At 39.3% G+C, this 120085-nt stretch overlaps 1 protein-coding gene and 1 non-coding gene across 3 annotated transcripts; one reads left to right on the plus strand and one right to left on the minus strand.

Annotated features, from left to right (window-relative positions):
• The first annotated feature begins 47027 nt into the window (after nucleotides 1-47027).
• LOC149841149 (U2 spliceosomal RNA) lies at nucleotides 47028-47224 on the plus strand. The gene has a single exon (XR_016431700.1). It is a non-coding gene; the product is annotated as a U2 spliceosomal RNA (small nuclear RNA).
• An 11215-nt stretch (nucleotides 47225-58439) lies between these two features.
• On the minus strand, nucleotides 58440-115585 carry LOC149841150 (alternative NAD(P)H-ubiquinone oxidoreductase C1, chloroplastic/mitochondrial-like). Of its 2 annotated transcripts, XM_090004680.1 has the most exons (11): nucleotides 115364-115585; nucleotides 70193-70386; nucleotides 69423-69518; nucleotides 66450-66516; nucleotides 66183-66366; nucleotides 65872-65962; nucleotides 62280-62495; nucleotides 59837-60232; nucleotides 59667-59743; nucleotides 58862-58965; nucleotides 58440-58774 (listed from the first exon to the last, which is right to left on the minus strand). In XM_090004680.1, the coding sequence occupies exons 1-11, from the start codon at nucleotides 115410-115412 to the stop codon at nucleotides 58641-58643; spliced, it is 1608 nt and encodes a 535-aa protein (XP_089860806.1). In that variant the 5' UTR covers nucleotides 115413-115585; the 3' UTR covers nucleotides 58440-58640. The 2 variants fall into 2 exon arrangements, with proteins under 2 accessions (XP_089860806.1, XP_089860807.1); XM_090004681.1 differs by lacking the exon at nucleotides 59667-59743 and having other exon boundaries at nucleotides 58634-58774.
• Nucleotides 115586-120085: the final 4500 nt, after the last annotated feature.

Below are 120085 nucleotides of genomic sequence, written 5' to 3' on the forward strand. Positions count from 1 at the left end.
AGGGGATCTTCGATTCCAGGTGCCTCTCAGGTATAATCACATATATAGTTTTTTTGACTGTCTTAAAGCACATCTGAGCATGGTAGAATCACATATAGAGTTTTTCTAGATGCCTTAGAACACATATGAACATGCTATAATCACATATTCAATTTTTTTACTGCCTTAGCACACATACGAGCATGATAGAATCACATATATAGTTTTTTGCCTGCCTTAAAGCACATCTGAGCATGGTAGAATCACATATAGAGTTTTTTTATATGCCTTAGAACACATATGAACATGCTATAATCACATATTCAATTTTTTGACTGCCTTAGCACACATATGAGCATGATAGAATCACATATAGAGTTTTTTTATTGCCTTAGATCACACATGAGCACATGATAGAATCACATATAGTGTGTAATTTATTTCATTATATTTTGTTTATCAATACTGACTGTTCTTTTCTTGTGTAGGCTGCTAGCGATAATCTGGATAGTGGAGCTGAAGGGACAGATAAAGACAATGAACAAGAAGACGCACAAAATCTTGGCGATGATTAGAGGACTGTGTTGAAGAAGTTCTATTTTTTTTATTTTTCCTAAATGTAATTGTTGAATTGTAAATAATTAAACTTCTTAATTTTAAGGTGGAACGATTAATTATTGTAGATACTTGTTATATGAATTTTTTTGTGTGGTTTGTTTTTTATTTACAGGAAATATAAATTGTACAAGAAATAGAAATTGTACAGAAAATATAAATTTTTAAATAATTTTTTTTTGATTTTTTTTCGTGTTTGCGACGGATGATTCCGTCGCTATTCATATTAATCTAGCGACGGCATAGCGACGGAATTAAATCCGTCGCCAAGCCGTGGTCGCCGTTTAGTACCGGCGGATTGGCGACGGAATATAGCGCTCGTTATTCCGTCGCAATTAGCGACGGACCTGGTGACGGAATAATTCCGTCGCCAGTTAGCGTCGAAATATTCGCGACGTAAGCATACTGTCGCCTCGTTGTCGCTAATCTGTCGCTAACTATGTTAGCGACGGATTAGCGACGGAATGTGGTCGTCGCTAATCTACTGCTTTGTTGTAGTGGGCCATCAATCACCATTGACACTACATTGTTGGATCTTCTTCTGGTGGAGGTGCACATGTAAAAAACGTGTGTTTAGCTCATTAGATTTTAATCAGCTTTTATCTAATGCACTTACGCTTCCTTCATTAATTGATACTTTTGACCAGTTGCCATTCCATTTTCAAATTTAAAGCCCTTGTGTCATCTGTTACACTTTCCTCTCCTAGTTGAAGCGCCTTGAGTTTGAATTTTCATTTCTCGATATCTTTGAATTTTGCTATACACTTAGCTTTGCTCCATTCAATAAGCTTGTGCTTCACAAAAGAGAGTTTAGTATGCAGCCTTTGCGTTGCCCACCTTCCTCGAACAAGGTTCCTCATGCCACCATTCACATGAGGATTCCATAAAACCTAGTTCCTTATACCACCAAAGTTTCATATGAAAGGTCTTTAGGGTTCGTGGGCCACTCGACCTTCAAGGCAACCAAATCATGGCATGGTCTAAAACTGTGATGGGGTCGGCATAGGCATACAAGTCATACAACTGTTGCAACATAGGTAACGAGACCAAGAATCTATCTATTTTTTGCATTATCAGGGGAGCTCTCTTAGTTAACCATGTGTATTTGGCGCCTTGCAAGGTTACAACTATCAATAAGACCAGCAAAGTTACACATGTTACGTGTATAATGTTGAGATTTGTTTGAATCCTACATTTGTAAGATGAAATTGAAATTGCCTCCTATGCATCATTGGTCTGTTAGGCGCAGGACCAACTCATCTCTCACTTTCTTTAGCTCTGAACAAAGTTCCTTCTTTAAAGAGCTCGTGCAAGGGCCACAGGAATGGAGTAGCATCCATTGGATCCGAAAAGAGAATAGAGACCGAGAAGTCTCCAACATAAGTAACCGTTCTCCTCTCTCGAAGCGATCAAAATGTCACCCGATATTCTTTTCCTCGTCGGATCGCATAACCACAATTCCACCATGTCATTCATGAGAGCACGATACATCGACATCTTTGTCTATTGAATGCAAACAATATCAAGCCTTTTCTGGCCGATTATGCTCGAGAGAAAGGTCTAGTTATCGCGGCCACACAAGCCGTAGGTATTTCAAGATACGATCTTCATTTGGGTCACATCATCCTGTAGACCCCAGTGTCGACCATCCCACAACTACACCCGACTACGCTCGCGGCCCTCTTCGTGCCCATCTCTGCAATCCTCTCCCGTCGCGTATTGGGTGCCATCTCTAGCTTGATGGCGTTATGTATCTCTCCTAGGAACTCGCCACCGGGCTGCCTTATCTTTTCTCTATCCCTCCAAAAGACGCTGCAACCCGCCTCTATAATGGCTCCTTCAAATAAGAATGGCAACGCCATTGAGGCCTCGTTAAAGCTACCAACACGAATGACTCCCCCAAGCAAAGAGCTCCATGTCTTAGAGGCTCACGTAAACACCGTCCATCCTTCTTGGCCTGCCACAGCCGAACTTCTCTCTTAAGAGATGAGGATGACATTGGTCTCGTTCAAAGCCACATCTCAAGCATTTTGTCATATCCAAGCCATTGAGAGTAGTGCATTCTTGGCACCACCATCCCTGCGATTCTAGGTGCAGTCAATTGCCTGTTTGCATGAGTTGAAGAACGGATGCTGGTTTTGTTTAGACCCTTTAGTATGCATGGGTTGGATGTAGTTGTAGTCATGGCCAGTTTGTGTGAGGATCGGGTGTACATCCTGCCATGAAAGAGATCCGGCTTGCACACATCGAATGAGCATAGCTACCCGTAATCGTTCCACCTTAAAATTAACATCTTGATGTGACCCATCGTCCATAGCTTATCATGGTGAAATCTGACGGCCATCTGATTGACGTCTGTCGACTGACGTCAATGGAGGCCTCCTAGCTCCTGCTCGATATCCTCCAGAGATTCACTGTTAAAAGGCCAGAACTGGATTATCCGTCCACCAGTTTATCTTTGCATGCATTAAAATATAACTGTGTAGGAAAGATTGCATTCATTTGAAAATTTAACAGTTTAAGACAGGTCGTGCAACGCTTCATCGTTAGGCTTCCATTATTTTTTTAAGTCCATCATTCACGTTTAGTTTTAGCCATATTTTAGGACGTGTACGCGTACACTTGTATTTGAGAACGCATCCGTGACCTGTGTTCCCCCCTTCTTTAAGCATGGCCATCAAGATCTTATAACTGTAACAAAAAAGTTTGTGTTGTTTATTAGTATAGATAGTAGAATGGTCATTGCCACAGATGGCACTCAATAAATATCCCTTTAGAACCTCTCATATAGATGATGGTTTTCTTTCTTCTCTTGTCTCATTTGCTAAAAAATTGTTAGAAGGACTGGGCAATTATTTTATATATGCTACGCAACGTCTATGAAGGCGTGTTTGCAGTGGTGAACAAATGATCTTCTTAGCTTTGTATTATCATGGAAATAGTGTAACAGTGTCCTCACGCATCAAAATCATAAAAGGATGGGGAATAACTACCTTAAAACATTGCCATAGCTTGCCTGAGACCTTTTCAATTTTCGTTTCTTGTGCCTTAAAAAAATAACCATCTTCACCAAGAATACAAATGACGTCCTTTGATCTCATGGTTCTGAGTTGTAACTTACAACTTAACTTTTCTTTCTACTTCAGAGAGGTTTTGAGGGCCTAGGTCTACGTAGAACTTTGTTGAAGATAAAATATAACGGGGAAAATATCCAATCACCTTAGTTCTTGTGCACATTTACTAAATTATAACCTAGCAGAATTGAGACCATCTACTCGCATGGATTTCAATTACAAGAGATCCCTTTAGCCACATTTTCTTTTTCAGCTATTTCTCTGCTTATTAGTAACGAACTCAGGCTATGTCCAACTTTATTTATTTTAGTGTTACCTATAGTGTTCCCTGGCTCTGCTTGCTCCTTCATCTTGAACCGATTGATGTAATCAGTTGTTGATTATGCAATTGATTGCTGAAAATTCCTTCTCATCATCATGACCGCAAGCATGAATGTTTTTTCCACCACAACAAAGCAGTGGATTAGCGACGACTACATTCCGTCGCTATTCCGTCGCTAATCCGTCGCAAACAGGCTTAGCGACGGATTAGCGACGACGAGGCGACGGTATGCTTACGTCGCGATTTTTTCGACGCTAATTGGGGACAGAACAAATTCGTCGCCCGGTCTGTCGCTAATTGCGACGAAATAACAAGCGACGTATTCCGTCGTCAATCCGCCGGTACTAAATGACGACCTCGGTTGGCAACGGATTTACATCCGTCGCTAGATTTATATGCATAGCGACATAAACATCTATCACAAACACGAAAAAAAAATTGAAAATTAAATACCGAGAACGGTACAATTTATATTTCTTGTATAATTTATATTTCCTGTAAATAAAAAACAAATTACATATAAAATTTCATATAAAAGGAATCTACAACAATTAATCGTTCCACCTTAAAATTAACAAGTTTAATTATTTACAATTCAACAATTACAATTTGGAAACAAAAAAAAATAGAACTTCTTCAACACAGTTCTCTAATCATCGCCAAGATTTTGTGCATCTTCTTGTTCATTGCCTTTATCTGTCCCTTCAGCTCCGCTACGCTGATTATCGCTAGCAGCCTACACAAGAAAAGAACAGTCAGTATTGATAAACAAAAAATAATGAAATAAATTACACACTATATGTGATTCTATCATGTGCTCATATGCGTTCTAAGGCAATAAAAAAACTTTATATGTGATTCTATCATGCTCATATGTGCTCTAAGGCAGACAAAAAACTCTATATGTGATTCTATCATGAATTATATGTATTTTAAGGCATTAAAATTTTTTTATAGGTGATTATATCATGCTCAGATGAGTTCTAACACAGCTAGAAAAACTCTATATGTGATTCTACCATGCTCATATGTGCTCTAAGGCAGACAAAAAGCTATATATGTGATTCGATCATGCTCATATGTGTGCCAAGGCAGTCAAAAAATTGAATATGTGATTATAGCATGCTCATATGTGTTCTAAGGCAGACAGAAAAACTCTATATGTGATTCTATCATGCTCATATGTGTTTTAAGGCAGACAAAGCAAAAAACTTTATATGTGATTCTATCATGAATGATATATGTTCTAAGGCAGTAAAAAAAACTCTATATGTGATTTTGGCATGCTTATATGTGTTTTAAGGTAGTCAAAAAACTGAATATGTGATTATAACATGCTCATATGTGTTCTAAGGCAGTAAAAAAACTGAATATGTGATTATAGCATGCTCATATGTGTTCTAAGGCAGTCAAAAAAACTTTATATGTGATTCTGTCATGCTCATATGTGCTCTAAGGCAGGCAAAAAACTTTATATGTGATTATAGCATGCTCATATGTGCTCTAAGGCAGGCAAAAAACTCTATATGTGATTCTATCGTGCTCATATGTGCTCTAAGGTAGACAAAAAGTTATATATGTGATTCGATTATGCTTATATGTGTTCTAAGGCAGACAAAAAACTGAATATGTGATTATACTTGAGAGGGATCTGCAATCGAAGATCCCCTGTTCAGCACAAAACTATTGAACTCATCTCGGAGAAAGGGGGCGATGGTGTCATGGAAGTAGTCATTCAGTGTGTCCTTAATGATCTAGCGTACATCATCACTGGAAAGAATAGGTTGCTGCTTAGAGCTTATGTCGGCGGAAGAAGTCTGTGAGCCGTAACTGGAAGAAGCGATAACTGGTGAAGTGTTCATATTACTCCCAAACCCGAACACGCGACCTTTTTTGGGTTCATCTGCTGCAGTCACCCATGCTGCAGAATCAAATGATGGATGTTGAGTAGCGTCATCGCCATATCGCTTTACCATCTGTTGCTTATATGCCTCCTACAAAATAATGTTTAAAGTATGCATTAATAATTAATGATAACTTGCATATTACAATGATTATTAATAGAATAAATACATATCGTTGTCGTTCTCGCCTTCTCTGATACGAAGACTCCCGTGGTCTTCCGTTTATGTGTTTCAACAAACACATCCTTATATGGTACAATGCCTCATTTTTCTGCTTCCTGCGAAGTTAAAGGACAAAAGATTTAGTTCACAAGTTTGCAACAATACTTATAAAATTAATATTATATATTGATGAGTTACCATTTTCTTCAGGTGGCTCCCAAATGTCTTACATCCACCTGTGTGTAGATGAGCTTCGAGCATTTTCGCTCGATTTTGTACAGCCTTCGCAGAGCGATTTCGAAATGCATCTCCCGCCCACTTATCGCACATTTCATCCCAATAATCTCTCCTGATAGTAATAGGGTCATGGCCCTTCCACTGTAGTGGATCATCTATTACGTCAGATGCTTTTTTTGCTGCAGTCTTCATATTGTGCATCATGTCTGCAAATCGATTGGCAGCCACCTTCTGCCACACCTTCCTTGCATCATTTTCTTCCGCCGTAGTTGCGAAGCGATTCGAAGCCTACAAATATTTTCAGAAAGTTAGTAGACATGACTTAAAAAAAATAAATATGAAACACATTAACTATGAGAAACAACTGTATACCGTGAATGAGGACCACAATCTGTCTAACACCTCCTTTGGGTACTTTTTTCATTGAGCAACTAGTCCTGGTAGATGTTGAAGAAGTGAATTCCTAATCTCTCGTACTACTTCTTGTGGCTCAAACCTCGTGCTGCACATGAATTGGTACATAGTAAATATCAATATAAAATATTTATAAGATATGCAATAATTGAAAATAAAATACTTACGGTCGATTATCGATATACACTATTTGAATGAGTCTTCTTGTGCCAGACTGAGAAGACTCTGCTTCCTGTATTGGCTCCTGACTTGTGTGATCAACTAGTGTAGGTGGGTCGTGTATAGACGAAACATCATCTGTAAAAAAATACGTTAGAAATTCTCAGAATGCGCATTTGAACTAATCAAACATCCAATTAGTTAAATGATATACCTATCACAGGAACCCGTGAAGATGAAGGTTGGTCCTGGCTACTACTGGATGAGCGACCACTGTAACCTCCATGAACTATATTGTAACAAATAACACATGTCATACAATACATTCAAATAATTCACATCAAGTATTACAATACATTCAAGTCATTTGCATCAAGTATTACAATAATTCAATTCATTCGCATCAAGTATTGCAATACATTCAAATGATTCGCAACAAGTATTATAATACATTTAAATCATTCATATCAGGTACTGCAATGCATTCAAGGCATTCACATCAAGCATCGCAATGCATTCAAATCATTCGCATCAAGTATTACAATACATTCAAATAATTCAAATCATTCACATCAAGTATTGCAATAATTCAAATCATTCGTATCAAGTATTACAATACATTCAAATAGTTCAAATCATTCACATCAAGTATTGCAATGCATTCGAATCATTCGTATCAAGTATTCCAATACATTCAAATAATTCAAATCATTTACATCAAGTATTGCAATACAACTCATTCATTCACATCAAGTATTACAATACATTCAAATAATTTAAATCATTCACATCAAGTATTACAATGCATCCGAATAATTCGTATCAAGTATTACAATATATTCAAATAAATTTTTTAATCATTCACATCAAGTATTGCAATACAACTCATTCATTCGCATCAAGTATTACAATACATTCAAATAATTCAAATCATTCACATCAAGTATTGTAATGCATTTAAATAGAGGTTTATATTACAAGATTTTGCTCACTAGCTTGAGAATTCTTCCTCGTCACTTGTTTGACTTTCTTCTTCTTCTTCTTCATTGTTTACCCATCCACTTGGTACATCATTTGGATCACATTCCTCTATGAATGTTTCATCGGCCAATGGAGATATGACATACATATCATGCGCAACATCGTGACCATAAGCAATGTCATAGATATCATCTGATTGATAGTAATCGTTGTCTTCAGCTAACTTATCTTCCTGTAACTGATCATACTCAGGGTATAGTTTGGACTTCACCTTGCAAACTGCCCACCATTCATTTCTATCTGACTTTTTTATATTCAGATATGAAGTATAATAAACTTGTTGAGCTTGCGAGGCTAATATGAATGGTTCATATGTTCCAAACCTGGATTTATGATTCACCTCCACAATGCCTGAAGCTTTGTCGAGTCTTGTTGCAGTTGGATCAAACCAATGACACTTGAATAAAGTTACTCTGTTATTTATGCCTAAGTAAGTCAACTCCATTATTTCCTCTATAACACCATAGTAATCATGTTCATTTTCACCGTAGCTGCTACCCTTGACACACACACCACTATTCATCATTGATTTGTTTATACCGTAATCTTTTGTATGAAATCGATAACCATTTACGATATACCCGTTGTAGCATTGCATAACTTTGGTCGGACCATTTTCTAAATCATATATTTCTTGATCTTTAACATCACTGTGGCAGACCTACGCATAGACAAAAACAATGATTGTGATCACGATCAATTAAGTAATTTAGTGTTGTTTACAAGTACAAAATTTATGTTAGCTTCTTTACCAACTGTTTCAACCACTCCATAAACTTAGTTTCACGTTCTTTGTGTACTTCTACATCAATGAGATGTGAAACTTCTTTTTGCAACTCCAGATCAAATCGTCTGCAAAGCACAAATACTTATATTACCGAGCCATGTATCCACGTATAGAACATAAAAGGATTTATAATTGTGTTGTGTCTACATATACTTACTCGATGTATGGGTCGATCGCTAAGCAATTAAAAAGAATATAGATGTGTGTTGCGTCTTGCTCTCGATCTGTCAAGAGCCTTGATCGACAACTACCAAATGCATGCCCAAGTGGTTGAAATATCGACAGTGTGTCAGCTACAATTACTTGTTCTCCATCATTGTTACGGGACGGGCATGTGTAACGTGTTGGAATATGAGGTTCGAAGTACATAGATGAGAAATTTGAAATCTCTTCTAAAGTGTACGCCTCACAAATAGAGCCTTCTACTCTTGCTTTATTACAAACCTTTTTTTGTGGTCGAACATGCATCTGGCAAAAATATACATTTCAAATTTTAAATATCTGTCATTAAAGAGACAAATATAAAAAAATATATACCTTTCAAATGGGTACATCCATCGATATTGCACAGGGCTACCAACCTTAGTTCATATGGCAAATGTATGATAAAATATTCCATAACATCGAAAAATGCTGGCGGAAATATCTTTTCTAGCAGACAAACAGTGGTGATGACAGAGTCCTTGAGATTCATTACATCTGATACTACGACCTTCGATGCACATAATGTTCTAAAAAATCTGCTCAACTCAGACAATACCCCCCATATAGGTTTGTCTAACATATCATGGAATGCTAGGGGTATCAATCGTTGCATAAAGATATGACAATCATGGCTCTTCAACCCATATAATTGTCCATCGTCAATCTTCACAGCCTGAGCAATGTTAGAGATATATTCATCTGGAAATCTCAATTGTCTCAACCATTGACATACATGTTTTATTTGATCAGGTCCGAGCGCGTACTTTGCCTTTGATTTCAGTACTTTGCCATTATACTCTTTGAGTTCCAATTCTGGTATTTTACATATTAATTTTAAATCTATACGGGTCTTCAGATTATCCTTCATTTTCCCTTTAACATTCATTACTGTATTGAACACATTATCAACCACATTTTTCTCCGCATGCATCATATCCAAATTATGTCGTATCAATAGGGTCGGCCAATACGGTAGTTCCCAAAAAATAGATTTCTTCGTCCAATTGTGATCTTTCCCAAATCTACAGAAGGGTGTAGGACTGCGAGCATCTGTTAATACATCTGGAAAGTATCGCAATCTTCTTAGAATCTCTATGCCAGACAATCTTGAGGATGAACCATCCATTTCAGTTGTGCCTGCTGTAAATGCATTCTTTTGACGTCGGAACGGATGATCGCTGGGTAGAAATCGACGATGGCAATCAAACCAGCAAGGCTTCCTTCCATGCCTCAATCTAAAAGCTTTGGAATCCTCCATGCAGTACGGACAAGCCAACCTCCCATGTGTGCTCCAACCAGATAACATACCATATGCAGGGAAGTCACTGATTGTCCATAAAACAACGGCCTTCATGTTGAAATTTTGTTTTTTGTGGGCATCATATGTGGTAACACCGTCATCCCACAGTACTTTTAGTTCATCAATCAATGGCCTTAAATATACATCAAATTTTGGCCAGGTGAGGTCAGACCAGGGATCAACAGAGACAAGAAAAGATTTGGACGTTTTATACACAAGCTTGGTAGAAGGTTGTATGGAGTTACAAATACTGGCCAACATGAGTATGAAGTTGATTTACCCCCAAATGGATTAAATCCATTTGTACATAGACCGAGTCTAACATTTCGCACTTTCATTGCAAAGTTCTGATGAGTACAATCAAAGTGCTTCCAAGCTTCAGCGTCAACAAGATGCGTGATCTTGTTTTCATCGTGTCGAACTTTATTTACATGCCATCTCATGTGTTTAGTTGTCCTTGAAGACATATACAATCGCTGCAATCTAGGAGTGATAGAAAAGTAGCAGAGCGACTTATATGAAACTTTATTTGATCTCGTGCTACCATTGCCTCTTGTCTTTGGCTTGAACCGAGGATGCCCACATGACGGGCATGATATATTGTTTTCCTACTTCTTGAAATACAACATGCAATGATTTGGACAAGCATCATTCTTTTTGTAACACATACCTAGAGCGTTGACCATAACTTTCGCATGATAGAAATTTTGTGGCAATTTTTCATCTTTGGGCAACATACTCTTCACAATCATGCACAAACAGTCAAAACATGATTGACTCAAATTATACTCGGGCTTCAAATTCATTAGTTGAAGAACTGCAGACAAGATAGTGTGACTCTCGCAACTGTTCCAAAGTGGTTCATCAACATCTCTAAGTAAATCATAAAATCTACTAGCTGCATCGTTTGGCGATTCTTCACCTACGACAGTTCTTACATAACTAGAACTCATAGCATAACCCAGTTCTGTTCCTGCGGTATCAAATATCAAATCCGTATATGGATTATCGTGCACCAAATTCACCCGTGCATCAAAATCGTTTCTAAATTCTTCTCCATGAAACATCTAGTTCTGATAATCACTCACAAAACCCTTCCTGTATAGGTGATGTCTAACGCTATGAGTTTCTACAAATAGATTATTCTTACAAATCTTGCAGGGACACCTAATCTGACCTGTGGGATCCACTATACTAACACTTGCCATTGCAAATTCAATAAAACTTTCAACACCATCCATATATTCATGCGATAACTCATTGTCCACTATCCTACGGTACATCCATTCACGATTTGCAGTCATTTTCTTATGATGTTACGAATAATAACATAACGAATTAAAAGAGAACAATCAGAATGCTACGATAAAGAAAATATCAAATTTATCATGCAATATATGATGTCATATAATAACAAGAATTTTGATGCATGCATTGATAACTTAATATTTTCATGTGCAAACTATTAATGACACGATACAATCATTTGAAGCATGCTTTCATTATACAATTTCACATGAAAGTCATAATCAAATTGAAAGTAACTACATGCAAGCATGGATACAATTATATCAAACATTGCAATACACCGTAATCATTCATATCAAATAAATGACAAACATGTACATGCAGCAAACACACTTTAATATTTCATTAACTACTACCATACCTAGCATGAACTCCGTACTTCAAAAATAAGAACACTTTCATATTCATACATTAAAATTATGCTCAGCATGATCTCCGATCTCCAACAAAGCAACCCTAAATATCAACAACTAAGTGAGTGTGTGAACAATAAAGTGTTACATCTAATAAATTAAATAACATGTGATACGCTTGCATCACTTACTCACCACGAGTATTTACCCGATTTGCATTGTTTTTGTCACTTACTTACCACAGGTGGCTGAGCACAAGTTGGTTTCGTTGAAAAATCTGCACAAAAAAATGTTGTTTTAAAATGAAGTCACCACAAAAAAAGAGGTTGTTCCTGCAGAGGGTCGACTCCCCTGCTGTTTCGGTAGGGGGTCGACCCCCTTACGGAACATAGGGGGTTAACTGACCCCCTGTTCTGGCAGGGGGTCGACCCCCTGCCTGTTCCGGCAGGGGGTTGACCACAGCCTTTCCAGCAGTGAGTTGACCCCCTGCCGGAACAGCAGGGGGTCGCCCTCCTGCCTGAGCAGGCAGAGGGTCGACCCCCTGCCTGTTCCGGCAATGGGTTAACCCCCTGTCTGTTCCGGCAAGGGGTTAAGCCCCTGTCGGAAAGGCGGGAAGTTAACCCTCTGCCGTGGTCGACCCCCTGTCGGAACAGGCAGAGGGTTAACCCCCTGCTATTCCGGTAGGGGGTTAACCCCCTACCGAGGTCGACCCTCTGCCTGTTCTGGCAAGGGGTTAAGCCCCTACCGGAAAGGCAGGGGGTTAACCCTCTGCCGGAACAGGCAAGGGGTTAACCCCCTGCCGGAAAAAGCAGAGGGTCGACCCCTTGCCCGAAAACACGGGGGGAGGGACCCCTGCAGAAAAATGCGGGGGGGGGGGGGGGGGGGGGGGACCCCTCGTTTACCTGTCTCCAGGCGGCGGCGAACGGCGGAGCTTGCGGACGGTGGGACCGGTGAACGACGGGAGTGGGCGAACGGCGGGAGCGGGCGAACGATGAACTGGAGCAGCGAAAGAAGAAAAGGAAAAGTTGTCTGGGATTAGGGTTATTTGAAAATTTGCGACGGCTTAGCGACATATTAATTCCGTCGCTAAGCCGATGTAAATGAAATTTACGAAACTAGAGACGAAAAATATTCCGTCGCTCAGTCTGTCGCTACGTAGCGACTGAAAATCTTCCGTCGCAAAGGCTGTCGCCAAATATTGTGTCCGTCACGACGAAACACTATATCGCAAAAGTTGTCGCTACTTAGCGACGGATTTTGCGATGGGAGATATTATGTCGTTATTTTCGTAAATTTCATTCATTATAGCGACGGATGGTTTTCGCTCGTTAATCCGTCGCTAAAGTCCGTCGCTAACAACGTATTTTCTTGTAGTGTTCTATAGAGTAATCCCTTAGTGCTAACAGTGCAACCTTAGCATCTAGCTATTTCAGTTAACCATAACTGCTAGTGTCCATTAACAAAAAATCATCAAAGGGAATGACCGAAGCATCAATTGCTTCGACTTGTGGCCTAATTAAGATACAAGGAACCATTTTCTCAATCTCTCTAGTGGTCACAATCAATCATTTGGAATCAACCACTTTTCCAAAAGTTAAATCAATATCTTGTGCCCATTTCAAATTCAAATTAAGATCTGAGTAAGCAAGGAATGGGAACAACAACGTACAACTAAGAAAGCCAAACACTATGGTCGTTCTGATTCTGCTGCATATTGGATGGATCACCAAACCGGTTCTACTCATCTCCAAAGTCATCCCTATCTTCATACCCCTCCTTGGGGATCAAGGACGCAAGTTGGTTTGATCAAATCCTACTCCACAGATGTGATCCAATTCATTCATTTAGTGCAGATTGACATTTAAATCACCAAAATCTGACTAGTGTATAAGATTTTTTGGCAATTCAAAAATCAATAGTTGACAAAACACAAATTTTTGTGAGTCTTATTAAATTAACCTTGTTGAATCCATCTATAAAGTTAGATTTGATCAAAACAACATGCATCATAAAATTTAAGAAGGGTATGAAGCATAGTGACAAACATTTTTATCAACAATTTCTCGTTTTCCAAAAACTCGCGAGAAATTGAAAAAAATCCATAAATCTTGTGTTTTTTTGGCAAAATCTCGGCAATAAAAAAATTAATTAAAAATATAAAAAATAATTTTTATAAGAAAATATTAATAAAAAATATTTAAAAATAAAAATACATGCTTTTTTTGTGATAAATAGCCGTTTAAAACGTAAATATCATGTTTAAATCGCGACATTTATGTTTTTTCATAAATCTCGCGAGAAATTGCCATTTTAAATTTTCAGGCAATTTCTCACGATGTTATCGCGAGATTTTCATAAATCTCGCGATATTTGTCACACTGGTATGAAGATGGGGGATGACATAAGGGATGAGTGGAACTGAACTAGATAGATCACAATTAGACGGTTCGAGGCACAACAAAATGTCTTATATTTGACCAAGAAAATAAAACCAAAACCTAGTTGTTCTAAGTAAGCAATGAAAGATAAAAGAAAATGAAATTTAGATCATATCTATAGTTTTTACCTAGAAGTAGAATTTCATATGAATTGGCCGAATGTTTTAAAACAACTCCAAACTAATCTCTTAGTACCTTTTCTGACGAGGTTATATCTTTTTTTTTTCCCTTTCATTCAAATCCATTGAAAAAAATGCTAAAACTACTTTTTGACAGTCATCAGCGGACCAGGTCGTGTGTGTGTGTATATATATATATATATATATATATATACAAGCCAAGACAAAGTCATGACCTGTGAGTCATGTTGTGCAATGGTCAAATAAGACTTGCCCGTGTTGGAGTAACCGATTCGATTATGTGTTTTTGATCCTATCATTGTTGTTGAAGAATGGGGTTCCCTGCTGTATGAAACCTTGCTTCACGCCATAACCTGGTACGTCTTTTATTTAGAAAAAAGAGATGGTTTTGGTTGGAAGGTCATTCTTGTCATTTGATAAGTGAGGCCATTGGTCAACATATGTTCATGAGATTAGGCTTCCTCAATGCGTGTACGTGCAGGGTTATGTTTGCCAAAATTTAAAGCTTGTACGAAATGTTGATCTAAAGGGTTCTAACATTTTGTATATAAGAAGAGACTCTCTTGTGGGTTTTGGGTGCTTATGGTGAAAGAAGAATATGTTGGTAAAGATGAAGAAAGTTGGAATTATGTTATGTATGGTTACGTGGGTGATTGGTTTGTTGTTTGGGATCCTAATTGTCTCTGCCTCTAGAGCTCAGTCATGGAGCAAAGAAGGCCATGATATGACCTGCCGGATTGCTCAGGTTTTCCTCCCTTTATTATCATGGTCATACTAGAGGATCAGATTGTGTCACACATGTACATGCATAAAGTGCATGTATTTGTGTTTTTCATGGTTTCATCCATTGAAAAACATAGCTTTAGGAGCCCTATAATGAGCAAAGCATAATACATTTGTAGAAGGAAAACCAAAAGTATATGAGAGTTTAGCTAAACTAAAACGTTGAAAATCCAAACAACTATGATGCTAAAAAATGCTAAATGCTTAACATGTTTGTGCAAAGTGCTACTTGTCAATAAGACTAGCTGCCCTAGCATACCATGACAATTTTAGTTGTGTCATGGGCTATATACATTTAACTGTGACGATCTTGGGTGATGGATGAAAGACTTCAAAGATGCTCAAGATCTTGGCTACATAAGTAGTTGTTTGGTGTAGATTGTTAATTTCAAAGACAATTAGTTTGAGATACTCCTAAGGAAGTTAGATTTAGCTGCTCATTCATTTAAGCATACTTTTTTTTTTTTAAATTTTACTTGAGATTTGCATGTGAGGCTTTTAATGTTCTCATAACTTAATATATTTTTGGTTTTGTATAAGATTATGTAGCTCAATTGTCAAAGGATGCCTACACTGGTGGAAGAACAGATTGTGCATCCGACAAAAGAAATTTTAGAAGATTGCAGAACATCAATCGGGGTTCAATATTTTGAACTGCTTGAAGGTATGGAATTCAACTCGCTAGAAGAAGCACATGAATTTTATAGGGCTTATGCAAAGGCATTTGGTTTTGAAATCAGAAAAAAAAAATGTGCTAATCTTGTAGTGGTGTGCTAGTATTTAGTGAAATTTGTTTTTCTAAAGAAGGAAAAAGGACAAAAAATGAAAAGCCTAAGGAACATATTATGCTAATTACAAGGGAAGGTTGTCAAGCCATTATAAAAGTATTAAAAGAAGTGGGTTGTTGTCAAGTTTTATAATTATGATGCAGTGCATCAGGGCAAGTTGGATGAAGACGTGTCAAAACCTCAAGTTTGGTCATTTGAACCCAGCTCATGCCCAACATGAGCCATGCCTACAGAGCTAAAATGTTTATTTTTAGAATTTTGAGATTTTTTTTTTATAATTTATTAAATATTATTTTTTGTTCGAAATTAGATTTTAATTTTTTATTTTTAGGTTTACCTTGAATGAAATCTGATTTGAAGCGCTAGAAGGTATCGTTTAGGACAGCTATATTGCGTACTGTTATGTGTTTTAGCTTTCAGAATTACGTTGTTTATGAATGTGGGACTTTCGTATATTTTATTTATGTTTCTTAGAAGGGTAATTGTTAGGGCAGGTTATACATCAATTTCACAAATTTTTTGTGTTGAATCATTTGAGTTAAAAGTATTATTTTTATGTGGTTGAGAGGAGCTCACCAAGTCTTCAGTGAAACGCCTCAACGAACTTGAGTATCTCTTTTGGACTGAATTTTTTTAGCCTTTTTCAATTAATTTAATAGTACATTTGCATGTATTAGGAGGTTATTTTTGAATCATTTGGATGATTGAACTGACTCCCCCAAATCAGCTTATAGTCATTTTTAGTTTTGGCATAGTTTGCATGTGCGCATTTAGTGTTAGAAAACACTTCTCCCTATTAGGCTCTGTATCAAAGCAATATAATCACATGTTGGCAATTCCTAAAAAAGTTTGTTATTTCAAAGCTCACAAAAATATGAATGTTGCAAGCAAATGTTTGATCGAAACTTGCACAAAAGTATGAATTTTTTCAAAAATATCAAAGCACTATTCGATAAAGCAATCTTAAGGTGATACCCAAGTGGTTGTGGAGTATTTGAAGCAAATGCAGAAAGAAAATCCTTCCTTTTACTACGCAATTGATATTGATGAAGGTAGAATGATGTTTTCTTTTAACTGATGCAAAATCAAGAATGGCATATAATGACTTTGGTAATGTAGTGAATTTTGACGCTCGCTATAATATGCACTTTGCACCATTTACAGGAGTTAACCATCATAAGGAGTCTATTTTGTTCGAGTGTGCCTTAATTCATGATGAGACTATCTTGTTTTGGTGTGCTTTAATTTATGATGAAACTGAGAAGTCTTTCATTTGATTATTTAACACATGGCTTGAAGCAATGAATGGATGTCATTAGGTTTCAATAATTAAAGACCAAGATCAAGTTATAACAAATGCAGTTGTTGAGGTTTTGAAAAACACACATTTGGCATATAAGAGAGAAAATTAAAGACAATTTACCAGAAGTGTATACAAGGCAAGGATTCAAAGATGAGTTTAAGAATTACATATATTCATCTACTAAAGATGAATTTGAGAAATCATGGGAATCACTCGTTGAGTTTGTGACGGCACCTACTAGGGGCAAGGGGAACGAGTTTGAATCTAACGCTAATTTGCTTAATAAATATGCACACACACAATCAAGACAAAACAAAAAATGACTATGGCTGAATTTAACTCGTAGATTTAGACACCCAAATGAACCGAAAACAAAAGAATCAAACATGTGCGCAACTATAATATAATACTATTATAAGTGCACAACCATAACATAATACTAAAATAAACATGCAGCAAAAAAAGTAAGATTTAATTAACTCTTTCAAGTTTGTTGAGGAGTTTCACCAAACACTTGGTGAACATCTCAAAAACAAAAAATTGACAAGGGTTTCCTTGAATTTTTCAACACTAAAAACTCATGAAAAGTGATTTTTTTCCGGTCCTAACAATACCTTCTAGGAATTAAAATTCAGATTTTGTAAATAAAATACATTCAATACTAATAAATCCAAATAAGATTTCATCACAACAGAAATCAGATTAATGCAATCTCAAAACAGAATAACCCCAAACAACTTGTCGCCCAAACAGTTCCATTCAAAGATAGGTTAATGCAAAACAAAACTTGATTTAACGCCCAAATAGATTTAATATTTAAGCAACAAATAAAAAAATAAGAAACTCAGATTTAATAGAATTCAAATTTCAGTTTCATAAGTTTAACAGTGCAACAAGCTATAAAAACTGAAATAGCTTTCCTAAACAAAAAATTTTACCAACTTACAATTAATGGGCAAAGGTAACGTAGTTGATTCGAACTGAATCAACGACATTCAACAATAAAAAAAAAAAAACAAAGTCATCATGAGAAGAAATCAAAGGAGTGGGAGTATGAACTCTTTTTTTGATGGTATGTGAACTCGAAAGACTACATTACAAGAATTTGTTAAGCAATATGCAAAAGCTAATGAAAGTAAGCATGAGAAGAAAAATTATGCAGATTATCAAACAATGCATACAAAGCCTGTTTTGAAGATAGGTTCACCCATAGAGATACAAGCAGCAAAAACTTATTCCAAGAAAGTGTTTAGGGAATTTCAAGAAAAATTTGTTGATAGCAATCTTTGTTTTGCGAAAAAGGAAGATGGAGACAGTAAATGGTTTGTAGTATTAAAATATAAAGAAAGGGTAAAAAATTCAATGTAGTGTTAAATACATCTAATACTAGAGCAACTTATACATGCCAAATATTTTAGTTTTCTGACATAGCTTGCAAACATATATATACTAGTGATGTTCAAAATGCGCAATATATCAACACTACTATCACTTTATTTTGAAGTGATGGACAAAAGATGCCATAAATAGAAATATAATTGAAGGTCACGATGGGGATCAATGACATTCAAAATTCTTATATTTTGTGCTATAATTATCTTTGCCATCAAGTTAGAAGATGCCAGAGCTAAATCAATAGATGCTTTTTACCTTACTCTAAAAATTATTATATAAGGGATAGTATATTCTACTAATGCAAACAATAATGTTGTCATAAAATGTCAACAAGATGCTTACTATGAATCTATTGACAAAAACATCACCGACATTGGCGTAACTGAAAATGAAAAGATTGTGATGGATCCACCATATTCTATGACTAAAGGAAGACCTTCTAAATGTGTGAGGATTCAATCAAATTTGGAGAAGGCACAAAAGGCATTAAGAAAATGCAATTATTGCAAAAGGATTGGCCATGACAAACGCAATTGCAACGAGTTGAAACAAGGTACCAAAAAATCACATAGTGAAAACCTCTAACCATTTATAAAAAAAAAATACTAATTTATATGTTTTCATACTGGTAAGCAATCAAATGAGGACCCCATTTAAGAAGAGGTTTTGCACTACTAGGTGGTGTAATCTTTTCTAGTTGTCTGGTAAATATTCTTTATAAACCTATTAAAAATGAAAATTGAGTTAGATTTTAGTTTTATGTTTCATGTTTTCTAATATATAGTAAAATATAATTTTTATTTTTTTCTTTTTTGTTCAGGCCTACAAAATTGGAGAAGGTCTCTTCAAATTATACTTGCATGATTTTTATATCTTTAGTCCGAAGTGGAATTGCAATAGCTCTATATCATGTTATTTCAATTTTTTTAGCTAGTTAATAATTTTTTTTATGGATACTTGTGAAGTGCAAAAACATTAGCCCTTAAAAGTTTCTTTTATAAATTGCATGTGTTTCTTTATCACATACAATCCATTGATGGTGCTCTCTTCGGGCAAATATTACATACAATCCATTAACGGTTTGAACAGTATAGAACGTGTTGGGCCCCAAAAAACAATTATGCAAATATTTAATAATGTTTCCCAGTATGGATGAGATGGGTTGTTAGATCATTAGTGGGCTAATGGCCTTGGTACTCAACGCAGCCTTGTTGTAGCTAGGGATGCACAACGAGGGCTCTCGGCTCAGGCTTGACCCATTTAAGCTCGGCTCGAGCTCGTCTGTGAAAGTAAATGAGCCAAGCTTGTACACAAGTTCAGGCTCGATCTACATAAACTAGCCAAGCTTGATCAAGCCAGTAAAATCAATAAAGCTCGTAAAAATAGTATATATAAAATATGTTTGCCAAAGTATAAACAATAGTTAGCGTTTCTCTAGCGGTCTGACTTTGGACTTTTCTTCTAAAGGTCATGGTATCAAGTCTAGCTCAACTCGTTGATGGTATCAAGCACGTGGTTTTAGAATATTTATTAATTTTTTATCATAATAGTAAAAAAAGAAAAGAAAAAATAGTATATGATATTTGTGAATGGATGATGCGGGAAAGCATTAGATGGAGACAAAGAGCAAGGTACATTGGCTTAAGTCGAAGGAGCTAAGCACCAAATTATTTCACATGTACTCAAATAGAAGGAGATCAAATCATCAACATGCACATTCTTCCTTGGATCGATTCTCCTATGTTGTTGATGCCTCTTGTGAAAGAAATTAAGCATGCAGTGTAGAACTTACCCAATCGGAAAACCCTAGGTTTTGATAGAGATTCTATTGAATTTTTTAAGAAGTCGTGGGACTTTGTTAAGGGAGACCTCTTCCAAATGATGGTTGAATTCCATTACAATGTAAAGCTTTCTCAAGCATTGGGTAAATCGATGCTTATTCTCATCCCAAAAGACTCTTGTGGAATTGATTGAATGGTTTATACCAATCTCATTGGTGGGGATGGTTTTCAAGATTGTATCCAAAGTCCTCACATCAAGGCTCAAACTTCTTGTAAGGCTTCTAATCTCAGAGGCTTAAAGCACTTTTATCCCCGAGAAAAGGTTGCATGATTCATGTGTTCTTGCTCGCAAAGCCTTTTATTTCATCAAATTGTCGGATAAGAAATCCCTCGTCTTAAAAACTGACTAAGAAAAGGCATTTGATTCTTTGGATTGATGTTTCCTCTTAAATTGTTTGGATCAATTGGGTTTGGGTGATAAATGGACATTATGGATTGAAGGTTTTCTTAATGCCTCATCCATTGTGGTGTCCATCAATGGGAAAAAGGGTGACCTCTTCAAACCAAAGAGGGGGCTGCGCCAAGGGATCTCCCTTTCACCACTTCGATTTGTTATGGCTTTAGAAGCTCTTTTGGTTATGATTGCTTCGATGGGGACACATGGTCTCTTTGTAGGCTGCAAGGTCTCATATAGTATCACCGCCGATTAGGGGTGGCGGGTCGGGTCAACGGGTTGGCGGGTCAGCATACCTCAACACAAATACGACCCGTTTATTAAACGGGTCGGATGTGGCAAACACGACCCATTTATTAAACAGGTAACCCGACACGACACAGTTAATCCGTTTAATAAACGGGTCTCGGTCGAAGATTCTGCCACCGAGCTCTGCATGAGCCTTGCAACCGCCTTCAACGCCAATCCCTTCGCCCGCCTCTCGTACCGCCCCAACGACCCCTCCAACGCCTTCTGCCTCATCGTCAAGACCGACATCGGCCCTTTCGGCTCCCCCGTTGCCTCCCCGCTCTCCATGAGCATCGAGTTCAACCTCCTCCAGGGCGGCCGCAACCCCAAGTTCTTCGTCTGGTTCAACCCCTAGCCCGACAATTTCTCCATTAAGAAGACGGCCAGATCGCTGCCAATCGGATTCTCCAATGATCCTGACGCCTTCTTTGACCGGAAGTCGGGCGAGGGTTTGGAGGTAAACGACCTCTTGGAGGAGAACGACGGTGGAGGATCGGCCGATCGCCTCCAGCTAGGGTTCTGTGAGAACGGAGGAGTGGTCGCGGCCGAGCAACGCGACAGATCGGCGATGGCATCAGGATCGTTTGCTGGCGTGATCAACGGCCTATTCTCTAGTGTCGAGATCCGTGCGAGGAGCGCCTTTCCGGTGAGGAAGCACGTCGTTGTCAACTTTGGGTGGGGGATTAGGGTTTCGACAGGGCTGTCATCAGCCGGAATCTCGCTCAGAAACCTGCCGATCTTGGTGATGGGACCCTATTACCATAATAGGATTCGTGTTCGTGTATTTGGCGGGACTCGGGTTGCGGGTTGCGGGTTGACGGGTTCGTGTAAACGGGTTGACCCGCCCGCCTAACCTGTTTATTAAACGGGTCAAACGGGTTGGCATACCCCTAACACGAACACGACCCGTTTAATAAACGGGTTATGCGGGTCGACCCGTTTACGACACAAACCCGTTTAAGCCAAACCCTAACCCGGCTAAAAAGCAGGTTGGTGGGTCGGGTCAGATTTTGCCACCCCTACCGCCGATGATCTATTGGTGTTGGGAGAACCAACTAAACACAACTTTTGGGTTTTTTGGATCCTCATTCAAAGCTTTGCCTACATATCGGGCTTGTGTATGAATGGTGTTAAAAGTCAAATCTTGATATTGAACGATCCCTAAGAGGAAACACAATGGATCGCTACCTTTATCTTTGATTGTGAGGAGGGTCGTTGCTAATGAAGTACCTTAGCTTGCCTCTCCACTTTGTCTCTAGAGAACTACATTGGACTCGTCTTGAGGATACGGTTATAAAAAAAAACTAAAGAATTATGCAGACCATCTACCATCCAAAGCCGACCGTATATCTTTGGTGAAGTTTCATCTCATAACCCCCCATGCTCCTACACTACATGCAAATTTTTAAGATACCAAAGAAAGTAGAGAAAATATTTATTAGACTTCTTCAAAGATTTATTTGGTTGGGTAAATCGGAGGGCACATACAACTCTTGGTAAGTTGACACTTGATCTCCAAACCACTCTATCTTGGGGGTTTGGGAATTCACAACATGCACAAGTTTAACAAAACTCTTTTGGGAAAGTGGCTATGGGTCATTTGTAAGAAAGAGTAAGATTGCTACCATATTCATGAAAAAAAATATGGCCGTCTAACTGGTTCAAAAATCATTTTTTGGAAAAAGGGTTCAGAAATTTGGAAGGGGTGGGTGGTGGCTCTCGTTTGGGTGTTTGTGTTGATGTTGGGAATGGTAACTCAAACACTTTTTTGGCAAAACAATTGGCTACTCCATAGCCAACTTAGAAACATCTTTCCTTCTTTATATGTACCCATAAGAAGGAAATATGCTAGTGGTGGAAGTATGGTTGTGTACACATGCTTCTTGGGTTCTGACTCTTCATAGAAATCCTTTAGAATTGGTCTTTCAATAATGGTCGGCTCTCATCTATCAAGTTCTTCAACCATTAGCGACTATAACGGAAGATGTTGCAACATGGACACTAGCTAGAGATGTTTTCTTCAGCACTAAGTTTTCTTACTTGTTCTTAATTGGTTGGCCTAGTTACACAATGGCTCCGTAAAAAGGCACTTTGAAAGGAAGGCCTACCTCTTCGTGCCTCACTCTTAGCTTGGCTGATTCTTCTTGGCCACATTCACACATAATCAAGGTTGGAGCAACATGGGAGAAAACCATTTCTCATTTATTTTGGGATTGCTCATATTTCAGGGCCTTGCTTTCCTTGGTAGGGGGTGATGTGATGTAACCCTATGCTGGAATGCTTTTATTTTTCCAAGAGATGTGATGATTGCGTCAGAGTTTAACGAAAGGGGTAAGAAATGAAAATTCGTATGGAGCTATGGGTATTTTCAGCTTGAAAATTAATCTCGACCAAGAGAAAATCACCGCCAATTCAGAAATACCCATTCTGATTTCATTGTGCTCCACGACCAGCTGAGATGGGAGGTCACCTATAAGGTTCGGCAAAAATGGCCCCAAACCGCTATAGGCTGGATTGGGACCAACAGCATCGCAGTCTATGCTGCTGTGTACCACTGACATCTCATCGATCCTCTTTCGTTTATATTTCTCTAGTTGAATCCCCTTTCTCTCCTTGTATTTGAATGTGTTCATGTTACCTTGTTCCAGCTGATTAACAGGGGACGTCATATTCACTTTTTATGCTGATTAAACGTTGGTATGGGTTGTGCTGCCTGTGAGAGAGAGGAGTGATACCTCATCACTCCACACTGCATCTGATGTAACTCCATTAATTTTACACTGCTAAATGAATTACCTTTTATTTCAGAAAAAAAAAAAAAGATAAGTGATGTGTATCCTACAAGGGCTACGCTCATATCATGGTGGTAAGTTTTAAACATTATGAAGTTGACAAGATGTCATGACTTTGAAACCCATGGGGCATCCCTTAAAAGCAAAATCAAAGTTGGATGTACTCCCAATTGGACAAGGAGACCTGTAGCCTGTAGACTTTTACCAACCAGAAGTTTGCCAACGTGCAGTCAGTGATGAGGGGTTTTTCTTTGGTCTAGCCATGAAAGGAAAAAAAAAAAAACAACCCATGTGTTGCTTGTGTGCTGCTCCAAGAGTGTCTATTTACTACTGACAATTGAATAGTGAAAGATATAGGGGGTGACACTCTGATTTTTTAAATTTTGACCGAGGCATGAAAAGTTTCGAGTTTGGAAAATCAAAAAAGGCACCAAGATTATTTTGTTATACCATCAAAGGAGGCTCTTCATAAGACATTAAATGTTTGCAATGCCTTGTGACTTTTGGATTTTTTCATGATTCTATGATTGTAAATAATAATCACAACACTTACTTTCTCAATGTTAGTGAAACATGAGAAAATTATATGTGATTATTTTTGCCTTGAATCTTGTGAAAGTTACAAGATTGGACAATCGCAGCTTCTATTTTCTCAAGATGTGATTGTTCATCCCCCCTTCAACCAAAGCAAACATGCCCTAACGTTTTATATGCTTTTGGCAAATCTCTCATTTTAATCTTTTGCAGTTTTGCTTTTTCATCCTTAATTTTCCCCTTGCGTGCCAACTATTGATGGCAAGAACAGGAATTATTTACCTTGCTTTTTCACTGGAAGGGAAGCCTTTTTATGGGACCTGACCAAACAAACTTTCTCGGGTTTGGTGTTCTCTTCTCAATACCCTATCTCTGTGTTATTGGGCCCCACGTATAAAAGTAAAACCAGTGAGCAATGCAGAGTAAAAGTGAATAACCGCAGTATTGAAATTTTTGAGTTGAAAAAGAATTTTTTTTTTATTACTTCTGAAATCTCCTCTACTAGCTCCAAGACTAAAAATCTTCAAGTAAAATTTCAGAATTAAAAAGTAAAACTGAAAACCTTATGAAAACGGTCACCCAGGTTGTTCTACTAAAGTCATCAACCACCGTGAAAAAATAATGTACTTCGATAATTGATGGTGTAGAATAACCACCCCATATATCAAAATAAACTAAATCAAAGGGTTGAAAAGATCAACTCTCACTAAAAAGAAAAGGTAAACGAGTTTGCTTAGCGAAATGACATATATCACAATGGCAATCATTAAATCTAATCAAGTCACATGTTTGAGACAAAAGTTTAAAACATTGAATAGATTAGTGACCTAGTCTCCAATGTCATAAATCCAAATCACTAGAACAGTAAATAAAAGTAGCTACCACTTTATTCGAATCCAAATCAAGAAAATATCACCAGGCTCGCTCTCTACCTACTCTAATCGTCTTCTTCAATCGAGGGTCCTGTATTCACAATGGTCAGGAAAGAAAAGGACATTAAATTGTAAGAAATTTGTGAGTTTACTCAAAAAATAAATTGAATTGAAATGAGGGAACAAAAAGAACATTGTCAAGCACAATGTTTGGAGTAATGCATGCTTTACCTACACGTGTGACGGGAGAAAAAGAGCTATTAGGCACTTTGACAGGTTTAAAAGAAAGATATTTTTCTAGACATGGCAATGATTGACCAGAGCAACACATATGATCTGTTGCTCCCGTATCCAAGATCCATGAATTAGAAAAGAAAGAAGCGATATTAGCAAGGTAATTACCTGTTATATTTGCCATTGGATGGGCATTACCTGCGGGAATGAGAGATAAGAGCTTGGTGTATTGCTCAACACAGACATGGATTTGACCTTCAGCTTCTCAAAATGATGAGCATTGAGCAGTTAACTGTGCCTCAGTTTTCTGAATGTTTGGGTTTCAAAAAAAAGTAATCTAAAGTTCTCTAATTAGAAGGAATACCGAGCGCGACTTTGGTTTTCCAGTTTGCAGCGAATGACACATTTGGATGCTACATGAAACACAATATTTACTGGATTGATGCTCTACGAAAAAGTACCCAGTGCTAGTAATGTTGAGAATAATTGGTTGTTGGATGATTTTGCAATTGGTTTCACAATATTTCTTTTTGTTTTTTTCTCTCACGTTGGCTTGAACCTACTATTTTTAGATTTTTTTCATGTAGTGTCCCACCTTTTGCCTGATATTTCAAAAATAGGACCAAACTTTTCCCTGCAACCGACAAATGGAGACCTGAAGTTAGTGAAAATACATATTTAGTTGCTTAATGAATTCATGGATAATTGATTTTAGTACTTGCAATTTGCAAATGGTAATTCAGTTTCTATCAGCTATTTGATGATATATATATATATATATATATATATATATATATATATATATATATATATATACTCGGATGGTGTGCCCCAAGTTTTGGAGTACCCTCGTGTGCCCCGAGGCTAAGCTCACCTCTTTCATGCAATCTAAACCTATATGCATGGTTTGTTTGGCACGAATCATATTTTATTGTGTTTTTTGGAAATAAGATCATGATTTTTTAAGTGGTAAAGTGGGCCACGTAAGGCAGGGTGGTTTTGTGTAGGGGTGTCAATGGATAGGATTTACCGAAACCCAACCCGTACCAAACTCTATAGTGTCTGGGTATGGTGATTAATAAGAAGACCCGATTAAGACACGGGTCTAAACCCGAAGGTCTAATTAATACATGCATGGAGCCGGGTATAGTTTGTGAAATTTTATACCAGACCCGCCAAGCTCAACCCGAGTTTCGATTAAGACCCATAAATTTTCAATGTAAAAATGATTGAAAAATATTGTTTTACCAGGTATGATCCGGGTTTGGTTCATGTAGTTCTTATTAGGTCCGAGTATGGTTTCTCTTATGGTGGGTCTGATTAGACCCAGGTCCAGACCCGATACCATACCCAAAAATCGGGAACAGGACTGAACAAAACCCAACCTGTTGACACTCCTAGTCTTGGAGCCCCACTCGAGGTTTTCTCACTTTCACGAGGGTTCCTCATCATAAAAAAACAAAATTTTAAGTGGTAAAATTTGGGTGTGTTATGAGTCGATGATTTTTCATGCTTTCAAAAATCCTTCTTACAAATCACAATGATATGATCCAAAACATGTTTTTTTTTTCATTAAACAAACCATGCAAATCATATTTGTAGGGTTATTTTAACCATTTGATTGGGCAATTTAGGCTGGGCACAAGAGGGCACATCAAAACTTGGGGCACACCATTAGATTATATATATATATATATATATATATATATATATATATATATATATATATATATATATATATATATATATATAATCACTAGAATATGAGAACTCATGTGTGAACCACTATTTTCATGGATTTTTTGTTTTTTCTCTTGAATCTAACCATATGGATGTGATCCATATGCTTGGTTTTATAAGAACCTGAATCATTTGAATTTGATGCATAAACATGATTTTTGTAAGGTTTTAAAATCAATGGCTCATAATCTTCATAAATATTCAAGCATTCAAAAATCATATTTTTTCATCAAAAATACACAATTTAGTGGTTGATTCCTAGCAAATTCATCATGCCAAGCACATCCACATGGTTGGATTTGCAAAAAAAAGTATTGAAAACAACCATATTTTCAGTTCTCATATTCTAGTTACTATATATATATATATATATATATATATATATATATATATATATATATATATATATATATATATATATATATATATATATATATATATATTCAAAACTTTCATAAACTCATGCCTTGTATGTGATTCCCGTATGCATACATACTCTTTGTGACATCGATTTCATGGTTCAGATGCATATAAAATATGATGACTGTTTTGAGTATGGAATTTTTCTTTTTTTATATATATTAGATGCCTTTAAACAAGCAAAATTTTCATTGCATATTTTTTCAGTGGACTCTTTCTTCACCTCCCTCTCCCCTTTCCCCACCCCACCCCACCCCACCCCACCTCGTGAGTGTGTCTCCTCATGTGTCAAGGCCAATCAATTACCATGGGTTGAGATATGGGATTTGAGGGAAGCTCATGTCAATTACCATCTTCAAGATTTTGAATCTTTATCAGTACACGGGTCACGGATGGGTGCCCAACCACGAATGTATGCACCAAGCGTACCTACCCTAAACAAAACCTAATAAATGCTGACAAGATCTAAAGACTAACCAAATGTACACGTGCAATCTAGGCAAAATCTAAAATCCAATCTAGGCACAAAGCCTAATTGGGACAAGAGGAACCAAATTGAATCCAACACTAAACGTGCAACAAATTCATACGCAAACAAGGTTCTAACGAAAAAATAAATATATGTTGAATTTTAAATATATATTCGGACACTGAAATGAACCTAAAGTAAAAATGGAATGATTGAAAATAGATTAAAATATTATTTTAAGCATGCAACAAAAAATTATGACCTCAATAACTATTTCAAGTTGGCTGAGGCATTTCACTGAACACTTGGTGAGTGCCTCTCAACATACATAAAAACATAATTTCTACTCACAAATAACTTAAGCAAAAATTCATGAAAAAAATGAAGTTTGATATGTTCCAACAATACCTTCTAAATATTCAACAATAAGATTCACAAATTTAGGCATGAACGCATTCACAATCAACAACAATGAAAGTTTTAAAAAATCAAAGCTAACAGTCCATAAATACCCTGTGCCCTAAACGACTATAAACTAAACATCGAAATCAGGTTCAATCGAGTAAACACCATGTAGTTTTAACATTCAATCATAAAAATTAAAAGAAAATAAAAGGAATTATGTTCCAACGCTAAATTCGATTCAATTTACGACAGTTAACATCAAACAAAGAAGCAAAATGGTAAACAAGAACATCAAAGGGGTTGGCCAATGCTGGGCGATCTTAGCTCCGCTGAGCAAGAGGCTCCAACACAGCTCATGGGCGATTCTGCAGAGGCAATCATCAGAGTGTCTTCACGCAAGAGGGCCTCACGTGGCTCTTTTTTTTTTAACTATACAGACAAAACCGTTCGCTATTTCTTGATTACAAAAGAACCATCCTTTGTTTAAATGTTGAACTATTATATCATTAGCTCTTTCTTAAAGCTTTAGAGGTAGGTAGCTAAGCTTGTGCCTATTGGCGTATTGAAGCTATTGGAGTTTTTTTTTTTTTTTATGAAGAGAGGAACCCTCGCCAGAGCGAGAAAAACCCTGGGTGAGGGCCCCACGACTACCCTGCCAAACGTAGGCCCACCTCTGAAAGCGACGGCCACGTTGCCAAGGCTGGTAAAGCAGCATCACCTGATTCACAACCTGGTGAGCCGACCAAGCAGGACCAATAAAGAAACAAGTGGTTGGGTTGGCCTCTATAATTTCACAAAGACCTGATTGGTCTAAACCCGACCAAATCCAACAGGCGCCATTGTGGAGAGTATACCTTGACTCTTTCAGACCCAATAAGGCCAACAATGACAGCCTTGCTAGAATTTTTTTCCATATATATGCACATTAAAAATGGTGGACCTACTGTGCCACCTTGCCGGATCTCCAATGTCAGCATTGCTATTGCATGCACAAAAACATGAATTAAGATGAAGTACAGGAGGGGCAAGTTTTTGTAGGCAAGACCTTTCTGGTCCTGCCCACAAAGGCTCTACCTTCCTGGCTAAGGGCAAACCGTGGTTTGTCACCTAACATGGAACCTTTTAAGGGTTTTTCAATTGAGGCCTGACAATGTGTAGTTGGTGGTGTGTGTGTGTGTGTGGGAGGGGGGGGGGGGGGGGGTTCCCTTGGCCTAGCAATTCAAAAAAAAAAAAAATAATCTTTCTGGTCCTGCCCACAAAGGCTCTACCTTCCTGGCTAAGGGCAAACCGTGGTTTGTCACCTAACATGGAACCTTTTAAGGGTTTTTCAATTGAGGCCTGACAATGTGTAGTTGGTGGTGGGGGGTTTTCCCTTGGCCTAGCAATTCAAAAAAAAAAAAAAAATCTTTCTGGTCACTTTTTTTTTTTTAGATAGAAGAAGGAAAATTCATTAAACTCACTAGAGTGGAACGGTTGAGGACTCAAGCAAGGATCGAATTCCCAAGCTACCCCGCTCCCGAGATGAGGCGAGGCGCTTGCTTATTCACCTCAAAGCATCCACTCCAAAGAAACTTCATAAACAATGATTATATTTTCTGCTCAACCTTCTTGGGGATGGTATACACGGATAAGAAACAGTAAGGGATGCTGCTGACAGCATGCTTAAATCAGTATTGCCCTACCGGAATTTGTCAGATCGTTTGCCTTCCAAGACTGTAATTAATTTAGAAGAAATTCTATTGATGATTGGCAAAATATATCAAACAATAGACATGTTAAGGAAATCGATGCTACCCGTGAATTTTTCATTTAGAAAAACATATCAAAACTTTTCATAGGCAATTTTTTTTTTCAGAGCTTTTTTTTTTTGCTTTCAAACGTGCCCTAAAGGTGACTGGGTTAAGGAAACCGATGCTGCCATCATACCTAAGTAAAGCGGACAGGCCCTCAACCGGTATATTAAATAATAGCGGAGACATCAGCAGGCAGGCTTTAAAGCTACTGACGAAGATCCCGTTGATGGAAACAACTTCAGCACAAGAAATCAAACTTGTAACCCAGCTAATCCACCATTGGCTGCAACCTGTCATACAAAGAGTATCTAAAAGAAAGTCTCAAGAAAAACAGTCAAATGCCTTATTGAGGTCTAGCTTGAGCATAAAGTAGGGACGACCTTATTTAGTAGGACCAGGAACGCAGTCACAATACATTCTTTGGATACGTTGGCCAGGTAGAAATGCTATCTATGCTTTATCAATAAATACAAGCTTAAAATGGCTGGCAAGCACCTTTGCAATTATCTTGTACACAGATCCCAATACAAAAATGAGCTCAATATCTTGGTCACCCGTGTACTTCAGGATGAGGATTAGATGTTGGAGGAGTGAGGAGCCTGTTTTATACTTGAAAATAATTTCATAATTTCTGCATATCCAACTTTGTGGTAAGTTGGTGGAAGTTGCAAAGGGGTCCCCCCAACTACTCATAAGGAGGGGGTTCGGGGGCATTAGCCTCGAGGAGAATTTTTCTAAAGGGTAGTTATATAATTTTGCTCTAGACTCTTTGTTGTATTCTACAATACCAGTAGACCTCGTGTAAAATTCGTACACTCCTCCTATTTAAGGAGGCATCCTCCTCTGTATTATGGATCTCAATCAATAAAGAAGAAGACTAAGTGTGATCATGGACGTGGGCAATTCTTGACAAACCAAGTAAAATCATTATTTTCGTGTGTGGTTATTTCTTTTTATTTTGTTTTTTCCTAATTGTTTCTTTGATTCATCGATAGGTCTAAAGGTCATTCTCTAACAATTGATATCAGAACCTCGGTTTGAAGAAAAAAGTATTGGCAAACAAAGTAAAATCCTTATTTTTGTGTGTGGTTTTTTTTTTCCTACTTGTTTCTTTGATTCATCGATAGGTCTAAAGGTCATTCTCTAACAATTGATATCAGAACCTCAGTTTGAAGAAAAGAGTGTGACCGATGACAACAGATGAAAGAAAGGTGAATATCGACAGGTTTGATGACAATGACTTCAGTTTCTAGAAAATGCAGATTGAAGACTATCTGAATCAGAAAAAGTTGCATTAGCCCCTTCTTGGAATCAAGACAATAGATATTTAACAGGAAGATTAGGATATGTTGGATAGACAGACGTTGGGAGTTGCATGATTGACGTTGGCTTGAAACATCATGTTCAACATCAACAATGAGAAGATCATAGTTGGTCTAATAAAAGCGCTCTCAAATATGTACGAGAAACCATCATCGTCAAATAAGGTATTTCTAATACATCATTTGTTTAATCTGAAGATGGTCGAAGGTGCCTCTGTCGTAAACCATATCAACGAATTCAACATTATTATGAGCCAGTTGGTTTCAATTGATATCAACTTTGAAGATGATGTTCGAGCATTAATTTTGTGTCCTCTATGCCAGATAGCTAGGGTGTGACTGTGACTATTATAGGTAGTTCTTTCAGATCAAACAAGTTAAAGTTAGATGAAGTTTAGAATCTGATTCTAAGTGAAGATATTCATAAAAGAGAATCAAGTGAATCTTCATGTTTTGCCTTGAACATTAAAGAGAAAGGAAAAACAAATCAGTGAGGTCAAGATCATGGCAAGTCTAAGTCTGTGAGAAAGAGTCAGTCTAGACCCTGAAATAAGCAAAGAGGGTCTCAATTGCTAAAACTGCAGGAAGAAAGGACACTTTAAGAGAGACTGTAGGGTGCCTAAGAAACAAAATCAAAAGCATAATATAGAATCTACTAATGCAACAACAACAAAGGCAGTTCTTGATACCCTAACCTTGAGTGTTGACAACCCTATTGAATCTTGGATCTTGGATTCTGACACACCCTTCCATTCGACCTTAGGTAGAGAAGATATGAATATGTTGCTAAAATTTTTGGAAAGGCTATCTTATTGATGATGAACCTTTAGATATTATGAGAAATAGTGATATCCGAATTAAGATTGCTAATGACACTATGTAGAAGTTGCATAACATCTGACATGTTATAGGCTTAAAGAGAAATCTAATCTTTGTGGGACAACTTGATGATGAAAAGTACATTACAACCTTTGTAGGTGAATCTTAAAAAATTGCCAAAGGTGTTATGATTGTGGCAAGAGATAATAAGATGAGTATCCTTTATATGACCACAGATATGAAAAAACATTATGGCAATTATTGATTCAACCCTTGATTCTAAAATCTAGCACTGCAAACTCGAGCATATGAGTGAGAAAGGGATCAAGATACTTTTATCAAATGAAAAGTTATTTGGCTTAAAGTCTATGGATGTTGGTATTCGTGAGGACTCTATTTTTGAAAAGTAGAAAAGGTTCAGTTTTTTGAAGGCTGGAAGGACACCAAAGACCAGAAAGTTGGAGCTTGTATATACAGACGTATAGATTCTTGCTCATACAACGTCCATTGGAGGCTCACACTATTTTAATATTCATTGATGACTCTACTTAAAAGATATGAATTCATTTTCTAAAAGATAAATTTGATGTGTTTTCTACTTTTAAGAAGTGGAGAAGTCAAGTAGAAAATGAGTTAGGGTAAAAATAAAGTGCTTGAGGTCTAATAGTGGGGTTGAGTACAATAACAAAGAATTCAAAGAGTTTTGTGTAGTTATTGAGATTCGAATTAAAAAGACGTTTCCTAAAACCTCACAACAGAATGGAGTTATTGAACGCATGAATATAACCTTAAATGAACGATCTAGAAGAATGAAGATACATAATGAATTACCCATAATGTTTTGGGATAAAACAATGAGCACAATAGCTTACTTGATTGACCGAGAGCCTTCTATTCCTTTGTGTTTCATATGCGCATGTAGATTATAATGATAGGGATAAGCTAGAGCCAAAGTCTAGGAAGTATTATTTATTAGATATGGTAATGACAAATTTGGATATCAATTTTGGGATTATCAAAATAAGAAGATCATAAGAAGAAAATATATTATATTCAAAGAAAATCGATCTATTGCAGAATCTGATAATACAGGAAAGGGTGAGCAGGTTGAATTGGAGGAGATCAATGAACATGATATGCCAAGAAGAGTTCAGGAAAATCTTGAAAATATTATGCCACAATGAGAACCTAGTACACCTGAGATTCAACTAAGAAGATCATCTAGAGCATCTAGACATACTCAACGATATTCTCCTTCTTTGCATTACTTACTTTTGACTGATAGCGGTGAGCCAGAATGCTTTAGTAAAGCAATGCAGTTTAATGATTCTCTCCAGTGGAAGCTAGTTATGGAAGAAGAGATAGACTCATTGCATGCAAAGGAGCAAAAAGGTACTTCATAACAAATGGGTCTATCAAATTAAGGAAGAACATGATGGCAACAAGAGATACAAAGTCAAGCTGGTTGTGAAAGGTTTTTAACAAAAGAAATATATTAATTACACTAAGGTGTTTTGTTTTGTTGTTAAATTAACTATAATTAGACTTATATTCAATATTATTGTAGTTGAAAACTTGCACTTAGAGTAATTAGATGTGAAAAATGTTTTTCTTTATAATGATCTGGAAGAAGACATCTACATGGTGCAACTAGAAGGCTTTGTAGTGCAGGGTAAGGAAGAACTTGTGTGCAAACTTAATAAGAAGTTTGATAGATACATGTGTAACTATGGATTCATGAGATGTCAGATGGACCACTGTTGTTACCTTAAGAGGTTTGATGATTGTTATATTATTTTGTTATTGTATGTAGATGATATGATTATTACAAGATCTAACATTCAAGAAATCAATCAGTTGAAACAACAATTATCAAAGGAGTTTGCAATTAAGGATCTAGGAGTTGCAAAGAAAATACTTGGGATGAGAATTTCTCAAGATCGAGAAGTTGGTTTTTTAAAGTTGTCTTAGGCAAATTATATTGAAAATATGTTAAGCAGGTTTCGGATGGAGGATACAAAACCTGTAAATACTCTTTTGACAAGTATTTTCAAATTATCCAAAGAACAATCACCCAAGTCAGATAAGGACTACGAGTATATGTCTAAAGTTTCATATGCTTCGGCAGTTGGCAGCGTGATGTATGCTATGGTTTATACCAGGCTAGACATAGCTAAAATAGTGAGAGTCGTGAGTAGGTATATGGCATATCTAGGGAAGCAACATCGAGAAGTTATAAATAGGATCATTTGATACTTGAGAGGTACCACAGACATGATACTTTATTTTGACAAAAGTGACATGATTTTGCAAGGCTTTGTTGATGCTGATTTATGTGGTGATTTTATGAAGCTTTTTCTTCTTTTCATAGAGTTTAGCCACTCTATATGTGTCTTTAGGAGAGAAAACATTTAAGGAGAGAACCTCAATCCTCAAGTCATCCTTCAATCTACCCATGTACGAGCCAAAGTGAGTTTGCTCATCCACATATGGAAGAAGGACACAAAGCTCCTTGAACTCAGCCTGATAGTACTACCTTTTTGTCTAAACTATTTCAAGGTCACATCATGATTAGCCAAAATAGTGGAACCAAAGCTCTCCAACAATCCACTCGCAAACTACTCTTATGAAGGTTTTCCCTTCATGAGCTCCAACCATGTATACCATCGTAGTACATTCCTCTCCAAATGAGATATCGCCTCATCTAGGTGCATATCCTGTGGCACATGATGGCACAAGAAGTGATGGGCCTTATACAACCAGTCTCTAGGCCCATCATCTTCAAAAGTGGGCAACTCCACATGGCTCTTGAACGTGTGCGCCCCCCTCCAAACTTAATAGTCATCTTCTCCAAAGTGTCCTTGGGGTTCTCATCTAAAAGAGGTCTCAATCTCATCAACTGCATGTCTCCATGGCTCTCTAGGCCTAGCCGGTATAGCTTGGCCTTGAGTGCGCTCAACTAAGGTGTCGATGGATGCGGTCAATCGATCCATGAGTGCATCCATGTAATCGATTTAGCCAGATAATTTGTTGCCCAACTTGGTCACATGACGCAACATATTGATGTTGGACTCCTCCAATTGTGATCGAGTAACTGAATCAGGCAAGGTCGGGGTAGTAGAGCTCGTGGCTCTAATATCATCTGGTGTGACCCCACGTAGACCTCTAGGTAGCTCCATGGATATGCTACTGAGCTCGTCGAGTCTACAATGCATGGGAGGAAAATTAAAGTGCAAACCAAAATGGTCTAACGCTTTGCACTCACAACGACCAACACGTTGAGTACAAGTGTGTAAGGATCCAGCCTTACCTAGCTGAGATCCACAGCCAAACAACGACGTGGGCTCTCAAGGGGGTGCGACTCACTTATGCGAGGGTACAAGCATAAAATATACAACCACGTAGGGTTGGAATACAAGAAACTTGGGCAGCAAGGGTGTGCAGACACTTTAAATACAAACCCCAAATGCGCAAAGATTAAAAAAAGTCAAGCAACACACAAAAGTCCCTGAGCGGGACCGGACTATGGTGAAGGGTGGTTCATTTTGAACCACTACATCGCTCGGTCCTGAGCCTATGGTGTCTGTGTGTACAGGTGCACCATGCTGTCGCCTTATGCATCCCAAAGCCAACCGCATTAGTGTCACCGCATTCAAACACTTGGTGCACATGCAAAAGCGCAGGAACAGTTACTGCACCGCACAGACTATGCATGCGGAAGTGGTTGCCACGTCAGCGCGGGAGTTGTCGGATCACGTGTGCCACATGGGAACAGTTGGCTACCATGCCATGCATGACATGGAGCGAGTACTTGTTGTGCGCAATGTGGTGCGAGTCGTTGTCGTGCACAACATGCACGCGGGCTATCACAACACCATGCATGCAGCAGCAGTTGCTGCGCATGACATACGCAACAGTTGCCTTGACGTGTGCGGTAGTTGCCATGCATAACTCGGGTGGGTGGGCTGTCGTGCACCACACACACTACGTGCGCAGCAGTTGTCGCGTAACTTGCACGCCCACTACAGTGCCACATGGGTGCCAGTTGTTGCGCAATGTGCACGCCTGCTGCAGTGCCACGCAGACGAGCGGTTGTTGTGCGATGTGTGCCTGTGGCCGTGCAATGCATGCGCGAGTGGTTGCTGCACGCGACATGCACCCTGTCGCAACACTACATGTGCATGGGAAGTTGTTGTGCCACGTGAGTGCGCCAACTTTTCTTTCCTGCCCCTTTCTCTCTTGTACGCCTACTAGGTGCAATTATGCTTTGTTTTTGAAATTCCTCCAAGGCTTTATATAAGCCAGTCATGTAATGCTTCTAATTATCTATGATCTTGGAAATATGAAATGAAGTTTTAGAGTATTTTCCTGTTGGCTTGAATCTAGGACTCCTCCTTTTTTTCTCTTTTAAAGAGAGGCTTTTCAGCACAAGGCTGTGAGATCCTTCTCATTGTGTCATTTTGGCTCATGCAAGTGATGCGAAGCACTTGGGTCTACTTGGGCCATCAACGATGACTGATCGATGACATTGGTGGAGTAGGCGCACGCCCGACGAGCCAAGGAACCGGCCGACGATCTAAGGGCTTTCTTCTTCCCCCTTCACTTAAGGAGGTTTACAACATTAGACTGATCGCCAATGTGGTTCATGCATCTAAAGCTCTTCTTTCAACCGCGTACGAGTGTCGCCTTCGGTAAGCACTCTTTCAAGTTGGGTTTGTATATCTTGCATAGCAGTCATCGTTCCCATGAAATCCTTTACGCAAGTAACTCAACGTTTCTCGAGTTGGCCTTGTCGACTCCTCTTCGTTGGTGTTCAGTCGCTCTCAAGTCCCAACGCTATAGCGGATTCACACAGCACATTGCCTAAGGACTTTCCCTTGGACTAGACGAACGCGGGTCACCCACGACTCCACAACCTTTGGAGGCCCTATACCCTACAGTGTTGTTCATCCTGCACGCTTCCCTACATCCCATTGCAGTGCAATGCACCCGAGTGTCACTATCGCACCATACGCCATCCACTATCGCGGTCGCATCTATCGCAGCGGTGCCTGCGTCTGCCAGCATGCGCCTACCGCAGTCGTGTTCCGCATCTACAACAAATGTGTTTCGCGTATGTAACAGTCGTGTCTACCACATCTCCTGTCGTTGCATTATGCCCTGCACCGCACCACATTCTCTGCGCCGTGCTGCCTACACTGCACCACATCAACTGCAGCCTCATATTGCAAGCACTGCTCTGCATTCGCTTGCTGCATGTGTTGACCAATGCCTTACATCGCACAACCCTGCACACCGCTTGGTGTTGTGTCACCCCTATGGACGTTGTTGTGCATTATGTATGTTTCATGTTGTCATGCATCGATGGTTGTGCACCGCACTGTCGCTCCCCGGACTGACATGCTACCGCATGTCGCGCACACTCGATGCATGCTATTGTGTTGCACCCTGTTGCACAGTGCACTACGCATGTGCTCCTACGCGCTGTCGTGCCGTACTAGTGCATTGCGTGCTCTACGAGCCACACCTGTTGTGCTACGCATTGCGTGCTAATGCAGTGAGTGTGTTGCACACAACTATCTTTTGCAAGAGTTGCTCAACCTTGCACCTTGTTGTGTTGTTGTATTGTGTTGTGAACAACTCGCACCCTACACAGCACCCACGTGGCCTCCGCACCAGTGTGCCGCTCTTGTGTTGTGCAGTGCAGCAACTCTCTGCTGCCTCTGCAACTACGTTTGTGCAGCAAGTCATTATGCCTGTCAGCAACCTGCACCTGCAGTACCCTACGTGTTACAGCCCACGCAAGTGCTGCAACCTATAATTGTTGCAGGCCTACAGTAGCCTGTGCGTTGCAGATCACAACCTCCTTTTGTTTAAGCTCTCCCTTCCTAACCGTGCATGCATTTGATTTTAGTTTTGGTAAGTGTGCTTATACTTAAGTGAAGCACCTGCATGTGCAAGGTTTTGCTCTTTTGAGCTTGTAATCTGGGTATCTGCGCTCATGTAACCAGCCTTATATCCTAGCTGTGTGCTAGACGAAAACCCAACTCAGCCTTTGGTATTTATTTGTGTGCAGGCCGAGAAATGAACTCGATTACCGGTCTACTGCCTTAAAATTAACAACTCCGTAAAACCCGCAGAAGAAATGTATCTGTCACCTTACGCATGGGAAAGGGTCGCACCAGTTGGTATCAATGCTAAGGGTGACACTGCGGTATCTTTTGGCACCCAAGATAAGTATGGCGCCACAACATCTTTTGGCATCCAAACCAAGAATGGAGTTGCACCGTATCATGACAAAGAGAAGGTCACTATGGTCCAATTCAATACTTCTCAAGCCGAGGTGTTGGGAAGATTGACTCAAAATGATCAAGAGGTGAAAGACCGTTTAGGTCATCCTGAAAAGACCCTCGCCCATCTTGCCACAACCTTAAATGAAAAGGGAGACCGCATACGGGAACCCTCTAGACGTTGGCAAGAGACAAAAGGCTATACCCCACAATGGGACAAGCCTAAGTCTAAAAGCAGTAAGTTACCTTGGGATCAACATCCTATTGGATGAGACTTGACCTGGAATTGTGTTAAAAAAATGTCATCCGATGGATGGGATAGATGGGATCGGCCTTACAAAACCAATCTCCCTTCTCGTATCCACATGGTTCACAACTCTTGGAGGCAAGAGTTTTCTTCTTGTTCATGGACTCATTCACCGCTAATGCAACGGGGTACCATCGAGCAAGATCTCTTTGGGTCAACGCAGCAAATCAAGTACTCTACGACATCACATCATAGCAATGGTGAGTAGAGAATTGCGCCAAGTCAGGACACGACACCAATGCACTATGGTGGCATGTTCCAGTACACAGGCCCAGGATCAAATATCACTTATGGGCCCATAACCCACACGTCCAGGATCGATTGTATGCCACGTGAAGAGATAGTGGAGCAGTACATCAAGTCATATTCTAGGAAATGCATGCCTGCATTCATTTCCCAAGAGAGCTCCCGAGATGATGTCGTGTGTGAGCAACAAGAACGTCAAGAAGTGGACTAGCCACTTGAGCAGCCAATGGAGCCTAATGCTATGCAAGCCATACCCGGGCAAGTTGCAAGTGTGGAGATGGCACAACCACTCCCTAACATTGAGAATCATGAGAATCTTCTTTATGACTCGGACAGGTGCCTAAGTGATAAAAATCCTAAGTCCCACACTGTGAAAATGCCTAACTTTCATCCACTCTTATCAAGAGGAGGTGAAGTCAAAGCAGAGACAATGAGCGGGAATGTTCCCTAGGTGGTGAGTTGTTTGAAACTGCTCACAATGGCAAGCATGCTGAGATTGTGGGTTCTAATATCAAAACACCATAAGAAAGACAAGCCTAGAGAGAATCCGGAGTCCTCCAACATTGAGAAAAATATAAGGAGGCAAGAAGCTCACATGATAGAGCCTCACAAGGGTGGTTTGGCTCCTAGGAATTGGAATATCACTCGCACAAGAGTGATAGTTCAAAAGCATCGCATGAGAGGCTCTCTTCTTCACTTGAGGAGGTCTAATGCTAGCAGAACATGGACTGCAAGAGCATGTATCAGTGGCAACCATTGGAGTAAAGGTTGCACGGTCTACACCATTGTGCGTACGAGCTGCCCATACAAGGATCAACTTGTGAATCACTATGAGGATGACTCACTTTGGGCAAAATGGTTTTCGGTACATGAAAAGTGCCTAAGTGAAACATCGCTTATCTATGGTTGGCTCTGCAACATAAAATTGATGGTGTTTGAGAAGGCCCAAAACTCAGTTTTTGATCCAGGAAAATTTTGTCTTTTCTTGAGTGGTGAAGGTGCCCATACTTAGGATGTGCCCTACTTTCACCAACACTCACTGAATAAAGACTCTCTTGGGGCACGACATGAATGGAGACGTCTACTTCATCAATGCAAAGAGGTGTGCACATAATGAATGCCTATAAGTACCACATGCAGCCACCTCCATATTGACTGCCTCTATTCGAGCATGGTCAAGCTTCAAGGTGTGGAAACCCCCTTGAAGAAAGTTTCCCGCTTTTACCATAATGTCAGCGCAGCAAACATGCACCAGCAAAGTGTCATGTGCACCCTTGCCTTATGCACCATGTGTACTGCAACATGCGACAACAATTATCATGCACTGCATGCGCCTCTGCAGCACAACCACTATTGCCATGCAGCACGTGCCTTTGTAACATGCAATAGCATTTGCCGCACTAGCAGGCACATTCTTTCTTCGTTGGTGTTCTTCTTTCCCAAGTTACATTTTTCAGTTAAGAGGCAACAATTGGTGTCATTCCAGCAGAGGAGAAGGATTGACGATTATGGTGAATCAGATTGGCAAAGAGGGTGATGAGCGTCGCACTTTTGAAGACAAAAGAATGAAAGCATGGTGGATTGATGCATCTCAAAGCCAATTGCATCAGTGCCACCGCATTCAAATACTTGGTGCATGTGCAAGAGCGCGGGAACAATTACCACACCGCACAGAATGTGCATGCTGAAGTGGTTATTACGTCGATGCGGGAGTTGTCGAATCATGTGTGCCACGTGGGAATAGTCGGCTACCATGGCGCACACGATGTGGCGCAAGCAGTTTTCATGCGCAACATGCACATAGGCTATCGCAATGCCACGCATGCAGCAGCAGTTATCGCACATGACATATGCAGTAATTGTCGCGATGTGCGACAGTTGCCTAGCGATATGCACGCCCGCTGCAGTGCCATGCGGGTGACAGTTGTTGTGTGACGTGCATGCCTGCTGCAACGCCATGTAGGCAAGTGTTTGTCGTGCAACGTGCGCCTGCGACCATGCAATGCACATGCAAGTGGTTGCCACACGCTACATGCATGCCTGTCACAGCGCCATGTGTGTGAGAGCAGTTGTTGCGCCATGTGAGTGCACCAACTTTTTTTTCCCGCTCCTTTCTCTCTTGTGCACCCACTAGGAACAATTATGCTTTGTTTTTTAAATTCCTCCAAGGCTTTATATAAGCCAGTCATGTAATGCTTTTAATTATCTATGATCTTGGAAATATGAAATGAAGTTTTAGAGTATTTGCCTGCGGGCTTGAGTCTAGGACTCCTCCTTTTTTCCTCTGCTGAATAGAGGCTTTTCAGCACAAGGCCGTGAGATCCTTGTTATTGTGCCATTTTAGCTCACGCAAGTGTTGCGAAGCACTTGGGTCTGCTTGGGCCATCAACAACGAGTGATCGATGATGTTGGTGGAGTAGGTGCATGCCCGAAGAGCCAAGGAACCGGCTGGCGATCTTGGGGCTTTCTTCTTCCCCCTTCACCTAAGGAGGTTTACAGCATTGTGATCACCAATGCGGTCCGTGCATCCGAAGCTCTTCCTTCAACCGCATACGAGTGTCGCCTTCAGTAAGCACTCTTTCAAGTTGGGTTTGTACATCTTGCACAGCAGTCATCGTTACCATGAAATCCTTTACGCAAGTAACTCGATGTTTCCTGAGTTGGCCTTGCCGACTCCTCTCTGTTGGTGTCCGGTCGCTCCCAAGCGGCGACGCTACAGTGGATTCACACGGCATATTGTCGGTGGACTTTCCCTTGGACTGGATGAATGTGGGTCACCCACAACTCCACGGCCTTTGGAGGCCTCATACCCTGCAGTGTTGTTCATCTCATGCGCTGCCCTGCACCCCATTGCAGTGCAGTGCACCCGAGTGCTGCACGTATGCCCTGCGTCATCCATTATCACGCCCGCACCTATCACTGCCGCACTCTGCCATCCACTGTCGCGGTCACATCTATCGCAGCAGCGCCTGTGTTTGCCAGCATGCGCCTACCTCAGCACCGTCAACCACAGCTCTTGTTGTTGCATTCTCTGCGTCATGCTGCCTACACTGCACTGCATCAACTACAGCCTCACATTGCAAGCACCGCATTCACTTGCTGCATGAGCTGACTAACGCCCTGCATTGCATGACCCTACGCACCGCTTGGTGTTACGTCACCCATGTGGATGTTGTTGCAATGACACACATCACACTGCTGCGTGCCGCGCACACTCGACGCATGCTACCGCGTTGCGTCCTACGTGTTGCATGCCGCATAGCGTAGAGCCTTGCACTCGCGTGCTCTGCGCATCGCACGCCCTGCTGCGCAGCGCACTGCACTTGCGCTCTTGTGCACTACCGCATTGCACCAGTGCATTGCATGCTCTGTGAGTCGCACCTGCTGCGCTATGCGTTGCCGCATTGTGCGCCCTGCGTGCTAATGCAGTGAGTGTGCTGCATGCAGCTATCTTCTGCAAGAGCTGCTCAGCCCTGTGCTTCGTTGTGTTGTTGCATTGTGCTGTGCACAGCCCACACCCTACGCAGCACCCATGTGTCCCTCTTCTACACCAGTGTGCTGCTCCTATGTTGTGCAGTGCAACAACTCTCTGCTGCCCCTGCAATTGCATCTGTGCAGCAAGTCATTGTGCCTGTCAGCAACCAGCACCTGCAGTACCCTGCGCGCTACAGCCCGTGCAAGTGTCGCAGCCTACACTTGCTGCCATTTGCTGCAGGCCTGCAGTAGCTTGTGCGTTGCAGATCGAAACCTCTCCTTGTCCGAGCTCTCCCTTCCTAACCGCGCGTGCATTTGATTTCAATTTTGGTAAGCGCACTTATACTTAAGTGAAGCACCTGCGTGTGCAAGGATTTGCTCTTTTGAACTTGTAATCTAGGTCTGCGCGCCTGTGTAACCGACCTTATATCCTAGTCGTGCACTAGACGAAACCCCATTGTAGCCTTTGATCTTTATTTGTGTGTGTTCTTGATGCTTTGGCCGAGAAATGAACTCGACTACCCGTCCGCTGCCTTAGAATTAACAACTCCATAAACCCCACAGAAAAAATGTATCTGTCACCTTACACCTGGGAAAGGGCCACACCATGCCCCACTAACTGCACCTCCTACTCAATGGTGCATTGTTTGTGCACTGCATGATGCTCACGCGCGCCTGTACTAATGCCCGTGTGCGCTTGTGCGTCTGCTGGTGCCGCAGGTGGCTTGCGGTGTTCTGCACGCACCTGCGTATGTGTGGATCTCACACTTATAGTCATTTGGTGCACTTATAGCCCTTGATCGTGTCTATCCTAGGTTGTTCCCTTCCTAGTCGACGTCAAGATGTCCTCAACAATGGTTATTTTTTGCAACATGCGGTGCACGACCGTGCATCTGCTTGTTCGACTGCGAGTTAGTATTTGATGTTACTCTTTTTCTTATATATACACACAGCCAAGCACCTTGTGTTTAGGCTCAATTCGTTTAAGCTAAACAAGCGGATAATGGTTCAACTTGCCAGCTATATGAACTAATCATGAACGAGTTCGTGATGAGTTGAACTAAGCTGAGTCATGAGCTGCTTGGTTCATTTACCGCCCTAATGGAAATGATTTACTCCCTAAAATGAAAAAAAAAAACACAGCTAAATGGACCTGGAATATGATCCTGGTCCTACATTTACGTTTGACTTGAATTAGATGGTCGTGGTTCAGTGCATGACTCACCTAGACCAGGTTGGTCTTCCAAATTAATGAGTCTCTTCTTCATAAATACTACAAAGGGGGTGCTTGAATGCTCTTAGTGATACATGAGAGGGTTGTGTATGTTCGCCCCCGATGATTCACTGAATCCCACGTCTGTGTTCGGGGCTTTGAATGAGCACCATGTATACAAGCACATGGGGCTCGTATTCCCGTGTATGTTGACATAACTTTGCATCGGACTCTGGTGTTGTTGCAAAGACTTAAGTACCCTTTATTGCTATTCTTCTCATAAAGTGATGGTTTGAGAAAATGACAAAAATGCCTTTCATTCAAAAAAGAAAAAACAAATAGTTCAAAAAAAGGACAAACATGTCCTCCATCCAGAAAGTCGAGGATGATGTTGACTCTTCAAAGTCTTCTTCTTTTTCTGTTCAAAAAAAGGACAAACATGTTTTCTTCTTCTTTCTCCGTAAAACACTGTAAAACCCTTTCTCTCTCTAGAGAAGAAATCAAGGGAAACAAAGAGTTCTTCCTGGAGAAGGCCATGAACATCAACCCTCTCACTCTCTCTCCCTTCTCTCTCTACTTCTGTGCACATCCAACAGACGATCCTACATTGCTGCATCGTCATCTTCTTCTTCTTCTTTCTCCGTAAAACACTGTAAAACCCTTTCTCTCTCTAGAGAAGAAATCAAGGGAAACAAAGAGTTCTTCCTGGAGAAGGCCATGAACACCAACCCTCTCACTCTCTCTCCCTTCTCTCTCTACTTGTGTGCCTGATTTAGAGTTTTTGCCCTTACAGGAGGGGGGTCAGGGGGCTCCCCCCCGGCGCGGATCCCGCTGCGTGGTCAGCGGGCGGGGGTCCAGGGGGGGCCGCCCCTGGCAGGGGGCTCGGGGGGCAGCGCCCTCCGGACCAAATTTTTTTTGGGCCTTCCAACAATGATTTGTAGTATTATCGGGCTTTCCTACAGCAATTTGTAGCATTTGTAGTGTCTTTCGTAAATCGCGAAACTTTATAGCGATTTGTAGTGTCTTCCGCAAATCACTATAGCGATTCGCAAATCGCTATAGCGATTTGTAGTGTCTTCCGCAAATCGCTATAGCGATTTGTAGTGTCTTCCGCAAATTGTTATAGCGATTTATAGTGTCTTCCGCAAATCGCTATAGCGATTTGTAGTGTCTTCCGCAAATTAGGACCAACTTGTCAGAGTCATATCTCCCTAACCGGAGGCCATATTCCAAATCCGCGATTTGTAGTGTCTTCCGCAAATCGCTATAGCGATTTGTAGTGTCTTCGGCAAATTAGGAAAGCCCGATAATACTACAAATGCTACAAATTGCTGTATGAAAGCCCGATAATACTACAAATCATTGTTGGAAGGCCCAAAAAAATTTTGGTCCGGATTTAGAGTGCCCCCCGAGCCCCCTGCCAGGGGCGGCCCCCCCTGGACCCCCGCCCGCTGACCGCGCAGCGGGATCCGCGCTGGGGGGGAGCCCCCTGACCCCCCTCCTGTAAGGGCAAAAACTCTAAATCAGACACACAAGTAGAGAGAGAAGGGAGAGAGAGTGAGAGGGTTGGTGTTCATGGCCTTCTCCAGGAAGAACTCTTTGTTTCCCTTGATTTCTTCTCTAGAGAGAGAAAGGGTTTTACAGTGTTTTACGGAGAAAGAAGAAGAAAACATGTTTGTCCTTTTTTTGAACAGAAAAAAAAGAAGACTTTGAAGAGTCAACATCATCCTCGACTTTCTGGATGGAGGACATGTTTGTCCTTTTTTTGAACTATTTGTTTTTTCTTTTTTGAATGAAAGACATTTTTGTCATTTTCTCAAACCATCACTTTATGAGAAGAATAGCAATAAAGGGTACTTAAGTCTTTGCAACAACACCAGTTCGATGCAAAGTTATGTCAACATACACGGGAATACGAGCCCCATGTGCTTGTATACGTGGTGCTCATTCAAAGCCCCGAACACAGACGTGGGATTCAGTGAATCATCGGGGGCGAACATATAACCTGCTTTGGTGATACATGGACGCAGTTCACGGTCAGATCGGGTGTGCTGTCAACCGGTCGGATTTGTGTCAGATCATGGTTTTCTTGAACCCGAATAACAAACAGTCGGGTTCAGGTACGTGACCAAGATTATATCGGGTCATGAAAATGAATCTCAAACCCTACTCATATTTTAAATGTTTAAATTATATATAATATACATAAAATACTTGGGTCAGCTGGATCAGGTTGGATATCCGAGCAAAAATTATATCTCAAACTCGACTCACATGTTGCTCGGATCAGGCTTGCTTTGACCCGAACAATATTTGGGTTAACAGCCCTAGGCGTGGAGTTCACGGTAGGACCCACCTTCATGCAAACATGAAAATCCAAAAATGTCTTAGATCCATGATTTTTTTTAGTCTGGTGGAAAGGTTGAACCAGAACCCTAATCTGAGATTCAAGGGCTCTTAAGCACACCCTAACAGTAAACCAGCGTTACTCCCAATATGCATAATAGTGCTCAAGGACCATCATCATAATATGATCACAATCATGATACGAAGACGAGCCGTTAACTACACCATCATCATGTGGCAATTCCTATCAACAAACTCGTCTACATACACATGCCATCGTCATGATCATCATCATCATCATCATCATCGTACCATGTGATGCTACACATCATCATTTATATTTAAGCATCACAATTACCGCAATCATCTCCACGAATCGTTGCATGGCTATTTGTCCGATACACTTTGGTTAATAGTAACGATAGAAAAAGATGCTCTCTTTTAGTCCCATATCGAAGGAGAGAGCGGAGTGGAGGGGGGTGAAAGGATTATAAAATGGGTTTGAGAGGGCCTCAACAAATCATACCTTTCTCGGCCTTTTGGCTAAGATCAAGTGTAGTATCTGTTCTTATCAGTTTAATATCTGATACGTGGTCCATGTGATCACACGATATTAAATTAATTTCTTGTGGGGGAGGAATCCACTACAGTAGCTTGCTACTGGGCCCCTCGAGCGTCGCCCATGCGTTGCACTACTGCACGGGCCTGGCGCGCCCCTACCAAACCCAAAGTTCATAAATTTTTGTTTCCTCGTGGATGTTTTTCTTGATGCTGTTCTTTTTTCCTCTCAGGTATGGTCAATATCTGGGTTTAGATTCATCATGGTCTAACCCGGTCTTGATCTAAGCTTAGTCTGATGTGGTCTCATAGGTCTGTGCTTAGATCTAAGCATAGGCTGATGTGTTGTTTGATAGGTCTTTTGCTTAATTTGGTCCGTTCGTAAATGGATTGCACTAATGGAGGCCGACGTGGTCTGACAGTGATGTCCAAGGATAGGAATCCTATTCTAGTCAGATTTGGATATGGTTTTGATTTTTGCTACTAAATCTGACGAATATCCAAATTCATTTACATGTGAAAAAGCAAATTTAGTATGAGCTTTTCACTGTCCGAATCTAAATCCTTTTAGGAGTACTCAAATATGGTATTTGGCCACATTCGGTCGGAATCGGAACAGTTTACATCCCTATTTCTGGACCAAGACCAAACCTGACAAGAGCTGGATCAAGGTTTCATTGATTCTAGATCGGGTCTGTCGGGTTCTAGTGGGCCACAACTTGGGTCAGGCCAGGCGGGCCTAAGGTCCACCATGCTCCAGAAGAGTTGGAGATGGATTGAGTGCGAATTTTCTATTATGATATTAGGTCTGGCAAATTTTGGTTTGAAATCGAAGGATGAAGTTGAGAAAGAGTTGGATCCGAGCCAGCTTGTTTTTTATCCAAATCTACTTAAGAATGCATACATAGTGACACTTTTGATAACTTCATGCAGGTCTATCATGCGTGTGCGCATGTGGGCATTACTGATAAAAGCAATCATGAATGATCTGAAGTTTACAAAGCGTGCAGGACGATCAGATTCCCTTATTTTCATAGCATTATAGGACCACATATAACATTACCCCTTGATACTTGACTTAAAGTTGTAAAAATTAGGTTTTAAATAATATTCAAAATCTTTTTGGGTTGTTTTGAAATTTGATTTGAGGTTATATGTAATTTTTAAAGATTTGTTTGAAAAAATACTTGTATTTTGTCTATTCATGGAATAGCCATTGCGGGTGTTCAAGCTTTATGATTATGAGCTTTGACATGAGTAAGGAGAGTAAAAAATGCACGACATAATGCCTCTTTTCACATTGATGGCAGTGTGATTATTAAACTGTTGAGACATTCCATGTGAGTTGCCTCCTATGATAGATGGACTTTGAGATTCAATGATAGTGCGACGTGTCACATCACCATGCACATTGATAGAATGAGTATCAACATATCAACACTCATTCATAAGATGCAAAAGAATGTCTCGTAAAAACAAAGTTTCGAATTCCTCCCACCCATTACTCCCTCATTCATCATGCCATTCAAATTGTTTAGCACAACGACTCTAAGAAAATGAACTAACCACCAACATTGATCTGTTTGGTATAATCAACATCAAAGCAACATTCCATTTAAAAGACAAAGATAAAAATCACAAGAATCAAAGCCAACAACAAATCACCATAAATAAAATGAAAAGCACAAAATTTCTCAAAAAACATACGTTCTAAAGAAACCCATCATGATGTATCAACAAAAGAAAAGAAAAAAAAAACAAGAGAAACCACACCAATTGAATAAAAAATTGAACCCGTATGCCCTACCATGAAAATTTTACGCACATCAAGAAAAAGATGATTATATAACCCAGTCATAAGCAAGTTCTTATGCAAACCCTAGAGTTCCATAAGCACATTGACTAAAAAATCATGAAAAAAAAAACAGAAATGTCTACCAGGTGCCACCAATCTAGTGGCACCACATGTACCACCAATTTGGGTTTACCAAATGCAAAGAGAAAAAAAAAGGCATTATTTTTTGCCATAAAAAAGAGCAGTGATTGGCAGGAATAGGATCTCAAGATGGAGGCAACATTGAACAAGTACCATATGCAATTTAGCCATGGGGGTTAAAGAACTAAAAGAAGAGGAATTTAGCTTGAGGTGTTTCAGGCAGCTTTGAGTTGAGAATTTTTTTACTGAAACCTACACGAGTGCAGAACAGTCTTAACATCTCCCTTCCCTTCATCCATTTCATCATTATCTTCATGTGTTTTATTGTTCAAACCACTATACCAGCATCTTGTAATGGAATTACAAATATAAGAAGAAAAGTATTAACAAGAAAAGGGAATCATGAAGGGTAAAGAAGATTTAGAGTTTTCAAAATAATAATAAACCCTCATATTGCTTGCATGCCCTTTATGACACGCCTAAAAAACCATAAAAATAAAAAGATAAGCACGAGATTTTGTTTCAAAGGCAACCAATTAATACTCATGCTTTTGGAATGCTCTTATTACAACTATAAGTTCAAATAGCAACATAAACTTTTATAGAGATTGAGCAGTTGATTGGTTCAGCCAGTGACACCAAGTACCTGCTGAAAAAACACTAGTTTTGACCATTAACAACCATCTTTCTATCACTTAATATTTGGTTGATTGTGAACATTATGTTATTTAAAGATTCGATTTTCTTGAATAAAGAGCTTTGAATTTGTTGGGGTGGCTAGGAGAGGTGGCAACTTCTACCTGGTTGCAAACACATCTGGTGGGAAGTGTCTGGTCATGTAATAATGTTAGAAGATTCATAACCTTTTGTAGTGTCCCTTGATTACTATCTGAAAGTACCCAGCCATTTTCATCTTGCAATTGATGCATGCAATATGTTGGTCCACTGAAATTATTCCTTATTGTTTGCCTTTATGACAAATACATTTCTTTTCTCCATAGATCAAAGTATGTCTTAAAAATCACCATTCAATTGTGATTGATGTAGATTCAAGAACATGCAAGAATTTCAGGATGCCTACTAGAAATTTATGTGTTATTGGTTGGCTTCAGTACTGTTCAATAATTGGCTTGCACTTCTATGTAGGTGATGACAAATATTTAAGTTTATTTTTATTTTTATTTTTTCCTTCATGTAGGTGACGGTAGATTGAGAGTTAAGCTGATCGAGGTGAGTTGATGGAATCCTGAAACCCTAGTTTTTGTTGTATCTCCTCATATTTGTTACCATCACAATCTCTTATTATTGTTATGTTTGTTGGTTGTGCTCTCTTGAAGGAGGGTTTTGGTTATTTAGGGGCCAGTTCTGATTTGGGTTTGGTTTTATGAATTTTGACTAATATCACTAAGAGGTTGCTTTTGCAATTTTGTTCACAAAAATGAGATAGCTCGGTAGGCTTCGAGTCTGCTATATTCGCTAACTTGAATTAGGATCAACTTAAGGTCGGTATCCTAATACTAAATACCATAAGTAATAACCCATTCTAAACAAGACTAGATGCAAATACTTATATTTGGATTGTGCTTACTGGCTAGGGCCTTTATTGGCTTACTTGGCTCCATTTGTGTGTACTTGATAAGCATGAGATGCTCATTTAGTTAAGTTATTATTGAGAATCATCTTGTATTTTCTAGATACATGAAAATTGTAATCAATGTGTTTCACTTAAACATGCACATCTATGTTTACTTCCATTATTTTTTCAAACATAATGCTAGATGCTATATTAATTTCACATGACGTGTGTGCATGATTATATCGTATATTAAAGGTAGGTTTTCATGTTGGCCTTGGTGATGATATCTAGGAAGGGTGATTTGGAGATTGAGTTTCGTTTTGAATGATGACTATGTTTTTTATAATCGTTTTCTGGGTACATATGTGCTCTATTAAAATAGATTTTATGTGGTTTTTTGCGTTTAATTTCTCAAATTTAAATTTCCAATATCATTTGTGAGTTTCAACCCGTAATCTTCTTTCTTGAGCACCGTTAGAATGAACCTGAATGAATATCTCAATACCATTGAGGCCTGGGCCTCAATCGTGGACCTGAATATGAAACTTAGCTTTTATTTTCATCCAATTTATCAAATCCTCATGTCTTCAGACACTGAAAAAAAATTCTAGCAAATAAACCAATTGCTTTATTGGTTCTTATTCATGTTTTCGATAATAAATGCTAAAACCTGTTGTGAAGAATTGATGTTTTGATATGCAGTCTTGACCTCACGTTATTAGAGCACCAAGTCTCTCCACAAGCAAAAAGGTTTTCTTTCTAGCCTTCTTTTGCCAATTGTCTCACAAGATTTTATCTCGATTACATGTCTATTATTATTAGCCCCATACAAAGCCAATATCATGAATACTAGTATAGCTTTGGATTTTATGGGATACATAAAGCATCTTATTAGTTCAAGAGAAGACTAAGTGAAAATTAGGTTAAGAATTTCTTGGCTATGATTAGGCTCGTGTAGTAGATATCAAGTTAATACTCGAGAAATAGAATCTACATACATGAACTAATATCAGTTCATCTAACAAACTATACCATGATACCAGATACTAGGATGGATCATAGGTTTTTTTTTTGTTCATATTGAATTGTTGTGCTATTTCTTGCTTTCATTGTGTATTCCGTAAGAAATTGAGCAAGCTTCACACTTGGTAACATATATTTTCAGGTACATTTGTTGTAATATTTCATATAGTAAAATGTGACAATGCTTTCACTTTCTGCTGATTACTTGGTGTTTTTTCTAGGATGGTACTTTCAGGTTGATTATTTGCAAACTAAGTATAGTGGCTTCATTGAAGCTCCTTGGCATAGGCATCCCACTCTCAGCTCATCTAGAATCATTATTAGAATATAGCTTCAGTTTTCTGATTGAAGTAAAATGTGTGTATATGTGCATTTATACCTGTGCAATATGGGTTGTTAGCTATTCACAATGAGGATCTCCAACTTTGTTGAATATTTTGCATTTTTTTATTTGTTGAACGTCTTTTACTTTCTACAGATAACTGTTAGTGGTCTATGTTAATTGTAGCCCATCTGCAAATTTTAGCTAGCAACTTTTGGTTTTTTTAGCTCTAAATAAGTACCAGTGATGGCTTAAGCAGTCACTATAAACATGTATTCGTCAGGATGGAAGTCATCACTAACACTCGTGAAGACATCACTTGTGTGGACCTATAGTGACGGTCAGACAAGGAATTAGTAACGGCTCTAAGTAGTCATTATAAGTAATAGTGACGAAACTTATAGTGTAACTTATAATGTTGGCTCTAGCCTTTTAAGTGATGGATTGGAGTCGTCACTATAGGGTTTTTCATAATTCCACCAGTAGTGATTAATTAATGTTGACATAATAGAAGTCAATCAATCAAGCAAATACCCAACGGGGGTGGTTGGCATAGTGGAGTGGGGCTTTGGCTGCTAGACGGGCAGTCAAGGTTCGATTCCCATGGGTATTACCCTTTTGTGCAAGCCAATGCATAGCATAGGCCCTTGGGGAAGAGGTCCTAGCCTCAGAGTTTTACGCAGTCAGCATGATGACCGTAGGTATTGCAGGCTGAGCCAGCGTGACCAGGTCGTTGTGCCGGGTGTGGTTTCTTCGGGTTATAAATTAAAAAAAAAATGAACCCTAAAGGAAAGATCACTGGTGGTGCTCCAATACAATAGATATTTATAAATTGAGCTATTTTTGTTTGTTGAATTGTCAACTTTACAAAAAATCATAACTATACTTAATAGTCAAACAAAAAAAACCGACAAGGAAAACTACCATGACTTTTCTGCTGTGTGGTAGGTAAGACTCATTAGAAAAAACTGATATATCAGGTTTCAGGAGGTTGAGAACTCTCTCTAATTTATTTTTGCCTCTTTAGAGATAATACCAGTGTTGGGGCATCACACAGGTTAATAAAATACAATTGCTTCAATATACTAACCTAGGTCGTACCTCCAAACTGGGAGAGTCTGTATTGTACCCACAGACATATGGTATTGGCAGGTAAAAACAAGAATGTGAAATGCATGTAGATAGGTCAGCCGGTGCTTGATGGAGCAATGCAAGATCTTCTGTTGGATGTGCATAGAAGCAGAAATAGAAGGGAGAGAGTGTGTGAGAGGGTTGATGTTCATGGCCTCCTCCAGGGAAGATTTCTTTCTCAGATAATCCTGCAGTGCAGAGACTGGGTCTTAAATAATCATCTTCGGGGCACTTAAGTCTTTACAACCACTCATTTTCAAGAATCGTCATTTTTTTTTGCACCAATGGAGGAGAGGGTACTTAAGTCTTTGCAATTGCATCAAACTCCAACGCTAATTAATGCTGACAAACATGGGGATACGAGACACACATGCTTACATACGTGGTGCTCTTTGGGACCCCCGAGCATGTAATGTAGCTAACTGCCCTGTTCGGGGGGGGAACATATAACCTGCTTTGTGTTCGGCACCATCTCTAAAGGAAAATCTCTAAGGGCATTTTTAAGATTTTTTGCTTTTTTCAATACTGCACATATTATGAGGTACAAAATTTTAATATTAAAATATTTATGTATATTTTTCATGTTAAAAATATGTATACAACTAATATTGTGTATTAACCATGTTAAACATATATTTTTTATCGAAATACATGAAATAAAGCTTTCATACATGCTTTTTCAATAAAGTTTTACCTAGAATAGTTCAGATGCAACATTTTCTATAAAGTTTTATGTTTGACAGTTTGCATGCATACTTCTCAACAATGTTTTTATGTAAAATAGTTTGCATGTGTTATTGCCTATGATATTTTTATGTGTGACAATCCGCAAGTATATTTATCATTGTTAGTTTACGTATAAAAGATTACATACACGTTTTCAAAGATATTGTATGTATGATAGTTTGCATGCATGCTTTTACATGATATTTTTACATAAAATAGTTTGCATACATGCTTGTCCATGATGTTTATATATAAAATAGTTTGCATGCATGCTTGTCCATGATGTTTTTAAGTAAAATAGTTCACATGCATTCTTGTCCATAGTATTTTCATATAAATTGGTTTGCATGCATGCTTATCCATGATAATTTATGTATGATAGCTCAGATGCACGTTTTTCAATCAAACTTTATGTGAGATAGTTCACATGCATAACAATTCAAAAAACTATACTTAGAAAATGTACCAACATAATCATAAATGTTGGCTTACTTGTGGATTTTACATACGTGAAATGATATATGATGTTATTTTTTGAAAAGACAAATGTTATGCATATGGTTCATGTTGGAGCCTATGATTCAAGAAACTAGTTATGAAATATTTATTGAAATATGTGTGATTTGGTATTGTAAGGCGTGCACTGACATACATTTACTGGTATCGCTCATGAGGAGCAAGGAGTTGTTGTAAACCCAGTTGGAGAAGCAAGGCACTATCAATTATGAAATAAAAATAGACATATATAATTAATATTGGGATTGTCGTCACATGCAAGATGCTCATTTGGTTTAAACACTTGAGCATAATGAATGGGTTATAGAAACTTGAGACTTGTTTGTACCCTGGAGAGGTACTTGGGCTAATGAGCCCTGTAATGCTTAGGTACGACAGGCATCGGTAAATGAATGAACAAGCCTTAATTTAACCAAACCTGATAACCCATTCAGTATTTTATTTACCTTGTAAAGGGTAAGGGTTACAACTTCGAGTGACCTTCTGTTGTTATTTTTTTTGAGCAATGACATCTCATTGGTCTCTAGTCACTCGTATCGGATTTTTCCTACGTGCCTGGATGGATACTAATAAGTGAAACAAAGACTTCTTTGCTCTCAATATTACATATATGCTTTATTCATTCAAAATGATTATGAGCATGATTTAAATGTTATTGTTGAATGTTCATAAGTTACATGAATTGTATAGCATGTTTTACTGCTTTTTGAATAACTGCATGTTGTCATGGTATTTTTAATATTACAATTCTCATAAAGTGTTATGTACCTATAAGGCTTTCATAAGTATCACCTTTTAAAGGGATTTCACGTAACTGACATGATGGACAGTGGATGGCGAGATACACTGACAGCATTAGGGGCCAACACTTTTGAGGATTTAGGGCCAAACTTAGAATTTTGTGTATTTTGATCTTAAGCATTTGTTATTTTGTGAAAAGAATTTTTGTAAGTAATATGAATAGTTTTAAATTTTATAAATGGATACTCTGATCTTATGTTGATTCACACATATAACCCACTCCAAAGTTGTTTAAACCCTCGCATGAAAAATATTGTTTTCCGTTGATTAAAGTTTGAAAGAAAATTTTCAATTTTTTGCTAATTTTTTGCGTTTAGATTTTGGAGCATTACAATAGATCTTGTCGTCGTTAGTTTCTCTGGATCAATGCATTAATTTACACCTGTTAAAGATGAAAACACCTTCGTGGTTCTTAGAAGTCGAGTGAAACTTGAAGAAATGAAAGCAGACTAAACTCAAGGCTGAGTTTTTTTTACCCGGGGAGAATGATGTAGGAGCAAAGCTGCGTGCAAGCCGAGTTCATAAGCGATCTAGAATCCAATTGGATCCATAGTATTTAGTATTTAGATTTCTGTTTTGAGTTTGTTTTCTTATTTAGATCTTATCCAAGACCTATCGTAGAGTTAGGGTTTTGTTTTTATTTTTATAAATACTTGTTATGTGGGAAGGATGAGAGACAACTGAGAGTTCAGAATTGAAAATACTGAATTAAGTTATTTCTTATTTTTCGGTTATTTTATTATTATTTTCTACTTTTCAAGCTTTTCCTATATCTATAGTAGAAGTAATCGTAGTTGGTAGTTTTCTTGTAAATTGAGCCCTCTCAATTTATATTAATCGGTATCAAAGCCATGTCAGTTTACATCAAATTTAATTTCCTGAGTGTGCATCCCCTGCTACAAGGCTACAACAGCAGGCTCCCTAGTAGGAAAGGAAGGAGGCTTCATGGTTTTATGCCATCAGGCATGGAGACCATAGCTTGACAAGACTTTCCAGCATGGCTGGTCTCTCGACCCAGCATCAATTTTCCCATGTAATAAGTCAAAAAAAAAAATTTGTTGACTCGGACACTACACTGTATCATTTTTTATCAAATTAGATTCACATATGAACTCATTCCCGGCTGAGGTTATAGGAAAAGCAAGATGGGTCAAGTTAGTTATAATCTAACCCAATCCTGAATATATCTAGATCCAAATTATTAGTGACCGCAAAAAATAAAAATTATTGCATATTTGTTATAATTTTGCAAATATTTAAGTATGATATTTGTGATATCTAGAGTTTCGCACATAAATTTATGTGATTTCAAAAAGTATATGCAAAAAAGTAGGATATTTGCAAATATATTTATGTAAATATTGATGTATATGCGAAAGAGTGGGACAATGTATTTCGCAAATATTTTTATGTGAAATTTTTTATTATATGCGAAAGAGTAAGATATTTGCGATTTTGGTAGTTTTTGTTTTACCAAAATTTTACAAATAAATTAATGCAAGTTCATGAGTTCTTGCATAAAAAAACCTGCGATTCTGGATTTAAGTGGGTGCTGGACATAAATTTTATCGCAAAAAAAACTAAATTCACTGAAGGGTAAAGAGGTCCTAATGACATCATGTCAGATATTTATGATTTTAGACACCAGGAGAATATTGAAAATTATAGGGTTTTTAAGGAATTTTTGGTTTATCCGTGACCTAGATATTATGCCTAGGCTGGTCTGTATTGTCTGATAAGATCTTGTGCCTATTTGGTACCCGGTCAGATTTTGTAGAGAGATGAAACATCACTCCAATGGAGGTTGACGTGGTCGGACTCATCCACCAGTTGGGATTAGTGTCTGACTCAACCTGTCCCAAACTCAGCTAAATAAATTCGGGACTAAGGATGTCAATGGATAGTATTTTATCTGATATCCGACGGAATTGATATCCCAACTGCATTTAGTTGAATTTGGTAAGCCAAAACTCTATCGGATTCTAATAGGATGTGGATAAGGTTTTGATCTTTTGCTATTGAATCAGACGAATATCAGGATCTGATGGATGCCTCAATCCATTTTACATGTAAAAAAGCAAATTTGGTATGAGCTTTTCACGAATCTGAATCCAAATTTGAATCTGTTTAGCCAACATCCAATTAGTCAAATATGGTATTGGCCACATCCGATCCAAATCCGAACCATTTACCAGACCAAGACCAAACCTAACAAGAGCTGAGTCAAGCTTTCAATGATTCTGGATCAGGACTGTGGGTTCTAATGGGGCCCGACTGGGGTCAGACTAGGCGGGCCTAACGTGGCCTAATACGGAAGAGGTGGAGTTGGATTGAATGTGAATTTTCTATTATGATATTGGGTCTGGGAAAAAGTGGTTTGAAATAGGAGACATACAAGAGTATCACAATGAGTACTGGGGGTCCAATGATCCAATCCAGTTGCTTACAGAGATTTCTTGGCTTTCCTTTGTGATTTTTCTAGTTTTATCTTTTTCGATATAAGATTGCTGGGCAATCGGCTCTCTTTAATAAATAATCAAAATTTAAATTGACTGCAATGATCAGACAGATGATGTTTCTAATTATTTTTCAATGTTTGGCAATTTTACCAAAGTGTTGCGTGTGTGTTGTGTTCATTCTCTTCGATGGACAAACTGTCAGATTTGTATATTTTGTCTTACATTGTTCTTTCTATCTATTCCCATTTAACCTCTAGGTTTTAGTAATTTATCTTTTTCAATTGAAAACCTTCATTTTATGAATGCATTTTGTCCATTTCAGCATTGAGAAAAATGATCTAATCACTAATTGTCATCAGAGTATAAAAAACTGTAAAATTCACCCACAATGACTCCATTTATCTGATAGAGAAGACTTGCAAAAGTAACCAAGTTGACAAGACATCACGAGTGTGGAACCCACAGGAGGCGTCCCCTGCTGCAAAGCCAAAGCTGGGCATACTCTGCAGGGAAGGCTTGAAGCGATTTACCAACCAAATGTCGGACAATGTGTTGCCGGTAATGGGCATTCCTGCTTGGCATAGCCAACAAAAAGAAAAAATGCTGTAAATTCTCCTATTGTTAGTACATTGGGAACCAGTTTTTGTTTGCAGTATCAACCTGAATGCAAGTCACCAATATTATATACATGGCAGCAAGATCATGTTTGACTGGATGTTTAAACTCGATCAGTTACGCTTTGTCCCACTTGAGATATAATGCCAATGGATCCAATGACCAACGCATACTTGGAAATCAATCCCTTAAGATATACGATTAGATTTTTTTCCTGTTTTTCTCGTCACTGCTACACTTGATATTCGTACCTGCTTCTTCCCAGTTTAGATTTTACCATTTTCAAGCAGTCTATCATTACTCGACTATCAGGATACAGAAAAATCTTGAGAGAGAGAGAGAGAGAGAGATGATCATGAGAAAGAATGAGCATATAAACATTGAAGGGGTCAAGACAAAATTTGACTGTTCCAATCCTAGAGAATTACCTAATTAATGTCTTCGAGAAGGTTCTTTCCTTTCTAAAAAAGTGTCAGGAAAGAACATTTGCTAAGGTACTTTGGAGTGAAGCAATAGAATCTATGGCAGATTTTGTGAGCCAACTGAGTCCCACCTTGAACCGATGTTCATCTGTGGGCAATCTCATCAAGTATGCCACCTTTCTTGCTGCAACACAAGCCGCACCAACAAAAGTTCAGACACCTATGGTTAGCGCATTATGATTTCAAGAAAGATAGATGAAGAATGTCTTACCAGTATGTCCCAGGTTACCCTCTAAAGTCAAGTCCTCTATGAAGCTTGGTGTTATTGTTGCATCGTACCTTCCAAGAGTCATCATCTCTCCCAAATTCTGAAACCTGGTGATCAATGGGCAGAGATTGTCAACTACAAGCGTCTCTCTCTCTCTCTCTCTCTCTCTCTCTCTCTCTCTATATATATATATATATATATATATATATATATATATATATATATATATATATATATATATATATATATATACACTGTGGACTGGTGTAAATGAGATGCAGAAATCGATTTGGTGCATGAAATTTTGGATGCACCCATTTATCCAGATAAAATTGAGACAAAATAGTAGAGATGGCGCAACCCAGAGCAGAATAGGAATTCACAACCTAGCCCAGCTATTTGAGTAAAGTAGGTATATCCAAAAACCAACTGTTGTTCGGGAAAGAAAACAATAAACAAACAGAGAACAAAAAGAGGGTAAAAGGATTAAAGATCAGTGGGCCCTGACATCCTCGTTCAAGTTCTAGCAAGCCAGAAGTGCAGATTATCATGCATATACTTCTGAGTTCTGATATTTAACGAGGGAAAATCCTGGCTCAGGTGGTGGGGCCCAAGAGGGAATGATGCCCTGCCATATGGCCTACCCCCAAGCAGTTAAAATCCCTCAGCCATTCCTCTTCGCCTATCAGAGCCTGCTGCACATGGCCCACCTAGCGAGGTGTGTGGAATCCTTGTGGGCTATCATGCATATGCTTATTATCTGAACAATTTATTGAATCTTCGTGTCATTTGAGGCAAGATTTCAGACCTAAATGGCAATAATGGGCGCTCATTGATTGCTGCCCAAATATTCCAGCCAGCAAAATCAGCTTGCTGAATGGCAACCTGGTAGATATCAAGATGTTAACTCAGCAAGGACAATCTCAAGAATTGATCTGCAAGAAATTTCAAAACATAGTTCAATATATCATAAGTTACCTGTGCAGTGGCTGGAAGAAGCCTACCAGACGAGTCCCTTAAGCCAGCAGCATCACCAATGGCAAATATACGTGGATGGCCTTTCACTCTCAAGGTCTCATCAGTTTCTGCTTGGCCACTAGCAATTGCAGGAAATACTGAGCCATTATTATCAGGATCCAATGTAGGAAGTAATGGTTTAGAACCCACTGTCCAAAGTATTAGATCTGCTTCCAAACTTTGACTCTGCAAGCCTCTTTGAGCAGGTTGCAGTTCCAGTATAAACTTGTCTGTCTGTTCCTGGCATAAATTCTTTAGCCCATTTACTTCACTCTCATGTGAACCTTCAGACACGATCTTTTTTATGCAGCTCACATAGTACCCCAAATAAAGCTCAACATTCCTCGATGAAAGCACCTGAACATGGATTTTGTTAGGTTTAGAATTGGTATCAAGGAAACCATCAATTTTAACTGGTCGTTGGGTAATAAAAAACAAGATTTCTTTTCAGATTAGTAATTCAGATCTATGTATAAGTTATGGGTCTCATAAGACAGATGAACAAGTTAGAGTTGCACCATCTTAAATGGGGGTTCTCAGGTTTGAATCCTCCTGGGGCCAAGCCACCTTGACCATCAAAAGAGAAAAAGAGAAAGGTAGGTACAAAATGAGGTTAGGCAGTGTCAATCAGTAAGTAATACACATTCTCAAGGTTAGAAGAGAGATGCAGCAACAGAAAATAACATCAAGGCTACTGAAATGTGTTCAAGTTCTTCAAACACCATTGATAAGAATAACTAGTTTGTTTATGAAACTTTAAATGTGCTATAATAGAAACCTAAAAGGTATTTAATTTCATAATGAGATGGAAATTGACGGTTGAATGTCGGACCAGGACCAATAGAATAATGAAATTCATTGTCTCAGGTTTGGCTTCCAACATGGCTAAACCCCAGCTTGGCTACCAAGGGAAACAGCTCGTTATGATTTATTTACTCGTGAAAAACTGGACTGCCACATTCTCAGAAGGGCTTCACAAAAATCCTTATATCAGTAGAATATTTTCTACCCAAAATGTTCAGTCATAAGTCCTATGTAGGGGTGGCAATCGGGTCGGGTTGGCGGGTTGGCGGGTCGGGTTGGCGTGTCAGCATACCTCAACCCGAACCCGACCCGTTTATTAAACGGGTCGGCTGTGGCAAACACGAACCCGACCCGTTTAATAAACGGGTAACCCGACACGACCCGCCAACCCATTTAATAAATGGGTTGGGTCAGGTAAACAGGTTTTCAGGTTCGCGGGTCAGGTTGGCGGGTCGGGTTGGCGGGTTGATGGATCGGGTTGGCAGGTTGGCGGGTTGACGGGTCGGGTTGGGAGCCGGGTTGGCGGGTCGACCCACCCGCCTAACCCATTTATTAAACGGGTTGGCGGGTTGGCATACCCCCAACCCGAACCCGACCTGTTTAATAAACGGGTTACACGGGTCGACACGTTTATTAAACGGGTTGGCTTAAGCCCAACCCGAACCCGCCTAAGAGGCGGGTTGGCGGGTCGGGTCAGAAATTGCCACCCCTAGTCCTATGGATCTATATTTTGCTTCAATACCTATTCTCAAAACTAGATTCTGCTTATTTTTCTGAGCAATAAAAATTCCTGAAATAGGGGTGCAATCTGAAAGTAACTGGCTTGTGACTCATGAGTGCAACCAATCAGCAGCACCATAAACATCATTTGAACAAAAGGATACATTTTGCCTAGTGATAATATAACCTGCTCACAAGCCTAGAAAGGAATAAGAAACAAAGTAGAACAAGTCAGAACCTAAACAGGAAAATATTGTTGTTTCAAAGACAGTCATAAGTACTAGCACGTCTCAACCCCTAAGAAATCTTATTCCACAATCAATACCCATCTCATTAACTCTAAACACCACGTGTTCAGTCATGAATCTGTAACTGATTCACTCCATAAAAAACTCAAAAGTGGTCCCAAAAGCTATCCTAAAATATTTTCCTCAATACCTGCAATACGAACCCCAGTGAAAGAAACCTCCTCCAATCTTTTCCTTTAAGCAGGATGTCAGCCAGATTGTATAGGCTGAGAAAGGAACCTCTCCAAGTTCATGGTTACTTGTGAAACATGAGGGATCATTTACATGAATGGATGGATCAAAACAAGAATAGAGAGAGAGAGAAAATAGGAAACATCAATGCTGGCAATATTCAGTTACACAAAATAACTCAGGGACATGACATGTGGACATAAAAACATGGACAACAAAACTGAAACATGAAAGATGTGATCATTACCTATAGCGCTGGAACAAGCACAAAACTGTCTAATCATATGGAAACAATGTCACAAAAGATCATACATATTTCTGAATTAGGGATTATAAGATCAAGGCCAACAAACTTAAATCCAACCCGAAGCCACCCAACAATTACAACTGTCAAATCTTACCTTTAAGGCAGCCTCTCGATTTCCTGAAGGAGCAGATGGACAGATGGTCGTCCCAACATTGATTGCTTTGACTTTTCCTCTTTCCTGCAACCTTTCAGAAAGTGTTGCAGCCAACTCAACTCCAGAGTACCCACACCCAACAACAGCCACTTGTATTAAAGATGGATCTTTACAAAACCTCCCTCGCTCTAGCATTTGCAGCCTTTGGTCAACCCTCTGTACCATTGAGAAGATTGATATTAGAGACTGCCAAGACAACTTGATAACGATATGCAGAAACAACTTCCATATTTTAGCAGAAAAAGGGTATGCATAACCATAATAGGAAAAATTCTCCCAGACTTGAAAGCAAAAAATATAAACTGTGGGTGTGGGTGTGGGTGTGGGTGTGGGTGTGGGTGTGGGTGTGGGTGTGGGTACAGGTACGGAGGGTACGACATGGCAATTCCAAAAAAATGTGGGTACGGCGACACGGCTATATATATATATATTCAAAATAAACTGAATATAATCTAAATATATATGTTATATCTAAAATATATATTATATACGGAGAGAGAGAAAGAAAGAGAGAGTTTGGGTCTGGATTATGTATGAATTTATATTAGGATTCATATTAAAAATCCTTTTTTTATCTTAACAATAGAAAAAAGAGAGTTTGGGTCTGGATTATGTTAAAAAAGAAGAACGGATTATCTTAAAAATCCTTTTTTATCCATATTAAAAAGCATCCATATTATTTTTTTTAACTTCATTGACCAGGTTTGGACTTGTCCAAATCTGGTCAACGAAGCCCCCTTATAAAAAGGGGAAAGGCGTAAAACTAGCCCTTCCCCTTTTGTGTTCTCTCTCTCCTCTCTCTCGGTTTGTTGCAGGAAGAAGAAGAGGAGAAGGTACACCCCCTCTCTTTGGTCTCGCTCTTCCCCCCCGCCCCCCCTCCCTCTCTCTCTCTCTCTCTCTCTCTCTCTCTCTCTATATATATATATATATATATATATATATATATATATATATATATATATATTCCCCTCTCTGTTTCCCTCTCTCTCTTCCCCTCTGGGGAATCGAGAGAGAGAGGGAGACGGAGAGGGGGAAGACAAGAGAGAGACAGAGAGAGAGGAGACAGAGAAAGGGAAGAGTGAGACCAGGGAAAGAGAGAGAGAGAGTCGAGGGTTTTTTTTAGGAGGGAGGTGATTTTTTTTATTTTTTTCGTGTACCCTGCACTGTGCCTGGTACCCGTACCCGTGTCGACGCGGGTACGGCAGCGCAAGCGCCGTGTCGCGGTAACATAGAATATAAATCAATATGAACACAGACTAATGTAACACAGGAAAAGATAGATCTCATGAACGACAGTATATGTGGATCACCATACTAAAAAGCCTAAATTGGAATTATACTTTCTGTTTGTATAACACAATTTTCCAAATATTTGAGGCCAATAACTGATTCAGAAGTATATCTTAACATGGATGGCCAACCATCAAGGCAAACTCCATGAAATAAAAAAGAAGAATATTGGGCTTCCAAGCATATCCAACAGAGACATGAGTTTAGGATTGTGGATCACCAAGTATTGAAAAACGTGGCAAACTGGGTACCATAGTTTCAAGAGAAAGACACCAGTACACTCAATACACTGCAGTCTCAGATCATCCAAATCTGAGAACCCTGTATCTAAGATTTCTAGTCCTTTTGATGGACTCTGCTGATATCTTCAAATACCACATCATACACAAGTGGACTTCCTTAGAATCTGGCAAATCAAGCAAGACCTTTTTGTTCTCATCTTAAATTGTTCAGTCAAGAAACTATCTTGCTTATAAGCCCCTGGATCACTTTACAACTAAAGGTTTCTTCAACAAATGATCTATTAAAGTCCTTCCAATAGTGGATCTATTTCAGAATATCAAAACGAGACAAAGCTAAATATATGTTTTGTGAAATGATTTAATAGATGTTCTTGCCATCTAAATGATTTACTTTGAAATATATTATATTTCAAATCACTTCCCAAAACCACCCAATGCCTGCAAAACTATGAAAATAACAGAAGATAAAGAAGGAACAGCCATTAATGTTTTTGCAAAAAAGTAAACTTATCCATCAATTTGTTAATACAGATATATGATATGTGACAAGGAGTTTTCATAAATTCAGTTTTCAGACCACAGGCAAGGTTTCATGAGTCACAATGACCTCAAATCCTTGATGTCCTGATCCAAGATACATCCACCACAGGCAATTTCTCCTTTTCACATAGAAATGAATCAAGCTGAATCTTCTCATATATTTCCAACGTATTTGAATATTTATTCCAATATGCATTCATTTCTTTGTAGCCACTTTAACCACCCTGCAGAAACAATCCATCATCTTCAAATGATTCCCCAGCTTTTCCCCTCGGTTCAGTGCAAGAGCCTAATAAAAGCTCCCTACGACCTGAACTTGTTGAAATTGAAACATCCATTTCAGACCAGGTGCAATGTTGACTTCTCATCCTCAAGGCATGCAGCAACTTCTAGCCAGATAGAAATCCTTCTTCAAATTAACGAGTCTGCCCCATATTCTTAAAACGAAAAGATCCGCAAGGAACAGCTTTGACCTGAAAGCACTTAAATAAGTCTTAGCCAGAGGTCTAACACTTCCTCTACGAGACTTCTGCAAAATGAAACACCATAGCCACCATCCTTGGACCACATTCTCCAAGCCTGCAGTTTCTCTCTATAGTCATTAGAATATGAAACCATTTTATACCACAATGGAAATACCAATACATTCTTCAACAGTTTTCCTCTTTCCTAATGATTCTCACAACTATCAACCTTGACACATACAAATCCAAGCTTTGGCAAGTTGCATTGATATGATCAATTTGTGTCAGAGAAATTTAATGAACAAAACAACATGCCAGAAAATGATGGGTCTAGGACATTCAACAATGCCACAAACCATGAATACCTATAGCTAGTGGTGTCAACGGGTCGGGTTTGGTTCAGACCCAGGTGAACCAGACCTGGCCCCGATTTTCGGATATGGTATTGGGTCCGGACCAGGGTTTAATCGGACCCACCATAAGAGAAACCATACCTGGACCCGATAAGAACTACATGAACTAGACCCAGGCCATACCCAGTAAAACCATATTTTTATCATTTTTACAATGAAAAATTGTGGGTCTTAATCGGAACTTGGGTCGGGCCCAGATCTGGCATAAAATTTTGCAAACTATACCCGGGTCCATGTATTAATCGGATCTTCGGGTCCGGACCTGGGTCTTAATCGGGTCTTCTTATTTATCACCATACCCGGACCCTGGTCCGGCTAAACTCGACCCGTTGACACCCCTACCTATAGCATACTCTCAAGAGGTTAAGACTATTAACAGTGAATCACAAATGATGAATTTTCTAACTTTTATCCTTCTTTCTATTTCTTTGTAGTTGTTACTTGTTAGACTCCTTGCAATTGTTTTACTCTAATAAAATGATTTCATTTTTCCCCAAAAAAAATTATAAAGGAAGGTAATTATGTTCTTTCTTTATCTAAAATGAAGGATACATCAAAATTAAAGCTGAGAAAAAATCCTTACATGTGCATCTTCCAACGATGAAAAAGGTAATGCAAACTCAGATGCGCCTGGCACATCCAATTTAGTTTGAGCTCCCAAAGCTAGAACCAACCTGGTTGTCCAGTTGAAAACATCAGTCATATGGTTCAGAATGAACAATGCCACAAGCAACTGAGAAAAGAAATCTGGAGTGAGCTTCCACACGCAGAGCTTTGTTAGTCCAGGACTAAATAAATAAGTTCCTTGAAAGAGGACATGGATGTGCAATAAGAACTAGAAGTAGCAAAAGTATATTGTGCAGAGTGTTGTACCTATTCAGCAGAAAAGCTTACCAGTCATATTCAACCACAATTCCACTTTCAAGATGCACTCTTCCACCACAGCGCAGTTGTGTTGGTCCATTAATGATAAATTTATCACAAGGGGTTACTTCTTTCACTCTATCTTGAAAAAACTGTACACTGGTGCTGAATAGTAACTCTGAGAAGCGAGGTGCTATTTCCCACTCATCAACTTCTGCACCCACAAGAATCAATATTTGCCAGAAATAAGCACATAACCGGTGAAACCCTAAGTTTCCTGGAACACTTCATTAATACCTCCTGTCAGAAGTTCATATAACAGTGGTTTGAAGACAAAACGATCTGATTGATCTACAAGAAGCACCTACATATTAACAAAAAGAAAAAAAATCAAACTTGGGAGTCTAAAATTTAGCCAATGCTTCAAAATGTTCAAAAATAACTAAGATATTAGTAGAAAGACTAGTAAATGAGATATTAATAAAAAGACAGACATCTTTTACAGTATACAATGAAACTTTAAAAATAACAATAAAACAACAATTGAAAAAAAGGCCCAGGTTCAAAAGTTAATATAAAATCGATGACATGATGCAAGAGATAAGTGACATTAACAAGAATGGATTGCATGAAACTGATACTAGCAAAAAAGGTCAGTAAAAGTCAACACACCTCTTGCTTTTGCAGATAAATCTGATGTGACCTTTTAACAGAACCTACCACTGCTGCACCAGAACATACCAATCTTATGATCAGGCTTGCTCTTGATGTCACCCTTAAACCCCAAACCTCCCTTTCCACAGAATACCCTATACCCAAGCCAAGCCTTTCCGATAGAACTTTGTCAATAACCTGAACCTACTTGCTTTACTGAAAATCATAGTCACCTATATCATTCAAGGAAATTTCTTGCCTAAGGTTTTTCTTGGAGTTTTTTTCTTCAAAAGTGGCTTTTCTCAGGAAAATCTTAGAAGTTTTAAAAATTGAAAAATATAAAAAATAATAATAAACATATGAAAATAATAACTTTACAATATTTTTTTTGCAATAATGTAAAGAATTTTTTTTAAAGGTCTCAAAACATAAAAAAGCAAAAATAGAAAAATAGGCTTAAAATATTTAAAAAGAATTTTTTTCAAAAATATTGTGATAAAATTGTGATACTTTAGATTCCAGCGATATTTTGAAAATATTGCAATATATTACCCATATTATCAGCATACCTTAAAATGTGAAATTATTGTGATATTTCCAAACTATTGGCAATATCCGTGACTGTTTCAAATAAAGTACCATGTTGATTGACTAGCCATCTCAGAAGGATTCAATGCATTACTTTGAAATGGCACATGCTCAGTAATTCCTTTATCTCTAAATAGGCATAATCAACTGCAACTGGATTTTCAAGGTGAAGTGGAAAGCTGATAACACCCTAGAGCGAGACAAGCCTCACATTATGGCTAAAGACCATAATCAACAAGAGGATGCAGATTATCCTGAGACATTCTGTCTGGTTATCAAGCCTATTAAAATTCGCAATTCTCTCAAAGGCTATCACCCAAGAATGGCTTATTCATCAACTAGATGTGCACAATGCATTTCTTCATAGTGACATGAATGAAGAGGTATTTATGCACCAAACCCTTGGCTTTGACAATCCACACAATCCTAAACATATTTCTGGTATGGGCCCAAACAAGCATGTGGAGCCTGGTTTCAGCAATATATTTCTTCTATTCTAGGGCTATGTTGGCTCCCATATGGATACACCTTTTTCATTCCAAAACTGCATGCACCGATGTGCCACCGTTTATGTGATGATTATGTGGATGATATTCTAGTCCTTGGCCATGTTTCATCCAAAACTCATAGCCCCATTCAACACCTCAATTTCTGTAAAAAATTATTGTTAACCACCAGCATCCCCATTGCTTCACTGAACAAGTGATGATTCCTCATATTGCTCCTTGGGTCCTCTTAGGATATAATTCATTGCTTCACACCTACTCTGGCCACTATATACCAACATGGACTCAAATATCTGGGAAAATGCCGTGCACAATTAACTAGCCAATAAAAGGATGAATGAGTACGTGAGTCATTTAAAAATTTAGCTAGAATATTATTTGATTCACATAGAATAGAGGGCATTAAGATCATCCAATCTCATCTTGTCTCAAGCACCATATTGAAAAGCAAGATAGAGAAGCATTCTCAAAACATATTAAAAACCTATCTTCCTTTGCATCCTTGTCCAGCCTGTGAATAATGAAAGGTATACCACCTCATTCTAGAAAAGTTTACAAGTCACTTTCCATTTCCCATGGATCAAACAAGCATGTGGTTAGGGTAAATTTTGGGGAAAGGAGGGGTGCATTGAATGGCATGAGAAGGCCATTCAACTTATGTGGAAACAATATATAAGACTCGTATATGCCCTAGAAAGGCAGATAACCACATCGTCAGCAGAAATTTAGTTCGTCGCAGCAGATAGCCACACTATCAGCAGAAATTTAGTTCACCTTCATCTCCTATTTTTGTTATTATGCAATAAACACATTGTTCTATTACTTCATTTCTATTTCATGATATGAGCAGTAAATCTTGAACCAATCATTGAAGCAATTAACAAAGGGGTATTGGCAGCACCATCCCAAGAACACTTGCATTGATAACAGGCAATCCTAACTAAAAATCTTTTGCGTATTCCAAAGTATAATTTTTCGATAAAAGATCAGATAATTAGACATATACACAAAGAAAATAATATCCTGTGCTCATGCATTATCAATATTTGAGCTCAGATGTCATGCTTGTGAGCTTTAGTTTAGCAGAATTGACACATTCAATAATAATGAGTGCTTAATTCATACAAATTCCTTCTGAATAAAGCAAAATGGAAAATTACTCCCAGAATCATATTTATACCTTATTTATATAAATTGTGATTTTTCTGCAAGTCCACAAAATCTACTATATCTAGAAACTGCAAGTTTTCCAATAAACAAATTCTAAGACTTACATGCAGATCCCAAAATGCAAGAGAACACTAGTATTGCCATATTATACCAGTTGGAACACCCAGAAGCAATGAGAAAAAAAGCATGAATAGGATGTAAACAAAAAGGATGCACGAGAAGAAGACCTGATAGCATGTAAACAATGTCATCAGCAGGTAAGAAGCATAAATAACAGCTACTATTGCTGGAAAACTATTTTATACTGCCCAGCAGATCTAGAGATCTGGACAAAAACTAGTAGAGTCGATACCTGGGGTTTCTTGTCAGGGGGCCATTCCAAAGATTCCAGTCTCAAAGCAGTGTATAGTCCTCCAAATCCCCCACCTAGTATGCATATTCGTGGGTTCTGTAGTACAGCATTGTAATTATGAGGATACAAATAGTGGGTCCCTGATCACTTTAAAAAAACCTTTTCATTATTCCAGGTACATATAAATTCCAGACGCAATCATTGTTTTGATCCTTGGCTAGATACCCATATTTGTATCAGTTGCCCATGGAACTCTGTATTATATTTCTACTACATGAAGATAATTACAAGTCAAACATCTACATAATGAACTGCTTTAAAAAGAAGACATATACATATGTACCTACACAGTACATGCTGCATACATAAAGATATATATGTATGTGTGTATATATATGGAAAAAGACTTTCAAAAATTGTTTGTACGTACAAATGACTTAGCAAATCCTTTTATTTTTTATTAAATCTGGCCCTGTAGATATGATTTACATGGTTTGTTTTGTGAGGAACGACATTTAGATTGCTAGATTCCAACAGGTGAGTGTGTTTTTCTGGCGATCCAAAAATCAACACCCAGAAATGCTTCAAATTTTCTTGACTCGTAAAAATGTTTTTTCATCAGAAAAAACATGTCCAAGGGTTGATTCCTAACAAATTGACCATGCTGCACACATCTATGATGTCAAATTGAGCCAAAACAACTTTCATCATGAGAACCCAACTAGATTGTACACAAACAATTGTAGCAAACATGTGTGTGTGTGTGTCACCTGTGTTTTGTGCCAACTAAATGATCTTGTGCTTGCTTCTCCTTCAAATGTTTGTCTTGTTCCTCCAAAGTCTTTGCCTACTGTAGATCCAATAGTGGAGAAGCATCCACTTGAAGATCTGGAACTTATCATAAAGCTGGATCCAAGTCCATTACGAGGCTTCATAAATATTTTTGTCAAGTAGTTTACACCCCCTGAAACAATGGATGCAGTAAGGCCTCCAGAAGTTCTTGATTTTATGGAGGTATATAAGGGACATTTTATATGGGACCAAAAAAAGAAAGTGTCAACATGGAAGAAATATACTCAAGTTGCAAAATGGGAAAAATTATCAATCAACAACATATATGCTTTAGCTTGATAACCCCACCTGATGTAAGTTCGATATCAATCTTCAATAGTTTATGCTTCATAACTTAGCCATAAAAATTAGCAACTGGAAAAATAAAGAGATCGTTGAAAAGAAAACAAAATACTCACAACTTGAGAATGATGATAAGAAATATCAAACGTATGGTTAGTTGTAGTGTCACATATTCTTGCAGTTTTCTAGACAAGGAAAAACTCATGATATTTAAAAAATCCTCTTTTTTATAAGCAAGCTAGAGACTAACCCACGATCCCTCGGTTATGATAGTGCGACCTAATCGTCCAGCTACCTCATTTGACCATGTTTCCCATGAAATATATTGATAAATAAAATATTTAAAATTAATAAAAATAAAATTACAATATAACTAAGGGTGAATAATGTCGGCGTGGGATGCCTTGTTTGTCGGGTTGTGCACATCACATGTGGCATGTTGTTTTGACAGTAGAGATATGTCACACGGACTCTTCTAAGAGGGTACCACACCCGTGTCGCACCCGCACCCAGGCGGGTGCGACACTTGGACACATCTTCCTTTGTGTTAGGAGTCAACCACACTGAGGTCCATTTTTATTGAAAAGTAGATTCAATCAACCCTAATCAAGTTCATTTCTATCTATATTATATATATATATAAATACATAAATGCACACAAATACACGTAGTGTTAACTTAAAACCGTTAAAAATTATATATATATATATATATCCTCCCCGCACCCAAGTTTTTTTAAAGTGCCGCACCCGTACCCGCACCTATGTGACATAGCAGTATATATATATATATATATATATATATATATAGAGAGAGAGAGAGAGAGAGAGAAAGAGAGAGCTCGTTTCTTTGGCAAAGAGATATTTTTTACAAATTTTATGATCACACATTTTGCAAGTCCTCTGGAAAAAGATTTTGGTCGGATCCATTACAAGAAAATGACACTTTTTTGGAGTTATGGTAGGCTGGTGCCATGGAAAGTATATACTTACTAGTGCAGCCTGGTGCAACACTGATGATTAACTGTACGTTGGTTTTGAAGCAACTGCATGGTACTGGCAATTCGGTTATTCCCATTTATCTCTATCTATTGGTGGGGAGGTATATGAAAGAGCGAATAAGTGGGTTGAGGCAAGGTTTTGAAACCCGTGACTTGGGACTCGACTTGTTCTTTATTGACTCGTGACTCGGCGGGTCAACTCGGTGACTCGGACCGGGTTTTGTTAACTTTTGATTTGACCTAATTACTAGTGACTAGTAAAAATCTATAAAGGTTTGTCATTTAAATTGTCATTACTAGTGACAAACAACAAAAAATATGACCTAGATCATCTTAACCACTTAGCATCTATCTAAAAAAATGCCTTCCCAGACATTGGAAATTATAGGAATATGCCCCTAATAAATCGCCTCAACATGTTCCCTATGAAGGATTTCCAAAAGTATAAGTACATTAAAGCATGTAATACAAGTAGGAATATAGATTATTTTGCAATTTGCAAGTCAATTGAATGAATAGCACTAGTTAATACAGAACACGGACCATGAATTGAATTTGGCCTTTTATGGATCATAAATCCTGAATCTGTGGTCTTTATCATCATCACAAACACCACAAAACAACATCGCCAAGCCTTATTGCATCTATATGAATTAGCCTTTAGAACATTGTCTTAAGACTCTTAACATAGATACCAGGGCTGATGAAATTTGAAATCATGAATATAATTGATAGATTTTAAGAGCATAACTTTGGGTAAAAACTAAAAAAAAAAGAATTTCAATCTTATATGTTTCCAATGAAGTTTTTTATTCATTCTAATGTTGTGTGTTTCTTAGCAAATATAATAAACACATCTGATAATTTTCATATGCACTAAATGTGAGATAATTTTCATATGCACTAATAAACACATCTGAAAAAAGAAAAAAGTGCCCAAAACTAGCCCGAGTCAGCCCGAGTTTTTGCAAAACGAGTTTACCTTGCTGGGTTGACTCATTGGAGGGCCGAGTCAGCCAAGTCACCGAGTTGACTCGGCGAGTTTTAAAACCTTGGGTTGAGGAATGGGCTCCAGAGCAACATGCCTAAGCCCCAACCAACCTTCTAGCAACTCGTCAAAAATTTGACCAATCAACATCGAATGTTGGATCCAATTTCTTCTAATATGATGGGTTACAAAACCGGGGAGGAATGATTCATATTAAAAAGGATTACTAATCAAAAACTCGTGCAAGAAGGCATCTCGGCTTATCTAGTCACTCTGGTGATCGAACCCATGTTTATTTAAGGTGAGGAAAAAGAAACTTTTTTTCCCATCTCTGTAGCTTTTCCAATGATAACATGAATAGCGTAAGCCAACGATACTTTCGGCTACTGGACTCATCATCTAGGGTGTAGTACTCCACTACTTTTCCTAACAACATGACATTTGTATTGCTCTCCCACAACCCTCTCTTATTAGGCTAGGCCAATTGGAAAGAATAACATATTCCCGGGAAAACTCCATTGTTGTGTTTTCATAGAATGTCATTAATTAGTTGGATGGAGCTATCACCCATCCAATGAGTAGCGGCAGAGAAAGCAAAAGCATGAAAAGGATGTGGATATGGACAAAGTCTCGGGCGCAACCAATAGTTATTTGAACTCCCTTCACTTGCCGAAGTGCATCTTGGATCTATTGATTATGTTACGGATGGAATCCCACTCATGGTAACCTGGTGGCATTGGGAGAAGCAATAGGCTTTATAATTGTGGGTCAATCCATTGGAGAACTAGGGACTCAACAAAAATTAATAACTTTTCATATCAGTGGAGTATTCATAGGATATGTATATATATATATATATATATATATATATATATATATATATATATTATGTGCAGTATTGTAATAGGTAATGCCCATCAAGGGAATTTTTGTCTTTTTACATGTGTAATTAGGTCTATCCAATAGGGACAGTTTTGTCATCTTTTTACGTTTTATATTTTTTGTCTTTTTCATATTTCATAGGGGCTCTATGGTCAAATGACCATAGTCATTGGGAGCAATCCCAACGGCTATAGTTATAGCAGTTGGGAGATCCCAATGGCCTTAAACCTTGTGCTTTTTGTGTATAAATAGGGACTATTTGTCCCTATTCAAGGTGAGGGTTTCCTTAAGCATTTTATCAATAAAAGTTTATACTTTTTACATTTGTGCTCTCTTGTATTAGCCCTTGTTGGCTTTTTGTATTTTCCCATAGAAGACTTGTGCATGTGCACTTTGTATTTGTGCTATTGTATGCCCTTAGTGGCTTTTGCTTCGCACTTTCACTCGTTTCATTACATGGTATAAGAGTCGAAGGACCTTGGAATAAGTTGTGTGTGGTGATCAAGGGATCGTGTGCTCATGAAGATTGTGGTGGACGTGTTCTTAGCCACTTTCATGTTTCTCTCTCTCTATTCTCACTCTACTCTTCTTTGTCTTTTGTTCATCTTCAACCGGGAGCAAGATGCTAAGATACATCTTTTCTTCTAGCTCAATGGTACTAACTACATGATGTGGGCTTTCGCAATGGAGAACCACCTCAAGGGAAAGAAGCTTTAGGGATATGTGATGGGCACTATTCCCAAGCCTCAACTAAAGCTCACCAAACTTGAAGGCACGAAAAAGCTCTTGAAGGAGATGATCAAACGAAGGCCATTAATGAGTATCAATCAAAAGTAAAAGATTGGGAGAGTAACCATGCCAAGATTCTTGCATTGTTTATGAACAATGTTGATATTAAAATATGTGCCAACATTGCTAAATTTAGGAAGGCAAATGAGGCATGATTTTTTATAAAAGACATGTATACACAAAAAGATCTTGCAAGACAATACTTCTTGCAAGAAAAGATTAAAACTACTAAGCAAAGGGACGCAAGTGTCCGTGACTACTTTAGTACCTTATCCCCTCTATGGGATGAGTTAGCGCTCCTAAAACCAAAGTGGATAGTCGCCAATAATGTAGAAATTAGGCATGAGCAAATGAAAAATGAACATGTTTTCCAATTTTTACATGGTCTACGCAAGGAATATGAACAAGTGAGAACATCCCTCCATAGAACTTCCCCATTGCCTCTAGAAGAAATTTTTGCCGATGTCAAGAATAAACCCGTCTTGGCACGACTAGAGAAAGGAATGAAGTGTTGTGGCAACAATGTAAGAACTTGCAAGCTTCCACACTTTGAGAAGCAAAACAACAATGAAGGATCAAGGAATATCGTTTGCCACTTATGTAATGAACTGGGTCAGATCAAACTGGCATGACCAAAACTTAAGAACAAAGTGGCTTCCGTTGGAGAATCCACACCTAAGAAGGAAGAATCAAGCAAAAATGGAAGAGATCTTAAAGATACAATTTATCAACTAACGGAGGCACTCCATCAATTCCTTAAAACATCATCTTGTACATCGAGTGCCGCCATTGCTTCTTCCTATCCTTAAAATATGTATTCTTGGATTCTTGACTCGGGAGCTTCCTTTCGTATGACTCTACATGAAAATGCCCTTTCTGATTTATGCACTCTCAAATTTATCTTACATTTCTACTATTGATGAGAGGACCTCTTTGAAAATCGAAAGTATTGAAACTTTAGATTCTAAAAACTCTCAAAAATTCTTTGTTCCAAAAATCAGAGTTGTTCCTAAATTAAACCTAAATCTTTTTTTTGTTTTACAATTTTTTTACCATGGATGTGAAATTTTCTTCTCATCTAAGGGTTGTTTCATGCAGGATCTCCAGTTCGAGAAGCGGATTGGGCAAGGTCAAAGAAGATGAGATCTTTACTACATGAATCTTTACTAAAAGGATGTAAATATTGAAACTTGGCATAAAAGACTTGGATATCTAAGTTTTTCAAAGATGTATCTTTTCTCCTTTGCGGAAACTTTTTGGAATGAAAAAGATAATGCTTGCAAAGATTGTATCTTTGAAAAAATGAAATTTATTCATTTTCCAGATAGAACTTTTATTTGTAAGAGACCTTTTGAGTTGGTGTATTCGAATGTGTAGGGTCCTTCTTCAGTCATATCGAAAGGTGGTTATTCGTATTATGTTATATTCATTGATGATTTTACTAGATATGCATGGGTCTACTTTCTTAACTTCAAATCAAATGTTTTCTCATTTTTTAAAGAATTCCACATGATGATAAAAAATCAGTTTCAAAGTAATATTTTCATACTTATGTCTGATTCCGGTGGTAAATATATGTCAAATGATTTCCAAAATTATTTGATACAAAAATGAAATTTGTCATCAAAGCTCTTGTCCTAAAACTCAACAAAATAGTTTGGCGAAAAGAAAACATAGACATATCATGAAAACCACCAGAACCCTACTCATCTCTAGAGATTCTTAAGAATTTTTGGGCCGAAGTTGTTTTAACCTCAACATATTTGATAAATAGAATGTCTTCTTCATCTTTACAAAACATTTCACCATTTAAAAAATTATTTAAAATGACACCCGATTTCAAGCGTTTATGGATCTTTGGCTGCAAATGCTTTGTGCTTTTTCATAAAAATGATAAATTGTCTTCAAAAGCTATTGAATGTGTTTTTATAGAGTATGGTGAGAATAAAAAAGGTTATCGATGTTTTGATCCAAAAACCAACAAACTTTGTGTTTAAGGATGTGACTTTCTTAGAAAATGAAAATGATTTTGATAAAAAGGATAACAAAGAGGAAGTAGGCTATACTCTTTTGTTTGATCTCTTGCCAAGGCAAAAAGATGGTTCTTGTGAATCCAATGATTGTGAATTAAACCACAAAGATGGTTTTATTATTGAGAACACTTTAGATAATGATGTTCATGATGAACACCATGACAATAATGGTGATTTAGAGTCATCTTATAATGATGATAATTTAGTTGAGAGACCTTCTAATAACATACAAGTCTACACCCGGTGTGAGCATAGAAATCAACCGTGTGCTTATAAAAAATATTCACAAGACCTACCCATAGAGGAGACAACACTTAGGAGATCCGACTAAGTTTCCATTCCACTAAATAGGTTTATGTCCTATGATAACTTTAACTTTTCACCAAACTATAGAGCTTGTTTGTCAACCCTTCATTCCTACCATGAGCCGTCACATTATAATGAAGTCAAAAATTGTCCCCATTGGATTGAAGCCATGAATGTAGAATTAGAAGCTCTTTGCAAGGCTCACACTTGGGAAATAATTGATTTACCTTTAGAAAAGAAGCCCATAGGATGTAGATGGTTGTTTAAGGTCAAAACTAAAAGTGATGGAACTCTAGATAGATACAAAGCTAGGTTAGTTGTCAAAAAGTACTCATAGAAATATGATATTGATTATGAAAAAACATTTGCACCTGTAACTAGGAATGACAAGTGTGAGAACCTTAATAGTTGTTTCTATCCAAAAAAGTTATATTTTTCAACTACATGTCAAAAATGCTTTTTTAAATTGAGAACTTAGTGAAAAGGTTTACATAGATCCTCCGCCTAGGTTTGATATCGAAAAGGGTAAAATTCTCAAGCTTAAAAAGGCTTTGTGTGGTCTTAAATAAGACCCTAAGGCTTGGTATAATAGATTTAGTATTGTTATGAATAATTTAGGTTTTAGATCTTGTTATACTGACACTGTGTTCTTTGTCAAGAATACAAGTACTAACATTATTATACTTCTACTGTATGTAAATGATATATAATCATTACAGAAAATGACAAAGAATAATGAAATCAAAACTATTTAAAAAAAAATTGATATGTCTGATCTGAGTTTTTTTAGATATTTTTTAGAAATTGAAGTTACCTACTCACCCAGAGGATATGTTCTATCTCAAATGAAACTTGTTGCTGACATCTGTGTTAAGTCACAAATTTCAGATGACAAGAAGGTGGAGACGTTTGAAGTTGCAAATACCAAGTTAAGGCTTGAAGATGAAACATTGCTTAAAAATCCTACATCATATAGACAATTGATTGGATCACTCACCTATCTGTCTATCACCAGACCAGATATAGTTCATGTAGTTCATGTAACAAGTCAATTCCAGCATGCTCCAACCTTTGTGCACATGAGTGCAGTCATGAGGATTGTCAGATATATTATAACTAAAGGGTTTTTCTTATCCTCATCCTTAGATTTAATTGCTTATACTGATGTTGATTGGGAAGGAAACCCTAATGATAGAATTCCAACAACTGGTTTTGTCTTTTTAGGGGATTCTTTAATTTCTTGGAGATGCAATAAGCATCAACAAGTATCATTGTCTTCAACTGAAACTGAATATCATGCGATGCCTATGATAACAATGGAACTTGTATGGCTAAAGAACTTTCTCAAGGACATGAGAGTAGTCATCTCCAAACCTTCAAAGATGTGTTGTGATAATAAGAATACAATTTACATTGTGAGCAACTATACCTTCTATGAGCGAACAAAGCACATTAAAATGGACTGCCATCATGTACGTGATGAATATCTTAGAGGAACTATCGAGTTTCTGTATGTTATATCGAAGTACCAGCTTGCAGACTTCTTCACTAAAGTTTTTCCTACACCTCAGTTTATTTTCCTCCTTAACAAACTTTCAGTGATTGTAAATTTGAGGAGGGTGTTAAAATATGTATATATAATAGTATACATATATTTATGTATATATATGTACAGTATCGTAATAGATAATGTCCATCAAGGGCATTTTTGTCTTTTTACATGTGTAATTAGGTCTATCCAATAGGGACAGTTTTGTCATCTTTTTACATTTTATATTTTTTGTCTTTTTCATATTTCATAGGGGATCTATGGTCAAATGACCATAGAGTCATTGGGAGCAATCCCAACGGCTATAGTTATAGCAGTTGGGAGCTCCCAATGGCCTTAAGCCTTGTGCTTTTTATGTATAAATAGGGATTACTTGTCCATATTCAAGCCCTTGTTGGCTCTTTAGTGGACTTGTGTTTGTGTACTTGGTGCAACTAGATCTTGCACCAAAAAAGACCCCTATTTTTGTTTTGCATGAGCAGCACTAGGTCTTGGATCTGTCAATTATGTTATGGCTGGAGTCCCACTCATGGTGACCTAGTGGCATTAAAGAACCAATAGGCTGTAATAGTTGTGGGTCCATGCATTGGGGAACCAAGGACTCAACTAACATTAAGAACTTTTCATACCGGTGTTCACAAGCGGTACTTGAGGCAACTAGATCTTGCACCAAAAAATACCCCTATTTCTGGCAAAAGCGTGAGCAACGCCAGAGAAAAATACTTATAGCTGGCGCAACATATCCATTTACTAGTAATAGTTCAATGGTTTCTTTTAGTAGTAGTAGGAAGCAGTGCACCAGAAAAGCCCTAATTTTTTTAGCGGGAAACTTTCCCTCTTTCCCATATTTTTCTCCCTTCCTCATCTTTTTTTCTCCACCATCTTTCGCTCTATCCCTCTCTCATGCCTCTTGTGTTCCTGGAAATCATCGAGTAAGTTGAAACCACATATTGGGTTTAGGGAAATCTCAGCCCACCGATGAGTGAAGTGATTGAGATACTATTCCGGCGAGTGAAGCGATTAAAAATCATTTTTTGCTTGCTTTCTTTCTGTGGTGAGGACTAATCCTTTTGTTTTTGGGACAAGGGCATCTGGTCTGGGAAGCTTGCATTCCAAGGCTAAGCTTGCCAACCAAGAGGTGGAGATGGAAGGTCAGGTTCTTTTTTCGCTCTTGTTCTTTTCTCTTCTTAAAATTCTTTTATTTCTTTATTTTTTTTAATGTTTTCTTCATATTTGTCTATGATTTTCTTTCTTTCCTTTTCCTCTGGTTTTAGGCCTCCATTGCATCTCTCTTGGTTTGATGGGATTCCCTGTTATGATGGATGCCGAATAGGGCAGCTGCAATGGTGTTAGGTGAGGTTGAAGTTTAAGAAAGGTTGTTTGCTTGGCATTCATTGTGCTATTTAATTTGTTTTATTTATTCTTTATTGATCTTTTGCAGCAAGATTAGGTGATTTTGGTGTTGTTGATTCCAAACCAAATAGGCGATCTTTTCTCTTAATATTCTTTCATTTCTTTCTTTTTTATGCCTTCTTATTTTTCTATGTTTTTTTCTCTTTTCTTTTCCTATGTCTCCGGGACTCTATTGCATCTCTCTTGGTTTAATGGGATTCCTATTATGATGGGTGTGTAAAAATGGTTGCAGCCGAATAGGGCAGCTTCAAGGGTGTTAGGTGGGTTGAAGTTTAAGAAAGGTTGCTTACTGGTGCATTTAATTTTTGTCGTGCTATTCTCATAGGCGTTTCTTATTCTCTATTGATTTTTTGCAGCAGGATTAGGTGATTTTGGTGGTGGTGTTTCGAAACAGAACAGGTGACTATTGCTATGTTGATTTGGTGAGGTAAAACTCGCATGTCTTGCTGGTCTGCCACTCCTTAGATTCTTTTTCTTTTCACAGATTTTGCTTTGAATATGTTAGTAATGGATTTTTCTTTTTTCCTTCCCTTTTTGTACATGTGATTTTGATGTTTTTTTCTGATGTGTACATGATTGTGGATCATACTTGCTGATGAAATGAATGTTTTGTTTAATATTTGTTCATCCTTGCTATTTTATTTTGAGCTCTCAATGTAGTGATAAGCATGAAGGAATGAGTTTTATAACTATAGTTTTTTCATAAAATTCGGTTGTTCATCTGGGATATTTCCATTCTATAACTATTGTTGTGTTTGCAGGATAGGCTATCTTCCTGCTCGACAGTTCTCAATTTTTGCTCAAAAGCATACCGTGCTTTAGGTTTCCCATGAGACAGGTATACCTATCATCATGATATCTCACTAATGTTTGATGCCAGAAGGGTGTCTGGTGCAAGAAAGATTCATGACACCATTAGAAAACTATAGAAAGTCCTTATATGTTGGAAAGAAACAAGGTTTTGAATCTCTTGATCACACAATAATATCACAAGATTTTTTATATATAACTGATACTTGTCACATATGTCAGAAGTAGTCCAGTGCAAAAGAGCTTTAAAATTATATTATCTGATTATGTTGGTCCAAGCATAGCTGAAAGGGCAACACTATTTGCACAAAATATTCTCTTGGCTTTTCCTACTGTTAGACCAAGTTACTTTAATATCATTGTCCCCAACTTCGACAAAAAACAGCTTTGTCTATGAATAGAAAGGGAATTGAGTATCAAAAAGGAGGTGGCTTCACATAATTGCTCAGAGCATCTAACAGGGGGTGGCTTCCCTATCAAAAGGGAGGTAGCTTCAATGGTATTCTCGGTGTGGTTCAAATCATGTGGATACGAGTATTAAAAGATGTAATCTCTGTAAAATATGGGCATGTGAAGTCTTCTAAACTTGAATTTGTTAGAATAGTGTTAGAATGATAGGGTTTTGGATCCATATCCAGACTCGATATGTATATGGCATTATTGTAATTATTGTAAAGAGCAATATATATATCAAAAGACGTCACCCAGTTAGGGTGAGACGTCCTACCATCTTTCACAGATTTTCTCTTGTGCTTTTCCTCTTTTTTTGTCCGTGTTGTGCAGGGACAGATCTCCAAGAAATCTCACATGGTATCAAAGCGACCATAAGAGGTAACCCTCATCGATCCGGACTGCAAATCTTTATTCTTCTTTCGATGTCTTCTTTTCTTTCTCAGATTTGCAGATCTTTTTCCTTTCCTTTTATCAGATTTATCAATCAGATTCGATATTTCAAATTTTTTGCTAGATCTGATATCGATCAAGTCGATCTCATAAAAAAAAGGGAAAATCGATTTGACACCTTTCATATTCTTCTTTATCAAATTCCAAAAAAAAAAGGTGGGGGAAGAAAGTTTTGTCAGATCACGTTAAATCTGATTCCCTGTCAAATCACGGTAGATGATTTCTCCTTACAAAGTTCTACTTCTTTTTGTAGAATGTGATGGGGTTGTACAGCCACCTGTGAGTGTAGAGAGAGAGAGAGAGAGAGACGGCTACACAATAGAACTCGTTAATTGAGATTAGGGCTTCTCTCTATATTAAATAGAGAGAGGCAAAAATAGAAAAATTACATCTAAGTCCTTATGAAAATAATATTTCAGAAAACCTCTAATATATGAGAACTTAACCAAAAACCACCTATTCTCAACACTCCCCCTCAAGCTGGAGCATAGATATCTATCATGCTCAGCTTGTCACAACATCTGGAGAAATTTGGCCTAGCAAGAGGCTTTGTAAACATATCTGCAACTTGGTCTTCAGACTTAAGGTATTTTGTAGTGATATGACCAGCTTGAATCATATCTCTTACATAGTGGCAATCAACCTCAATGTGCTTTGTTCTCTCATGAAATACAGGATTGTTTGCTATATATGTTGCCGCTTTGTTATCGCACATCATGGTCATTGGGGAGGAAACCTTCACCTGAAGATCATTAAGAACAGTGCGAACCCATATCAATTCAGCAGCTGTTTGGGCCATAGCCCGATATTCTGATTCTGCACTTGACCTGGAAACCACATTTTGTTTCTTACTCCTCCACGAGATCAAGTTGTCTCCCAAAAACACACAGAATCCTGTGGTAGACTTTCTATCTACTACAGATCTAGCATAGTCAGCATCAGAATAGGCTACTATCTCCAGAGTTTCACCTTTCCTGAACAGTAACCCCTTTCCAGGAGAGGATTTTAGATATCTGAGAATCATTATGGCTGCATTCCAGTGTACCTCAGTTGGTTTGTCCATGAACTGGCTAACTTTGCTTACTGCTAAAGCAATATCTGGTCTGGTCACAGTTACATATAATAACTTCCCTACTAGGGAGCGATAGCTTTTACTATCAACAGGTTTTGACCCTTCTTCAAACAACTGAACTTTATGGTCCATGGGAATATTTGCTGGTTTAGCTCCCAACATGCCTGTTTCCTTTAATAAGTCAAGAACATACTTCCGCTGAGACAAAACCATCCCTTCACGGCTTCTAGCAACTTCCATACCCAGAAAATACCTGAGTGAACCAAGGTCTTTTGTAACAAAGTGTTTTTGAAGATGAGCCTTTGTGGCTTCAATAGCTTTCACATCATCTCCTGTAAGAATGATGTCATCCACATATACCACCATAACAACTATGCCAGAGCTAGTTTTCTTTATAAAAAGTGTATGATCTGCTGTCGATCTATTAAAGCCAAAGCTTGACATCACTTCAAACAACTTTTGAAACCATGCACGAAGACTTTGTTTCAAGCCATAAATCGCCTTTCTCAATCTGCACACCTTCTGACACTCCCCCTCAACCTCAAAACCTGGAGGTTGTTGCATGTAAACGGTCTCAGATAGATCCCCATAAAGAAATGCATTTTTCACATCTAATTGACACAAGCTCCAACCATGTTGAACAGCTAATGAGAGAACAAGACGGATGGTACCCATCCGTGCCACAAGAGAAAAAGTTTCAAAGAAGTCAATTCCATATGTCTGAGTATACCCTTTCGCGACTAATCTGGCCTTGTACCTGTCAATAGAACCATCAGATTTGTACTTTATTGTATATACCCATTTACATCCAACAATGTCAGCATCTGCTAGGGAATCAACTAGATCACATGTATGCTGAGAGACCAAAGCTGTCATTTCTTCTTGCATAGCCAGTTTCCAGCGATTATCGAATGCTGCTTGGTGATAGTTCAGAGGAATGGTTTCAGCAGATAAGGCTGAAATAAACGACTTCATTTGATGTCCAATTCTGGCATGGGAGACATAATGAGATATGGGATATAAGGTGCATTGTCTTGTCCCCTTTCGTAGAGCAATAGGCCTGCTATCATCATCCTGAAGATCACTATTGTCAATAGAACTTACCTCAGGAGAAGAAGAAGATGAAGGCTCTTGCGGACATGGAGCTCTACGCACATATACCAATGGCGGATTATTAAATCCGGAGGAGGATAAAGTTTGGTTCGGTAAGGAGGGCACAGATTCCAAAGGAAAAGGAGGGATAGGTAATGGAAAAGATTCAGCTGGATCAACCTGCAGCGGGGAACCGGAACTAGAGTAATATGGAGAAGATTCTAAGAAAGATACATCCGCACTGACATACTTTCGACGAGAAATAGGATCATAACATCGATAGCCCTTTTGATTCTTTGGATAACCGATAAATATGCATTTTGTAGCTTGAGCGGCTAATTTATCACGGTCAGGGCCAAGTTTGTGTACAAAACAAACACATCCAAATATTTTTGGTGAGAAAGAAAAAAGTGGGGCATCAGGTTTTAGGATATGTAATGGAATTTGATCACCCACAAAATACGAAGGCATGCGGTTGATCAGATAGCAAGCAGTGGTAATCGCATCACCCCAGTATAAGGCAGGAACATTTGATTGAATCATAATGGTCCTGGCAACATCAAGGAGGTGCCTATGTTTTCGCTCAGCCACCCCCGTTTTGTTGAGATGAATAGGCACAGGAAGTTTGGGGTTGGATGCCATGATCTTGGTAAAATTGTAACAGACCTTTTGATTTAAACTCGAGAGCATTATCAGTGCGAACAATCTTGACAATAGATTCAAACTGAGTTTTTATTTCAAGAATTAGGGATTTGATAAGACTTGAAACTTAAGATCGTTTTTTTATTAAAAATACCCATGATAACTTAGAGAAATCATCAACAATAACAAGATAATAACGACACTGAGTCCTAGTAGGAATCTTACTAGGACCCCATACATCTGCATGAAGAAGTTCAAAAACCTTATTACTAGACTGACTCTGACTCGAAAGGAACGGGCTTCAATGATGCTTGCCCAACTGACATGCTTCACACTGAAATGATGTGGTGGAAGGAATCTGAGGAAAGACCGACCGAAGCTTTGACAATGAAGGATGACCAAGACGACGATGCCACTGAACAGGACTGAATGAATGTTCCACTGCAGCATGAACAGAACCCATTGGATGATGTAGGTAGTAAAGTCCATTTTCTTCATAGCCTCCACCAATCTTCTTCCCCGTCAGCAAATCCTGAAAATGACAACCCATTGGATCAAATATTACTCTACAGTTTTGTTCTTTTATAAGGCAACTAACAGAAAGTAAACTTTGAGGAAAGTTTGGAGCATGAAGAGCATTTTTCAACTGTAATGAGGAGGATATAGAAATATTTCCCTGACCAACAACCGGGGAGGAGCTCTCATCGGCTAATGAGACTCCAAGTTGAGCCTTAATGACCTTTAGATCTGAGAAAACACGTGAATTTCCACACAAATGTCTGGATGCACCAGAGTCAATAACCCACTTACTATCATTCGGATGGAGATGATTTCCGGTTGAAAAGGCAACCCCAGCTATAGGAGTGGGGGAACTCAAAGGTCGAAGAGCAATCAACTCATCATATTCTGCACGACTAAGGGTGATACTACTTTCATTTGCAGTGACAGTCTCTGGTGCATTTGTTGCCTCAATAGTAGTAACATTTGCTTTAGGGTTATATGACTTGGATGAAGAAGAGCTTGGCCGACCATGCTTATCCCAGCAACGATCTTCTAAATGTCCAGATTTTCCACATAATGTACATTGAAGCTTTCCTCTGCCTCTCATACCACGTCCTCGTCCTCTGATATTCTGAATATTTTCACGCCCATAACTAGATGGGACAACAAGAGCAGATGACTGAGTCACAGGCTGAGATTGTGGCAGAGAGATCGCAAGTCTACTCAGACGATTGTAAGCATCAGCAAGAGTGGGAACATCTGAACCAGTCAACATTTGAACTTTTGCAACAAAGAAATCTGAAGAAAGACCTGTAAGAAAACGAGCAACCATGGTTTGTTCTTGATGATCCTTTTGCTTCAAGCAACAAAGAGGCCTGTGAGCATTAAGTCTTTCAAACGCAGCTTTGACAGAGGCATAGTACTGGGCCAAAGTCTGATCTCCCTGTTGCAAGTTATATATTTCTTGTTCAACTTGCAGGATCCGACTCACATTCGTTTCTTTTGAGTATGTATCACGAAGATTGTCCCATATTAGTTTGGCTGTATTATAGTAGATCAATCCATCGGCAATATGGGGTTCGACACTATTCATGATCCATGACATAACTATGTCATTATCTTCATCCCAAGTGACATATTTTCCCAATTTTTCAGTGGGTGCATCTTCCAACAAAATATGTTTTCGACGATGTCCAGATACCGACATCATAAAAGTTCTGGACCACCTGGCATAGTTGGTTTCATTCAACCTTACAGAAGAGCCATATGAGAAGGGGTTGGCAAAAGCCTTATACTCCCCAATGTGTTCCAGTTTGGAATCACATTTCGAATTTTCAGCCATACTGAAAAAAAAAACAGAATACCTTACTTGAACAGCAAGTGTTCAAGAAGAATTTTTTCTTCAACTCAGCAGGAAACCACACCTGTTGTTTCCACAGCAAACAACAGCCCACACACGAAATAAAATCAGTCCAACAGAAAATCACACCTGCTACTTTCCACGACACAGAAACTTAAGCTACCATGTTTCCAAACAAAAACGACACAGCAGCCACATTCTGAAATAAACCAATCCACTGAAACAACTAAATTTCAGTTGTTGTTAGCACAGAAATCACGAACATTGAATGGCCCAAACACATCACAATAAATGAGAGACTGCAGTTGCAAACCAAAGTATTCACTACACTTGTTGTTCTCCAACATATAATGCACGACATCCAGTAAATATCACAAGTAATCAGCATTCACAGCAGCACAGAAAAAAGGAAGATGCATTCACGGCAGAATTATGATAACACACAATCAGCATAGGCGAGAACCCAGCAATCACGGCAACACAGGAAAAAATAATTTCTGCTATTCCCAAACAGCAGGAACACACCTCGACAAGGACTTCAGCGCTCACGGCAACACACAAAAAAAATCTGTAACAGCAGGAACACACCTCGACAACTCACGAACAATAAAAAAAAAAATCACGTCATAGTAGAAACCAGTTCTCGGCAACACTCGGTCGCAGTGGAACTTCTCCTTAGATCTGACGACAGATCTGGGTAACATCCCAGATCTGTGATCAGATCTTCCCCAGTCAACCCCACTGAACCTGATTTTTAAAAGGCCGTAGGGTTGTTGCTCCTCTTTGATGGAGAAAAAATCAGTCCCTGTTGATGAAGATCACGCTCCCACGATCGAAGGCTTTGATACCATGTAGAATGTGATGGGGTTGTACAGCCACCTGTGAGTGTAGAGAGAGAGAGAGAGAGAGAGAGACGGCTGCACAATAGAACTCGTTAATTGAGATTAGGGCTTCTCTCTATATTAAATAGAGAGAGGCAAAAACAGAAAAATTACATCTAAGTCCTTATGAAAATAATATTTCAGAAAACTTCTAATATATGAGAACTTAACCAAAAACCACCTATTCTCAACACTTTTCTTCCTAATTAGACTTATTTTCTTCTTTCTCTTTTTCAGTTTTTTTATTCTAAATTCCTCTCTTTTCTTTTCTTTGCATCTTTTCTCATTTTTTCTGACCAGATCAGATCTGACGTCATTCTGACTTTTATCATCACGTCAGATCTGGTTGTCACCCTCTATATCTCATGTAATTCTCATTTTTTTTTCCTCATGTCAAATCAGATCTGACATGATTCTGGTTTTCACCATCACGTCATCAGCTCTGACGTGTATCCTCCCTAAAAAAAAAACGATTGACTTAAAATATACACATAGTCTTTATTCTTATATGTATATGTCATCAGTTATTGGACTTTTCTGCGCATCAATATTACCAGAGATCATTCTCTGATTTATCGTCTCAAAAAAAAAAAAGAAACCAAAAATTTTGTCATGCAGAGCGCATACTATCTGTTTTGTTAGTCAATCGTTTATTCCTTCTATTACTTATTTCTTTTCTTTCATCTATCCTTCTGATGGCCACAATCAATGCTTCTTTTCTCAATCACCTAGTCACCGAGAAACTCGATTCTTCCAATTTCATTACATGAAAGAAACAAATCATATCTTTTCTCAGCAGTCACGATTTGATGAGGCACCTTGATGGGTCAATCTCAGCACCCTTGGAATTCGTTCCCAAAACAATCTCAGAACAAGATAAAAGGGCAGGGAAAGCTTCCAAAGACATGGTAAAAAATCCAAATTTTATCATGTTGCACAGAAATGACCAGTCAGTCATAGCTTTCATCACAGTCACTCTCTCTCATAAAGTTCTTCACATTTCATTTGGAGTTCCAGCAAAATAGTTATGGGATACTTTGCATAAATGGTATGAAGAGATTTCTACTCCTAGGATTTACCAGTTGAAGACAGAATTCACAGATCTAAAAAGCGGAGATTCACATATTACTGAATATCTTAACAAAATCAAGGTTTTGGTGGATCAGCTTGCAACCATAGGCTCTTTGTTGTTAGATGAGGATATATGTTTCAAAATTGTTAGAGGCCTTGGGCAGTAATATGATATGTTTATCATAATTTATATTAGTACAGTTCCTCGTTCACCTTTTGATCGACTGCGCACTATATTGTTAGAACACGAAGCGATGTTTAACATATTATCAGGATCCCCGAAGGACGAAGTGAGTCATGATGTAATGATTGCAACGCATTCCTTCAACACCTCTCGAGGAAGAGGACGCGATTGTGGATGCAATTCTGGTGGTCGTGGTAACCATAATCTTGTTGGGAATCCATGGGTTGCCAACATGCACTTTCAACCTCCAGCTAGACCTTCTTCAGGCACTCCCTCACAAGGCTGGATTATAGACTTAGGGGCTGCACACCACATAACAAGAGATTCAGGTAAAGTCTCTCAAGATGAGCCTTATCATGGTAATGGGAGTGTGATTACGGGAGATGAAAAACACCACCATATTACTCACATAGGTATCGTTGTCGTCCCTACTAGTAAAGGGCATCTTCCCTTGTCCAATACTTTTCTTGTGCCTAACATTCAAAAAAATCTTGTATCTGTGTTTTAACTTTGTCATGATACTAATTCCTATATTTCCTTTTCTCCGTCTTTTGTTTTCGTGAAGGGTATTCACACGAATCAAACACTCATTGAGGGAAGAAAGTGCAAAAACTTATATGTCCTAAATGAAGCTCCACAGTCTTCTCCGTTGTTAGCCAGTCATTCGTTCTGGGCATCGTTAAGTCCAGAAGTTCATCTATAAGTTAATGTTTGGCATTGTAGATTAGGTCATTGCAATTCGAGTTTTCTTGATATTTTATGTAATAAAGGTTTGATTGACGTTCAAGAAACAAATTCTTCTTCTTGTGTTAGTTGTCGTATTTGTAAAAGTCATGAACTTTTATTCTCAAGATCTAATAAAGGAGCTTGTTTTCCTTTTGAATTTGTTGAAAGACGCACCCAACCCTAGGTAGAGAGAGAGAGAGAGGGAGAGACGGCTGCACAGAGAAAACACTTCATGCATTATTAGGGCTTCTCTCTATGTTAAATAGAGAGAGGCTAAAAAGAATAATTACATCTTAGCCCATTATGAAAACATAATTTCAAATAGCTTCTAATATAAAAAGACTTAACTTAAAACTACCTATTCTCAACAATATCAAATAAACTTAAAACTTAAAACCTCTTAATCTCAACACTGCCCCTCAAGCTGGAGCATAGATATCAATCATGCTCAACTTGTCACAACATTTTGAGAAATTTGGTCTCGCCAGGGCTTTGGTAAAAACATCCGCTACTTGATCTTCGGAAGATACATGATCGGTGCAGATAAACCTAGCTTGAACCAGGTCACGAACATAGTGACAGTCAACTTCAATATGTTTAGTCCTTTCATGAAACACTGGGTTGTTGGCAATATATGTAGCAGCCCTATTGTCACACATCATCAACATAGGCAGGGGTACTTTCTCCTGAAGCTCGGTCAAGACTGATTTTACCCACATAATCTCAGCTGCAGTTTGGGCCATTGCTCGATATTCAGATTCAGCACTCAACCTGGCTACAACGGTTTGTTTCTTACTCCTCCAGGTAACAAGATTTCCTCCCACAAACACACAAAATCCAGATGTTGACTTCCTATCTTCGACAGATCCTGCGTAATCTGCGTCAGTGTAAGCAACCACATCCAAAGATGGATTTCGTTTAAACAACAGACCTTTACCAGGAGATGACTTTAAATACCGAAGAACCATCATAGCTGCATCCCAGTGAACTTTTGTAGGTTTGTCCATGAACTGACTGATTTTACTCACGGCTAATGAAATGTCAGGTCTAGTAACAGTCACATATAGCAACTTACCCACCAAGGATCTAAAGCTGGCACTATCCACATAGTCAGACTTCTCATCGAACATGTGAGTTTTGGGATCCATTGGAATATTAGCTGGCTTAGCTCCTAGCATTCCAGTCTCTTTTAATAAGTCCAACACATACTTTCTTTTAGACAACACTAAGCCCTCTCTGTTTCTTGCAACCTCGATACCCAGAAAATATCGAAGGTGACCAAGATCTTTAGTAACAAAGTGCTTCTGAAGATGATCTTTTGTTGCAGAAATATCTTGGGCACTGCTCCCTGTTAATATGATGTCATCGACATATACCACCATAACAACAATTCCAGTACTGGTTTTCTTGATAAACAAGGAATGATCTGAAGTTGACCTGACAAATCCAAAGCTCGACATTACCTCAAATAATTTGTGAAACCATGCCCGCGGACTCTGCTTTAGGCCATAAATAGCCTTCTTCAACTTACACACCTTCTGACACTCCCCCTGAACCTCGAAGCTTGGGGGTTGTTGCATGTAGAGAGTTTCATGCAAATCCCCATACAAAAAGGCATTCTTGACATCCAACTGAAATAAGGGTCATCCATGGTGCACAGCAACAGAAAGAACGAGACGAATAGTGCCAAGGCGAGCAACTGGGGAGAAAGTTTCAAAAAAGTCAACCCTGTAAGTCTGAGTGTAGACTTTTGCAACCAACCGGGCTTTGTACCGTTCAATCGACCCATCCGAGTTATATTTAATGTTATATACCCATTTGCAGCCTACAATATCTGCATCTGCGGGAGGATCAACCAAGTCTCAGGTGCCTCGAGACCATAGGGCATCCATCTCATCACGCATAGCCTGCATCCAGTTGGAGTCGACTAGAGCTTGATTGTGATGAAGCGGAACAGACGAGGCAGACAGAGCAGAAATAAAATTCTTCATAGATGCCCCAAGATTAGCTTCTGATACAAATTGCGTGATGGGGTAAAGAGTGCACTGTCTCTTTCCCTTGCGAAGAGCAATGGGAAGATCAGCATCAGATGTAGGGGCAACAGTTTGCTCAGAAATACTTACATGAGGAGTAGGAGGTGATGGCGGCATGGAGGTAGGAGGCACCCTGTGCGTGTATACTATGGGAGGGTTTCGGAAGCGAGACACACCCAACACTGGAACCAAGGACTGAGGAGGAGGCGACTCTAACGAAAAGGGAGGAATCGGCAGAGGAAGGATATCACCAAGGCTCTCCTGTAGTCTGGGAGTAGAGCTTGAAAAATAAGGAATAGACTCAAAGAAGGTAACGTCCGCACTAGCATACTCTTTATGAGATATAGGGTCGTAGCAACGATATCCTTTTTGGTTCTTAGGATACCCAAGGAAAACACATTTAATAGACTGAGCAACAAGTTTATCTCGATCTGAACCCAGCTTATGCACAAAACACACACATCCAAAAACTTTAGGGGGGATAGGGAAGAGAGGAGCCTCTGGATGGAGAATTTGAATAGGGATCTGGTCTTCTACAGAGCTTGACGGCATGCGATTTATCAGAAAACCAGCTGCCAGAACCGCATCGCCCCAGTATGCAGCAGGCATATTGGATTGAATCGTAAGGCACCGAGCAACATTAAGGATTTGTCTATGTTTCCTCTCAGCCACCCCATTTTGCTGGGAGGTATGGGGGCATGTAAATTGAGGTTGAATCCCATTACCAGAATAGAATTGAAGTAAGTCTTTGGATTTGAACTCAAGAGCATTATCAGTGCGAACAATTTTAACACATACATCAAATTGAGTTTTTATCTCGGCAATTAAAGATTTAAGAATGACAGGACCTTGAGACCGATCCTTTAACAGGAACACCCACGATAACCTTGAGAAGTCATCAACAATAACTAGATAATAACGACACTGAGACCTATTCGGAATCCTACTCGGACCCCACACATCGACATGAAGAAGATCAAACAATCCTTGACTTGACGGACTCTGACTAGAAGGGAAAGAGCTTCGACAATGTTTTCTCAATTGACATGTTTCACACTGAAAAGAAACTGAAGGAGGTATATGAGGAATGACACGACGAAGTTTTGTCACTGGAAGGTGACCCAAACGATGATGCCACAATAGAGGACTTGAGGATGATGTACCAGCAGAATAGGCCGAAACTTCTGGTTGGTGTAGGTAATACAGACCACCTTCCTCATAGCCGCCACCAATCTTTCTTCCCATCAGCAAGTCCTGAAAGGTGCACCCCATAGGATCAAAAATCACTCTACAATTCAAATCTTTTGTCATTCGACTGACTGATAGTAAATTCTGTGGAAACGAAGGAGCATGAAGAACATGCGACAATTGAAGAGTAGGGGTAATAGACATGCTTCCCTGCCCTACAATTGGGGAAGAACTATCATCAGCAAGACGTACCCCTTTTTGACTAGTCACAGGTTTTAAACTCAGAAAATTACTCGAATTTCCGCACAAGTGACCAGAGGCTCCAGAATCAATGATCCACCTATCACCTTGACTAGATAGGCCATCACCTGCCGAGCACACAACCTTCGCAACAGAAGACTTCGAAGTGGATGATCGTAAAGCAAGGAGCTTGTCATATTCAACCCTGCTAAGAGTTACACAATCATTGGAGGAATCTGCATCTGATTTAACCCCTTGAGCCATAATATAAACTAATTGGCTGGATTCACAACATGAAGAAGCAACCACACGCGCACACCCACAATCAACTACGAACACGACTGTATCAAGTTTTGACTTCACCACTGAAATCTGAGAACCACGACCTGTGACTATTCAGATCCAAACTTAAATTTTTTTTTTTTTAAAGAAACTTGACCAGCACCTTCCACCTTAACCGCAGATGGCTATATTAAAATGTATCATTCAATCTTTGTAATCTTATATATATTTTATATATATAAAGGATGATACATATACATATATGGTATATATGCATATGTATCTTCCTAATTATATATATAATATATATTTCTCTATTATTAGACATAAGGGTAGTTTAGTCATTTCCCCTTTTTACGCATATTCTATTTGGAATATGTTTGTAATTTTATTTTTATTTTTCTTTTTTATTTTATTCATTCTTGTGGTTTGCGCCACCTAGGGAGGCTCCCCAAAGAGTCGTTGGGGGCTCCCAACGACTCCTTTGGGAGCCCCCTATGTGGCTCCTCTCTTGTGTTATAAATAGAGGTCTCCCCCTTGTAATTTAAGCACTCCTTTGGAGGAGCCTTTGCTCCATGTAATGGGTGTTAGACCCTTCCTCTTTACAATAATATCAACTTATGCCTTATACGCATTTTTGCCCCTTTGTGGGTTTATGTGTTAGCACATTATGTGTTTGTGTTTTCCCCTTTAGTGGGTATATTCGCACTTCATGTGCATGTGTATTGGTTCATTATTGAACCTAATATATTCAAAGTCGTTTCCTTACATGGTATCAGAGCAAGGTTGGGATCGAGTTGCTCTTTGTTGCATTGGGAAGCGTGCTATTCAAGAAATTTTAAAGAAGAATGGTGAAGTTCTCGTTTCCCTCTTTTTACTTCTTAAAATTATTTGATATGCATTATATTTCTTTAAGTATTATGCATTATGAAGAATTATATGTTTTTTCATGTGTTTCTCTCTTTTGCTTCTTAAAAATGTTTGGTATGCATTATATTTCTTTAAGTATTGAGCATTATAAAGAATTAGATATGCTTTTGCATTTGTGTTCTCCATGTCATTATGAGTTTGGATTCTTAAACAATTCCATTGACCTTTTTATATTATTCTCTTTCGTATGTCTTTTCTTGAAAAATAAGTTTTTTAAAAGAAAGTTATGTTAGAAGTAAAATGTTTGTGAGAGATGTAGCATTGCTCACATACTCTCATCATAATTATTTCATATTAAAGGTATGTGTTTACCCTCTAAAATGTCTTATATGAGGTTTTTTCATAATAACATGTGTCTTTGAAAATTGATGTTTTATTTTCCTACCTAATGAGTTTTTTTTCATACGAGCAATGTTTGATTAAGAAGGCATTTTTATAATATCGGTTGAATTAAGTTTTAAAAATGATCTCATAAAATATGGTTATCCTCTTTTCATTCTTCAATTCAATTTCAATAATATGTTTTATTATAAGATTTATGGTCTTCATTAATGTTGCATACTTATTAAATATGTTTTAAATATTTCATGTTGTGTTTATTTAAAACATATTCATGCCATTGGTTATAATCTATTAAGTCATATAATGTTATGAATTTTTGTTTATAGATTTATGCCATAACGCAATCCTAGTATTCTCTTTGGGGATTTTCTCCACTTTAATAAAGTTTTCTCTATTCCTTTCGTATGTATCCTCATTTGAGAATTTTGTTTGTTGGATCTCTCTTTGAGAGGCCTTTTTATCCTTGTGAATCTTCTTATGAGTATATACTCTTTGAGAAGATTTCATGATTGTTATAAGCTTCTTTTTAATATTGGTTTTTTATGAGATTTTTTTAATATTACCATCTTTGTGAAAGCTTGAGAGGTTCAAGCATTTGCTCCTTTTTATACATGCATTATTGCATGTTTGCTATTATTATGCTCTTTGCGTATTTTGTTCAAGTGTTGTGAGAGTGTCTTTGTACACTTCTTTTATAAAGTATTCATGCTTGTATGCGTATTGTCTATTCATAGACATTTTCACATGGTACTCTCTTTTCAATAAAGAGATGATATATATTGCCTTCCTTAGGGCTTGTTTTGTCCCATAGTGGACTTGTGAGATTGTTTCTTTTATCATTACAAGTGCTTCCGCAATTTCTTGTTACATGTTGTCCTAAATTTGATCATTTAAGATTATTGTCATTCTACATCTTGGTATGCATATAATTGCAATTTATAGAGGCTTGATTTGATTCTTGGATTATTCCAAATCCATCCTCACAACATGACATTGCTTAAATATTTCATGTTGTGTTTATTGAGTCTTTTGATAATGATCATGATTGAACATAATTTCGTATTTATGCAAAATTATTATAAGGCATATTGTTGTGATTAATTATGTTGGACCTTTGAATCGGCCCTCTTTGTAAAATCACATATTTGGAAAATGATTTCCCTAAGTGTTCATTGCCTTTTTATAACATTTATTTTTATTCATCACAAGTTATATGATGCATCAATCCTTTTTGTATGGCCTTATTGTTATATTAGAGATAATTGTTGAGGTGAGTTAAGGGCACCTTGTGTTATGTCATTTTAGATTGTCCAATTACCATATTAAAGATGGTTGTTGAGGTGAGTTATGGGCACTTGGGACTCTAGAATGATTTGTTATATAATCTCTAATTATGAGTGTGTCACTCGTTTTCTTTTGGCCATTGATCTTATAGATGCTCTTATTTATATATAAATGTGATGGATATATGGTGTCTTGGAACCTTAAATGTTTTAAGGTATATTTAATTCAAGGGTGTTGGGGATTATTGCCCAACCTTTTATTGCTTATGAATCTTATGAGTGCATTTGCACATTTGTAATTTCGTGTTACATGCTTTTGTGCACAAGTGTTCCAAGTGTTCTTGTTGTGCGTATGTGCACATATTTATTTTCAAAATATTGTCTAAGGTTTTATTTATATGTTTGTCATTACAAAGTTATTGCCTCAAAAGTCTTCTCCTCTTATACCTCTTATCTAAGCGTCATCATATGTAGACAAGACATATTATTACACCATTGTGTGTTGGTAGCCCTTTGTTGGCTTTGCTCTCTTGGTCTAGTAGTTGAACACACTTGTCTTGAGTGTTATTATATGTAGACAAGGCACGTTGATTCACACCATGATGTGTGATTTTTAGTCCATATTGGCATTTGTATCCTTGTTCTAGTCGCTGAGATGTATGCCCATGGTTGGCTTGTTGCACTCATTTCAAGTGTCATTTTATGTAGACAAAAGATGTATTGTGTTTTAGCCCATGGTTGGCTTGATACTCTTGTTCTAATAGCTGAACATACTTGGTCTTGAGTGTATTTTTACATAGACAATAGATGCTTTTGGTCCATGTTGGCGTGTATTTTCTTAGTCTTATCGTTGATGCACTCATTTCAAGTATTATTACATGTAGACAAGAGGTTCTTTTACACACCGTTGTGTGTGTCCTTGGCCTTTAATGGCATTATATTTATGTTCTTGATCTAGTAGCTTACACACTTGATTTGTGGGTTTTGGAGAACTAATGAGGTAGTTGCTTGTAATGGATGAATTATTGTTGAAATTTGTGAAATTTCATTCATATTTTGTCTTTTTAAGATACAAGTGAATCATATCATTAATATGCATATTTTAAAATCAAATTGATTTTTTGGTCACCTTTATATTTGATATGCAAAATGAGTTTTTGTAATTGCAATCATTTGAGTGAGATGTTCCTAAATGTGTAAGGTTCTCTACTCAAATAACTCTCATTATTTTGCCTCTTAAGTGGACTTAAAACCTTTTTGAACTCGTGTGTTTTATACACTCTTTTAAGCATTTTCGTCTTGAAATCGCTTTCAAAGGACTTGCTAAAAATAAAAAACACTTGTCTTTCTATCTTATCGGTTCATATTACTTGACTAAAGTATGATTGGAGCATGATCATTAATGACTCTTTTAGGTGTTGATTCATTTCATGATATTATATGCATATGCTCATTATGGCATTTTGGTCTTCCTTCAATAAATTATGTGCAACTTATGCCTCTTCGTAGGCTTTTTGTGGTGTCCCTTGTGGACCATTATGTTATTCCTCGTTATGAGGTTGTGTTTGTCCAATGTTGGACTTTATGAATGCATTATGCATTCTTGTAATTTGTTTCCGCTCCCTCTTCAACATGGTATATGATTATGAAAAATTGATTTGCATACATAAGTAATTATCTTGTTCCATCAAATCCTGTGATGAATTATGCATAGAATATCTTTTTGCACCATTACTTTTGGATGAATTATATGATAGGATTTTGTGGTTAATTCATCTTATTTGGAATATTTCACTTGATTAAAGTGCAAAGATATCTTTTACTTGGACCTCTTCTTGATTTGTTCCACAGGATCTTGAAGATGAGAGGAAAAGAAGAACCTTGGATAGATCATGAAAGGTGCTCATCGTTAAAGACTTTGGAGGAAGACATTTGCAAATTTCAATGGCATTCGGACTGAAGGCTCTTGAAGCCTTGAGATTCTTCCTCTTGCATTCTACAATCTTTTCGTTCCCCCACGCAAAGTTTGAGGGGGGTGTTAAAATGTATCATTCAATCTTTGTAATCTTATATATATTTTATATATATAAAGGATGATACATATACATATATGGTATATATGCATATGTATCTTCCTAATTATATATATAAAATATATATTTCTCTATTATTAGACATAAGGGTAGTTTAGTCATTTCCCCTTTTTACGCATATTCCATTTGGAATATGTTTGTAATTTTATTTTTATTTTTATTTTTTATTTTATTCATTCTTGTGGTTTGCGCCACCTAGGGAGGCTCCCCAAAGAGTCGTTGGGGGCTCCCAACGACTCCTTTGGGAGCCCCCTATGTGGCTCCTCTCTTGTGTTATAAATAGGGGTCTCCCCCTTGTAATTTAAGCACTCTCTTGGAGGAGCCTTTGCTCCATGTAATGGGTGTTACACCCTTCCTCTTTACAATAATATCAACTTATGCCTTATAGGCATTTTTGCCCCTTTGTGGGTTTATGTGTTAGCACATTATGTGCTTGTGTTTTCCCCTTTAGTGGGTATATTCGCACTTCATGTGCATGTGTATTGGTTCATTATTGAACCTAATATATTCAAAGCCGTTTCCTTACAGGCTATAGGTTGCAAATCAAGATCACACATCCAACACGATAAAGATGTGTTTGGTTTTCAGACTATCACACATCAGTTTCTCGCGACTACACAGTTTTCATACCAGAGATAAAATCTGGACAGGCTTCAAGCGACATAGGGAATAGCGTGTGTTATCACCACGCATCAGCCACTAAGACAACCAGTAGCAGTACTCAACACAGAATCCCTTGACAAAAAAATTCCCACAAACAAAATATTTTCCCACACTGCAGGGAATCACGCCTGCTGCCAAAAAAAAATTAACATGCTGCTTTCACAGCACACACGTTCCAAAGATATTTCTGTAATAAATTAACATGCTGCTTTCACAGCACACACTTTCCAGCCAAACAGATCACGACACAGCAGGGAATCACGGCTGCTAATATTCATCTTCTGAACTCGAACAACAAAATAGAATCTGAGACGAACTCAGCACTCAGATTCACAACCAACTATAGTATGAGCACGCAGAAACATAGAACTTCAAAGCACTCGGCAACAATACAGTGCAGGAACCACGATACTCCCAGCCATATAATCACAGAAACCCCGACAATAAAGAACTCGGCAACAATACAGTGCAGGAAATCACGGCATCACGGCAGAGATAAACTCAGCAAGAATCACGGCAGGGAATCACAGCAGGGTTTACGTGGCGCTGATCAGATCTGTTTTAAGAAAAGGGCTGCGACACGCAACTTGAAACCCACAACCGTAACAAGAAGTTTATAACCACCCAAAACTGAACACAGACTTACCAAATCGACTCCAAGCAGCGACTGCAATCTTGGTTAAGTCACAGCTTCAGATCACTGGTTCACGAGCAGCAGCCTCAGCACAATATAGTCACGGTCACAAACAGATCACGATACACAGGTTGCAGGCTGATCACGATCCAGCGCCACCACTCCTGCTTCACACTTCACTACCAACATCATCCTTGAGCAACCTCAGCAGCAGTGTCATCCCAGAAGGGAGACCCGCTTTGATACCATGTTGAAAGACGCACCCAACCCTAGGTAGAGAGAGAGATAGAGGGAAAGATAGAAGAGAGAGAGAGTGAGAGGGAGAGACGGCTGCACAGAGAAAATACTTCATGCATTATTAGGGCTTCTCTCTATGTTAAATAGAGAGAGGCTAAAAAGAATAATTACATCTTAGCCCATTATGAAAACATAATTTCAAATAGCCTCTAATATAAAAAGACTTAACTTAAAACTACCTATTCTCAACAATATCAAATAAACTTAAAACTTAAAACCTCTTAATCTCAACAAAATTAATTTACTCTGATGTTTTGGGACCTTTCTCGGTTATGTCATTATCCAAATCCAAGTATGATGTGGTTTTCATAGATGATTTTACTCGTTTCACTTGGATATATTTCCTAAAATCCAAGGACCAAGTCCTAAATGTCTTTCGTATGTTCAAATTATATGTTGAAACTCAATTTTTTCGAAAAATCTTAACATTACGGAGTGATGGTGGTGGTGAATTCATGTCCACTCATTTCACACAATTTTTACTTGATAATGGCATTCAACGTAAGTTAAGTTGTCCAAGGACCTCCCAACAAAATGGTGTGACTGAACGAAAACATCACCATATTGTGGAGACCGCCTTGACCATGATGTATGATGCTAATCTCAAGTCTTACCTTTAGTTGGAGGCCTTCCACACGGCAGCTTATTTGATAAACAGAATGCCTCTATCCAACCTTGAAGGTGAGTCATCATATTCTTTGTTATACAAATCATGTCCTAATTATTCTTGGTTATGTGCATATGGATGTCGATGCTTTGTCCATATTGATGGCACGATGCGGAACAAATTATCTCTCAGAGCCACCATGTGTCAATTCATTGGGTATGACGAAGAATACATGGGATATAAATGCTTTGATAATGCTGCCAACTATGTCACATGGGTGCGGGTGCGGGTGCGGGTGCGGGTGCGGGGATTCGGCACTTCCAAAAAACCCGGGTGCGGGGGTGCGGCAGGGGCAAAAATGTCAATATATATATATAGGGGGTCGGGGTTCCCCTCGATTTTTTTTTTAAAAAAGCAGCTGTCTGCTGCTTTTTTTAAAAAAAAATAGAGCAGCTGTCAGCTGCTGCTGTCAGCAGCTGTCAGCTGCTGTCAGCCAGCTGCTGTCAGCCAGCTAACAGAGTTGCTTTTTAAAAAAAAGAATCCAGCTGCTGTCAGCCAGCTGACAGAGCTGCTTTTTAAAAAAAAGAATAGCAGCTGACAGCTGCTGTCACAGCTGCTGTCAGCCAGCTGACAGCTGCTGTCACAGCTGACAGACAGCTGCTGTCAACAGTTTCTTTTTAAAAAAAAAAAATCGCAGCATAGGTGATAGGGCAAATTTTTTAAAAAAAAAAAATCCAAAAAAAAAAATGGACTTAAATGATCCTGGGTGCGGTCAACGCACCCAGGATCATTTGACCGCACCCAGTACCGCACCCGCACTCGCACCCGCGTCGAGTCGCGTCGACGCGGGTGCGGCACCCTGCTAGCCGAATCCCTGTGACATAGGCTGCCAACAAAGTTCTTATCTCTCACCATGTTTTTAATGAAGATGTTTGTGGGGCAGCCTCATCTGAAATCATTAATAGTTCGTTGCATTCTTTTTTGTCATCATCTACACCACAAACCCAGAGTATTTTTATTGACAAAGTTGCTGCCAATAATACCTGGCCAGCATATGAACAGCAGCCTCGTTTTCAAATTTTTTAAAAGGTCTATAGCAGACAAGGTGGACAGCAGTCTGGAAAATGCAAGGAATCAATTGACGAACCATTTCAGCCCACTATTTCCACGCCCACTATTTCCACTGCTGATCAGATTATAGAGCCTTCCTCATTGGTTGACAATAGTACCTCTAATCAGCCTTCTAACAGTTTCTCATCTCAGTCATCCAATAATGCAGCAGAAGTTAGTTCTATTCAACAGCGGTCTCACCCCACTCGCATGTCCAGCAGGGTTCGACATCCTCATGATAAATGGGTCAATTATAAATCCTTCTCTCTGGACTTTCAGGTATATGCTGCATCGCTTTATGATTTTCAAGAGCCCCAGTCTTTTGTTGAAGCCAGTCATCATTCACGATGGACTAATGTTATGAATGAAGAAATCGCAGCCCTTCATGAGTGCAATACATGGAAAATAGTTCCTCCACCAGCAAATAAAAACGTGGTAGGTTGTTGGATAGACTCGATTTTGATGAAACCATTAGTCCAATTGTTCGCATGAGAACAATTCATATTGTTTTGTCTCTGGTTGTATCTAATGGATGGGATCTATTCCAGTTAGATGTTAAAAATGTATTCCTTCATGGCTATTTGTGTGAAAAAATATATATGGAACATCCTCCTGGCTATCTTGAGAAAGATGCTCACAGCACTGTTCTCAGACTCAAAAAGGCTATATATGGCCTAAAACAGGCTTCACGGGCATGGTTTGATACATTCAGTAATGTTGTTCGTTCTCTTGGTTTTGAGCATAGTCATTGTGATTATTCTCTATTTGTGCATCATGACAAATTTGCGATCACAATCATCTTGGTTTATGTGGATGATATAGTCATCACAGGCAGCAATCATGCCAAGATTAGTCAGTTGAAGTCCATTCTTCATAGTCAATTTCACATGAAAGATTTAGGCCCTCTTCGGTTCTACTTGGGTGTGCAGGTGGCTCAACAATCAGATCGTCTCATTCTTTCACAGCAAAAGTATGCTAGAGACATACTACATCATAGTGGAATGCTGGCATGCAAACCTGTATTCACTACCATGGCTATTCCAACTCAGTTGGGTCATAGTTCTTCGGATGAAGCTGATTTTTTCGAAGCATTGTTGGTGCCTTATAGTACCTTACCTTCACGTGTCCAGATTTATCTTTCTTAGTGAATCAAGTATCTCAATTTATGCATAAACCTCAGATGCGTCATATGAAAGCAGTAAAGAGGATTCTTAGATATATTAAAGGCACTCTTTCAGATGGTCTCATTTATCTCCGCCCTTCTTCGGTGAGTCCTATTCTGATGCATATTAGGGCCACGATCCTCTCACAAGGCGATCGATGACTGGTTATGGTGTTTATTTGGAAAGGCACCTGATCTCTTGGGCTAGTTGAAAGCAAAAAACTGTTGTCTGCTCTAGTAGAAAGGCGGAATATCGCGCTATGGCAGCTGTTACTGCGGAAGTTGATTGGGTTAAGCAAATATTATTCAGCTTGCATCAGCATATATTGAGCACTCTGCTCTGTTATGATAATAGGAGCGTGTTTGCTATCTCTATTAATCCAGTTCAGCATGGTAAGATGAAACATGTCGAGATTGATCAACATTTTGTTTAGAAAAAGGTTGAAGCCAAAGAAATTCAGCCTGTCTTTATTCGAGGAGAGAACCAAGTGGCTGATCTTTTCACCAAAGCTCTTACAGTTCGCCGTCATTGGAATCTAAAATCCAAACTGTCCATGGTCGTCGACCACGCTCACTTTGAGGGGGCGTGTTAGAATAGTGTTAGAATGATAGGATTTTGGATCCATATCCAGACCCAATATGTATATGGCATTATTGTAATTATTATAAAGAGCAATATATATATATCAAAAGACGTCACCCGGTTAGGGTGAGACGTCCTGCTATCTTTCACAACTTTTGTCTTGTGCTTTTCCTCTTTTCTTGTCTGTATTGTGCAAGGATAGATCGCCAAGAAATCTCACAGAATTGTCACTACAACCTCTACAGATATCACTATGACTAAAGATTTCAGTTTTCCAGAGTATACTTGTGCTTACTACAGTACCACCTGACAACAAAGTTACGAATATGCCCAAGTAGGCTACTCAAACTTCGGTCAGCCTTTTGTGTATCTTTAGTTTCCTCTACTCTAAGGCTCTGTTTGGAAACTACAGCTGGGATGGGAATTAATGCAACTGGTGAAAACTTGGTCAAACTACCTTGGGGGTGGACGTTTGGAAACTGGTAGCTGGGATGGGTGTTTATGCATTTGGGATGAGAAGTGAGGCCCTCTCTCCTTTGTATTTACACTAAAGAATGGAATTGACAGCTACTGCCAAATCAAGGATTTGGTAGCTGCCACTTTTTCAAATGCATAATTTCCGTCTCACTACCAGTTTCGAAAACCGTACATCCTTCTTAGGCACATATGATCATTCCTCTGAGTCAGTTTCTATACTAGCGTGCTTCATCCCATAGGGAACAAAATGAATCTATGTAACCAATTGAAAGCCACGCATCAGGGCCTTTACACTAAAATGGAGCCATCATGTTGGTTCCTAAATTTGGTCCTCTCGTTGTAAAACGCACGTTTCAAAAAAAAAAAAAATTGTATTGGACCCGGGCCCGTCATCGTTAGGGTTTTAATAACCCGACTCAGGAAGAGGATTTTAAACCCTCTTCCCAAGCGTTGCACCCTCCCCCCACGCCTGCGACCCGATAAGGGAAGCCAATCGAGGCTTCCCCGATTTTTCGCCCCTCGAGCTCTTTAAGAGCACTCTAGGGAGGGCGAGGGGAGGCACGCCTCCCTCTCGAAGCCTTCGCTCCCATCACGCCGACCTCCTCCTTCCCTGCGCACGCCACCAGCACCGCCGTCGTTGCGACCCACGCCGACGCCGGCCACCGCCTCCTAGGTACGCCCTCTAATCCTCCCTCTTCAACCCCCCTCTCTGTCACCTCGTCGAGAGGCCTACAGGCGGCGCACGGCCCCTGCCGCGGCCTCCCACCTCCCTTGTGCCCATCGAAGGCCCGACAGGTGGCCTACGGGGCTCCTGTCGTTCCCTTCTCCCTCTGAGGTTCGTCGGAGTGCCGACAGGGGACCAATGGCCCCTGCGACACCCCCTCTCCCCTGTGGGTGATAGGGCGACCGACAGAAGGTCGGTTGCCCCCTGTTACCCCTGTCCCGATCTCTCTCTCTCTCTCTCTCTCTCTCTCTCTCTCTCTCTCTCTCTCTCTCTCTCTCTCTCTCTCTCTCTCTGTCGGCAGGGGTTGACCCCTGCCGCCTCTCGGCTGTCAGCAGGGGGGTTGGCCCCCTGCCGTCTCATGGCTGTCGGCAGGGGCTCAGCCCCTGCCATTTCGATGTTGTCGGCCGGGGCTGGCCCCCTGCCATCTCATGGTTGTCGACAGGGGCTCAGCCCCTGCCGCTTTGCTGCTGTCGGCAGGGGCTGACCCCCTGCCGTCTCATGGCTGTCGGCAGGGGCTCAGCCCCTGCCGCTTCGTGGCTGTCGGCAGGGGCTGGCCCCTGCCATCTCGTTGCTGTCGGCAAGGGCTTAACCCTTGCCGCCTCGCTGCTGTCGGCAGGGGCTTGCCCCCTACCGCTTCGTTGCTGTTGGCAGGGGCTGGCCCCCTACCGCCTCGTTGCTGTCGGCAGGGGCTGGCCCCCTGCCGCCTCGCTGTTTTCGATAGGGGCTCATCCCCTGTCGCTTCGCTGTCATCGGCAGGCAGGGGCTCGCCCCCTGTCGCTTTTCTGATTTCGGCAAACAAGGGCACACCCCTGCTACCTCTCTCTTTTTCGATCGACAGGCCGAGGGAGATGCCCTGCCTGACTTTCTATTTCATCTGCATGATAAATAGTGTAGCATTGATTACTCACACTTTTGCATACTTCGCATCGAACCCCGCTCTGGCTCCGCGGCCTGAGCCTCGTATCATGTAGACGCACGCAGCTGCACTACATCCCGAGGTAGGGGAAAGTCGCACGAGGATTTTGGATGAATAAAATAAAATAAGACTTCTGAGATAGAATAGTTATTTTACATACCTGCTTATCTGAAGAAGTATTTAATTTATGATTGGTTGGTCAGTGTTTTACTCGTTCTGATTCTTTTGAAACTACATGCTCAAAGTAAACTCTATGGGTAGACTCATTCTACAGAGAATCGAGTAGTTTAATTGGTATATACCGGCTTACCTGTAGGATTACTTAACTTGTGATTGTCTGTTCTACATGCTTATTCTTTTGAAATTGCATACGTAATGTAAACTTTGTGAATAGACTCATTTCTAGAGAGAAACCCATTGCAATTGCTATTGTAACCGAACCTTGAGACAGATATGGTATAAATTTGACGAGAGGTCATGGAGTACCTTGAAGTGGGAAATCAACACTTTATTGATATAGATGAGATAATGTCGGCCTCCACAGGCCAATTGCTCAAAGAGCAATACCTGTCATGTATGAACCAAAAGAATCATAAAACATTATATGTTGCCCTCTCATCGTAGTCGTACCTCTAGGTAGGTACGATTGTACTTTTGGACAAGTACGTCCCATGTGTGTTACGATGGTTGAATGATGAGGTTGTAGCAACCTCGATGCGTGCATTTAGCACAATGCTGAGATCACATAAATGGTGACAACTCGCCTTCACAGGCAAGATGCTCGAGTGGGTCTAATAGACCAGAGCATGTAGGATGGGGCGGCGGTTAAGAAACCCCCGTCGTACTCATTCGACCTTCACGGTTCATCAAGGGAGAGGATGAATGGTACAAAAACTCCGATAGACAGGTTGTTAACAACCACCCCACGGGCAAAAGACTCAACTTCCCCAGTCATCGGAGTTAGGGGAAATGGGATTACCATAAATTATCCCAGGTGGTAACTCTCAGGTAGTTCTGCAGAAGTTGGATGCATCCATGGGCCACGAATGCCTTTGGAGATTTACTCTCTTGGTCACTGACCGTCCCCTTAGAAGCGGACTCAGTCAGTCATCCGGGTTAATGAAAACACCTGACATAATAAACCCCCGGATCGGTCTCGGTTGTTTCTATGTTTCGCGTCTGTGCCTACCCACAAGCCAATTAATATCAGAATTTAAGGAATATCTTTTTGAATAGTTGTAGCTGATTGAGACTTACACTGCTTCGAACAATAGCTCTTTGCACATATTACACTTGTTAGAATAGATTACAACTGTATTGATTGTTATAATATAACAACTGCTTATCTCATGAATGTCCTGCTTTATTTTCATTCTACTTATCTATTTGTGCACCTACTGGTTTGTTATGAAACTCACCCATTTCATGGGCAGGTAAGGAGTAGGACTTCACAGACGGCCGATGGTGTGGTGCAAAATGACTCAAGATTTTATCTTCTTTCTGCTGGCGGCTTGGCTCTGAGTCTTTTTGAGTTTTTCTTTAAATTATTGAATTTTGGGAAAACGCTCATTTTGTAATAAACTGCTGATTTTTAATCTATTGCCTTATTTCCTCAATTGCTTTAAGTTGTTGTTCATGTGAGTGATGGTTTTTCGGCTAACGTACCCAGGATTGTTGACTTGTGCTCCTTTCTAAATGTTTTCCGCTGTCGTTTTTAAAAGTAAAAACTTTAAATCTTTGAAAGGTTTTTCGATAATGTTTTCGAAATCACAAGTTGAAATTTTTGGGCGTTACAACTTGGTATCAGAGCCAGATCAGAAAGAGGTGAATCTTGACTATTGAGCATCCCATCGCGCTGTAAGTAAGTCTTTGATATTTTATAACATGTTTAGACTAAATTATATTCTTGTTTTTTATTCGTAGTAACGTCAGATAAATGGATCCATTTGCTGGTTCTAGTGGTAGTCGTGGTAGGGGCACGCGTAGGGTGTGTGGCCATTCCGTAAGGAAGAGGGGCGGACATGGGATGTTCGGGGCTGGTTACTGGGCTAACCGCCCTCCTCTACCCATTTTTACGGATGATCAGGGTTTCCCACTACCGATCGCCTACCAAATACCCTTGGCAGCAACGTGGGTTGAGGTGTATGCTCGAGAAGGTGGGTTCGCGCCTTCACACGTTCGGGTGCACCATCAGACACCACAAGAGTCATCGGGAGATTTTGTTCCCCCTGAGTTAGGGGGGAGTGCATATTCTGTGGAGAATCAGGGCACACCATGGATGCCTGCCTCTGCAAGGCCGAGCACGATGACAAGATCGCAATTTCGACTGTAGGCGAGCAACCGCTACCTCCAGCAGACCTAGTGGGCGGTGTATCACCCATATACACGCCTTGGACGGATTCTTCAAGTTATAGCCTTGGCTCACCGGAATATACTCCGGCGACGCCCCTTTGCGGACAAGAGACCTCCTACGGGGAGCCACCTCCCTTCACCCCTAAGCGCAGATTCAGGCGCACAGGCAATAGAAGAGAATATCTTAAGAAGTACTCTAGCTGTCCCTAAGGGGAGGTAGCACCTACCTAGTTTTGTTGGAGTCTATGAACTCATTTATAATTACATAATAGAACTTTTGTTTGTGTACCAGCACTGGTGGGTTCAAAATAAATGACTTCCGTAATAAAGATCTATATTTTTGCCTTTGCTCCTATACTTATGTCTTCTTGTGCTTCTTCAGTAAATTTTTTTTTTTTTTTACTCTTAACCTTGGTTGCTTTTTTTAAGGATGACGGGGAACTCAAGCAACAGCATGGCTGATGAGTTGTGTGAGCAGAGGGGCTTCATGATGGATACCCTTAACACTTTGGCAGAGGCAATTCGTAACCAGGGTCGCCCCCAGCAGGATCCGGGTTCTCTTGTGGGGAACACACCAACCGCAACATATGAAAAAATTCTGAAGCTTGACCCTCCTACCTTCTCTGGCAAGGTTGACCCTGACTTGGCGGAGAGTTGGGTCAAAGAGGTGGAACGGGTGTTCCAAGTATTGTCCGTTCCTGACGATAAGAAGACGATGTTCGGGTCCTTTCGATTGAAGAACGACGGTCGCGAGTGGTGGGACACTACCCGGGAGGTGCAGTTCTCAGGTGCTGAGGTGATTCCTTGGGAGGCCTTTCGGAGGGTTTTTCTCAGAAACTACTTTTTTCCTGATGCGAGGGAAAAGAAGAAGGTGAAATTTCTGGAGTTGTGCCAAGGTAGCTTAAGTTTGAACGAATATGTTGCCAAATTTCAATGGTTGGAGCGTTATTGTCCTCACCTATTCGAGGATAATCATGAGCGGGCTGGGAAGTTCATTCGCGGACTGAATGAAGGACTCAGGCATAGGGTTCTCACCAGCATGCCCGCAACTTTTTCTACGGCGGTAGCAGCAGCCACCCTACTGAACGAGGATTGGGAGCGTTCAAAAAGTGTGCAAGCCAAAAAGTCACCCGCGTCAGGTGGTGATCAGAAGAATACCTATTCTGACGGCCCAGGGCAGCTGCCACCATTACCAGTGAAGACTGAGGGAGGGAAGAAACAGTTCCCTCCGGCAAAGCGCCAACGACAGCAGGGCCATCCGCCACCCAGACAGCCGTCTGGAGATAACTGCCCCAAGTGCAAGAGGTCTCACGTAGGACAATCTTGTCCGCGGGACACTGGCGGATGCTTGTACTGTGGCAAGATGGGTCATTTCATACGCGACTGCCGAAAGAAAACAGCAGACAACCTCAAGCGAACCGACAACGTATCTCAGCCTCCTCGACCACCTCATCAGCAGCAACAGCGAGCACAACCAAGCAGTGTCAGGGTGCCGGGTCGAGTTTATGCAGCCACGGTCGATCAATTGACAAAAGGGGATCTCGTTCAAGGTACCATTCTTGTTGCTCGTCAAGCAGCTTTTGCACTCTTTGATTGTGGTGTCACACACTCGTTTATTTCAGAAAAATTCGTAAAACAATTGCATATAACTGTAAAACCACTTGACAACGCTTTAGACGTGTATAACCCCGTTGGGAAGAACACAGTTTGCACCACTTACATACCTGAATTGAACGTGGCAGAGCGGCACTTGCCTGCTTGTGCTATCTTGCTTGAGATGACAGAATTTGACGTCATCCTAGGCATGGATTGGTTGCATAAGTATCATGCCAAGATATTTTGCCGTGATGACAAGATCGTTTTATCACCTCCAGGCTCTCCGAGAGTAAAATTCAGAATTCCCAGACCTGTACGAGCAAGCCGAATAATCTCGGCGCTTAAGGCGCAGAACTTCTTGCGGATGGGATGCACTGCCTTTTTTGTTAGTGTTATCCAATCAGATCCAATGCCTATTCCTATCGGTGAGTTGGATGTTGTTCGTGATTATCCCGACGTTTTTCCTAAAGAGTTGTCGGGACTTTCACCATCTCGTGAGGTAGAATTCAATATTGAATTGCTACCAGGTACGACGCCGATCTCCAAAGCACCCTACAGGATGGCACCAGCGGAGCTTGAGGAGCTGAATAAGCAGTTGCAGGAGTTGTTGGATCAGGGATTCATTCGCCCCAGCGTATCTCCTTGGGGAGCTCCTGTGCTTTTCGTGAAGAAGAAGGACGGGACCTTGCGTCTGTGCATCGACTATTGAATGCTCAACCAGGCCACGATAAAAAACAAGTACCCGTTGCCGCATATCGAAGACTTGTTCGATCAGTTGCAGAAGGCTAAAGTTTTCTCGAAAATCGACCTTAGGTCTGGATACCATCAACTCAGAATCAGGAATTATGATATCCCTAAGACTATTGTTCGGACGAGATACGGACATTACGAGTTCACAGTCATGCCGTTCGGACTGACCAATGCCCCAACAACTTTTATGGACTTAATGAATAGGGTGTTCAAGCCATTTTTGGACACTTTCGTGATCGTGTTCATTGACGACATCTTGGTGTACTCAGAAAGTCGAGAGCAACATCGGGAACACCTAACCATCGTGTTGGAGACCCTGCGAAAGGAACGTTTGTATGCCAAGTTCTCTAAATGTGAATTCTGGCTCAAGGAAGTCATGTTTCTGGGACACGTTATTTCTAAGGAAGGTGTGTCCGTGGACCCTGCAAAGGTTGAGGTTGTACTCAGTTGGCAGCAACCAAAGAACGCACGTGATATCAGGAGTTTTCTTGGACTAGCGGGTTACTACAGAAGATTCATTCAGGATTTTTCAAAAATTGCGTTACCCCTGACGAAGTTGTTGAAGAAAGAAGCTAGATTCTTATGGGACGAGAAGTACGAGACGAGTTTTCAGTTATTGAAGGAGCGACTTATCAGTGCTCCTATTTTGACCTTACCTTCTGGTAAAGGCGGATTTGTGATTTATACTGATGCCTCTGGGTCAGGCATAGGGGCCGTGTTGATGCAAAATGGGAAAGTGATCGCTTACGCCTCTCGGCAACTTAAAATTCACGAGAAGAACTACCCAACTCATGATTTAGAGTTAGCTGCGGTGGTGTTCGCACTAAAGATATGGCGACACTACTTGTATGGGGAGCAGTTTGAAGCATTCACCGATCATAAGAGCCTTAAGTATCTATTTTCGCATAAAGAATTGAACATGAGGCAGCGGCGTTGGCTAGAATTCCTCAAGGATTACGACTTCACCCTCTCCTACCACCCAGGAAAGGCGAACGTCGTGGTTGACGCCCTCAGCCGCAAATCACTGGAAGTTTCGATTAATGCTTTATTTGTTGGATGGAGGTTGGTCGAAGACCTAGCCTCTTGGGAACCTTTCGCAATCACTCAAGGTTCAATCGGTTTATCCCACCTTGTTGCTCAACCTGAGCTACTAGCGAGGATCATCAATGGGCAGAAAATGGATGCACGCTACGAGAAGTTGAAGGCTCAAGCGATACTGGCAGATACACCTTTTCGTCTGAAGGAGGATGGAAGTATATGGTTGAAGGAGCGTCTTTGGGTTCCTGATGACCCGGTCTTACGAGATGAAATTCTTGCAGAAGCCCAAAAGTCTAGATACACCACTCACCCTGGCGGCACGAAGATGTTCAAGGACCTACAACGGAGTTATTGGTGGAACGGTATAAAGCGAGACGTGGCTGAGTATGTTTCGAAGTGTTTGACATGTCAGCAGATCAAGATCGAGCACCAAAGACCCGATGGGGTCATGCAGCAGATAGAGATCCCTCTATGGAAGTGGGAAGATGTTACTATGGACTTCATAGTTGGCCTACCGAGGACGCGGAGGAAGCATGACACGATTTGGGTGATCGTCGATAGACTCACCAAGTCTGCTCACTTCCTACCTATCCGTCTCAATCAATCGTTAGATAGTCTCGTTGATCTCTATGTTTGAGAGATTGTGAGACTGCACGGTGTTCCGATCTCGATTATCTCCGATCGTGATCCTAGATTCACTTCAAGGTTTTGGGGACAACTTCAGCTGGCTTTAGGCACAAAGTTGAAGTTCAGTACTGTGTTTCACCCTCAGACTGACGGGCAGTCGGAACGTACGATTCAGACCTTGGAAGACATGCTTCGAGCTTGTATGATGGACTGGAAGGGAGAGTGGGATTCCCACATCAGTCTGGCGGAATTCGCGTATAACAACAGCTATCATGCGAGCATCGGGATGACCCCATACGAAGCTTTGTATGGAAGGTCGTGTCGATCACCTGTTTACTGGGACGAGGTTGGTGAACGAAGATTGGAGGCACCTATAGTTTTGCAACACTATACTCAACAAGTGCAAATGATTCGAGAATGACTCTGTACCGCTCAGAGTCGGCAGAAAAGCTATGCAGATAGACGCCGACGAGAGCTTACCTTCGAAATTGGCGAGATGGTTTTTGTTAAGGTATCTCCGACGAAGAGCGTATTTCGGTTCGGGAAAAAGGGAAAGCTAAGTCCTAGATACGTTGGACCGTTCGAAATCCTGCAGCAGATTGGAGAAGCAGCTTATCGCGTAGCGTTACCTCCTCAGTATGCTCAGATCCATAATGTTTTTCACGTATCCATGTTCAGGAAGTACGTTCACGATCCATCGCATATCATCCATTATGATGGCGTGGACATTAGAGGGGACTTGACATTCGAAGAAAGACCAGTGGAGATCGTCGTGACCAAGTGCTAAGATCCAAGACCATTTCTTTTGTAAAGGTTCGGTGGCAACATCATAGAATTGACGAATGTACTTTGGAACCCGAGAGCGATATCAGGGAAAAATATCCTGACCTATATTTTGATTCTTGAAGGAAATAAATATTTCATGGACGAAATTCTTTTAAGAGGGGTAGGATGTAAAACCCACGTTTCAAAAAAAAAATTGTATTGGACCCGGGCCCGTCATCGTTAGGGTTTTAATAACCCGACTCAAGAAGAGGATTTTAAATCCTCTTCCCGAGAGCCGCACCCTCCCCCCGCGCCTGCGACCCGATAAGGGAAGCCAATCGAGGCTTCCCCGATTTTTCGCCCCTCGAGCTCTTTAAGAGCACTGTAGGGAGGGCGAGGGGAGGCACGCCTCCCTCTCGAAGCCTTCGCTCCAATCACGCTGACCTCCTCCTTCCCTGCGCACGCCACCAACGTCGTCGTCGCTGCGACCCACGCCGACGCCGGCCACCGCCTCCCATGTACGCCCTCTAATCCTCCCTCTTCAACCCCCCCTCTTTGTCACCTCGTCGGGAGGCCTGCAGGCGGCGCACGGCCCCTGCCGCGGCCTCCCACCTCCCCTGTGCCCATCGGAGGCCCGACAAGTGGCCTACGGGGCCCCTGTCGTTCCCTTCTCCCTCTGGGGTTCGCTGGAGTGCCGGCAGAGGACCAATGGCCCCTGCGACATCCCCTCTCCCCTGTGGGTGATAGGGCGACTGACGGGAGGTCGGTTGCCCCCTGTCACCCCCGTCCCGATCTCTCTCTCTCTCTCTCTCTCTCTCTCTCTCTCTCTCTCTGTTGGCAGGGGTTGGCCCCTGCCGCCTCTCGGTTGTCGGCAGGGGCTGGCCCCTGCCACCGTGTTGTTGTCGGCAGGGGGGGGCTGGGCTGGCCCCCTGCCGTCTCATGGCTGTCGGCAGGGGATCAGCCCCTGCCACTTCGATGCTGTCGGCAGGGGCTGGCCCCCTGCCGTCTCGTGGCTGTCGGCAGGGGCTCAGCCCCTGCCGCTTCGTGGCTGTCGACAGGGGTTGGCCCCCTGCCATCTCGTTGTTGTCGGCAGGGGCTCAGCCCCTGCCGCCTCGCTGTTGTCGGCAGAGGCTGGACCCCTTGCTGTCTCGCTGCTGTCGGCAGGAGCTGGCCCCCTGTCGCCTCGCTGTTTTTTATAGGGGCTCATCCCCTGTCGCCCCGCTGTCATCGACAGCAGGGGCTCGCCCCCTGTCGCTTTTCTGATTTCGGCAAACAGGGGCACACCCCTGCTACCTCTCTCTTTTTCGATCGACAGGCCGAGGGAGATGCCCTGCCTGACTTTCTATTTCATCTGCATGATAAATAGTGTAGCGTTGATTACTCACACTTTTGCATACTTCGCATCGAACCTCGCTCTGGCTCCGCGGCCTGAGCCTCGTATCATCTACACCCGTAGACGCACGCAGATGCACGACATCCCGAGGTAGGGGAAAGTCGCACGAGGATTTTGGATGAATAAAATAAAATAAGACTTCTGAGATAGAATAGTTATTTTACATACCTGCTTATCTGAAGAAGTATTTAATTTATGATTGGTTGGTCAGTGTTTTACTCGTTCTGATTCTTTTGAAACTACATGCTCAAAGTAAACTCTATGGGTAGACTCATTCTACAGAGAATCGAGTAGTTTAATTGGTATATACCGGCTTACCTGTAGGATTACTTAACTTGTGATTGTCTGTTCTACATGCTTATTCTTTTGAAATTGCATACGTAATGTAAACTTTGTGAATAGACTCATTTCTAGAGAGAAACCCATTGCAATTGCTATTGTAACCGAACCTTGAGACAGATATGGTATAAATTTGACGAGAGGTCATGGAGTACCTTGAAGTGGGAAATCAACACTTTATTGATATAGATGAGATAATGTCGGCCTCCACAGGCCAATTGCTCAAAGAGCAATACCTGTCATGTATGAACCAAAAGAATCATAAAACATTATATGTTGCCCTCTCATCGTAATCGTACCTCTAGGTAGGTACGATTGTACTTTTGGACAAGTACGTCCCATGTGTGTTACGATGGTTGAATGATGAGGTTGTAGCAACCTCGATGCGTGCATTTAGCACAATGCTGAGATCACATAAATGGTGACAACTCGCCTTCACAGGCAAGATGCTCGAGTGGGTCTAATAGACCAGAGCATGTAGGATGGGGCGGCGGTTAAGAAACCCCCGTCGTACTCATTCGACCTTCACGGTTCATCAAGGGAGAGGATGAATGGTACAAAAACTCCGATGGACAGGTTGTTAACAACCACCCCACGGGCAAAAGACTCAGCTTCCCCAGTCATCGGAGTTAGGGAAAATGGGATTACCATAAATTATCCCAGGTGGTAACTCTCAGGTACTTCTGCAGAAGTTGGATGCATCCATGGGCCACGAATGCCTTTGGAGATTTACTCTCTTGGTCACTGACCGTCCCCTTAGAAGCGGACTCAGTCAGTCATCCGGGTTAATGAAAACACCTGACATAATAAACCCCCGGATCGGTCTCGGTTGTTTCTATGTTTCGCGTTTGTGCCTACCCACAGGCCAATTAATATCAGAATTTAAGGAATATCTTTTTGAATAGTTGTAGCTGATTGAGACTCACACTGCTTGAACTGCTTCGAACAATAGCTCTTTGCACATATTACACTTGTTAGAATAGATTACAACTGTATTGATTGTTATAATATAACAACTGCTTATCTCATGAATGTCCTGCTTTATTTTCATTCTACTTATCTATTTGTGCACCTACTGGTTTGTTATGAAACTCACCCATTTCATGGGCAGGTAAGGAGTAGGACTTCACAGACGGCCGATGGTGTGGTGCAAAATGACTCAAGATTTTATCTTCTTTCTGCTGGCGGCTTGGCTCTGAGTCTTTTTGAGTTTTTCTTTAAATTATTGAATTTTGGGAAAACGCTCATTTTGTAATAAACTGCTGATTTTTAATCTATTGCCTTATTTCCTCAATTGCTTTAAGTTGTTGTTCATGTGAGTGATGGTTTTTCGGCTAACGTACCCAGGATTGTTGACTTGTGCTCCTTTCTAAATGTTTTCCGCTGTCGTTTTTAAAAGTAAAAACTTTAAATCTTTGAAAGATTTTTCGATAATGTTTTCGAAATCACAAGTGGAAATTTTTGGGCGTTACACTCGCACTATCAATGAAAGAAGGATGAAAAGAGAATCCCTTTGTTTGTCATGATGCACAAAGCCAATAAGAACAACGATCACACTTCGAATCGGAAGAATTTAAATTCCATGAATAAAGAAAACTTGTGCAGAACCCATTAGAAACCTAGCACACAAAAACAATCATAGACTTCCAAGAATCACTACAAAGATTAGACAAAAGAACTTAAACAAAGAATATCAAGGCAGGTGAAATCCTGGATATGGTTTCTTTACACCCATAAACTCCCCACGATTATCGACGAGTTTCATGTTCATTACCAATTCAACTATCTTCAGAAAGACGGGGGAAATTCACCTCTATCTTTTCAACCGCAAAGTTCTGGGGAGACTCAGTTTGAACCCCTACCAATCGTTAACAATTTCTCTAGTTAATACCCACAAATTGTAACAAGTCTAGCTATATGGGTGAAACGATATCGGTCAGAACATCGCCTAGAGAGAAACAAAATAGCAAAAGCAAAAGGCAAAAGATAGAAATTAAAGAAGAAAAAAAAGCTACAGCATATCTGCAATAAAAACCCACCGTTCAAAAATCTTGTACATTATAATAAAGGAAGCTACAGCCAGGGAATGATGGAAGAAACATGGTAAATACTAAATACCAAAATCCTCATGAGGTCAGAATTCTTGAAACAGGCTTACAGATGATATAGAGAGACACTCACGCCTAAGAGGGAGGGGGGAGAGAGAGGCAGCCAAAGCCATGGACTCCATTGCGCAGGGCAGAGTACACCGGGTGCGGTGATGGTGCGACCAAGAAAAGCGAGCTTTAGGAGGAGAGAGACTTGGTGTGAGTAAGGAGGTGGGGGTTCGTGGAGGAGGGATGGCGTGTTTTGACCTCTGCCACCACCCCCAACTGGCGTTCCTCAACCTTGTGTGTGGCTTCCTGTTTTGGTCCACGCATGCCGAACCGTTTTTTTTTTTCGGCAGAATCTCGTTTTTCAAAAAACTCGCGAGAAATAAAAAAAAAAATCATAAATCTCACGTTTTTTATGCAAAATCTCGGCAATAAAAAAAATAAAATATATTTTTTATAAGAAAATATTAATAAAATTATTCAAAAATAAAAATATACTGTTTTTTCATAATAAATAGCCGTTTAAAACGTAAATATAATGTTTAAATAACGGTATTTATGTTTTTTCATAAATCTTGCAATATTTTGAAAATCTCACTAGAAATTGCCGTTTTAAACTTGCAGGCAATTTATCGTGATATTATCACGAGATTTTCATAAATCTTACAGTATTTGTCACTATGGTGCACGTCAACTTGTGTTGAGAAGTTGCAGGTTCAAAACCCAATGGTATAGTTGTATAACTGGTAGGGATCTGCCTAACCACAGCTTGCCTTTCACAAAAAAAATTGATTTTCTGGTTCAAAAAAAGTATTTTTTATTCCACATGTCAAAACGAGATTGTTTATTGGGTTATGTTTGGAGCCTTGCAATGGGAGACTTTTTTTGCTGAGAAACCACCTGGGACCAAGTGGGGCTAGCTCTACCTACTGTACTTACATGCTTAGCCTCGCTCCGGGATTTCAGTGTTGCCAAAATATTGCATTGTCAAGGTGTGTTGAGAGGTGGAGATGCCAAAAAACATCCTCTCATGAGAAGTGTTGAAATGTGGTGTTGGGCCAGCAACCCTATTGCTCCCAAACAACATAGTATGAGAGCATGGCAGAAACCACAACACAACCTCCTCTCCCAACCTTCTCCTTGAGGAAAAATATTGTGATATATAATCTACATGATAAAATGTTAATAAAAGTGATTTTATACTACATTAATAACAAGCTAAAAAATATGATATTTTGCAAAAATATTAACATTTTGAGTTCTTAATCTTAACCTATAGATGTGTTCGTCATTACTTACTGAAAACCAAGTTTTAGATTGAAAACCTTGATTTCTATTTCACAAAGTTTTGGTGCAACATGAGCCATTGATTTTTTTATCCATTTAAATACGCGTTTAAACATGAAATTGCCTAATTTAAGACATCCTTTCTGCTAAGTTATAGATGATAAATCTATGAGTTTAGATTAACCATACAACCGACACTTTTTTCCTTTAAAGCTACTCATTACTCTCTCTCTCTCTCTCTCTCTCTCTCTCTCTCTCTCTCTATATATATATATATATATATGTAATTGATTATGTGCACCGAGTGCACTGTTTAGGCAATACACTCTAAGCTTCTAACCGCTGGATACAAGAATCCTCTCTCTCGATTCTGACTGTTGGTTGGGGTCATTTTCTCTATATACGAGTCATTGTCTCGTGATATGAGATAGCCCTAATCGACCCTGATTACTCGGTGAGGATACAAGAAACAAAAAATATCGTACTATACGACCAAAGTGACATTTTTTGAAAAGCCTTAAAAAAATTTACATTCGTCTGCTATCCAAAAATTTAAATACTACTATTTTTATGACCTTTTTAGCCCTTGCACCTATCATTTTTTGTGTGAATTTCCTTCATATGTGATGTTTTAAGGTTCGAGTTTTTAAAAAAAACATAGTTTTTTATGCGAAGTTATTACATTTTTTATGTAAAGTAACTCAAGTATTTGTGCAATTTATCGGTTCAAGTTTGAAAGAAATTTTGCATATTTTTATGGATTTTTCTAGAAATTTTAATGTGAAGTAACTCAAGTATATGTGAGGTTTTAAAGTTTGAGTTTAAAAAAATTTATTGTTTTTTTATACGATGTTATTACATTTTTTATGCGGAGTAACTTAAGCATTTTCGCAGTTTGTCGGTTTGTGTTTAAAAGAAATTTCGTAGATTTTTTATATGAATTTAAGAATTTTTTATGTGAAGTAAGTCAGGTATTTGCAATGCTTGGATGTTCGAGTTTAAAAGTTTTAAAGTTCATCAAACAGATCTGGATTAAGTATTTTCACAAGAATCTTCAATGCCCTAGGTGGACATGCACCTCCCCTCTTCAATGCCCTAACCAAAATTAGGGTTGAGTCTCTTGAGACTTTGCACTTTCATTTACGAAATATTTTGTAATTTGTGAAGCTTTTATGGAGCCTCCCTTGACCTATAAAAGGGAGCTCTTATTGTTAACATAAGACAAGAAATCGAAACAATTAGAATACTTGTTGCTTTGTCTCTCTAGTTGGATGTCACATATATGCAAGTTTGTGAGAAGGATGAAGGGGAGGCTACTGTGTGTTTGAGTGAAGGGTGATAGTCAAATACTGGGAGTGATACCCTTGTGAGGTGTTGCTGTCACTTTTGAACTTGCATCGACAAGTTTAGGAAAAATTAAGCATGTGTTGTTTTGTAACTCTTCTCATAGATTTTCCCAATGCGCTAGAGTGGACACTCCCTCATTTTTTAGAATGAGTTGGTTTGAATTGTGTAGACAGTCTTCGGTGAAAGAAAAAAAGAAGAAAGTTAACAAAAAAATACCAACACATTACAAACAAATGGATAAATATTTGAGCAGTCAGTTTCATTACAACTATTCTCAAACCAAGCCTTTGCCTAGAATGTGTTGGTGCTTTTTGGTTAACTTTTTTTTTTTCACTGCAGACTGTCTACACATTTCAAAGCAACTCACTCTAAAAATTGGAGGAGTATCTGATGCTAATGCACTGTAAAAATTGAATTTTGTATAAGAAGAGTCATAAGACAACGCAAGCTTAACTTTTCCTAAACTTGTTGATGCAAGTTCAAAGGAGGAAGCATCACCTCACTGGGTCATTGAAATGAATAATTGTTTGAGCATGTTCATTTGTTAATGAATGGAATCATTGTGATTCATTGTAAATTTGATTCATTGACAAATTAATGTTATGAATGATTGTATGAGCATATTCATTTGTTAATGAATGAAATCAATTTGATTCATTATAGATTTGAGTCATTGTTAATTCGATCCATATGTATATTGGATTCACTGTCATTTTCTTATTTGCATAAACTATTGAAAGGTAACAATTGTAAACTTATGAAGTCCGCATAAATTGTGTAAATACGTTATTTAGTTTGCGAATAAAATTTACAAAATTTGTATAAAAATGTGCAAACTTGCATAAAAAAATAGTGAATTTTCTTTTAAACTCGAACCTCAAAATTTCGTAAATACTTGAGTTGCTTCGCATAAAAATTTTAGTAAATTCACATAAATAATCTATAAACTTTCCTTGAAACTCAAACCTGGAAATATCATAAATATCTAAGTTACTTCGCATAAATTTTTTACTAAATTTGCATAATTTTTTTATAAAATTTGCATAATATATCTGCAAACTTCTTTTTTAACTTGAACCAACAAACTATGCAAATATCTGAGTTACTTCGCATAAAAAATCTGCAAAATGTCTTTCAAATGTGAACCTCCAAACTATACAAATACATGAGTTACTTCGTATAAAAAATTTAAAAAATATGCATAAAAAAGCTACAAAAATTATTTTAAACTCAAACTTATAAACCTCACAAATAGTTGAGTTACCTTGCATAAAAAATTTACTAAATTTTTATAAAATATGTGTGATCAAACTTTCTTGTAAACTCAAACCTCCAAACATCGTACATACCTGACTTACATCGCATAAAAAAATATATGCAATTCACATAAAAAACATGTGAACTATCTTTTGAACTCAAACCGACTCTTGGGTTGTGTTATATAAATAGTAGTGGCCAAGACATCACATATTCTAGGGTTTGCATTTTAGCCTTATTCTCATATAATCTAGGGTTTTCTTTGTGGTCCCCACCAAAACAATCCAGCAGTTATTTCTGACATTTCGACGACCTTTTTTGGTGTTATAGCGACTAAGAACCTTGTGTTCATGAACTACGTCATCCTTCAACCATCGTATTGTGAAGTATGTGAACGCCTTGAAATTTGGAGAGAGGGTGCCACACACTTACCATCTTTGCATCAACAGTGGACGAAATAGAGGTTTTTAGACGTTTACTATAGAAAATGCAAGCTGAAATTTCTGCCACTCCATAAGAAGCAGCCGCAAACACCAGCCAAAAAATGGATGAAAGGGTAGTTGTCATAATGATGTCTCCTATTCTCGAAGCATCTAAGGAGGAGAAGGTGGTGGGGGACTCAGCGATGGAGCATATGTTTGAGCCATGCACTCACTCGAAGGTTGTTGGAGATGTACTTGAGTTGCCTCCTCCCCTTCTTGCGAATGTCGATGATAAAGGAGTAGAGAATGAACCTTAGCAAGGGCACAACCGAGTTGCATAACGGTCGAATGCTTCTCAACCAAGGTTGGAGGCAGTTGTGCAATGAGATGACGCTTCTCAAAAGGAGAAGAAGGCAGCTTAACAAGGGGAGGACCAAGTTGTGCAAGGACCGGATGCTTCTCAGCCAAGGTTGGAGGCAGTTGTGTAATGGGAGGAA

Source organism: Nuphar pumila, chromosome 4 (genome assembly GCF_984573655.1).
Source record: "Nuphar pumila chromosome 4, dmNupPumi1.hap1.1, whole genome shotgun sequence".
NCBI classification, from domain to species: Eukaryota; Viridiplantae; Streptophyta; class Magnoliopsida; order Nymphaeales; family Nymphaeaceae; genus Nuphar; species Nuphar pumila.

Bases quoted from the DNA above. Each gene is read 5' to 3' on its own strand.
- LOC149841150 (XM_090004680.1), bottom strand. From the start codon at position 115,412: ATGGAGTCCATGGCTTTGGCTGCCTCTCTCTCCCCCCTCCCTCTTAGG. The intron at 62,496-65,871 runs GTAAGGATTTTT...TCAATGGTACAG, and splicing joins CATCGTTGGAAGATGCACAT to AGGGTTGACCAAAGGCTGCA. The intron at 59,744-59,836 runs GTAACTTATGAT...GATATCTACCAG, and splicing joins TTCTTCCAGCCACTGCACAG to GTTGCCATTCAGCAAGCTGA.